At 46.3% G+C, this 121,896-nt stretch overlaps 1 protein-coding gene across 1 annotated transcript; it reads right to left on the bottom strand.

Moving 5' to 3' along the window:
• Nucleotides 1–841: 841 nt before the first annotated feature.
• On the bottom strand, nt 842–96,292 carry DTNBP1 (dystrobrevin binding protein 1). The gene is made up of 10 exons (XM_066579387.1): nt 96,154–96,292; nt 90,445–90,498; nt 89,102–89,152; nt 84,489–84,549; nt 79,839–79,971; nt 72,227–72,359; nt 58,062–58,084; nt 7,128–7,283; nt 5,999–6,142; nt 842–2,342 (listed from the first exon to the last, which is right to left on the bottom strand). Exons 1-10 carry the CDS (start codon nt 96,207–96,209, stop codon nt 2,089–2,091), a joined length of 1,065 nt encoding a protein of 354 aa, XP_066435484.1. The 5' UTR covers nt 96,210–96,292; the 3' UTR covers nt 842–2,088.
• Nucleotides 96,293–121,896: the final 25,604 nt, after the last annotated feature.

Genomic DNA, 121,896 nt, shown 5'->3' with positions numbered 1-121,896 from the left:
TCTGTCTCTACATTGTCTTCTTGTGGTCACGCCAGTACGAACGTGCACACAGGTTCCATAGAATTGTCCTCAAAGAAAATAAGAGACCCGGGCAAATAGAGTTTGGAAATAAGATCGCAATCTCAGTGTAGTAGGATTGATAAAAACAGAAAGAAAGTTTACAAAAAGCGAAAAAAAGCTGAACGTTACTATGACCTGGCCAGCAGCGGTATTTAGGTAGTTGGAACAGAAATGCTATCTTTTCTCCTTAGGGAGAGCACCTAGATGGTGAGTGAGGAGACTCAAATGGCCATGCATGATCCTCTGGGTAATATGCAAATAAGGGAGATGGAATAAAACCTCTACAGTGCCACCTAGGCAGCATTCCTTCAAGCCAAAGTCAGACTTTGGTAGTTGGTACAAGTATATCCCTTCATGGTATTCCCTAATGAAAGATGCCAAATTCTAAGGGGAACTGCCCCCGATCTTGGCACTACCTCAGTGGGTAAGAGGGCTCTTTGTCAATGAGGATCTTTGGTGCGCAAATACACAGAAAAGTAGTAAAGCATGCTGGGTTTTTTCTTGGCACAACCAAAATGCGCACACAAAACACCGAAATGTGTGTGAAGAGGCCCTAAACCACCGTAAATAGGGGACTAACAGGTAGCATAACGTTAGAGAAGTGTGTGCAGCCGTGCCAAATTTATCCTCCAGCATGACCCGCTGTGCAAAACTGGGGCATTTGAGATGGTCTAGTCTAAGTTTGCACTGTATTAGTAATGTCCCAATGTGTAGGAATCATACTACTACTATTTGTGTATCAGACTTGAGGTACAACCGTAGAGAAACACTTCACACAGGATTCATTGTATGAAATTCTTTAATTGTAGGCAGGTACACAATAGTTGGCACAGGAGAATCAAAGAATACTGTGTGGAGGAGGTTATTTTCAGGCTTATTTGTGACGTATTACACCTGCGTTCTCTCTAGGCCGTGTTCACACGGGGAGGATTTGCTGCGCAGACTCTCCGCATAGAAAATCTGCAGCATTTACGGTAGCATCAAAGTGGAGGACATTTTCAAACTCGTCAATTGTAGCAGATTTGTGTTGCAGAGTCCACCTCTTCAAATGAGGGGGGGAAATGGACACCAAATTCTAAAGCGGATTTCGCGCCATGGTTTTGCTGCGGACGTTCCGCAGCAAATCTGCCCCGTATGAACACACCATAAAATTCACCTCCTGAGGCGAGTTGATCACTGCTTCAGATTACTTCATATATATTGGGCAGAGAAAATTCGGCTGGGTTCACACTAGTGTTTTCTATGTGGCACATTCTAAGAGTCACCGTTAAAAAAATTTAAAAAATAAAAAAAAATACCCGAAAACTAAAAAACATTGAAACAATGCATTTTGGCATCTGTTGCTGCCTCTGAAATTAATGAGATCCATCAATTAACCCTTTGACTGCCCCTAAAACCATGCATCAACTAATGCGCCGTAAATGGTGCACAAACGCATATAGCGGTCCATGGACTGCCATGCTTGTAGGTCACTCCTGAATCTATGACAAAACCCCTCCATGTGCCGCCGGTGTCACAATACAGAGATGCAGTAGAGCTCATAGAAGTCTATGGTCATTGTATATTGATATCCATGTGCAAGAAGAATACCGGTGAACCCAAACTTCCTTTTCTCCAACGCTTGACCATAGATTATATGAATGACGTTTATCGTTTTGCCGCTCGTATACCTTGAATTCCCAGAGAATACTTGGATTATATCATGGAAAGTGCTTGGCCTAGCCATACATCTAAATAAAAGCATCAATATTCCAGTGGTTGTTCATGCAGGACTTCAGTCCAAACTGCCGAGAAACACGGTACTTAAAAAACTAAGCACACAAGTAAAAGTGTAACTGCACAGTGTATCCACCCTCCTCTACTCTACTCTACAGTCTCCGTAAAACACTATTCCCATACCAATTTGTTCGCGAATGACTCCAATTCACCATATTTGTGTAGATCTGAAGGGTACTGCATGTGGAGGTGTTTGGCTCGTAAAGTTGGATTAGTACAAGATGGCTAACACTGCAGAAACTGGCACGAGGCTCACACGTTGTGGGAATCGCTTTCATCACTCGCATCACAACCGGCTTTTGCAACATGGCTGACACCAGGTACAGAGTCCACATGAACATCCTCATCATCTGATTGGATAATGGGTGACTCCCCGCCATCTTCACTGTTGTCGTGGCTGGCGGAATCGGTGCACGTGGAGGACAAGGAAGAAAGTTTATGTCTGAGTTCCGCTTGGCTGGGAACCTGAAGAGTTATCTCATTTCGACAAGTCTCAAAGTCGGATCCTTTAGCATTCAAGAGGAGAGAAAACACAAAGAGAAACAGTAATGAGGTACAAGATCGGTATTCATGACAGTAAGAGCACTTATACAGGCAGTGCAGGAAAGTTATTAAAAGTCAACCGGAGAAGTGGAGCGCATAGCTGTACTAGATGGAATTTGTGTATTATATGCTTAATACCCTATTAATTAGTAGACTGCCATCTATCGGTAGATTTTGGTGTTCGGTTGGATCCTTGCTGGCTACAAAATTCGAGGTTTGCTTTAGTATGCGTGTCCCCAGCCCTTCTAGTGGAAGGCTCATTGGTGAATCATACTGGGGTTTGAGAGTTTTGACCAACACTAACAATTGATGAGGCTGGCAAACAGCTAAAGTAGACGATCAAGATGGTCCCGCATGAAGAAGAGATTGTCTGTGGGGCAAGTGGTATTAGTAACTAACTGTGACTGCCATCACTGTGATGGGGGCACTGGACATTGATAAAAGAGGCATCTAAAACAACCAAAGCAACATCATTTTCAAGATGCCAAGTACACCAGTCAACCAACCACCTACCTCCTCACCCCCTGGTAGATCTCCAAACTCAGACTCCACAAAGAATAAACCACGTAGTTTATATGTCTATGCTGCTAAACAGTCAGCATGGCTGAAACTGAGTACTTTGGGCTTTATTTTTTTTCTTCTTTAAATGGCTACAAATGTTTGGCTCCATAAAAATAAAATAAAGTAAATCTGGTTTCAGGACAAAATTCTATTCTGGAACTGAAGGCGTTATGGGTAGATTACCTGCCATCCACATGATTTGTAGGTTCTGGTGCGGGTTCATGGCCATCTAAGATGACCATTGCAATTTTCTACCTAATGCACAATGCGCACTGCTCTCTGACTGGCCGGTGTCGATCACATGAGCAGCACTAGCCAGTCAGAGATCAGGATAGTGCATTAGTAGTCTAACATTAGCAAAGTAGGTAGTCTGAAGATTGAGTTGGCCATCTTGAAAAGCCAAAAATAGTACACCAAACCAGCCGATGGGACAGATGGCAGCTAAAAAGTGCGGGTAATATACCACACATCCCATCAGGTTCAAGGGCAGAAGTTTGTCTTGAAATTTTCAGCTTGAAGCCATAAATAAGACAATACTAAACCTACATAAAAATCAAACCACCACCTTCAATAATCCAAACAACCAACCTAAAAGAAGGAACACACGGCCATCCGAATTAGAGACAATATAGAAATCAAATTTTATTACTTTTTCTTTCCATTGACAATACACTAAAGTCTGCTTGGCCCCGTCTATCATGGTCATCTTCACATAAGGTTAGCCAGAATCATTGCAAGAATATCCAAAACATCTAACTGCAGTCTTCAATGAGGCTTCAAGGTCCATGGGGCTGTTTAGAGATTCTTCCTACAATTGTGGTAAAACTCCAGCTTTATTAAATGGTCATTCAAAGTTCTACTTCCATTCAAAACAATCAAAACAAAAGGAAACATTGAGGCAGAGTCCATCCTGCCGGAGACCCGTACCTCCAACCCTTACTGGTCAGCACCGAGCAGCGATACCCGTAGTATGACTCATGCCCACCAAGGCCATTAATTAGTTGCAGCAGTCACATGCTAGTATGGGAACATCTTCAGCGACAGCTTTTAAATATAGACTGGCGGGGGACCGAAAAAGTGAGGTTTTAATTTTAAGGAATTTGCTACTTTCCCCCCCAAAAAAAGTTGGATAACTCCTTAAAATTATATAAAAGAACAGTAAAAAAAAAAAAAAGCAGGTGCCACAAGCAGTAGTGGAGCTGTTATTCACTTATAATGGCAGCGTTTTGGGCAATAAAGAGTTTTCCAAATATATTCCCATTTTTTAAATACAGGGTGGTCCAATAGGTATGGAGACATCTGAATAAATGAAGGACGTTGGTTGGGAGTGCCATCCTACGTGTGGCACATTGCTAATGCGAAAGGGGCAAAACTGAAGAGCTGTATCCATTTTGGGAGCCACCAATTGGAACCAAGTCGATATTTTCAAATGGGAAGGGGTGCATGCGACATCTGTATCTGATCGAGAACTGAGGAATCCAAATCTGTGCTTAAATGTTATGCATCTGTCTTCCTACAAAGGATTTTATAAAATGTTTTTTGTTAAAAGACACAGACATGGCTACAAGATTAACACAAGAGGAGCGGACAGGGATTATGCTGCTCTCCAGGGAGCAGTGCCCGAGTCATTGCAGTGGATTTCAATGGTCGGCACCCTAACAGACCACCCACATGCCATGGCACAGTTCGCCAATTGCCTGCCACGTTTTACCAAACAAGTTCTGTATTAAACCTGCCAAGTGGACGCAACAAAAAACTGCCACAGATGAAGCAACAATGGCCGTCCTGGCCGATCCAGATCACCACGTTGAATTTGCAGAATGGGTTTAACTGCTATTTCAATGGGAACCACATATCAGTCAGAAGGTGATCAAACAAAACCTTCGCTACAAGTCCGACACAAACCTGCATTGGACAGATCCCTCCAAGAGGTTTGTGCACAGAAAGCCGTGCTGTGGTGCAGTGTGAGGGGTACGAAGATAGTGGGCGCATTCTTCATCTACTCCAACCTTACTGTTACCAAGTATCTGCAATTAGTACATGATGAGCTGTTCCCATCACAGTGCTGTGAAGATACCACATTCCTAGTGTTCTACCAGCAGGATGGTGCACCCCCACATTATGGACGTGAGGTCTGAGTTTTTGGATCTGTAGTTTCCAGGGAAGTGGATTGGGTGTTATGGCCCGATGGAGTGGCGCTTCGATGGATCTCCCCCCCCCCCCCCCCTTGCATTTCGACCTGTGGGGTGATGTCAAGTCTAGGATTTACACAGTGACAATCCAGAGTGTGCCGCACATGCTACAGTGGATCCTGGATGTCTGTGCAAGCATTTCTGCTGAGATATGCCTCTGGTGAGTAAGAGAAGAGCATAGCCTTAACAATTCAAAACAATGGGAAGCACATTAAGCATATCCTGTAGTGAAGAGTCGTATTCCATGTCATGGAAAAATGGATAACTTTGCCTAAATGTCGTGCACCTGTATTTCTGCCACAGATTTGGATTCCTTGTCAAATTCTCTATCAGATACATATGTCTCATTTGAAAATATTAACTTCGTTCCAAGGTGTCAGTTTTCAAAATGGCTGCCATGTTGGACATTACACCTCTTAGATTTGCCCCCTTCCCCTTAGCAACATGCCACACACAGGATGACGTTCCCAACCACCATTTTCCATTTATTCAGGTGTCTCCATACCTTCGGACCACCCTGGAGAGAACAGACATTTATGTGCGACTGAAGTCTTATCTATGGAGAAACCTTAATTTAAAACAGTGTTGCAAGGAAGGCAGACCAACTATCCTTCAAGACAGGCATCAGCCGAAGAGTCTATCAGCAGTTTATGGCAATAAGCTTGCATTTTCAGATATTCTGAGCTTGTACATGTATGGAGAGGTTGGCCCAATTCTCATACCGCAAGCACACAGTCAGTTTAAGAGTTAATATTCTGCATTAAACAAGCATTCGGTATACTCAGAAGACACCATCAGTAACATCACAATGAAATGCACTATATCTTTAACCTCAGCATCGTAGAGAATATGAAGGATGCCAGTACCTATCATGGCGGACAGCATGCTGTTGTCCTCTCCTCCCGAATTTAAGAAGACGTCTAGAGCTTCCTGATCAGTCATGTCCATCAGGTCCATTTGCTCCAACATGTCCACATTGACCTCCATGGAAGACATACTTCCTATTGGTTCTATAATAGAACAATAAGGTTATACTGAATGGATAGACTTCGAAAACAATAAGGGGTGTCTTATATTGTGGTCTTCTAAATAGGTGGTGGTTCTTCATCCAAGATTCTTGTATCATTTTAGGGCACACTGAAATTTTTTTTTACACTTTTTAAAAGACTTCAAATACATCTTGTTCTGCTGGATTACCTCATGAATAAAAAGACAATATCCTACTATAAAAAGTGCATGATGTGTGAATTAAACCCTTAGATCGAGTAGAACTAAAATGCAGATTCTGGAACAAGCGGGTTTAATAAGAGGACAATGAAGTTAAAAACCTTCTGTGTTTCTGCCACAGCTTACAGGGCACTAAAATAATAAGTATTAGTAATCACCTTACCACCCCCCTATCCTCGTGTCAATGCTTCCCAGGTCCCCACTGGTCTCTGTTGTGATGTATTGACACCACTGAAGACATCGCTGTGGCCAATGATTGGCCGCAGCAGCCATATGTCGTGTCATTGCTGAAGCTGGAAGGACAGACACTATGGGGTCCCAGAAGTGTCGGCACAGGGGTAGTGGGAATTGGCATGGTGAGCAATAGCTGGATAATGCCTTCTGCAAGTTCTATACATCATGGCAGGAAGGTGGTCAAGGCGAGCTGCCATAATAGTATGTTGTAATGATGCTCGCACCACCACTTACGGGTGCTGGCTATATATTATAGTTGTCAGCCCGATCTAATGGCAGAGATCAAAGAGAACTCTGAGCTCAGCCATCTAACCCCTTAGATGCCACAGTCAACACTGACCATGGCATCTAATTGGTTTTACAGCAAGACAGGTCTTTCTATACCTCCTTACAACAAAGCTAGATTTAAAGAAACCATTCTAGGGCATATACCCTTCAATAGAAAACTGTATGTTTGTTATGGCTGCTAACTGATCCGAAACAAACCAAAATCATCAAGAAATAAAAATACACCAAAGTATGCTGACAACTTACCTCGCCTCTCTGCTATCTGTAGATAACCAGTAGACAAGTACTGCTCCATGTCCTGCTGGAAAGCCTCTTCAAAGAACTTTTGTCGCTCCTTTAACTTCATCTGCTGGGCATACTCCATGTCCAAAACCTTCTGAGTGTGTTCGGAATCCAGATCAGCTATATGGAGAAAACAACCCATATGAATCTCCATGCCCGCGTATAACCTGGGATTTTTACTGCATAGCATAAAGGTGTCATTGTGATCAATGGAGCAGATTAGGCTGCCCCCATATCCGTATTAGTGGATTCTACATCTAGCCTGCACACAAGTACTTAAGGTTGTTCGTTACATAAATCAACATTGTAGAACCCAAAAGGTAAATTGTTCTCTGCTTTATACAATTCCTACTTGTTAGCAGGGTCCCTTAAGCAGATCACAAAGCATCCCCAGCCGGGCTCCGTGCGTTCTCCCATAGACTTGTATAGGACAGAGCGCACACACGAGATTCTGAAGTCTATGCGCAGCACGTAAATCTGCTTCTTTTCAGAGGGGGACACCGCTGGATCGCAGGAGCGGGCGAGTATAAATACCTCACTCTGCTCTGTCACATCTGGGGTCTCCACCCGATTTTTTTTCTTCCCCGGGTTACGTATTCAGAAATGACGGACAGCCAGCATGATGGATACATTGTAAAACCATAGTGAATGAAAAAGATAAGTGATATCTGTCTGTAAGTCATATACTGATATGAACTCATTACTAGCATTGCATTTACTGCGAGCTGTAAAATGACAACAACTACAGTCCTAATAACCTGCTCAAGGACCGATCGCCTCAAAAAAGAAAAAAAACAAAAAAAAACGGACGCATCCAATTTTTTCCCATACACACTTGAAAAAAAGTGTCATTTCTACGGACTGTCCAGAAATGTTAGGGGGTGTGACCAGGGTTGTCAAACATCCAAACAGCAGGATAACTTGGTACGTCAGGTGTCTGGCAGGTTCTCTTTCAGCAAATGTACTTCCTGTAACTGATTAATACATAAATGTGCACTAGTAGGAACGTCTCCGTGTAATGTGCTGACAGAACTAAAACAGATGAAATCAACTTTTCCTTTATTGCCTATTAGTAGAGGTTTGCAGTTCATACCAGAATACAATACCTACTTACAGAAATGCCTGACAAGAAGTTACATTTGGATTATTCATGTGTAATTTGTGACATTTGTGTAATCTCTTCTACACAAGAAAAAGAAAAAAAAAAGTAGTGTAGACGCGTGACCTCACTCCATCCATATGGGGATACTCAGGACACATTATAATTATATATATTATATGCACTCATACATACAAGGGCTGATTGAAAAGTAACAAGCCTGCCTGTATTTGTCTCCAGGCGGTAGATCCAGCCACAGCACTCTGACCACAGCACTCTGACCACAGCACTCTGACCACAGCACTCTGACCACAGCACTCTGACCACAGCACTCTGACCACAGCACTCTGACCACAGCAGGCATATAGGCATTACTCTAGAAGTACAGCAGAGGATTAAATTTTGTGCTACAACAAACTTAAAGGGGTTGTCCCGCGAAAGCAAGTGGGGTTATATACTTCTGTATGGCCATATTAATGCACTTTGTAATATACATCGTGCATTAAATATGAGCCATACAGAAGTTATTCACTTACCTGTTCCGTTGCTAGCGTCCCCGTCTCCATGGTGCCGTCTAATTTCAGCGTCTAATCGCCCGATTAGACGCGCTTGCGCAGTCCGGTCTTCTCCCTGGTGAATGGGGCCGCTCGTGCTGGAGAGCTGCTCCTCGTAGCTCCGCCCCATCACGTGTGCCGATTCCAGCCAATCAGGAGGCTGGAATCGGCAATGGAACGCACAGAGCCCACGGTGCACCATGGGAGAAGACCTGCGGTCCACCGTGGGTGAAGATCCCGGCGGCCATCTTCGCAAGGTAAGTAAGAAGTCACCGGAGCGCGGGGATTCGGGTAAGTACTATGCAGTTTTTTTTTTTAAACCCCTGCATCGGGTTTGTCTCGCGCCGAACGGGGGGGCTATTGAAAAAAAAAAAACCCGTTTCGGCGCGGGACAACCCCTTTAAGCTTGGCAAGAGCAGTAATGAAACTCGAAATGTTAACACAAAATGTAACTCTGCACCTCTGCTGTGCTGAAGGGTCCGGCTGTCCGCCGCAGGTACAGAATGGGCGATGCATGATACCTGCTGAATCCATCACTTGGAGACAAATACAGGCAGGCTCCTTACTTTACCCCCTTACAATTCGCTTATGTATGTGTACAGAATGTTACCTATTTTTTAAGCTAAAGATCTGTACTGCATAGTAGCTGAAATAATCACTTGTGTGCAGCGACTAGCCCCCCCCCCCCCCCCCCCCCAAACTCCGGTCCAAGTAAATAATTCAAGGCCCGCAGTATACCCAAAGTGCAACAATAAACTGCAATTCCTGTGATAAGTTAGGAGCGCGGTGGAGTTTTTGTAATATAAATCTAATAAAATAGAAGGTTATTTATGCTGCCGCATTGTAGAAGCTCTTAGGAAAAAACGGAACAAGAACTGCAAGATTTTGGTCGCCTTAGAGCAAAATAAAAAGAATCAAAAGGCTGTATGCCTCCGAAAGGAGAGCAATAAAAACTACTGCTTGCCTCGCAAAAGTCAAGGCCTTTACAAGTCCATCAATGGCAAAACAAAAAAAAGTTATGGGTGTCAGAATGGTAAAATGTAAAAATGATTAAAGTGTCATACCATCGCACCGACCTGCAGAATGTTACTGCAGTTATCACTGCACAGTGAGCACAGGACAAACGAACCACCAAAAACATGGCGGAACTGGGTTTCTTTCCATTTCACCCCACTTTTTCAGTACATTAAAGGCAACCATTAAATAATACAATTTGTCCCTCATATGGTTCGGTCAACTGAAAAATATAAAAAGTTTGGGCTCTCAAGGGGTTAATTCACCAATTTAATATTTCATTAGTCAGTCAACTATTTAAACAACTTGTGCTAATTTGATTGACAGTGCGATAACTAGCAAAAGTGCAATTTACCGTACTCCATTTACCTAAAATTATGTTTTTGCACTGAAAAATTACTCTTAATGCTTGGCACTAGGCATCGCCCGCTCTCCTAACTTGCTGTCCACTACCTGTTGTCAAGTGTCACTAAAGAAGGGAGAATTGTCAGAATAAGTAGTAGAGGAGAGGAGCAGTCATAATGCTAAATGACATTTATAGAGAACATAGGGGAGGGCGGAAGAGGAGGAGGAGAGGACAGACTCACAAAAGACACTATCCAGTTAATAGCAAATGACTGTTCACTGTGTTTTAGCTACCGAAATTACATCTCCACTGCTCACAACTGCTGTAGTATCCTCCATGATAGTAATTGTATGTGTGTGTTATAGGCACTTAGAGATCACAATCTGCAGTTATCTGCATAGACACTAGAACACAGCAGCCAGTCTCATCCCACCAGTCCTGAGAGAAGTGAGAATCAGATGTACACCCTGCAGAGGGGGAAAAAACAGGATATAAGTCAAAATGGCCAGAACTGCTGCTCATCTGCAAAGTTGGGTATACTTTAAGCCTTTCATTTCCAAGCTTTTTAGCTTGACTCACTGCAATTTCCAATAAGTGTTTTATTTACAGTTTTAAAGGGTTTTTTTCAGGGAAATACCATTGATGACCTGTCCTCAGGATGGGTCATCAACAGTTGATGGGCTGGAGTCTGCATGCAGAAAAATAGAATAGAATACATTGACACGAGTGCAAAAAAACCCAAAACAAACACATTGTTCCACGAGCCACTACACTCATTCGCGCGCAAATATGCATGCACTCGTGTGACGCCGGCCTGAGTGTTCTCTTTTCATTACCAGGGTCCTGTGACAAATCTAAGCTGCCCATTTCCTTTCCGTGTAGCCCAGGGATGTGCAGTTGACTGTTAAACTAGAAATGGAGAGTATCAAAATAAAGCGGTGCGTTCATGGCAATAGTGAGGGAGGAGGAAGGGAAAGGGAACGAGGAGGAAGGGAAAGGGAACGAGGAGGAAGGGAAAGGGAACGAGGAGAAAGGGAAAGGGAACGAGGAGAAAGGGAAAGGGAACGAGGAGGAAGGGAAAGGGAACGAGGAGGAAGGGAAAGGGAACGAGGAGGAAGGGAAAGGGAACGAGGAGAAAGGGAAAGGGAACGAGGAGGAAGGGAAAGGGAACGAGGAGGAAGGGAAAGGGAACGAGGAGGAAGGGAAAGGGAACGAGGAGGAAGGGAAAGGGAACGAGGAGGAAGGGAAAGGGAACGAGGAGGAAGGGAAAGGGAACGAGGAGGAAGGGAAAGGGAACGAGGAGGAAGGGAAAGGGAACGAGGAGGAAGGGAAAGGGAACGAGGAGGAAGGGAAAGGGAACGAGGAGGAAGGGAAAGGGAACGAGGAGGAAGGGAAAGGGAACGAGGAGGAAGGGAAAGGGAACGAGGAGGAAGGGAAAGGGAACGAGGAGGAAGGGAAAGGGAACGAGGAGGAAGGGAAAGGGAACGAGGAGGAAGGGAAAGGGAACGAGGAGGAAGGGAAAGGGAACGAGGAGGAAGGGAAAGGGAACGAGGAGGAAGGGAAAGGGAACGAGGAGGAAGGGAAAGGGAACGAGGAGGAAGGGAAAGGGAACGAGGAGGAAGGGAAAGGGAACGAGGAGGAAGGGAAAGGGAACGAGGAGGAAGGGAAAGGGAACGAGGAGGAAGGGAAAGGGAACGAGGAGGAAGGGAAAGGGAACGAGGAGGAAGGGAAAGGGAACGAGGAGGAAGGGAAAGGGAACGAGGAGGAAGGGAAAGGGAACGAGGAGGAAGGGAAAGGGAACGAGGAGGAAGGGAAAGGGAACGAGGAGGAAGGGAAAGGGAACGAGGAGGAAGGGAAAGGGAACGAGGAGGAAGGGAAAGGGAACGAGGAGGAAGGGAAAGGGAACGAGGAGGAAGGGAAAGGGAACGAGGAGGAAGGGAAAGGGAACGAGGAGGAAGGGAAAGGGAACGAGGAGGAAGGGAAAGGGAACGAGGAGGAAGGGAAAGGGAACGAGGAGGAAGGGAAAGGGAACGAGGAGGAAGGGAAAGGGAACGAGGAGGAAGGGAAAGGGAACGAGGAGGAAGGGAAAGGGAACGAGGAGGAAGGGAAAGGGAACGAGGAGGAAGGGAAAGGGAACGAGGAGGAAGGGAAAGGGAACGAGGAGGAAGGGAAAGGGAACGAGGAGGAAGGGAAAGGGAACGAGGAGGAAGGGAAAGGGAACGAGGAGGAAGGGAAAGGGAACGAGGAGGAAGGGAAAGGGAACGAGGAGGAAGGGAAAGGGAACGAGGAGGAAGGGAAAGGGAACGAGGAGGAAGGGAAAGGGAACGAGGAGGAAGGGAAAGGGAACGAGGAGGAAGGGAAAGGGAACGAGGAGGAAGGGAAAGGGAACGAGGAGGAAGGGAAAGGGAACGAGGAGGAAGGGAAAGGGAACGAGGAGGAAGGGAAAGGGAACGAGGAGGAAGGGAAAGAGAACGAGGAGGAAGGGAAAGAGAACGAGGAGGAAGGGAAAGAGAACGAGGAGGAAGGGAAAGAGAACGAGGAGGAAGGGAAAGAGAACGAGGAGGAAGGGAAAGAGAACGAGGAGGAAGGGAAAGAGAACGAGGAAGAAGGGAAAGAGAACGAGGAGGAAGGGAAAGAGAACGAGGAGGAAGGGAAAGAGAACGAGGAGGAAGGGAAAGAGAACGAGGAGGAAGGGAAAGAGAAGGAAGAAGCCGCAGACCCCGGCACCTAGAAATTAATAATCCAAGTGTAAAGATAGTGTTATATTAGTAAATCATAAGCAATATTGTGGTGTAGACCCGGTTGGGAGATGGAGATTAACCCCCGATGAGACCCTTTTTTTCATATTTTTATTTTAGAAAGTAGTTTTCATTTTTTGTTGCAGCAGGCATTTTGTAGAAGAAAATGTGCAGACGTAGTTTATCATTTCCGAACCAACTTCTCAGCAGCTAATAGTAATCCTTCACTTTGAGCTTCGATGAAACGGACCATCTGTCTTTTTTGCCGTGTTCAGTCATAACAAAGAGCAACAGCAAACATAGCAGTTGTCATTTCTTGAAAAAAAAAAAAAAAAAAAACACAGTGCCATAACAAAATAGAAAAGAAAAATCTCTGAAAAAAAAAAATAGGGTTTTTGGGGTGAGGTGTTGTCCGGTATTATGATCCTATTTGTATGGAATAAGCAGGCTATTTCTAAAGAGCCTATTCACATTCCACACAGTATTTGGGCAGTGAGCCTTTTGTGTATTCCACGGACAGCGCATGGACTCATAATGGACTATGAGGTCACTGATATGCCTAATCTCTTACATGGACGGGTGATCCATGTGGGAAGGTGAAAAGAAAAAGGACCAAGAAGTTGTTGGAATCGGATTAAAGACTGTGTGTGAATGTAATGATGTAGTATGTAAGGGATTACAATAGGAGCAAAAGGAGAATGTTTATTGGGGAAAACTGTACAATTCAAAAAGGAGGCTCTAGTACCCGGTTGGGACGCCTCTAGCGTGGATTCATGATGAGATACGGTCAGCCATGGAGGCATACAGGGTCCGTGTGTTATTCTGCGGCACATTTGCCCACAAATGTTATAACTGGACCTCTAGATCCTGGACACTCATAGGTAGCTAAAGCTGGTGTCCTCGCTGGTACCATAAAGTATCAAGAAAGTGGAGCAACCTGGCCGAGGCATTCCTGTGACACGCTTGCTGTATGTTGGCAAGCATTATCCTGATGAGAGGCAACATGTGGCTACAGGATTTCCGGCATGTCATTGAGCTGTTCCTGTATCTCAATTACTACAAAGGGTGACCGACTGTCATATGATGATTCCCAAGTCATTACACCAACAGTTGGGGCACTGCGCCTCTACAAAACCAAAAGTAGGCTTGAGGCGCTCACCACAAGGCCTTCATGCTCAAACACGACCACCGTAGGCTCCCAAACAGAACCTGGAAGCGGCGCTAAAGACGACAGTTCCAGTCCATAGCAGTCAAGGTTTCTCATTCAAGACACCACTGTAAATGATGGCGACTGTGTTGGGGTGTAATGGCAGCCATAACACTAAATTTCCTTCTGCCAAGTGCCTGGAAATAGTCTGAACAGAGACGGGGTTCTGGACTGAAGCTGACTTCTGTGTCTAGATGGTGGACCACAAAACTGTTGGGTCTGATCACACTTGTCAGTGAATCAAAACGATCCCCTCTACTGGGGGCTGTCTGCTGTGTGTCCTTACATAACCACTGTTCCCAACACCTCCTAACAACTTGGTCAGAACGGCCGACGGGCAATTCATCATAATGACCATCCTGCTTCTCTCATTCCCACGATGTGCCCCTCTGAACGCCTGATAACTGGGAAAAACGTCTTGAGTGCTTCATAGTGGCGTCTCGTTGTCAACAATCTCTCAACAACAGATACACTACACAATAGTAGTCCGAGAGCCTTTTTATAGGGCAATGGGGAAGCAGACCGCGAGTTTAATCAGTCCATAACCCTAATCATTTATGTATCTGCCTGACAACTGCGTGCCGAATTTTTCAGCAATCCAACATTTCTATCCGGGTACATTGTGTTTGTCAAGAAGTGTATAATATCTAAGGGTTTATGGTTGACCTCTATCAAAAATATAGCTATATTAAAGGGGTTGTCCCGCGGCAGCAAGTGGAGGTATACACTTCTGTATGGCCATATTAATGCACTTTGTAATATACATCGTGCATTAAATATGAGCCATACAGAAGTTATACACTTACCCCTCCGATGCTGGCGTCCCCGTCTCCATGGCGCCGACTAAAGCTGCCTTCTCCTTCCATTAGACGCGCTTGCGCTGTCCGGTCTTCTGCTCTGTTGAATGACCGGCGTGCTCGCGCAGGAGAGCTGGTCTGCGCATGCGCAGAAGACATGTGCGGCGCGAGCACGCCGGAGCGGCCCCATTCAACAGAGCAGAAGACCGGACAGCGCAAGCGCGTCTAATGGAAGGAGAAGGCAGCTTTAGTCGGCGCCATGGAGACGGGGACGCCAGCACCGGAGGAGGTAAGTGTATAATTTCTGTATGGCTCATATTTAATGCACGATGTATATTACAAAGTGCATTAATATGGCCATACAGAAGTGCTTAACCCCACTTGCTGCCGCGGGACAACCCCTTTAACCCTTTGCAATCCAATTTTGGATTCAGGGTTTCCTAGGGGGCTTTCTCTTTCAGCCATTATACAGTGGCACCATCTGCTGGCTAGAGCGAGCACTGCGGTATGGGACATGCTAGAGAGGCCCCCGACAATAGAGCAGCCAGTAATATACAGTAAGAATACCCTGACGGACGTCTTCCGACATCGGAGCTGTACAGCCTTCAATCAAAATGTCTTTAGACGTCAAACAGATTGGAAAGGGTTAATACTTTTGTTTGCTCTTTTAGATTTCTTACAAAAGCATTTAGACCGATTTGAAAATGGTTGCAAGTTTTTTATTACTTAAACTAAAGAGAATGAAGTTAAAATTATTGCCAACATGTGAACTATACACGCTAAGCACACGCAAGCATGAAAAGTCCTCACGTGCTTCACTAGGCTATCTAGTGGTATTTTGCAAGCTGGTAGTATTAATAGGCTGTCTGAATGGTCTGCCAGGTCAAGGTTCATCTGTATCTCCTCCTATCTAAGCATGGTGAGCTCTGACCTTGCCCTGTGCGGCGCCAACGGAGACTTAGGACTTGTTGAGAAAATGATAGAAATTTTCATACTGGATATGAAGCCCTGTCAAAGAAATTCCAAAACTCGTGTCAACAGGGAGAAGGAATTAGCTCACAGGCCAACCCGAAGACATTATTACATGATGTATAAATAGAGCTACATGTTGCTTTCTCCAAGATCTGATTAAAGTGCTGAAAAAAACCTTCAGAAAATTGGTGGATGTGCTGTAATGACTATTTGCAGTGTCTGCCTTCAATTAAGGCTGACCTTGCTTTTCCTTGTTGCATGTGACGTAATGCAACAACATTCAGCAGAGATACTAATTTAAAGCGGCACTAACTTTTCAGGCAAGGTTTACTCAGCTATTAGCTTGTGTTAGTCTCATCATTTCTGTGATATACTTGCATTAGAAATGTTGTTGCTTTACAATTGTAAAATCACGTTTAAAGTAGCTGCCACTGGGGGGTTTCCTTCCAGCTTCTCGGAAATCCACTGCCTGTTGTTCAGTACAAAGCTTCTGTAGTAATAGGCCATAGGGATGTTTACTTAGCAAGGAATAGGAGGAAGCAATTATCTGCACTGGTGCACTCAGAGGCTACCGCTAATAGATCTGCAGACATTATGATAACCATCTCCATAATGTCTGCCTCTCCTGGGATGTGCGCCTGTACACACACACACACACACACACACACACACACACCATTTGACCAGAATACCCGAATCGTCCTGGGAGCACAGAAGGCGGACATTCAGATACTGCCCCTTTTCTGATGGTCCACCAGACTGTGCAATGCAACACTGAAAATCAACACAAGGAAGTGCAGGACAGTGAACTACTGTCATAATGCTAGGGTTGCTACAAGCCCCCTGCATGAAATTGCAGACAGCAGGGCAACAGAACAATGAAGAATCCACATGAAACAGGGTGCAAACAGCAGTAAATGTTTGGTTAAGGAAATCCTGGTATATAGATTAGAAAACTTGTTAAAAACTCAGGTGTACTTTAACAAAAAATACATGTGAAAAAAAAAAAAATAGTATTCAAAACCTGCAATCTTTCTGCACCAATCAGTCTAGAATAGATTATTAATATCAATCTAATTAGCCATTCACATATGTCTTACCAATTTTGCATCTGCTCCCATTGTAAAGCTTAAAAGAACAGAAAATTCATGGCAAACCAGAAAAATCTAGACACATTTAGAGGTTTAGCTAACGGATATGTAGCAACATAATGAGGGAAAATGGGACATTGTTTTAGTGAAGGCAGAACACATGCTGCTTATATTAGGCACCACCGGGAAAGTCAGCACAAATCAAGAGAGATAAGCTAAGCAGGAATGACAGAGGAAGATGCAGAATGACTCTTCTGTGAGATGGAGAAAAAAATAATTAGTCCTCAAGTATCTAAGCTTCCCTCTAAAATTTAAGCGGCCATTAAACATTAAGTGCCGTTATAGAATCATCCCATTATAGTTCTAGAGATTTACATCTATTCATGTAAATATCGGTATGTGCAATAAATTAAAAGGTGGAATTCTGAATATTGCAGTATTATTAGGAGATGTTAGATACTTCTTGTGCAGTACGCTCTAAATTGCTATACAGAGAGTGAAATCCTGGTCCTTGAACCCTGCAATACACTAATCTAGGATAAGGCAAGGGTCAGTTTCCCAGGAAGCCAATTAATTATATTACTGCGCCTGTAATAACAGCTGAATTATAGCTCTGAGCAGATCCTACACATCAAAGGGATATTTATGGCTGAACCTCAATGGGAAAAGAACGGTTTTGAAACCATGATCTAATCTAATGGTTTCTTTCAGCTGCCCCCCCCCCCCCCCCCATCAATTTTAGAGGCAGATACACAATAGCAGTCAGACTGATCTTCACTTAGTCTTACATGATAACTTCATAGACCTACTTCGTAATGCCCCATGTACACAGGACGACCATCGGCTTAAAAAATCTGCACAAGAGTGTGACGTCACCGCTAGTGGTTAGCGCTAATGCAGAGTTTAGACAGGCAGATTACCGCTGGCTTCTCGGTCAGCACTTCACATTCTATGTGAAACACTGAGCTTGGAACATTTAGACACAGCAAGAGGAGAATCAGACTCAGAGTTAGAAGGCACTTCTAGGGTCATCGGATCCAACCCCGTGCTCAGTGCAGGATTCACTAAATCATCCCAGACAGATGTCTGTCCAGCCTTTGTTTGAACACTTCCATTGAAGGAGAACTCACCACCTCCAGTGGTAACCTGTTCCACTCATTGATCACCCTGTCAGAAAGTTTTTCCTAATATCTAATTTGTGTCTCCTCCCTTTCAGTTTCATCCCATTGCTTCTAGTCTTTCCTTGTACAGATGAGAATAGGGCTGATCCCTCTGCAGTGACAGCCCTTCAGATATTTGTAGACCGCTATTAAGTCTCCTCTCAGCCTGCTATTTTGCAAGCTAAACATTCCCAGATCCTTTAACCGTTCTTCATAAGACATGGTTTGCATTCTGGTAACTCCTCTCTCCAAAGAGCCCTGTGTGGCGCAGAGTGTTAAGGCAGCAGAATGCAGTCCTAAGCTCCCAATCTCTGCATGGTTCAGGTAGCCGGCTTAAGGTTGCCATTGTCTTCCATCCTTCCGAGGTCAGTAAAATGAGTACCCAGCTTGCTGGGGAATAAAGATGACTGGGGAAGGTTGTAGCAAAACAGTCTGCCTAGGAGTCGGTCACAATTCTGTGCTTGCACCAGGGGACTTTACCTTTTTACCTAACTTCTCTTCAGTTTGTGTCTTTCTTAAATTGGGGTGCCCAGAACTGGACACAGTATTCCAGATGAGGTCTTCATTAGGGATGAGCGAGTATACTCGCTAAGGCACTACTCGCTCGAGTAATGTGCCTTAGCCGAGTATCTCCCCGCTCATCCCGAAAGATTCGGGGGCTGGCGCGGGGAGGAACGGAGGGGAGATCTCTCTCCCCCTCTCTCCCCTGCTCCCCGCCGCAACTCACCTGTCAGCTGCGGCGGCCCCCAAATCTTTAGGGACGAGCAGGGAGATACTCGGCTAAGGCACATTACTCGAGCGAGTAGTGCCTTAGCGAGTATACTCGCTCATCCCTAGTCTTCATACATCCCAGAATTGGGCTTGCCTTTTTTTTGCTATTGCATCACACTATTGACTCATGTTCAGTTTGTGCTCTATTAGTATACCCAAGTCTTTTTCATATGCGCTTAGCTCAATTCCTCCCATTCTGTATGTGCATTTTTCATTCCACTTGCCCAGATGTAGGACCTTGCATTTCTTCTTTTTAATTATCATTCTGGGAGTGAACTAGCGATGATTTTTATGTTGGTTGAAAGAGCGACAAACAAAAAGTAAAACTAATCGTGCACAACGGCTTTGCAATTACATGTAACGATTATCGGTCATTTTCGTTGGTTTGAATGACTTATGTGTGATGATCGATCCCGTGTATATGGCCTCTAAGTCTGAAGTACTTGTTATTATTTCCCTCTCTCAAAGTGTACAGTATTCTTGACCACATATTCAATCTTTGCTTACAGGCTAGTAATCAGAGGCAGAGCAAACAGTCAGTCAGGCATTGAAACATCTCTTCACTATAAAGGGATGAAAAACAGAGCTTGTCAAGGACAACCTCTCCGATCCTCCCAAGGCTTCAATTAACTACCTAACCACTGAGTAAAGTCATTCCAGCCCAAGCGCAGGTTTGCTTCTCTGCTACACATGAAATTGCTACAAGAGAATTAAATGACATAACTGATCTACGCCTCCCACGGATATTACCGCGGAGGGTTTCCAATGTATTACGTGTATTGTTTGACCACGCAAAAAGACATTCCTATGGATTTTAGCACAACAGCCTGACCAAGTGAATAAACCACTTAAAGCAGCTGTAGAGGGTCAGTCAAGACTTGGTATTAGGCCGGCATCACACGGAATGAAGAATGGCTTTTTTATGTGGGCATCGGCGTCTTTTACTGTACTTTTTCATGCGGCCCAAAAATTTGCACTGAAGAAATGGCTAATTAGTCTCATCGAGCGCCAGATATGTTTCATGCATCTCCTAGTGTATTTTTTGCGCATCTGAGTATCCCCATTGACTTCAATGGGGACTTTTGGTGTTCAAATGCAGAGTATGCCATCTCTTTTTTGCGCAACAAAAAAATACGTGCATGTGAACACATTGAAGGAATTTGCACACGTAAATATGCCCGTGTGACGCCGGCCTATGCATCGGCACAACCCATATTCAGAGTTTATACCATCAAGCACTACATTTTCTATGACCGATTCTACTGCAAGTTGTATAAAGAGCGCTGGAGCCCGGCCACCTCCGCTTCTGGTAATTTGCCCCTGGTGCATACATTTTTCTAAGTTTATGCCTATGAAAGTTCTTATTGCTTGGCAAGTAAAAAAAAAAAGGTATTATTGGCTCATGGGCTGGTGTGTCTTGTACAGTCAGCAAGGTTTTGTCCATACTTTATATACCCTTTGCCCACAGGGGTGATCACTGCGGTTTGTACATCCAAGTGATGAGATTATATGAACTGCTGCACATCTGTTCGCCTGCACAATTCTACTCCATTGCACCTAGCCTAGGCAACGCTCTGTGAGCTAACTGCATCAGCGGCACAGACCTCATTGAAGGTTTGCTACAATGTATTTAGTCCAAGCTATTTGGCTCAGGGAGTATTGTGTACATCCAGCTGCCTACCGTATAGCTGATTTCTGCAGCTACCCTTCACAGCTTAAAGGAGATGTCTCGAGGAAGCAGTTAATTTTTTTTTTTGCCCAGTCCCCCCCATTAAACACACATTACTAAGCCCCCCTGTAAATGACATTTCTAGCTGGTTCGTACTTACCGTTCCAGCGTTTCAGCAAGTTATAAAAGTTTCCTCAAGATGGCCGCCGGCTCTTTCCCCGTCGCTCGCTGCAGCCCGACGTGCGCGCTCCCGAGACGCCGCCAGCTGTGTCTCCATGGCAACCGGACGCATCGCAGCCGCCGACCAGACGCCCCGCAGCCGCCGACCAGACAGCAGGTAACCGGCGCTAGCCCCCGGCTCCCCAGCGCTAGTTCCCCCGGCGCAGCGACAGCCCCCCCGGCCTAGCGACAGCCCCCCCCATCGCAGCGACAGCCCCCCCGGCCTAGCGCTAGCTCCCCCGGCCTAGCGACAGCCCCCCCGGCCTAGCGACAGCCCCCCCCATCGCAGCGACAGCCCCCCCGGCCTAGCGCTAGCTCCCCCGGCCTAGCGACAGCCCCCCCGGCCTAGCGACAGCCCCCCCGGCCTAGCGACAGCCCCCCCGGCCTAGCGACAGCCCCCCCCATCGCAGCGACAGCCCCCCCCATCGCAGCGACAGCCCCCCCGGCCTAGCGCTAGCTCCCCCGGCCTAGCGCTAGCTCCCCCGGCCTAGCGACAGCCCCCCCGGCCTAGCGACAGCCCCCCCCATCGCAGCGACAGCCCCCCCGGCCTAGCGCTAGCTCCCCCATCGCAGCGACAGCCCCCCCGGCCTAGCGCTAGCTCCCCCGGCGCAGCGGCAGCCCCCCCGGCCTAGCGACAGCCCCCCCGGCGCAGCGGCAGCCCCCCCCGGCGCAGCCCGGCGCAGCGGCAGCCCCCCCCGACCCATCACTTACCTGGGAGGCTTCTCGGGGCGGCTGGGCTGGTCTTCTCCGCTGGGCAGCTCCAGTTTCTGCACCTTCCTCTAACAGAGGATGGTGCAGAATGGCCGCTTCAGCGCGCTCCCGAGCAGTGACAGCTCGTCTGCGCATGCGCAGAAGAGCTGTAGCGGGGAGCACACTGAAGCGGCTCGTGCTGAATGGAGAAGACCGGACTGCGCAAGCGCGTCTAAAAAAGCAAGCTGCCAGCGAATTTAGACGGAACCATGGAGACGAGGACGCTAGCAACGGAGCAGGTAAGTGGAATAACTTCTGTATGGCTCATATTTAATGCACAATGTACATTACAAAGTGCATTAATATGGCCATACGGAAGTGTATACCCCCACTTGGTTTCGCGAGACCACCCCTTTAAGGCCTCATGCCCACGGCCGGGTCGGATTCCAACTGTGAGATTCTTGTAGCGGGATGCGACCTGGGCCCCTGCAGTGACCTCTCACTTACCCGTCCGGCATCTACTCCCTCTGCACTGCAATGTGCCGCCTGGCACATAGAGCAGATGATTTGATGACAGGTGAGTATATATTTTTTACAACACCTAGGGATGATTTTCAGAGAAGGGCTTATATTTAAAGCCCTTCCCCGAAAATCACTGCAGGGGTTGTCGGCAGACCATTGCTTATAACAGGGCTACTGGCAGCAGCCGCGTCCCCATTGAAAGCAATGGGAAAGTCTCGTGATCCTCTGCCACAGCTGTGGCAGGGGATTCTGTACTTCCCGCGGGGAGTCCCCTTAGCCCACCCATACTTGAGTTTTCCCAGTTTTTAGTTCTTAGGTGCCTCGGCTTATATTTGGGTCTGCTTATACTCGAGTATATACTGTAACTAAAAATGGAGTGAAAATGCTTTTGCCTTCCAAAAAAAACGGGAATTTTTCTTACCGATAATTCCCTTTCTTGAAGGCATCATGACAGCATACATCTGGAGGTTGCTCACCTGCTGACCTGATGGGGCAGGAAAAGGCAGAGCATAAAAGAAACCTCCCCTCCACCAAACACCAGTGCGTTCCAAATAACCACAGTGACAGAATACTTAACCAGAAGGTGTGTTTTTATTGACATCACACACCTCAGACAAAGAAACATAAGCATACACATTACCTTATGTGTTAGACAAAACAAGGGTAACCATGTCGGTAGGGGGGGAAAAAGCCCGTATGCTGTCATGATGCCTTCAAGAAAGGGAATTATCGGTAAGAAAAATTTCCGTTTTCCCTTTGACATCATGACAGCATACATCTGGAGGAATACCAAATAACTGGCATGGGCTTTTTTAGGGAGGGTTTACCGCTTGGAGCACCTTCCTACCGAAGGTTGCGTCCTGACTACATTTAAAGTCCAGCCTGTAGTGTTTAATAAAAGTATGGCCAGAAGTCCACGTGGCTGCGTTACAAATCTGCTCGATTGACGCGTGCGCTCTTTCTGCCCAAAAAGATGCCACCGCTCTCGTCGAGTGGGCCTTCAATCCATGTGGAGGAGGGATGCCCTTGGCCTTGTAAGCCTCCTGGACAGCTCTCCTGAGCCACCGGGCGATCGCATCTTTAGAAGCGGCTCTTCCTTTGGCCTGCCCCTGAAATTGAACGAAAAGTTTATCAGTCTTTCTGAAACTTTCCGTTGCCTCAAGGTACGCTAGTACAGCTCTTTTGACATCTAGATTATGGAGCTTCTGCTCCTTTTCGTTTTTGAAATCTTGGCAGAAGGCTGGAATGACTATTGGCTGGCCTCTGTGGAAATCTGACAAGACTTTAGGCTGAAAGGACGGGTCTAAAGAAAATACAATTTTGTCTGGGTGAATAGTCATATATGGGGCCCTTCGTGAGAGGGCCTGGATTTCACCCACACGTCTAGCCGACGTGACTGCCACAAGGAGGGCTACCTTATACGTCAGCAAGGCGATGGATAGATCTCTAATAGGTTCAAATGGGGGATCGCAGAAGGCCTGAAGGACTATGGTCAGATCCCAGGGGGGTGCCGTAAGCCTTGTGAATGGATGCAATCTACTTGCCCCTCTAAGAAATCTCCTAATCCACCTGTGCTCCGCAAACGCGAGATCAAAGAATGCCCCCAAAGCCGCAACTTGGACTTTGAGGGTATTCGGACTCAACCCTTTATCCAGGCCCGCCTGGAGAAAATCTAGGATTTTACGGATGTCTGGCTGATCTAACTGCTGGATGTCCTGGCCCATCCACTCTGAGAATTTTTTCGAGACTTTGGAATAGATCTTTTTTGTCGAGGGTTTAAGGCTCTCGCTAATAGTGGAAATTACGTTAGGAGAAAGACCCTTCCCCAAGAATTTTACCCGTTCAAGATCCAGGCCGTAAGCCTGAACTTGTGAACCTCCGGGTAAAGAAGAGGGCCCTGCAGCAATAGGTCCGGTCTTGGTGGAAGGTGGAAAGGCTCTCCTACTGACAGAGATCTCAGGAGGGGAAACCAAGGTCTTTTGGGCCAATAAGGTGCTACCAGAATTACTGACAGGCTTGACCGCAGTAATTTCCTTAGTAGGAGCGGAATTAATGGTAAAGGGGGAAAAGCGTACGCCAAGTCCCAAACCCAGGGGTGAGAGAGAGCGTCCGTGCCCAAGGCCTGTTTCTCCGCGCCTCGGGAAAAGAAAAGCCGGCACTTGGTATTTGCGTTTGACGCAAATAGGTCTATTTCTGGTACCCCCCATTTCGTCACAAGCAGGCTGAACACCTCGGGATGGAGTTCCCACTCTTCTGGGTCCACTTTCTTCCTGCTTAGAAAGTCCGCGGCTGAATTCTCGGCTCCTTTTATGTGAAAGGCGGACAGTGACTTGGTTGTGAGTTCCGCCCACTGAAGGATCCTTCCCGCCAACTGCTGCAGTAGAGGATTCCTGGTGGTACCCTGGTGGCGAATGAGTGACACTGTCGTCATATTATCTGAAAAGATCCTCACATGCTTCATCCCTAAGAGCGATTGCAGGCTACGTAGGGATTTCCACACCGCATTAAGTTCTCTAAAATTAGACGAACCAGATCTCTCATGAGCGTCCCAAGTACCCTGAATATGACCGCCTTCAAAGTGGGCCCCCCACCCTTTGGCGCTGGCATCTGTTGTGATTATTATTGCAGGGTCCAAGTTCCATTCAGATGCCCGTGACAGGTTGTCCGATGACAACCACCAGCGGAGTGAAGATCTGGCTTTAGCAGAAATAGAGATTGTCTGGTCGAGTGAGGACTGTAACTTGTCCCAATTCTGAAGGATTAGTGACTGGAGACCGCGACTATGGAACTGGGCCTAGAGAACCACACCAATACACGAAGTCATTAGCCCCAGGATCCGCATTGCATCTCTTACTGTTACTCTAGTTTTTTTATAGAGAGTGGAACATTCCTCTAAAATAAGCTGTTTTCTTAGAGGAGGAAGGGACGAATTTTGGAGACTGGAATCCAGAATGACTCCCAGGAATTTTTTCCTGGTTTCTGGTTCCATGTTGGATTTTAGATCATTAATAATCCAACCCAGGTCCTTAAACAGTTGAAGCGTGGAACCCAAGTGTGACCTCAGAATAGTCGGGGAATCTGCCACCAACAGGAAATCGTCCAAGTAGGGGACGATAATAATCCCACGATTGCGCAAAAAGGCAACCATTTCTATCACCACCTTGGAAAAAATCCACGGAGCAGACGAAATTCCAAATGGGAGGCAAATAAACTGAAAGTGACAGATTTCCCCTTCCATTCTCAACGCAAACCTCAGGAACTTTTGCGAGTTGGCGTAAATAGGGATGTGAAAGTAAGCATCCTTTAGGTCAATTGTAGCCATTACATTATCCCTGGCAATTAGGGGAGTTGCAGTTCTGATAGTCTCCATTTTAAATTTTCTATACTCAATGAATTTATTCAGTTCTTTGAGGTTAATTATTGTGCGGTGGGAGCCATCTGGTTTGGGAACCAGAAAAAGGGGGGAATAAAATCCCTTCCCCTGTTCCTTCTTGGGGACGGGGATAACCGCGCCAAGATCCAGCAGGTTCTGTACACCTCTCAACAGAGCCTGCTCTAGGGCTGGAGACTGGATTGAGGTTACAATAAATCTGTCAGGGGGGCGAGATTCTAGTTCGATCTTGTACCCCTCCGCCACCAGGTGTAGCACCCACTCGTTAGTCGTTATGTTACGCCAACTAGTGGCAAAACGAGCCAGTCTACCGCCCACCGGGCACGAAGATGCTGGCTGAGGGACAACAATAAGAGTCTTACCCCTTCCACCCTTCGGATAAGACCATCTTCCGGTCTTCCCTTTCCCAGCGTATGTAGACGAGGGACGTGGAGTGAAGGGTCTCTTGGGCGGTCTGATGGCTGGCAGTCCCTGGTTCTTGTCAGCTGCTTTTTCCAGCAGGCGATCCAGGTCCGGTCCAAAAATGCGTGCGCCCCGAAAGGGTAGGGTACACAGCTTGTTTTTGGATGTTAAGTCCCCCGACCACTCCTTTACCCAGACTGCCCTTCTGGCGGTGTTGGATAGGGCTACCATGCGAGCTCCGAAGCGGACCGTTTCCATAGAGGCATCCGCCAGAAACCCCGTTGCCATCTGTAGCAGAGGGATGCCGCTCGCAAACTCTTCCCTGGAGGCTTTTTGGTCAATTAGGGACGCGAGCTGATACAGCCAGACCGCCATGGAGCGAGCCACAGAAGTGGCCGCGATATTGGATTTTATAATAAGGCTGGACGTGGACCAGGCCTTACGCATGGTTATGTCCACTTTATTGTCCAAGGAGTCCTTTAAGTGGGACGCATCTTCAAATGGTAATCCAGACTTCCTGGACACCATAGCGATAGCCGCATCTACTTTCGGCATTTCGTCCAGAAACGCCACCTCGTCTCCAGCAAATAAAAGGCGCTCCTTGAACTCCCTAGGGATTAGCGGAGCCTGATCCACACAATCCCACTCGTTCAGGATTAGTTGTTTGAGTGTGGCATTTACAGGAAATGAAGATTTCCGTTGTGGAAGCAATCCCGCAAACATATCGTCTTGCGCTGTGCGGGGTTGCTGCACATCTTCTTCCACCTGCATGGTTCTACGTACAGCTTTTAAAAGTTGATCCATGTCAGCGGTGGAAAAAAGGTACTTTTTCTCCTCCTGCAACACTTCCCCAAGATTATCAAGCTCCAAATCTTCCGCCATGTCAGAGTCAGACTCTGACACAGCCGGAGCAGACCTTCGTGTAACCCGAGGGCCCAGGTTGGAGGTCCGAGAGGGAGGACTGAACTTCTTCCCGGACGACCGACCGAATTTCGGACATAAGGGAAGATTTTTCCTCCTGCAGAACTTTTGCAGAACAAACGGCACATAATGTTTTGGTGTAGGAGTCGTCGAGTTTGGCCAAGCACACTGGACACTTTTTACTCCTCCTCCTAGCCTCCCTAGGTTTTTGAGTATCCCTGTCCTGAAATGACAAGGGAGAACTCTGTTAGTCAGGAAGTGTATGTAGTGCAGGTGTCTGTAGGTTGGCCCACTGGACCACTTACAGTTTGGAGATTCTCTGGGTCCTCTCTGGCCGACATCCTGCGCTTGTGGGATCAACTCCTGTACTTAGGATCGATTCCCGGCGTGAAGAAACACCAGCCGTTTTCCCTGGTGCAGAGGAGCTTTAAAAATTGAATCCACGCTAGGCCACGCCCCCTTGCGGAGCATCTGACGTCACTGCGTCACTCCCGGAGCTCCGCTGAGGCCACGCCCCCTTGAGGAATGCTGCTGCTCAGCCCTGGACCCAGAGATGGCGGCCGCCGCCTAAATGACGTCCGCAGTGGTACCGGAAAGCCCGTACTTGGACCCAGGCCCACGCAGTCCCCGGTTAGCTCCCAGATGAGGTACTTCCCACTGGGGCAACCGGGGCTGCCAGGAGAGATGCCGCCGCTCACCGGTAAGCCCTGGAACCTCCGGCATGGGACAGCATCGCTGGAGCTCTGCCGCTGCTGTCCTGGAGGGACAGGAAAAGCACTGGTGTCTGGTGGAGGGGAGGTTTCTTTTATGCTCTGCCTTTTCCTGTCCCATCAGGTCAGCAGGTGAGCAACCTCCAGATGTATGCTGTCATGATGTTGAAGGGAAACTACAATTAAGAAGTGATGAAAAAAAACCTTATGTACCTCGATATGGTACTGAAACGAAACTACAGCTCTTCATGCAAAAAAAAAAACAAAAAACACACCCTCACATTGCTTAGTCCATGGAAATAAAAAATACAGGGTTGCAATTACATGGGTACCACGTATTAGTAGTGTGGCATGTTAATAACCTTTTTTTGGGGGGGGGGGTGCAATACAAAGAGGATGGCACGACATGTGCTGGTCTTTTTACACCAACAACTTATCTGTAGCTACATTTTCGGAAGTCAACTTTTTTTTTCAGCCAATTAGAGAAGAACAAGGCTTGGCAGACAATCTGGCTGCCATACAGTAACATCCATCAGGCCCACTAAGGAGGGCATTAATTAGCGATACGGCGGACAGATATCAGTCAGGTCTACGGATGAATAGCAGTTGATTCATAAACTATACCACCCAATTAGATCACTAGACTAGCTGATGTGTAAAAAACAATCCATATCGAAATCTTACGGATTGTGAACGAGCAGCGAGTGCAGAATCAGATCTGGCAGTTTCAGAAAACGTAACAAGTTCTTTGTAAACCATCATTTCCTCGTTTGCTCACTTTCTAACACACAGGCTGCAGTTACACTGTCAGACCTCATCTCCGTCCAAACTGGAAATAGATTGTAAATAGGCAACTGCCTAATGGATTTCTAACCGTGTCCTGGATTTCCTCCAGAAGTCCTGGGGGGACTTTGGCCATCGTAGCACAAAGGACCCATTCACTATAATTGCAGCCAGGCCACAGTTAATTCACAGTCTGCACAGAGACATCCCCGAGTGACACCCAGAGCAGTAAAGCCAAGCCCTAGTTACAATATATGCAGAGAAACATTCTCCAGCTACTGTGCTAAGAACCATGCATAAAACATTAGTGATATGGATATGTAAGATGGATGAAAATGGTGCAATCGATGGCCGACGCGTCATTCATTGGTGATACAATTCAGGTTCTCGGTTATTAAGAACTGCCTAACTAGACAAAAATAAATCCTTGTACATTGAAAACTTCTGACACTTCCTAATACGCTTTCTGGCTCCTTCGGCATTTGCTAAATCCTCTCTTCTTGCAGTCAGAAACGTTACTATTTACATTATTGGTTGGATACCTGTATAGACCCAATTCTCAGCCACGGCTACATAAGGCTACATTTACACGACAGGTATTCTTGCATTCGTTTTGTGCGTTGCTGGGGATAAAAATCACTGCAGGTCCTATTTTTGCACAAGCCTCACACAAGAGTAAATGGTAATGTGTGGTGTCTGTGGAGAGTCATCAAAAGGGATAGGTTGCCAAAATTGAGCGACTGGTGTCCGCTGATCAGGATCTCAGCTGACTGGGCACCCATTGTCAGCTCCGGGGTCAAAGTGGAAGTAGTGTCTCCAATCCGTGTAGTGGCTGGCGCTTGTAACTGCAGGCACAGCTGTCTTTCACATTAACGAGACCCCAGTATGCAATTTTAAGCACCGGCCACTATGCAGGGGTTTGAGCATCCGTTTTTGCTCTGGCCCCTGAATAGTGCAGCACTGATAGCAGGCACCCAATCAGCTGGGGGCCCGAGCAGAGAACCCCCAACTGATCATCTCTTCTTGACTTATCTTGATAAGTCATCGATATCATTTGTATGGAAAACCCCTTTACATGCAAAAAAATATGGCAGCCATCTCCCAGAAAATCTAGATGAGACAAGAACATGAAGGACTTAGAGATAGCCTACTGCTACTATATACAAGCTCGAAGCTGTACAGAGCTGCAACGTGGTGACCTGGGCCTTGTGGGATGAGCGCAAGTCTCCGATTCAGATGCCTCCAATTTAAAAAAAACTTGCATGCGCCATTGGACACTGCGCTACTGAGATTTCCTCCAGTTGAAGCACTACTTGCAGGGAAGAACAACAAAGTAAAAGGGCGCCTATGGAAGTTTTGAGACAGAACAATTATATAGTTGCAAGGGGGGTAGGGGGAAAAACCGGATGACAAACTAATCGTTCGCTTTCGGCTTGTCGTTGATTTTAAGTAGACACAACGACCATCGTTGCCTCGTTCGGTCATTCTCATCACTTATACAGCCAATGTGAAGCACTGAATGATTCTCGCCTGAATGAGCCAACGATGTATCTGCCTGAGCGAACTCTTACATCAGTCGCTCAAACGATAAATCGGCTCATCTGACAGGCCCGTACAGAGCACCATATGGCAGCACGAGAGCCCTGCTGTATGTAGCAGAGTGGACTGTGCGCTTCACACACTTCTAATAAAAGGCCATCTAAATTCCTGTCCAAACACTTGGGTTAAAAAAAAAAAAAAATGCACAACACAACATTTGGTCTAAAACCAGTGCATGAGACATGCGGTTTAATAGATAGCAAACAGAGAAAATGAAAAAAACCACCGTGCCCAGCAAAATGCCCGCTCATGCTGAGATGGTAAAGGCAGCCGCTGTATTTGACATTTAGAGGGTTTTGTTTAACAGTGAATGAGCGACTATGAAAACATCTCCGCATCTCTCCATGCATGACTGCCTTCTGCATTAGATGGAGAGGAGCGATCTGTAAGCAGCATTACATGACTTTACTGTAAGCTACAGAGACGAGAATACAAACAGCCGGCAATGTTATAACGGAGAATCACAAGTGCAACAGACTGAGAAGTATCGGATGCGACTGAAGTGCCGACTGCTCACCTACAGCGCAGTCAGACTCCACATGTGCTAGCAGAGTCCGGCTGGCTGCAAGGATATGTATGCAGCACATGTACAAGGCCACAGGTGCCCAACCTCACAGACCAACTAACTGTGCCCCTCACACACAGCATGCAAAAAACACGGCATGCACTATCTTACCGCGTATCACTAACTTTTCAAACAGCCTGTGGTTATGAGACAACCAATAGGATATTAGCAAACGTGTAAATCACTTTCTTAACCTAAAATGATGTGTTGATGCTGAAAGATCAAAATTTGAAAAATTAAAGGTAAAGCGCTGGTGACTGGGGGGGGGGGGGGGGGGTCTTCCCTTTTAATATGCTTAAGTAATGTTATCTCTGTTACTGGAGACAGCCCAATGGCAGAATTGGAAGTAAGGGGGGGGGGGGGGGATGAGTTATCTTGGTCAGTAAAGCAGAGGGGAGAGGTAGGAAGCTCAGAGACTCAAACAGATGTGCTGTTGGAGCTAATGGTGGGTGAATTGCTGCTATTTATTCACATTTCCACTGCTCAGTATTGCAGTACGTGATGATATGTGTGCAACAGACAGAGCAAACTATGCCGTTTCCTGTGCACAGTGTTTAGAACACAGGGCAGCAGCAAGGCTCTTCCTACCAGTTCTTAGAGAACTGAGAATCAGATATACACCTGGCAGAAGGAAGGGGGGGGGGGGGGGACTGACAATAAATGCAGGATACAAGTCATATAATGGCCAGAAAACGAGTTAGATGTCCTTTAAAGTCTATAAGTAATAGGATATAACGTCTACATGCAGGGTTGCCCTTTTGTTTTTACATTTTTGGGGGACAATATAACCAATTTCGTTTCTTAATTAAAAGAGGACGACGGCGTGGCTTTAAACGCATTTATCAGCCATTTATCTGATGAACGTGAACCCAATCTTTCTGGAAGGAAATCCATCCCTGTGTAAAATCAGACACTACTTTGGGGCAACGTGCTTACAGGCAAGGGAGAAATTCTGTCATTGTTACAATAAGTCGAACCGGATACAATTTGCCAAAAAGGCCCATTACCTCATAAAAGCATCTCAAGGAATTAAACAAGGCATTTCTTCTTATAAACAAGTGCATGAAAACTAAGATGCACAAGTTACTTTAAGACTGTTATGTAGCTCTTTAACGATCTAAGTCCTATTACAAAATTCCTTAAAAAACCCCAAACACATTGTGCCCCTTTAGGGTCTCCTAGGTTTAGTTTTTTTCCAACAGACTCTTTTCCTCCCTTATTTCAGCCTCTAATGTTTTCTTCTCATCTGTTTTACACGTGAGACTTAAATTTAATTAAATCCAGTTTAGAAGCTAATGGAGGCCCGAAGTCTACCTTAGGATACCTCTAGGGCTACAAAGTATATTAAGTCTACGTCTAGCACTCGCCTCGGGTTTTCCATTTAGCTGCAAATTCTATTTCATTGCTGACCACAAGCAGCACCTGCATCCTTGGAGGCGAAACGATATTTGAACATTTCCCCACAAGCAGTTGAAACCTTTCCAAATTCTTGGCATCCATTATCAGACTTCCTACAACAAGACTGTCCTCTAACAAAACTTGGGAGAATCTGTTTGCACAAACAGTTGCATATAAAATATACACAAACAAGTAGCGCAGAATAGAACAGCATGCTTATAGAGACCCCCACCAATCTCTAATACACATTTCCCCCTCTTGTCACTGTGGGCTTACTGCACCCACCTACAGTGATGTCAGATTTAGTGGAGTAGCGGTCGCACATGTGCGGCGCGGCTCCATTTCATTGGAGCCAACGGAAATTGTTTCAGTACAAGCGCTCGGATAGCTCCAACAGTCCCACTGTATATGAATGGGGAAGCATCACTGCATGTGCAATTGGTACTCCATTCCATTTTCTCCTCACTATGGAGGTGCACTGAGCCCGCAATAAGGAGGAGAGGGGGACATGGGACCCTCATTTTAAGGATCGGTGTGGGTCCCGGCTTATGGAAAAGTGAAAAGTCTATTGTGCTACAACTACTTTAAAATGGCATCTGTCCGGCCCCTTCTTGCATGTGGACTGACAGCTCTCTCATTATACACAAAAGGGGAAGAAAAAAAAAACCCGCTGTCAATCTATAAACCGCAGGCAGGGAGGAAACGGCGCAGCCCGCTTCTGTGAGTCAGATTTCTCTTCCAGCGTCAAACGTCAAAGTGGGTTTACTTTTAACCCTTTCCAATCCAATTTGTATTCTGGTTTTCCTAGGGGGCTTACTCTTTCTGCTGTTATACAACAGCGCTACATGCTGGCTAAAACCAGTACTGCATGAGGTGACACGTTGGATAGGCTCTGACAGCAGAGAGGCTGGCAATATACAGTAAGAGAACCCTGACGGACGTCTTTCAACATCGGAGCTGTACAGCCTTAAATCATAATGTCTTCAGACGTCAGACTGTGGATTGGAAAGGGTTAAGTGCCGCAGCATTTCAGAATAAAAACGTACATGTGTGGATTAGGCATCCCCGTTCGGGGTACATGCTGCCCCTGTGGTTCAGGCAGCAGGAGTCTGGTGACCATCACGGTAAATAAAAATCACAATATATGCAATAAAGCACAATCTTCCAAAATGCTTACTTCAGATCTGTGAACTGTGCCTTGCTTACAGACACTGCAAAATGATGATTCCAAGCATGAAAGCAGATGCTTCCTTATCTTTTCCCCCAGATGGGATATCTTTTGTGAATTTCTTAAGACTCAATTTAGCTACTTATTTTCCATACTAAGTAATAGAAATCATATTTTGCCTTTGCTGAGTACAAGAGAACATGAGCGTGTTAAAATAAAGCCTCTCAAATATGTAACGTCTAGATAGTTTACTAGTAACAGGAAGACAAAATAGGGCTGTTAAGGAGGTTCTCGGGCGAAACTGGAAAACTGAAGCAGGTTCTATTCTCAGGTGCGAAAATAGGACTGTCAATGTGCGGTGTCAGGCACAACACACCGATGGGGGGGTCCGTGTGCGATGAGAGTGCCATCCGCAAATCTTAGGTGCAGCTTATCGGCCGTGTAAATACGGCTAAATACTAGAGATGAGCGAGCATACTCGCTAAGGCTAACTACTCGAGCGAGTAGTGCCTTAGTCGAGTATCTGCTCGCTTGTCTCTAAAGATTCGGCTGCCGGCGGGGGAGAGTGGGGAGGAACGGAGGGGAGATCCCTCTCCCCCCCCCCCCCCACCCCGCTCACCGCCGCAACACACCTGTCACCCGTGCCGGCAGGCGAATCTTTAGAGACGAGCGGGCAGATACTTGACTAAGGCACTACTGGCTCATCTCTACTAAATACACAAAGAGTATGAGGGCTAGCTCACACAAGTGTACTTTGGTGCCTAATAGGCAGTACTAAAAGCTCATTGATTTACATTGGCCCATTCACACCTGTGTTTTACGCTCATGAAAGAACGCAGAATGTCTTATCTTGATGCGTAATACGCCCATCATGGGCTATGGGTGCTTAAATTACACATTAAATATACAGGTTACATGAGTATTTGCTGCGTACTGCGTAATACACAACCATACGCCCGTGTGAGCCCTGAGCGAGGACCATGCACACAACGGCTTACAGTCTACAACGGAAGGACACACAAGGCTACTATGAAATATTGGTTCTACTGAAGAGGTAGGTTTTCCGGTTCTTTTGAAGCTGTCCACGATTTTAGAGAGGCTGATGATTTGGGGTAACCAGTTAGAGTATAGTTGGCGTATGAGAGAAGTCTTGGAGTGGATTGTGTGAGAGGCAGACCAGAGGAGCACAGAGGGAGAGGTCTTGCAAGGACCAAAGATGACATTTGGGGAGCTATTGTGATATTAGTCTACAGATGTGGACAACCGTTGATATTTCTAACTTGATTCTTTGGACAATGATGGGAGACACAGCAGAGTTGAGGATGGATTGGAGAGGAACAAGAGTGTTGGATGGGAGGCCAAAGAGAAGGACGTTGCAGCAGTCTGGACTGGGAGAGGAGGGCATGCTATAGCGTTTGAATTGAATTAAGGTTGAGGAAAGATCAATCCAAAGAAAGTTTATGAGTTGGAGGCGGCTAGGCTTTCTATGTGTGGTTTGAAAGATAGGGTGACATCAAATGTTGCAAAGACAGCAGACTTGTAGAACTGGGAATGTACAGATGCAAGGATTGCTATTGAGAAGTCTGGTGGGGGTGTTCAACGAGATGGGGGAAAGAGGATTAATGCAGTTCTTTCCATATTGAATTTTAGTTTTGTGAGCTAAACTCATAGTAACATAGTATGTTAGGCTGAAATAAGACAATGTCCATCCAGTTCAGCCTGTTTCTACCCCCCTTGTTGATCCAAAGGCAGGCAAAAAAAACCAAAAAAAAACAACTTCCAGTTAGGCAGAAGCAAATTTACCCCTTATTTGGGGAGGGGGGTCCTTCCAGACTCCATAATGACAGTCAGAATAATCCCTGGATCGACATTTGAAAAGCTCCTAGTGGACTCTAAGACCGGCAGTCGGAAGATACCCCAATCAGCAACCCTTCTTGTTATTTATTGTCTATATCCTGTAGTGCCATAGCGCTCTAAAAAGTTGTCTAGTCCCCTGTTAAACTCCTCTATGGATTTTGCCATCACAGTGTCCTCTAGCAGCGAGTTCCACAGTCTCAATGCTCTTACAGTTAAGAATCCCCTTCTGCATTAGTGATAAAGACCTTCTTTGCTCTTAACGTAGCGGATGCCCTCGTTACCATCGCAGTCCTGGGTATAAACCAATCATGGGAGAGATCCTTGTATTGTCCCCGAAAGTATTTATACATAGTTATTTGGTCGTCCCTCAACCGTCTTTTCTAGGGTGAATAATCCCAATTTTGATAGCCTTCCTGGGTATTATAATCCTCCCAGTTTATTATTTTAGTTGCCCATCTTTGAACCCCGTCAAGCACTGCAGTGTCTTTCCTGAGCACCGGTGGCCAGAACGGTACACAGTATTCCAAAGTCAGAAGTGGATCCAGCAGGAATAAAGCACTTTCTATAAACACGTCATCTGTTCTGCATCCACCTCTAACTTAAGCTTGAGAAAAACTGCATGAAAAAGTCACGAAAACCGTGTATGCAACCACCACAGACTAATCTGGAAGACCAAAGGCCAATATGATGTAAAGGCCAAAACAGACAGAATACTGCAGAGTTGTTTTACTCGTTGCTTCTATAGGTTGCCTTGTTACCTGGACACAGAATGTAGAAGACTAAAAACATATATTCTTCGCACAATAACCATAACGACCATCAGTTTTGTTAATTAACCGATCAAACTTTAAAATGTAGCATAAACTACTCGTCTATGGAAACCACTGAGCGCTACTTGCTTGACTTTGGCATGAAGATACTCTCCGGCTTCAGATCGCTGCAATTCCAATCCGTTCTGCGAGGCCAATGTTATTTTAGAATACATTTATATGAAAACAATGAGCATCTCTCTTCCAGAAACGTTATGAAACCATAAATCCCATGGAGGAATTCAAACATGTGCAACGAGGAATCTTGTTCTCGGACTTAAAATATCTGGTCTAGGAGCCAAAATAACGCGCAATCAAAACCTTCATTCTTGCTAAGCAAACAATGTAATCACGTAAATTAATAAAATCTTTCAGTTTTCATAACTTCCTGCCTGGGATAATGCTGCTGAATCACTCTGTTGGGGACGGAGATTCTTCAGTGCCCTGTACAGTATACATAAGCAATAGATGTAACTGCCCCATACCCCAGAAAGCTGCGAGACGTACCTCCTGAAGACCTTCCCCTCAGGTGGGCCATGTTATATCAGTTTTGACCAGCTCAGATTTACTTGGCTTTATGTATTCTTAAGTTAGTCAATTTTGAGTCATCGTAATATGTGATATTAGATGAACTGTACCACACAAGCTCTTCATGGGAGGGATCAGAAACTCTTTTCAAAGTTACTGTTGACGATTTGAGGCTACTATCACAATCATTGAGATCACAGCTCATCTTCCTGACTACATACTTATGGTCTGTAGTTTATTTAACCCCTTAGGGACCAGGCTGTTTTGTACCTTAAGGACCAGACACTTTTTAGGGATTTTACCCATGTGGCGGATTTACTGCTCTATTTTTTTTTTCCTTTAGCTACCAAAAAGTTTTTTTTTCCGTGACATATAGGACTATTTTTTTATGTCTTTTTCACTGACTTTTCCCGTTTTTTAGTTTTATTGGGGGTAAAAAGCTAAAAAAAAAAAAATCGTTTTTTTAACATTTATAATTTTTTTAAATTATTTTTATGTTTACACTAAAATAAAGTATGGGAACGGGTTCCTCTATTTGTTTCGGACGTTTTGATAGATAATATGTATGGTTTTGGTTTACAGGGCGCATACAGCGACGTTTTTTGTTGGCGCCTGCTTTGTGTTATTCTCTTTCTTTTGTATGTATTGTTGTTTTAGTCTGCTGTTTTGTTTTACTTATCTATGTAATTGTGTTTTTTACTATCTATGTCCCCCATGACGTCACATAAGACCTCTGGGGGACATTCACTTTCCCCCCCCCCCCCTTTATTTGACACTTTCCCACTGTAGCTGGGGCGTCCATAGGAGCCCTAGTTACAGGGGAAAGCAACCCCTGTGGTGACATTAGTCACTTGCAGAGCTGCCAGGGTCTAGTCTGACCCTCCAGCTTTGCAGTAGCAGGGAATCCTGGGAGGTCACATGACCCCCCGAGGCTCCCGTAGTGAAAGTACATGTTACTTTCACTTTCGCCATACAGGGGTTAAAAACCCCTCCTGCCTTCTGCTCCGGGTTATCAGCTGTCACTAACAGCTGATAACCGTTCCTGCTCTGACTGATTGCAGAGGCAGGAGACTTAGAGCACCGCCGTAATTTTACTATCAGCGGTGCTCTAAGCCCAGGACCAGCCGCCGTAAATTTACGGTGGCTGGTTCTAAACGGGTTAAGTGAATACAGATGGCAATGGCAGTGTCCTCCCTGCAGACAGAGATTGCACAGTCTATAGTTGGTCATGTGATGTTGTGCATCATGGCAGTGCCCGCATAGCTTAGAGAAAGTGAGCAGGGAGAAATCTCTGCATCATTATGGTGCATGCTAAGCATCAGATATGAGCTTGCACTGCATGGAAATGACTGCAATATACAGTGAAAACCTCCTGAGTGTGACAGGCCATCACGATGAGAGGGGCAGGGATGGACAAATGCATTTTTGCTGGAGTGGCCCTTTAAAGTACATTCCCCTTGAGCAGACTGGGAGCCTTCACTGCTTACCCACATATCTTCATAAGTGAACTACTTGTTTAGGGCATGTCATTGGCGCTGCGGTTTAATCATGCACAGCACTATAATGGTTTGCACAATTCTCAGGTAGTCTGCTTCACTTCTACATCATTTTCTACCCAGAAGTGGTGCAGTTTGTAGTCCTCTAGATTCCTCATGGAATTTCAAGGGAATATAAAAGAGTAGCATAGAGAGACTATAAAGCTATTCTCACAAGGGTTGGTAATGCTGCGGAAAACTCACAGAATTTACAGTACAAGCATTGTGAAATAGTCACAAATCCTAGTCACATGCTGTCAAAAAAAAAAAGAAATCTCCACCAGCGGTGCCAACGTGTGGCTGGAGCTGTGCCGCTGACTCCCCTACGGCTGCTCAGGTCTTTCATGGTAGCTGCCACGGTTCTGTAAGGAACCCAATATGATGGGGTTGCTGTGCTTGATGTGTCATTAATACTTTGCAGAACTGCAAGGCATGTCCCTGCACTGTATAACCACATACACTTGTGCCATGTAGTATGGCACCGCCGCAGTGACGCAAGCTGTCTATCTCCGTTTTTATGTACCAAGCTCGAGTTGTTAGGAAGTGTATCTCTAGGAACCAGATTCTCTTACAGGGAATCTGTCACCTACTTGTAGCCCTATAATCTAAGCCTATGGACTGAAAATAGATAACCCGCTGAGTCCGGGCGATGTAAGCGTTACTTACCTCCCCCATTGTTACCCTGGTGCAAGCGCTGAAAGCTATTGATCAATACATTCAGAAACTCATAAGTAGTCCTCCCATTCTAATATTACAATGGGAGGACTACTTGGCAGCGCCAGTCAATGCATCGAGCAGCAGCTTTCAGCATCAACACCAAGGGAGGCAAGTATGACACTTACATTCCCTGGACTCAACATAGTTGACGTTCTCCACCTTTGCATGACCTTGCGATGAGGGAAACCCTTGGCCATTGCAAACGAGTATCCGATAAGCTATCTGGGAATTTACATGTGCCGGCCTGTCCCTATTATCCTGGGTAGCCCTGTTACACCAGGTAAGTCACCTCCATTTTTTGGGTTCCTTATTTTATCCATGTTCACACCTCTGGAGCACTGCCCCTCATTTTAATTGTTCAGACCGGGAGAGTGACGGGGAAGCAAATATTAACACATCCCCCGACCCAGCTGGTCACTTATTTTCAGCCTGTAAGCTTAGCTTATAGGGCTAAAGGTAGGTGAACGAGTCTCTTTAAGCAACTGCTGCTTGACTTATAGCCATAAATGACTCTGCATAAACATGGCGCAAACCTCGCTCATATCTGAAATTTCGGAAAATCAGCTTCACAACAATAATGCCCCTTTAAGGGCTGCCCTTGCCAGTGCTGAGAGAACCACTGAATACTCCCGGGCAGCAGAGGGGGGTGATGGAGCAGACCCAACAGCTTCACCATGGGCCGTGGACTGAATTCAAAGAGTGGCCCATTAGCCCAGAATCTTAAACAGTTTGACATTTTTGAGGGGCTTTCCAATTTTAATGTGAATGAGAGGATTAAAGGATTTTTACGCCTTTCACCATGTGGTATAACCATTTTGCCAACTTCATTCTATGGGTTATTATAATACCAGATTTATAAAAGTTTTATTTTTTAGTACTTTCGTATTATTTTTTTAAATCTAAAAATGACTGTCTGCCACCACATTCCAAAATCAGAGCATTTCTATATAATTTCTACTAACAGCTCTTTAGGGGCTTGTACTTTTTATTGCCACCATTTTGAAGTTATACAAGACTTTTTGATTACTTTTTAATTCCAGTTTTGGTGAAGAGAGATGAACAAAGCAGTTAATTTTTTTCAATTTTCTTTTTTTCCCTATGGAATTTACAGTGCTGTTTAAATTGGATATTTTCTAGTATGGGTTGTTACAGATAGGGCAATATCAATTATGTGAGGTTTTCTTGGTTCTTTTTAATTATTTTTCAAGCAGTAAGCAGAAAAAAAAAAGCTTCTGTAAAACATTTAGCTGCTGTGGTCATCAATGACAGCAGCATACGTTTGGTTAAATAGTATACATCTTCTCACTGTAGAGGGGAGTGCAAAGACGACCCTCGCAACCCGCATATATGAGGGAGTCCAAGAACAAATATGCTCTCTGATTGATAAGGGTAGGAGGAGGATAACATGTTACCCCGGGCAGGCATCACCCACAGACCCTTTACTGTCGAATCATCTCCCCAGCCCCACTTCAAACGGCAGCAGCTCCACTTCTCTTGGTGCTACAAACTAATTTCAAATCCAAGGATCTCTTTTAAGAAAAAAAAAAAAAATCACACCAAAAACATGTTGGTAGGTATAACAGAACTGAGGCTACAGCCGTTTGAAATAGAATGAGCTCTGTTCATCTAAAACTATAATGTCCTTCTGCAGAATGAGCGGAGCTCACTCGATTCAGTAACCGGGTTAAGGTCAAAGTTAAAGAGGTTGTCTCGCGGCAGCAAGTGGGGGTATACACTTCTGTATGGCCATATTAATGCACTTTGTAATATACATCGTGCATTAAATATGAACCATACAGAAGTTATTCACTTACCTGCTCCGTTGCTAGCGTCCCCGTCGCCATGGATCCGTCTAATTCTGATGTCTTCTTGCTTTTTTAGACGCGCTTGCGCTGTGCGGTCTTCTCCCTGGTGAATGGGGCCGCTCATGCCGGAGAGCTGGTCATCGTAGCTCCGCCCCGTCACGTGTGCCGATTCCAGCCAATCAGGAGGCTGGAATCGGCAATGGACCGCACAGAGCCCACGGTGCACCATGGGAAAGGACCCGCGGTGCATCGTGGGTGAAGATCCCGGCGGCCATCTTGGTGAAGGAAGAAGAAGGAAGACGTCGCAGAGCGGGGATTCGGGTAAGTAATATGTTTTTTTGTTTTTTTTAAACACATCCCTTGGGGTTGTCCTGTGCCGAACGTTGGGCCTATGGAAAAAAAAAACCAAAACGTTTCGGCGCGAGACAACTCCTTTAACTAAGTGTAAGCAGCACAAAATGGGAAATACAAAGGAGAGAGATGTGGGACACGGTACACAAGTTTATTATAAAGTTACGACTAAGTTTTATTTGGCTCCTTAAATTTTTTAGTTTGAGCCAGGTATTTTTTCCCTTTAGTCTGGAGCACTAATCCTTATTCTGCAGGTCAGTTCGAGTAGGATTTAACGCCCACGCGCTTTATAAAGTTTGGTATATATTTTACACAAGGCATTTTTAATATTAAAACAAAATAAAAGGTTTTTTCTGCATATTTAAAAAGCCATTTATTCTTTACTTTCCATCTACGGAGCTGTGTGAGAGCTTGTCTTTTGCAGAATGAGTTGACATTTTCTTTACTACCATTCTTCGGTGGATGCAACTTTTTGATCCTTTTTTTTTATTCTGTTTTTTTTTGTGAGACAGGATACTCAAAAAAAATCTGCAGTTCTGACAGGCACTCAATCTAAAGGCTATATTACTTGATAGAACGGGTTGATATGAAAAACAACTCCAATCTGTACTGTCTTTTTAGTTCACAACTTTACCAATAAAACAATTAGAGGAAAATTGCAGTTATTTTTATTTTTTTTGTTTTTTAATTCACTGCGGCTACATTTGTTACCAGAAAAGGGGTCATTTCATCACATAAATAACATTGTACTACTTATGTAGTGCAGGGTATCATCTCCAACTGTCATTTCTCTCAATGACGCTTTGTTTATTAGACCCTACCTTTGGCAAGGCTTAATAGGCTACCATACATGACAGACTAGGCATCTAATATCTATCTGGTCTGCAGCTGCTGAGGCAACCATCAGCACCTTGCAATCACATTGCGGGAAGCATTAGCTTTTTCCACCAGACTTCTGCCCTATTCAGCAATTCCAGCAACCTGATTGGTTGTTTGGGTTGGCTGATTCACCGCCCCCTTTTGAGATGTGCACAAGGATAGATGTATTGCATAAACATGAACACGCACTAGCACACAAAATACACGCAACTACATGTACCATATGTACTGCATAACAATGACCACGCACTAGCACACCACATACACACAATCAAAAGGGGGCAGTGAAGGAGCAGTAAATCAGCCAACCCAAATAACCAATCAGGTTGCTGGAATTGCTGAACAGGGCAAAAATCTGGTGGAAAAGGTTAATATGCTTGGGGGAAGGTGCAATGGCATGAAAGAGGAGCATCCAAATGGCTTAGATGTCATGGACAGCATGGTTCACTCCAATCCTATTAGAACTCCCACTGCAGCAGCTATCCTTTACAGCAGTAATACCGAGGATCCGCACAGCCACTAAGTCCTCACCAAACAAGCGCTGTACTAGTACAGCGGTTTTTGGGAACTGCCTGCTGCGGCGTACAGTACATGTGTGGTACACGTCCAAAAGGAGTTCAAACAGGCAATGCACTTTCAACAAACTTTGCATAAATCAACGGCACAGACAATTAGAGGAAACTTTGCAATTTATCTAGTCAAAGAAAAATACTTCTTCCAGGCCCTTTTACACAGCAGTTATCATTCAAGAATGTTCCTTTGCTCCATCACACACACACACACACACACACACACACACACACACACACACACACACACACACACTAAATAGACCTTTATCAGGCTCCTTTCCTTTTCCCCTTGCTCTAAGTAGCTTCTAGGTGCAGCAGTATGTCTATCTGTCTCACAGTTACTGAAATCACATCTACACTGCTCAGTACGTCTCTATAATGCGCTCCATGCTGCTGCTTGTCTGTAAATGAGCGAGATAGGGAAGCAGGATCCCCTCTACTTTGTGTGCTGGGTATGGAAAACAACACAGCAGCTAGTCTCCACCCACCAGTTTAGAGAAAACAGAAAGAGATAAAGCCTGCAGAGCCAAAAAACATGCAGGATCGAAATCATAAATCACGTTACTCCTCATATACACACACAAAAGCGCGATTTAAAGTGCTTGTATACTCCAAGCATGAGTATACTTCAAATGTAGAACGAGTCCAATAAAAAAAAAAAAAGGAAATTTTAAAAAAATTACATATTTCGCAGAAACAACTATATATTTTCAATAACCGGAGTACTCTATTGTATATACACTAGATGATATTAAATCTGGTCCTTGACCACTAGCAGGCACAGGTTGCAAAGGGTCAATGAATGATGAAGAATTAAAGAGAATTAAGAGGCGCCACGAATCCCATACTGATTCATACACTAACCAAATTTATTTAAAAATCGCACATCCAAGCAACAGTCAGAATTCATTGCTAGCCACTACCACATTCCAGTACTTGCACATTCGTTTTACACTGTGGATCAATCAACTGAATGTACAAAGGGAATGAAAAAGCGTCCGGTGAAAAGAAATCACTATAATCCAATCACTGGCATTTTTAAAATACTTTTACGATTCCCGGGGGGTGGGGGGGGGGGGGGGGGGGATAAAATATAGCCTTCTATTACTTACCTTACAAGCCCTCCTGCATACCCCTGTACTACATACGAAGCTTATGATCCAATCTGGGTTAGATCTAGGAGGCAAGCATGCAAATTGTGGAAGGGGGAAAAGAATAATGCAAGAACACAGTATCAGGATTTCGATGCACAACCTCCAGCTTAGTAAAAAATGTGACAAAGAGGAACAATCCGTGATTATGCTTCTTTGTAGAAAAAAGGCATTAAGGCATTCTGCAAGTGGGCAATAAGAAAGCAAGTCGGACACCACGAAACACATGCTTCCTAAACTAGACTCTGCCAGCACTGCAGTGCAGCGCCCCTGTTCTAGACAACTTTAAGTCTGCACCTATAGCCAAATACCCCGTTGGCCCAAGAGCCCGTTGGCGAGTGGCTGTACCTACAGGAATTCCTCTGGCTGCTCCCGGTAGATCCTGGAGATGACATTGCTGGGAGGCTTCGGAAGATGGAGCTGTCCAAGCCTTCAGTTAGCAGGCACCGTAGTGCATCCTCCAGACCGTAGAACAAAGACTAGAGAAGAAGGAGATTCAGGCTGCCGGCTTTATAAATGAGCAGAGCTCCGGCGGTTGTCCAATTGGTTGCTGGTGCGCATAGACTCACATGGACATGGCTGGCTCTGAACTGTCAGACTCGCTGCTTGCACACAGATTCATGAATCTATTAGGAGAACGTACCACATGCTGCTATAAAGAAAGGGGTGGCACAAAAGGAGCATTCTTTCTTAGCTGTATCACCCACTGCAAGCACCGAACAATATAAAGGCCTAAATTACTGACGAAAACCCAACGGAGATACAAGGTAGATAAAATGGTAAGATTGGAGGAAAAGACATTTTATTTAAAAAAATTAATTAAAAAATCCCACCCAAATTATGGATGCATAGTGTAAATATCCTGAAGACCCTCTTAGGGGTCCTTGACATTCTTGTCACTGCCTGTCCCTATTCTGCATCAGGTTTTTACTCCATTTCACCCATATGAGAAAACGGCAAAAACAGACGGTGAGATGCCGAAGTGCTTACCAGCCATAGAAAGCTCTTCATTAAAGCGACACAAAGAGTTTATATAGATTCAATACTCTTTAATCATGAAATTCGCATCCAGATGCTTATTAAGAGGGGAGGAAATAAATGAATGTGAGAACATGCATCCACATGCACATGCCACATGACCATGTCCGCCATGTTGCATTGACACGCTTCTCTGCTACATCTGTATATATGTGAGGGCGTGTATTACAGCATGTAGACATCTCACCCGTCGGTTCCATGAGCAGATGACGGCAGCGGTGCAGAAAATTAGTAACTTAATGTGGAACATGGTTATTCTTCAACCAAACTGACATAAACCAGCGGCCACAGAGTAATTACCACGCAGGGTCAACTGAACGGAGGCGTGAATTTTAAGGCCTCCTTCACACGGGCGACAGCAGTATTGTTGCTATGTACATGCAATTTTGTAGCGTCAGTGATGTATTTCTTGGGGAAAAGGTAGCATTGAGTTAATAGGAGTTAAAAAAAATCAAAAATAAAATAAAAAAAAAAAAATCGCATTGCATCGCAAGTTCGTGCGATGAACAAAGAGGCGCCATAGAGAAACATGGTCTACAAAACATAGCAAATTGCAGCTGTATGGAGCATGCCGCGATTTTGTATTCTCGCAATGTAGCAGCCTACAAAACATCGCTAATGTGAAGGAGCACATTGGAAACCATGAGCTTCACATACAAGCGTTTGGTAGTCATGTCGCATCACTACAGAATCGTGTGATTTTGTAGCCCATGTGAAACCAGCCGAAGGTCCCCTGCACACGGGCGAAAAATCCGCGGCGAGATTTACCGCAGAATTTCCGCCCGTGGAAGCGGCCTTTGAACACAAGTGCGCTGGGATCACAGATCTTGTATGGTAAATGACGTTAATGCTTTTCAATAGGCAATACACACCAAAATTGGAAAATACAGCGATCTATTCAGACATCACTTTTTTTTCCCTTTCTTATACGGAGCACAAATTAGGAACAAAATCTGATGGCACAAAAAGACCACACAATCCATTTAGGGTTAATGCCCACGGCTGGATTACCGTCGCGTTCTACGCGGCGTAAATTTGCGGTGTTCCCCCGCAGCTATTAGGTTCTGTTGAACCTAATAGCTCAGTGTTCATGCTGCGGAATTCCACAGCGTGAGATAAACTGCGGCATGTTCTAAATGCTGCGGGAATACACGCGGCCGACTTCCATTGTAGGCAATGGAACCTGGCCGTCACGCTATACTCCCGTTGTAGCACAGCGCAAGTATAGCGTGAATACGCGGCCCCGTCATCTGACACTGCTGGTGCATCACGCGCTGTACTGCGAATGCGCACCGGCCTGCCATGTGGGACACGTACGAAGGATCTGGAGTGGTAAGTTTGGGGTTTAGAGGGGAATAAGGAGGGGGGATTGGGGGTGGGAAGGGGGGAGGGAGGAGGAGAGCGCCGTGGCTTTATTAGCTTCCTAATAAAACACTGAACTACAGTTTCTATTGTTTTGACCTTTTATCCAGTAAGGCTATATAGTTTTCCATGCTGTAGATGTTACCTCAAGTGACGGCTTGGGAACGCTCACTCCTGTATAAGTTGTGGGGTGTTATCTTGTGAGCGAGGTTGACCACTGGCTAGTAAGTCACTGGCAGAAATCACACTCACACTCAATGCAGAAGCCCTAAACACATATCCAACAGGTCAGTTCAATGTTTTTTAGCTTCCACGAGATACGAGAGCCAAAGACCTCATGAGCCCAGGTGTGAGGTGCTAACTGAACCCTAGAGGACTGGCACCACTTGTTTTGGACTGATGGTAGGTTTTGTGGGTGGCACAGACCCAGAGAAGCCATGGATCCCAGTCATCAATAATGCCCTGTGCAGGTGGTGGTTCCATACTGGTGTGGGGGTCTGTTACCACAAGATTGTTTGAGTCCACTGGTTCACCTAAGCATATTGACTGATGCCCATTACGCTTTACTGCTTGGGGACCATTTACAGCCCTTTCCTAGACTCCGGCTCCTGCTCTCTGGCGCTGTCGCACCTCCAGTGATGGCCGGCCCCGGCCCAAATACATTATTAGGTATTAATAGCTACAGTACACAGCAAATGCCCAAGTAACATGATAAATACTGCATATTTTAAGGTCCCATATCCTATAATGTGCATAATATGACATATTGACTTTTCACGGACGCAAGAAAAACGTAGGTGCGAGTGGCCCAATGTAATTCAATGGACTTTCAGGACTGGTATTACATGTATACAAAATACGTGTGTGATACGCAGCCCACATACGCCCGTGTGAGTGAGCTATCACAACTAACATTACAATTCATTGGAACAGTAAATGTCCCATAATCTAGAAGACAGCAAAGTGCCGAATTATTGGATTTTTCATACATAGGCAAATGTGGATCTGCCTTACCACACACCAGTTTGACAGGGTTCTCTGAGGAGGCAGAACTTGGAGAAACCTGGTTTTCACCCTCGACTCCTCCAAATGGGATTCAGTCTTCGCTGCGGGTCCCCAAGCCATTAATCACAGAGATAGTCCTGGTAGTATGGCTGCTGATGCTGTACAGGGCTGAGGCGCAGTACCCAATTATGTGAGCAGATGCGTATACAGAGGAATGGCTATGGACAGTGCTGCCAGCACAAGTGCAATAATGAAGTCCAGGTATAAGGTGGTCAGGGCCGGCAGCCATAGCAAAGTCAAATATATAGAACAGAGGTCAGAGAGCACAGAAATCAGAATAGTCAGGAACACAGGCAAAAGATCAGAACCTGAATACACAAACTGGGGCTCTATCACAATGACTATAAGGGACCGATTGATCAGGCATTCTCCATGACGGGAGGATGTCTAATATAGCTGGGGATTGCTGAAAATTGTAGGGGGTAGAGAATAGTGGAGCGCGCTGGCCCTTTAAGAAAGGGGTTGGGGGTGAATGTGAGTCCTACGGGCAGACAACGAGGAAGCAGAAGCGTGCAGCGCATGGACTGTAGTAGACATTTGATTACTTCTACAATATACTGAAATACTTCAGTATTGCAGTATATTGTATTTTTTAGGCATTCTATCAAGCCATGACACAGGCAAATCTTAATAGGCAGAAATACAAGGTAGTGCTGAGAGCTTTAGCAAGGCCCCAGGCCGAGATGACACACAAGACACCCTGTGATCTCACTGCACAGGGCATTTATGAGGCAGAAGCAGCACCGTTTTGCAGTAAGGATATTTAAATGCCGTTGTTAGAACAGATACCAGTATCTAAGAGGTTAATGGCTGCAATTTGTGTTCGCTCCAACTGACATCCAGCCACAATAGCTACGAAGACAATCTACACGTGCCATGCATGGAGCAGGCTTAGATCCTGGGCCCACTCAATTCAAACTCCGTACACATGTCACCAAGGGGTTAATACATTTAACACCTTTAAGACTAAAAAGGACCTTTTAAACGCAACGATTATGGCCCACAACTTGTTCAAAACTGCCGAAAATGATCAATAATCGTTACGTGTAAACTCGGGCAGTCGTGCTCTATTTGTCAATCATTTAGCGTGGGTTTTAAGCCCACATAAAAAAAAACCATAATTTGACCACTCAAAAGACGTTCCATTTGAAATTAATTCGTTTAGTCTTTTAAACTGCTTGCTGACTTGAATGTACTCATTGTGTTTGCCTTACATATATAATGAGTACATTGTTTACTCTGCTGGGAGAAGACAATGGAATCCTGCTGGCCAGATAATTCCTCGCATAAACACACGCCCACCTGAGAAAACAACTCATACTAAATTCACTTTAGCTAATGAGGAAATGGAGATGATTAAACGCCATTATCTGTACATGTAATTTTATGCAAAAATGTCAGTTCGTTCAGTCGTACAACTGCTTCAGCAATAATCGTTGCATGGAAAAGGGCCTTAAGTGCACTCAAAGACAGCACATTGACATACACTGGCATGTCCTACTTCTCGTCCATGAAGGACAATCAGTTGTGTAAAAAAAGTACATATGCATATACTCACAGGCCTATAATGGGGTCGGGTGCTGTGGATTAACCTGACAGCACATGGCCCCAAATATGGTAGTGTGCAAAAGGCATTACTTAAACATACTTTTGACTAAAGCCCCATTTACACGAAATGAAAGTCGGGCAATCGATGCCCGACACTCTTCCCCGCATGTACTCGCTCCCGTGCTGTTGCACAGGAGCGAGTATTGTTGCCTCGCAGTGGGCCAGCTGCAGGAAATTTCTCTCCTCTTTCTCCCCTAGCTCTCTCCATTCACTTAATAGTAGCCGTTCAGTACTAAACGGCTGCTGTTTACACTAAAAGATCGTTTATGCAGCAGCCGTTCAGTACTAAACGGCTGCTGTTTACACTAAAAGATCGTTTATGCAGCCTAAACAATGACAGATGAGCTGAACGATGATCATACAGTGTAAGCAGCAGCCGTTCAGTAGTGAACGGCCACTGTGTTAAGTGAATGGAGAAAGGCGGGGGAGAGTGAGGAGAGAAATCTCCTGCAGCCTTCCCTCCCCCCTGCTGGTCGCTCTGTCAGAGAGCCAGCGATACTCGCTCCTGTGTGACAGCACGGGAGCGAGTATGTGCGGGGACGAGTGTCAGGCATCGGTTGCCCAACATTCTCCCCGTGTAAATGGGGCTTAAGACTCGTTTAATAGTCATCCTCAGAGATTCTTATTTAGGTTTTAGTGTCCCGGTGACTGCAGTACGGCGGACAACTCTAAAACGCCTCCAAAGATGAAATGTCATTTTAATTAAAAAAGGATTTATAAGCCCAGGAGAAAGGGAAGGCTTGGGGATGGGGGAATGGGGGGTTGGGACAGTTTAGGTTTATTTAAAAAAAACACACAAAAAAAAGAATAAACCCCTACACATTCTATATATCATGAGACACCATCACTGAATTTTGCAGATTTTATTGCACACAAGAACAAATTATTACCGAATGGCATGTTCCAAAGCTAATAACTCCTCACAATCTGTGTCCTTCACATCCTCAAAGAGAAAATGAAATGGTCTGAGGCTATAAAACACAAAGACCTTGATTGTCTTCACCTGTGCTGGGCTCCTCAATCCTGGCGGCTACTGTAATCGTGTTCACAAATATTTTACATTTGCAACATTAACCAGCAGATTATATTTTATGAGCAGGAAATGTAACCTTTTCTGTACAAAGTCTGTACTTCCATTGGTGAAATTGGTTGGATCTGATTACGGTTTTTTTCTAATCCCTTTAGGCTAAAAAACACATTTAGTTTTTGATGCTGTTTGACGTGCAGTTTGAACAGGTGGGTTCACACGGGTTTTTATGGCTTATCAAAGCAAGAAATCCTTCCTTTAGGTGTTCCTTTTTTTTGTTTTTGTTTTTTAATCCACTTATAGCTTTAACTCCAAAATTTGCATGCAAAATCTGTGTGCGAAACATCCTTAACACCACTTGTTGGGAGTCAAAGCCAGAATTTGATCTAGCAGGAAGGAGAAATTAGTCCTTTTATACTTCCTATTTAAGACCCACTATGGACTTTGGCACAAAAACTGTATCAAAGCAGCTGTTGAGTAATGGGTGCCCTGGTCCACAATTGGAGGTTTTGTGCAATTGCATAGTCTCACTGGAAGAGAGTAGAGAAATTCATTGATTCCAGGATCTAATATCCAATTAACGCCTTGTTTGACTTAAAGTGACCTTCTGGTTTCAGGAAAAAACTTCTGTCCTGGGAGTGGAAGGGGTATATTGCCTCCAGTTGACTTTCTGTTGCCCCTCTGATCCATCAGTTCCATGTCCCTTTTTCGGCCATCCAAGATGGTCCACGCAATCTTCAGACTACCAACTTCCTACAGTGCATTGGTTATGTTAGACTACCAATGAACTATACGTGCTCCATCATTGGCTAGAGCTGCTCAGATGATCAGCATTGGCCAATTAGAAGGCTATGCTCAGTGTTCATTAGGAGTTCGAAAACTTCTGTGGTCATCTTTGATGGCTGAAAATGAAGCTCAGAGCTGGTGGGTTGGAGGGACAGCAGATAAGAACAACTGCAGGTAATATACCCCCTCCATCTCCTGTCACAGGACAGAACTTTATCCTGAAATTGGAGTGTCATTTTCATGCCGGTATTGATGGCCTTCCATCAATAAGTCAGAAAATTGCCCCCATACTCTCTGCTAAATGACAATAGCCATTATCTGGAAATCCCCAAATATACAATTCCAGTGAACCCTAGCTGAAATCCAGGAGATCCAAAAAGTTGACAGAACTGGCAGTAGTATTGAAGATAAACTAGTTAAATTACTATGGTCAACTTGCTTCCCCGACCTCAATACCTAGATACTCTGCAACCAACACGACTAATCTCATTTTCTTTAAAGCAACCTTCTAGACGTGGGCAAACAAAGATGCCCAAACAATTTCTTTACTTGATGCATACTGTGCATTAGTGTAACATCTTACCGACGCTGAAGGGAGCCTGCAGGAGTAGTAGCCGCGCAGGGCACTAGAGAGTAGTCAGATGGAAGCCAGGAGTCTGTAATGGGGAGTCTGGGTTGCAGTACAATGGATGAGGCGGGTAATGTAGTCAGGATGAAAAGCCAGGAGTCGATATTGAGAAGTCTTGTAGCAATAGCAGGCAAGTAGAAGCTGGATCCAACACTCTGGAGCAGAACAATCTCACGCTTAGGCTTTATTCCCACGAGCGCATATATGCTACCCATGTGAAGCATTGGTTTCCAATGCAGCCGTTCACAAGGGCGAATATACGGCACGTATATACGCTGAGCCAAAACACAGTTCTGGAACTATGTTTTGGCTAATATACGCCGGCGGATCCTATAGACTCCTATGGGAGCAGGGAAAGAGAATGGAGCGGCAGGATTTTTGCAGCGTCAAATGCTGCGAAAAGCTTACAGGTGCCTTTATATAGGCACTGTAAGGCATCCCAAGGATTTTGACAGAGCGAGGGTTTTCTGGGGTGTAACATTTTCGCTAAAAACAACGCTCGCTAAAAAGTCATGCGCTTATACGGAGTAGGCGTGAAAACATAAAACCGCCCTTGCCATATATGCGCTTGTGGGAAAGAGCCCTTAGGAAATGGTAGGGCCAGGCTTACATAGGAAGAGTTGTACAACTGGGATCAGCGAACAAGGCTAAGGTATGCAGGAGAACTTGTTCGGCAAGCTGGATAGCTCACTGGGAAGAGCTACTGACTGCAGTACAGGAGGGCATGGGTTTGAGCCCTGAGAATTAGTATGCATTGGTAGTCTATTCATTGCTCACATGTAGTATCAAAGTAGGTGTAGTATCTTACAATAATGATGTCTATCAATGCACAGTATGCATGAGGTAGTCAGAGAAGCCAGCACAGCCATCATTTTTTGTCCAGGCCTGGAGTGTCACTTTAACTTTTCGTTACAGAGATAGTATATTATGTTATACCACCTTTTTAATGTTAAATTCTACCCTTTTTATTGGTTCATTCAATTGCTAGTTATTTTACAGTGTTATGGTACGCTTTTTTTTATGCATTTTCTGGTCAATGCAAATTTGAATATTCTGAATTTAGCCATTTACTAAGGCTTTTTATGTTGGTCATAGGATATAATTAGAGATGAGCGAGTATACTCGCTAAAGGCAATTGCTCCAGCGAGCATTGCCCTTAGCGAGTATCTCCCGGCTCGAGACGGAAGGTTCGGGTGCCGGCGCGGGGGAGCGGTGAGTAGCGGCTGTCAGCAGGAGGGAGCGGGGAGGGGGGGCGAGGGAGAGAGAGATCTCCCCTCTGTTTCTCCCCGCTCTCCCCCGCAGCTCTCTGCCCGCTGCCGGCACCCGAACCTTCCGTCTCGAGCGGGGAGATACTCGCTAAAGGCAATGCTCGCTCAAGCAATTGCCTTTAGCGAGTATACTCGCTCATCTCTAGATATAATCTTTCCTAGATTGTTGGTTTTAACAAAACTTGAATGTTTCTTTTTTTTTTTCAACCCCTCCAACCCTTTTCCTGTTTTTTGTCTTCTCTGTTCAACCTCCATTTATTTTAATTCATCGGTTCTATGTGGATAAAGTGTCAGATCCAAGTAGAAAAAAAACTTCACGTGAACCTGACAGTCTAATAAGCTGTGTGCACATGGCCTTATAGGAAGAGAGGACATTCATGATAAGAGTACAGAGATGCTTCAGCTGGTGCTCCAATTGGTCAATATGACTACATAGCATTTTTCATGCAGTTTCTAAACACATAATGACAAGTTTCTTGATAAGAGCCCATCATCACAATCCACTGCTGTGCTCTTTATGTCAGTGACAATTACAGTACAATCTCCAGAATCATTACCGCATGAATCAGACGACATGTTACTTCACTCCAACCATTTCATTAGGTTCAATTCCTCTGTGCTAACTGTAATTAGAGCTTACAGTCATATCCCAACCTCTCTTCTATTTAGGGAAAATTCTGCTAAGCCTAGAGCTGCAAACATAAATCATTTCAATACTGAAGGACCCAACTTCCAAGGCAAATGTATGCAGTATATACATGGGGTGAGCAAAAATATGGAAACACTGTACAAAATGCATGCCTTTAAAAAAAAAATAAAATAAATAAAAAAAAAAAAGGTCTTCACATGTCTTATGACTTCTTATAATCCCATGTAACTTATTTCAATAAGTCGAGGTAATATTACACAGATGCTGCTGGGCAGAAGTGAATATCTGCCTGGGCAACAAGGTTCCATTGGTCAGGGGTTTGAGCCACTCAGCAGCCATTACCAGCTGGCTCCCAAAACCCACCAGAGCAGGGCAAGAAGTGAAGTAAACACAAATTTGCTGAAAAAGCTCTCAGAAAAGCAGAGATCAAAAGGGCAGCTCAGTGCTAATGATTAAAATCCTATGCATTTCGTATGGCGTTTCCATATTTTTGTCCACCCCCTGTATATACAAATGCACTCTTTAGCTTCATTAACCCTTTTCAATATAGTATCGGGGACCCAGTCTGGCATTGAGATTTTCCTACATAGCTCTGATGTTAGGCAAAGTCTGACACATTTCTTACGCCATGCAGGACAGAGCTCCGTTGTTGTAGGCTGTTTTGCAAAGGGCAATATAGATATGTTACACGCATTGTATGCAGTTATTGGCTGCCTCTGTATGGCACTATATTACAGAGATGGATTGTCTATTATAATAGAAATGGAGTCCTATTATATAAATGCATGCACTATCAATATATACATAAAATTACAGGATTACTATAAATGATCTTCCTGATGTGCAACACTGATAACTCACATTGACTTTTTTAAAAGTTGCTAATAAAATCATCAGGACTGATCATTTTTATGCGTTTCTGTTGAGTAAGGCTGCCTGCACACAAGCGGGAATTCTGTGGCGGGATTTCCCGTGGAATTTCAGCCGCTGGAAGCCTGCATAGGATTGCGTTTACAAGCGCAATCCTATGCAGACGGCCGCGATTTGGCCGCGCGAAATCTTGCGCGGCAAACAAGTCGCGGCATGCTCTATTTCTGTGCGGGGCTCGCAGAGCCCCACACAGAAATGTCACTCACCCGCCGCCGGCTCTGGTCTGCGCATGCACATCAAACAGCCGGAGCAGCGGGCGAGTACGCGCTGGTCCCTGCAGGCGCTTGGGTCGGGTCCCGCGGCGAGAATCCTCGACGCCGGATCCGACCCCCCGTCTGCAGGCGGCCTAACTAAGGAATCCACAACGCGCTTTCCCACCCGAAATAAAGAGTTGGGGAGTGTACGGGTGGCAGAGACATTGGATTGGAAAGAGTTAATGCTATCCTAATCGAGACTTCCACTACTTAAGAGCATGCAATCCTTCTCCTCAAAAATTGCTCTTCGTAAATCAGTTACCATTCCTACAGTGCAGATTTCAGTCTAGTAGATCTGCACCAAAAAGCATGCCCCCCCCCCCCAACATGTACATACAAAACCTCGAAAATCATTAAGCAAAAAGGAGGATTCTATTGAGAATGGGCTTCAAATTATACACAGCCGCTGCTAAGACCTTGATGCCTGGGCACGAGAATTTAACCGACACGCCATGCTGACCCAACTCCATTCTTCAAGGATGAACAGACTGGATTGACTTAGAGCACTGGAAAGGAAAGGTCCGCTTCCCATGACTGCTCAGATTTTGGACTTGCCTGCAAAATGCGATACGTTAACCGGCTTGTGTTGAATTTTTTCAAGTGTTCAAAAATGTAAACTCATGGGTAGATGATAGCCTGGGAGCTGCGGCATCTGGGAATTATCACACATATCTATTTATGGCATGTATACTCGAGACTTCTGCCATTCAAGGCACTATTCTAAAACCCCCAGCATAGACGAGACTGCTCGAAGCGGCCAACAAATGGGCTTTTAATGGGCCAGTAAAACCAGCAGGAAAAATAAAAAAGGCACACGGGGCTTCCAAGTGACAACAAGCCAACCTGAACAATCCAAGGTAGACCGCTATTACTCATAATTAAGCTCTAATTACCTTCAGCTCTAATGTACTATAAGCAATTAAAGGAGATAGCAGCCGAAAAGGGTTTTTAGAGAGGCACGGTTCTGCTAATGATCTATCATGGAGGCTTTGCGTCTAAACATTCAGACAAAAAGTAGGCTAAAAGCATCATCAATTAGACACACAATAGGGAAAGAACTGCAGGTAAGATCTGGCTTGCATTCTAGAATTCTTAAGATGTTTGACAAAGACATCTGCTTGGAACGATGCTCAAACAAGTCATGGGAAAGAACTAGTAGTCTAGAGACCCAGAAAATGTGATCGGTGGATTTGATTTACAGGCAAAAATCCTATTACATTTAGATCACTGGTACTAAAAAGAGAGGGTCCCATTAGGCTAGTTTACCATCTAATCCATAGCAACAAGGCAAAAATTCTTCAACTCATTCATAAATAGCAACCAGTACCTCTGTATAGCTTAGCTTGCAGGGCGTCTTGAGTATCATGGCAGCCTGGGGCCTTGTGAAAGTTCTTAGGACTGCCTTGTATTGCTGCTTATTAAGCTGTGCCTGTGTTGTGGCTTGATAGAATGCCTACAAAAACATAGTACACTGCAATACTAAAGTATTGCTGTATATCATATAAGCAATCAAATGATTGCAAGTTCAAGGCCACTACTGTCCATGTGCTGCATGCCTTGCTATGGCCTCTGTCTGTAGGACTTACATTCACTTCTAACTGCTTTCTTAAAGGGCCAGTGCATGCTCCGCTCTTCTCTTCCCCTGCAATCGCCAGCCAACTCCAGCTATATTTCCAGGAATTAATACTTCTTGCTCATCCTTAGGATATCCAGCATTAGTGTATTATCAGTGGAGGTCTCCTCCCGGGCCCATACTACTTGCTGGAGTGTCACAGCCTATAGTTGCATCGCAGAACTCACATTTGTAATAACTTTACCCCTATAACTATGTTTTAACTAGCAAACTGTACTGAGGTGGTAATTGCCCAGCAAAAAAAGAACACATCTGGAACTCATTAAGACTAATCCGCCATTGCGAGTGCAAAAAGTACAGTAAAATACGCTGGTGCACACGCAATAAAAGCTGTTCATTCTGCAAATTGCTACGCTCATACGTGCGCAAATACGCATCCACTGAGGTTGTAGTTTAGAGGCACCATCCGTATGCATCTTTACGGGGTTAGAGAAAAGGATTCATTGTGCAGTGAAGCCCTCTCTAGGAGACCACCTTTATCCAGGCCAGTTGTCCTGCGTCAGATTCAGTGCCACCATATGTTATACTGTACATACTACGCCTCCCCACAATATCACTTTTCGGTGGTCCTCTCAAGAGAGCTTTGATAGTAGCTCAAACAAACATTAAAATATATAACATCGCATAGAAGCTGGAAATGGTACCATATTGCTAATCATCAGTAAATCTAAATCACAGAATGACTCTTTGTGCATCTCACCACATGGAAGCACGGGACACGCAACTAGGAATCCCATGTGAGTGGGCTGTTTGACCGTCTTCTATATAGATTTGTATGGGGCCTTTATTAGTATGAAGCACTTTCTTATCTATCTGTTATGATTTATTGCAGCTCCATGATGAACCAGGGTTTTGGAGGGCAACCCAGGGAAACGCGTTGGAGAGATTATATAGTCTTTACAATGTACATATGACTGATATATGCAGACCCTTTGGGGGACTTTGAGATGCCATCTAGCCATTTATATGCCTATGGCTGCCTGCACACGAGCGGAAATTCCGCGGCGGGATTACCCGTGGAATTTCCGCTGCTGGAAGCCTGCATAGGATTGCGTTAACAAATGCAATCCAGAAATGTCACTCATCCGCCGCCGGCTCCGGTCTGCGCATGCACCGGCTGCCCGGCAAGCCGGCACATCAAACAGCCGGAGCCGGTGGGCGCGGGTGAGTACGTGCTGGTCCCTGCAGGCGCTCGGGTCGGGTCCCATGACGAGAATTCTCGCACCATTTCAATGGGACCTTGCACCCCATCTACGATGTCCTGTACGCACCCCGGACACTGAGGTGAGAGGTCAGTGGTCACAGGCTCAGCAGCCACTGCCTGTAGGAACGCTGCCCAGCCCAAGGCCAATAGGGGTGGGGGGGTTGCTATTACTATTTGGACTAACATGGGGGAAACTGTTGCCACTGGGGCCACTATGGGGATGACTATTAGGGCTCGTTCACACAGGCATAATAGCATTTTAGTCGTGCAAATATACAAATACAATGCGTATTTGGCAACGCAAAAAACCCAAAGTAGTTTGGTTTTTTTGCGCTGCCAAATACGCATTAGATTTGTATATTTGCACGACTAAAATGCTATTATGCCTGTGTGAACGAGCCCTAATAGTCATCCCCATAGTGGCCCCAGTGGCAACAGTTTCCCCCATGTTAGTCCAAATAGTAATAACAACCCCCCCACCCCCACCCCCCACCCCTATTGGCCTTGGGCTGGGCAGCGTTCCTACAGGCAGTGGCTGCTGAGTCTGTGATCACTGACCTCTCACCTCAGTGTCCAGGGTGCGTACAGGACATCGTAGCCGGGGCAGATGGGGTGCAAGGTCAGCGGTCACAAACTGCACTGATGCCATCGGGGCAAGTAGAATGCCTGTGAGGTTTGCTGCACGGCCAGAGGGCCACATAAAACAAGATGGCGAGATGGATTCGGCCCGCAGGCCTTGTGTTTGACATGTGTGATTAAGCTGAATACTCAATAGAATATATCAAGAGAAGAGCAGATATAGCAGCGCCAAACCGGAAGTTTAGCATGCCGCTTTTATGGTTCTGTTGTGCGGCTACACAATTTATTTAGCATGACTGCCGCCATTCACTTTGGATGGCAGTGTAGGTTACGCAAATAGCATAGCCGCACCTCCCTTGATTTTGTAGGGTGCCAACATGCATTGCATTAGCACTTCGAGAAGCCGACGTATGCTCACTGACCTGTTTTTCTGGCAGGACTGACATCAAGATTTCATATACACATTTGTACTTTAAGAAAACCTGTTGTGATCACCATAATTTGAAGAACGTCTGAAAATGACTACGTAATGGGAAAATACATGAAGATTGCAAAAAGTATGGCATTTCCACAAACGGCAGAATCCGTCAGAAGGGAGTTCACAAGTATCAGGCCAACCGGCCCGCAGCAAATAAGCAGTCATTTATCTTATTGAAATGAAGAAAAAAAAATTGTTCCGCACTTGCAACTTTTGGAAACTTTTGCCAAAAATTGAAAGGACTAAAAACGGAGACATTTTGTATGTGTATTACCAAAATGCCTTTTCTTGCTGCAGTGAAACGATCATCAACGAGCAGAAGGATTTAATCACATAATGATGACTGCATTTATAAACAGATTGCAGAAAGAAAAGTTAGGAAAATATGAAGTAACTTACCTTTTACATTTTCAAGCTCTTTCCTATAAGAAAACACAAGAGCAAGTTACAATCAAAGACCAGGCTTTTTGTAATTTATTGTAAATGCTTAGAATTAGAGATATTTATAAAGAAAAGTCCTGTCCTGTACATTCAACCGTGAAAACCTCTGTGTGGAGATACTTAGGGCTCCGGTCCACGGCCGGGATTTCGCCGGCGAATCACGTTGTTGGAAGCTTTCCATAGCAACGGCCCGTGACCATGAGCAGAGAATCATTGCGATTCTCCGCTTGTGGCCGGCAATTTGCAGCATGCAGCGAATTGCCGCGATTCTCCGCAGTCAGCCTGTCAGATAGGCTGACAGCGAGGACCCATCTGTTGGCTCCTGTTCCCGAGCGGCGGCGACCCGCTGCGGGATACCACAACGCCCGTGGACATGGGGCCTTAATCAGGTGTATTGCTGTCAAATAGACCTTGTTTGGTTTTAAATATCCACACACACACATTAATAGATAGATAGATAGATAGATATATATATCTATCTATCTATCACACACACACACTTAGAGAGGAGTAGATGTATAATAGGATGCCACCTAAATACATAGACAGAATTTTTCTTTTACTAGTCCCGCCACCTAAATTTGTGCATTTTATGCAAACGTGATTATGCCAAAGTTTCCTTGTTCAGTCTCAAAATTTACTGGTGCCTAAAAGGCCCTTGCATTTTTGGATTTGTTCAAATATTGTTAAAAAGGGGTATTCCCATCTCAGGAATCCCATTCTGAGGTGTTCCAAATTTCCAAATAAAGCCCTCGCCCATTAGATGCTCCGTTCTCCTGATGTTCTTTATTGCCTTTTCAAGTTGTTTTCTGTTTGTTGCCAGGGAAACCAGATATTGCTGCTACGGAGCAGAGGTGGCCGGAACTTGTAACTCCGACTGTAATCACCTGGGTGGCTGCACTCTCAGGGGCAAACTAGCCCCTCAGCTCCCCGCCGCCACTGGCGCTGCACACCAAGCTCCTCAGCTCCCCGCCGACACTGGCGCTGCACACTAGCTCCTCAGCTCCCCGCCGCCACTAGCTCCTCAGCTCCCCGCCGCTACTGGCGCTGCACACTAGCTCCTCAGCTCCCCGCCGCTACTGGCGCTGCACACTAGCTCCTCAGCTCGCCGCCGCCACTGGCGCTGCACACTAGCTCCTCAGCTCGCCGCCGCCACTGGCGCTGCACACTAGCTCCTCAGCTCGCCGCCGCCACTGGCGCTGCACACTAGCTCCTCAGCTCGCCGCCGCCACTAGCGCTGCACACTAGCTCCTCAGCTCGCCGCCGCCACTAGCGCTGCACACTAGCTCCTCAGCTCGCCGCCGCCACTAGCGCTGCACACTAGCTCCTCAGCTCGCCGCCGCCACTAGCGCTGCACACTAGCTCCTCAGCTCGCCGCCGCCACTAGCGCTGCACACTAGCTCCTCAGCTCGCCGCCGCCACTAGCGCTGCACACTAGCTCCTCAGCTCGCCGCCGCCACTAGCGCTGCACACTAGCTCCTCAGCTCGCCGCCGCCACTAGCGCTGCACACTAGCTCCTCAGCTCGCCGCCGCCACTAGCACTGCACACTAGCTCCTCAGCTCGCCGCCGCCACTAGCGCTGCACACTAGCTCCTCAGCTCGCCGCCGCCACTAGCGCTGCACACTAGCTCCTCAGCTCGCCGCCGCCACTAGCGCTGCACACTAGCTCCTCAGCTCGCCGCCGCCACTAGCGCTGCACACTAGCTCCTCAGCTCGCCGCCGCCACTAGCGCTGCACACTAGCTCCTCAGCTCGCCGCCGCCACTAGCGCTGCACACTAGCTCCTCAGCTCGCCGCCGCCACTAGCGCTGCACACTAGCTCCTCAGCTCGCCGCCGCCACTAGCGCTGCACACTAGCTCCTCAGCTCGCCGCCGCCACTAGCGCTGCACACTAGCTCCTCAGCTCGCCGCCGCCACTAGCGCTGCACACTAGCTCCTCAGCTCGCCGCCGCCACTAGCGCTGCACACTAGCTCCTCAGCTCGCCGCCGCCACTAGCGCTGCACACTAGCTCCTCAGCTCGCCGCCGCCACTAGCGCTGCACACTAGCTCCTCAGCTCGCCACCGCCACTAGCGCTGCACACTAGCTCCTCAGCTCGCCACCGCCACTAGCGCTGCACACTAGCTCCTCAGCTCGCCGCCGCCACTAGCGCTGCACACTAAGCTCCTCAGCTGCCCACCGCCACTAGCGCTGCACACTAAGCTCCTTAGCTGCCCGCCGCCAGCGCTGCACACTAAGCTCCTCAGCTGCCCGTCACCTCTAGCGCTGCACACTAGCTCCTCAGCTCCCCGCCGCCACTAGCGCTGCACACCAGCTCCTCAGCTGTCCGCCACCACTAGCGCTGCGCACCAAGCTCCTCAGCTCCCCGCCACCACTAGCACTGCACACTAAGCTGCTCAGCTCCCCGCCGCCACTAGCGCTGCACACTAAGCTCCTCAGCTGCCTGCCGCCACTAGCGCTGCACACTAGCTCCTCAGCTGCCCGCCGCCACTAGCGCTGCACACTAAGCTCCTCAGCTGCCCGCCGCCACTAGCGCTGCACACCAAGCTCCTCAGCTGCCCGCCGCCACTAGCGCTGCACACTAAGCTCCACAGCTGCCCGCCGCCACTAGCGCTGCACACTAGCTCCTCAGCTCGCCGCCGCCACTAGCGCTGCACACTAGCTCCTCAGCTCGCCGCCGCCACTAGCGCTGCACACTAGCTCCTCAGCTCGCCACCGCCACTAGCGCTGCACACTAGCTCCTCAGCTCGCCGCCGCCACTAGCGCTGCACACTAAGCTCCTCAGCTGCCCACCGCCACTAGCGCTGCACACTAAGCTCCTTAGCTGCCCGCCGCCAGCGCTGCACACTAAGCTCCTCAGCTGCCCGTCACCTCTAGCGCTGCACACTAGCTCCTCAGCTCCCCGCCGCCACTAGCGCTGCACACCAGCTCCTCAGCTGTCCGCCACCACTAGCGCTGCGCACCAAGCTCCTCAGCTCCCCACCACTAGCACTGCACACTAAGCTGCTCAGCTCCCCGCCGCCACTAGCGCTGCACACTAAGCTCCTCAGCTGCCTGCCGCCACTAGCGCTGCACACTAGCTCCTCAGCTGCCCGCCGCCACTAGCGCTGCACACTAAGCTCCTCAGCTGCCCGCCGCCACTAGCGCTGCACACCAAGCTCCTCAGCTGCCCGCCGCCACTAGCGCTGCACACTAAGCTCCACAGCTGCCCGCCGCCACTAGCGCTGCACACTAAGCTCCACAGCTGCCCGCCGCCACTAGCGCTGCACACTAAGCTCCACAGCTGCCCGCCGCCACTAGCGCTGCACACTAAGCTCCACAGCTGCCCGCCGCCACTAGCGCTGCACACTAAGCTCCTCAGCTGCCCGCCGCCAGCGCTGCACACTAAGCTCCTCAGCTGCCCGCCGCCACTAGCGCTGCACACTAGCTCCTCAGCTGCCCGCCGCCACTAGCGCTGCACACTAAGCTCCTCAGCTGCCCGCCGCCACTAGCGCTGCACACCAAGCTCCTCAGCTGCCCGCCGCCACTAGCGCTGCACACCAATCTCCTCAGCTGCCCGCCGCCACTAGCGCTGCACACTAAGCTCCACAGCTGCCCGCCGCCACTAGCGCTGCACACTAAGCTCCACAGCTGCCCGCCGCCACTAGCGCTGCACACTAAGCTCCACAGCTGCCCGCCGCCACTAGCGCTGCACACTAAGCTCCACAGCTGCCCGCCGCCACTAGCGCTGCACACTAAGCTCCACAGCTGCCCGCCGCCACTAGCGCTGCACACTAAGCTCCACAGCTGCCCGCCGCCACTAGCGCTGCACACTAAGCTCCTTAGCTGCCCGCCGCCAGCGCTGCACACTAAGCTCCTCAGCTGCCCGTCACCTCTAGCGCTGCACACTAGCTCCTCAGCTCCCCGCCGCCACTAGCGCTGCACACCAGCTCCTCAGCTGTCCGCCACCACTAGCACTGCACACTAAGCTGCTCAGCTGCCCGCCGCCACTAGCGCTGCACACGAATTAAAAAAAAAAAAAAAAAAAAAAAAAAAGGAACTGAAAACCTGAGAGAAAAATCGCAGCATGTCCTATTCCAGTGCGGATTCTGCGCAGACAGCTTCCAATAAAAGTCAGTGGAAGCCGTCCGATCCGCGGCACTTCCGCAATGACATTGCGCATTGTCACGGATTCTGCGTCATTGCCTAGCAACGACTGCGGACAGGTATGCAGGGGTCACTGGTCGGGTACAGGGTCGGATTCCGCTGAGGGATCCTGCATGCGGAATCCGACCTGGCAGTGTGTATTCGGCCTAAGGGCCCTTCTACACGGGATGATAGTCGGGCAGTCATCCAGTGATGATCGCTCTTCTGCTTCTCACACAGCAGTGAGCACTGCTCAGTGAATGAAGGCAGGGAGAAGCGGGGATCGCGACAACTACCTGCCTCCATTAACAATAAAAATAAATAAAAAGGCAGTCAGATGAATTGCCTGTTTACATAGGCCGATCGCCATTTGAAACTGAATGACGAATGAATTCTAGTTCATCGTTAATTATTCGGTGTAAATACTATTCAGATTCATAAAATCCAGTAAGAATATGAGTGTAAAAGGGCCCTCAGCCAGCAGCTCCTAGATGTAATGCTGCCCCCTCAGGCCAGAGGCTCCACCTGCCACATGGTAGATACTTCCTTAAGAATAATTAAAGCGTCACAATTTTTCTTAATCATTATGTAGCTATCCTCCTACTATAAATAAGTCGGGTTACTCTGGTTAGTCATTTCTTTGTCTGAATCTCCCAGTCTAACTTTTCCTCAGATGGTCATGTGATCTCAATTCTGACTAGCTCATATTTACTTGGCGTTATGCATTCATTTTCTAGTCAGATGCTTAGTTTGTGTGAAGCTGTTACATGGATCTACTACTGACACTGCCTGCAGGGGAATACAACAGACCTGTCTCAGTTACTGACGATCACAGATCTACTGTCACACAGCTATAATAGAGGACATTACAGCTCATCCTTTTGGCTGTAAACTTGTGGTCTGTAGATTTGGGTGAATATGGAAGATAACGATAATTAAAAACTGTCCCCCCCCCCCCCCACTCAGCAGGCAGAATGGTATAACCTTAGCGAATACCGTGCTAACGCCTCATGGAATATATGTGGCACAAAGTAAAAGATCTCAGCTTTAAGACGGTGCCTGATGAGCATCAAACAGGGGGCTGCACTTCATGGAAGTGACAGGAATACACAGAGTAGACCTCTATGGTGTGACAGACAATCAGGAGAGGGGGCAGGCATGGAAAAAAAATAAATCAGTTTTTGCTGGAGTGGCCCTTTAAAGTAAAGCAACTATCAAGCTGTTCTAAACAGTTCCAAGAAGCTGTTTACGGCTTTGAACATTGCTGATGAATTTCCTGAAGAATTTCCTGAATTTCCTAGCAACAGGGAGAAAAAGGAGGACCTCAATCTAGCCAGAGGTTCAGCAATCTCCAAGCAGTTGATGATGCAGTAAAACGTGGCTTTTGTTGATTGTCTTCAACCTTTGCATTTTATTATTCCAGTATTCGAGGGATTTACCAAGATTTACTTTTATCACCCATCTACAGGAAAAGTGACAGAAGTCTGCTAGGTAGTGGTCTCACCGGTGATCCTGAGAATGGTGGTCCTGTGTCCATCACTATAGGCTCAGTGCACCAACCTCCACTAAAGCAAAGTTGGAATGGAGTTGGAATGGAGCCTCTGTTGCACGTCTGCCATGCAATAGAGGGCTGATGGGAAATCGCCAAGTACAAGTGCTCGGCTATCCCTGATAGTCCTATTGAAGATGAATTGAGGGGCACCGCGCATGCGGGACTGCTGCTGCTCTACTCAATCTTCTCCTCAGTGTGAGAAGGGGTGGGGGGGGGGGGGGGGGGGGGGATACATGGGACCACCATTCTTGGCATTAGAGGTGAGACCACCACTGATCAGACTTTTATCACCTATCCTATGAGTAGGTGATGAGATAAAGCTTGGTAAACCCGTTTAAAATAAAAATAATGGAGTATAGGACATTAGTATGCCAATGAAATTTTGAGTCAAGTAAAAAGGTAAAGTTCCCCGAGTCATGACTGACTCCTCGGCATTTCCTTGGTAGATTGTTTTTGCGGCTGCCTTCCCCACTCATCTTTTAGCCTTTATAAGGTTAGAACCTCAACAGCATCCTCTGCTTCCCCTATAGTTAATCCTGGTTCAGACACAACTATCATCGCTCAAAAAATCTTTTGAGCGATAATCGTTGTGCGCTTTTTACAGCGCAAGGTGATCGCTCAAACATTGAGCGATCACCTTGCGCTCTGAGTAGGGGATGCAGAAGACAAGCGGGGCCACTTGTCTTCTGCATCTCGCTGTTCTCTGCTCCCAGCTGTTATACAGCCAAGCACTCCGAGCGGGGGAGAAGAACACAGCTGGACAGCTGTGTTCTTCATACCCCACCTGTCTTCAGGGAGCGAGATACAGGTGAAACAATAGTATCAGCTGTATCCCGCTGTGAATTCCTGAAAGATCAGCAACTGCTTAATGAAAACTGCACTATGTCAGTGCAGTTAGACACAACGACTATCGCTCAAAAGATGGCTTTTGAGCAATTTTTGAGCGGAAATAGTTGCGTCTAAAAGTGCCTTCACGCTCCTGGTGGGAAGAGAATCAGCCCACTCTCTTCATAAGTCTACTCAAGTAAACACTACAAGGCTTCTTTGGTAATAAGCGGATCACACAGTATCCCATTGCTGCGACCCCAAGGGAACAATTATAATCTGTATCTGGCTCATTGTTGGTCCAGAGGAAGGCAAAAAAAAACAAAGGGAAGAGGGTTTAAACAGGCTGAACTAGATGGACCTTGTCCTCCTACAGCCCAACATACTATGTTACTATGTATCTGAGGGCCAAATCAGACAACTAATGTAGCTGCATTTTAGCATCTGTATTAGGCCACAATTTCCAGCTTTACTGTAGGTCTCATTACATCAAAAGGCACACAACGCGCCGTAGATTCAGGTCACGAAACTCACAGCTGAGCCGCCGTAACACGGACACAGTATAATCCAATGCAGATTTTTCTGGGCGGATTCCACGGCTAAAAACCCCATCCGAGCCAAGACCTCGCGCTGTGTATACACACACACACGAATCTATCCCCGTCAATGGGAAAAGTCCTCATGTGGGATTATCTGGTGCTATTCCGTTTGGATCTGCATTAAGTGACGCGTCCATACGTAAATCAGTAGTAAAAAAAAAAAAAAAAAAAAAAAAACACGGCAGAAATGTGTCTTAACTGCAGATTTCTGCCATAGTTTTTAGACATAGAAAAAAAATAAAAGTCAACAGATTCTGCTATGTGAACATGCCCTAAGGCCTCATGTCCACGGGGAAAATCGGGCCCGCTACGGATTCTACATGTAGAATCTGCAGCGGGTCCCTCCTGCCCCGCGAACATGAGCGCTGAAAATACAAATAAATGAGAAAAAACTTACCTCCGATCCGCTCCGTTTCTTCTCTTCGCGGCGGCGTCATCTTCTCTCGTCGCGGCCGGATCTTCATTCTTCGGCTCGGCGGATGTGCACGATGACGTCGGTGACGTGCCCCGCGCATGCGCCGGGCCGAAGCAAAATGATCTGGCCGCGGCTGAGAGAGGATGGCGCGGCGCCGAAGAGAAGAACCGGAGCGGGTAAGTAAAATGTGATTTTTGTGTCCCGCGGATCCGGACGGCTTCCATAGGCTTCAATAGAAGCCCGCGGGAGCCGTCCCCGCGGGAGACCCGCATGAAAATGGAGCATGGTCCGGATTTTTTCATGCTCCATTTTTTTTAAAATCACTTTTATTGACGATCCGCGGGTATTTATCTACCCGCGGGTGGTCAATGCATCCCTATGGGGTGCGGATCCGCGCGCGGGAGAAGAGTTAAAATCCGCTGCGGATTTTAATTCTTCTTTTCCCCGTGGACATGAGCCCTTAATGCGGGAAAACTGAGCCGTCTGAATTAACCCTTAGGTGTTCAATCACCCTGCAGCACCACGGACATTGAAAATACTCGTGTGTCCATGCAATGCCTCGCCAGGTCCTCCATAGCAATCTTTGAATTCCCTCTCCCCGGTCTGCATGAATGAAGGTACCCCCCCCCCCCCCCCCCACGACTCAGAATAGATCTTTGCATTTATTATCAGTGTTGGAATTGAAATATAATAGTCTATTCTAATGAAAGAAACTTTTTTTTTTATACTCCACTGCAATGAGAAGAAAAAAAAAAATAGCACATGCTTCAGGGATTATCCGGCATACAGCAATTCACTTGTGGAACAAAGAAATGACAAAGGGCACCAGAAAGTAGAATTCTCTCACTTCCTGCCTCCTAATCCTGAGCACAAAGCACAAGTGTTACAGACAAAAGGAGGCTAATTTTATCACGAATTAAAGGGTAGCTCAGCCTCGTCCCCAATACGTCAGGATACAATTAGGAGGTAAGAGCCGGTTCAGGGAGGTTCCCACATTAGAGACCCTTTCTGTACTTGTGTTTTATTGCATAGGAAGCATCCATCAACCTAGAAACACCCCCCCCTCCCCCCCCCTCCACAAGTTACTAGTCTCCAAATACTTTGAATATATTTAATTCTCCTCCATTATAAAGGCCACTTGCAAATTTATTCAAATGCAAGAAAAGTTTGCACATTACCAAATGAGGAGGTTTGGATGTCTAAGAAAGGCAGGTTAGGGTGCTCTAAATATAATTTGGTCCTTGCAGATTACTTAATATATCTAAGTCATTTGCAAAAACTTCTTTAGATGAAAACTACTACTGCCTGTGGGGGAGGCAGGACACTTACACTGTTATTAGTGGGTTCAAAGTAGAAATACCATGCACTAGTTTCCCAAACTCTCCTAACCCTTTCCAATCCACTGTCTGACGTCTGAAGACATTCTGATTCAAGGCTGTACAGCTCCGATGTCAGAAGACATCCAGCAGGGTATTCTTACTGTATAATTCTGGCTGCTCTGTTGTCGGGGGGCCTCTCCAGCATAACACATACTGCAGTACTGGCTCTAGCCAGCAGATGGTGCCATTGTAAAATAGCAGAAAGAGAAAGCCCCCTAGGAAACCCTGAATCCAAAATTGGATTGCAAAGGGTTAATGGTGGCGGAAGACTATGCACAGAATGATGGAACTTAAAGGACATATGGGGGGGGGGTATTTATTAAGGCCTTTTTACACTGAATAATAATTGTTCCAACAAGCGAAAATAAACGACAGTCGTTCAGTGTAAACGCAGCCAAAAAGCGATAAATCGTTCGCTTTTCGTTCATTGTATGCAGGTATAAAAAGCATCGTCGGCTCGTTCACTCATCGTTAGGATTAAGCAGCGCTCGTTCAGTCCTTCTCTGTCACTTATACAGCCAATGAACGACTATTTGAACGAGCCAACGATGTATCTGACGTATAAACAGGCGACATCGTTCCCCGTACAAATGACAAATCTGCTCGTCTAAACGGACTTGTTACTGTTTGTACGCCAGTTTTATGACATACAAAAGTGACAGTTGCTACCTTTTGCGGGTTTAAGCTCTTCAAAACTGAGCAGGGCCTAGCGTTAAGAGACACGGCTGCACATGTCCCATCACATTTACTATAATGTAAGCCAGAGGGCTTATTCAGACGACCGTATATCGGCTGGGTATTCACACCGGCGGATATACGGCATCCCTCTCTGCAGAGGGAGGAGGCTGGAAGAGCTGGGATCAGTGCACTGAGCTCCCGCCCCCTCTCCATCCCTCGGCACTACTTGCAATGAGAGGAGGCGGGGCAGAGCCAAGTTCCAGGACTTAGCTCCGCCCCAGTTCCGCCCCTCCCATTGCAAACAGTGCCGAGGGGCAGAGAGGAGGTGGGGACGGGGCGGGAGCTCAGAGCACTGCTCCAGGCTCTTCCAGCCTCCTCCCCTTACAGAGAGGGACGACGTATATTGGCCGGCGTGAATACCCGGCCGATATACGGTCGTCTGAATAAGCCCATAAACTGGCACATATAGAAGGAACAAACACTGCCTAGAACTGGCATAGGTTTCCATCTGGAGCCGGGAGGCTCCACCAGATGCGACTAATGTATTAAGAGGCACAAGCTTATTACATTTGTCACAGATACTCCATATGTAGGAACACCAGTTCAAGCAAATCTGCCCCATGCGGACATTCACTTTAAGCTGTGTATACACAGTGTTAATTTAATCCAGCTTTCTATTCCTTATTTCCCCTAATGGTGGCTATCTACATAAAGGCCCATTTACACGCAAAGATAATCTTTCAAACTATTGAAAGATTGAAAGTTTAAGCGATTTTGCATAAAGTACTAATGGGCACTAATGCCCATTAGTACTTTATCAGCTTCATTTGCATGCAAATGAGCCTCCAGGAGCTGCTTGCAGAACTCAACAGGTGGACTGAGCTCTGCAATTAGCTCCAATGTTCTGGCATGGGCTGTCAAGAGAATAGAATGTAATCTCTAGCTCCCGTGCAGATAACCGCCTGCAGTCTGTTTTCTCGTTGGGGCTGCAGAGAGAATACAATGTTATCTCCAGCTTGCAGTCTGAAAGATGGATTTTAAGCTCATCTAAAAAAAAAAAAATCATCGTTCAGATAAAAAGTGCACGATGGTAGCATTTACAGGCAACAATTATTGCTCATATGCCATCATTTTAACGAATTTTGAGCGATAACCGTTGTGTTAAGGCCCATTTACACGCATGTAGTGACTGGCAGATATCCATCAGGGGTATATGAGGATCAAAAACTTTGATAATATTGACGCCATGGAATACCATGGCAATTGCTTCTATGGTTAGTGCTTATCTGGGCTCCACTTCACGGATCAAAACAGTCTTGCCCATTCTGTAAATGTAAAGTAGACAATACAAAAGACTGTTCGATCCCCATGTCAGTTTATTTTACCTGGTTCAGAGGGGGTTAAGTCATCACTGTTTTTGAGTGAAGAAAAAAAAAGAATGGGTATGGTCCGATTTCTACTGCTACAGGGGTGGTCTCTCATTTTAGAGGAAGTTTACATTTCAAAAATAGATTGAGAGAGACGAGCCAGAAAAATGAGCCTAAAATAAAATGTTTATCACATAGCAGAAAAAGGATGCAAAAATACCCCATCAAAAATAGCAGCCACGGGACAGGAGTGTCATGAAAAGTTGGCACACTGGTCGGCCGAAGACTTTTTATGTTACACCACTTCATCAGGAAATTTTCTTAAAGAGGATTTCCACTTGAAACATTAGAGGGCCGTATACACCGATGTGTCAAACGTCAAGGGACAGCAATCCATAAACGGATTATGAAGCGGCGTTGTCAGCTTGGGAACCTCTTGTAAGTGAGGGAGAACACTGGCCAGTATGCTCATGGCAAGGTGATGTGACATGATTCTGGGTGCCAGACGGATGGGGCATTCCATTTCTGCAGTGCAGTGGCCGTCCACAGGTGCTTAATGATGGCAACCACTGATGTCGGACTAAAACTGTCCATGCAAACAGACAAGTGACTCCAGCACAAATCACATCCACTCAACGCAGGAGACCCCACATGTATATACCGCAGGTCAGCGCAGCGTTCTTTAACTCCCATGGGATATGAGGGCAGAAGACACACCGGAGTGCAAATAGGTTACTACCACAACACCGGTGCTCCAGCTGGCCACGTGAGGTTTCCAACTGGACCCTAGAGAACTGGCAATATATTGCATGGCCTGATAAGAAACAGTACCAATTGTTTGGGGCTGATAGAGTTGGTGTGTGGTGCAGACCCCAGTTGTCAACTAGGCACTGTACAAGCTGGTGGTGGTAACTGGTGTGGAGTGTGTTATGATGTTGATTAGGCAAACTAGAGGACCCAACGCAATCGTTGTCTGGTTCCCGCTTTATTTAAAGGGGTTGTCCCGCGGCAGCAAGTGGGTCTATACACTTCTGTATGGCCATATTAATGCACTTTGTAATGTACATTGTGCATTAATTATGAGCCATACAGAAGTTATAAGAAGTTTTTCACTTACCTCCTCCGTTGCTAGCGTCCTCGTTTCCATGGAGCTAATTTTCGGCATCTAATGGCCAAATTAGCCGCGCTTGCGCAGTCCGGGTCTTCTTCTTTTCTCAATGGGGCCGCTCGTGCAGGATGCCGGCTCCGTGTAGCTCCGCCCCGTCACGTGCCGATTCCAGCCAATCAGGAGGCTGGAATCGGCAATGGACCGCACAGAAGCCCTGCGGTCCACCGAGGGAGAAGAATCCGGCGGCCATCTTCAACCGGTAAGTAAGAAGTCACCGGAGCGCGGGGATTCAGGTAAGTGCTGTGCGGTTTTTTTTTTAAGTCCCTGCATAGGGGTTGTCTCGCGCCGAAGGGGGGGGGGGGGGGGGGGACGGGGACACAACCCCTTTAACTACTTTGGGACCATTTGCAGCCCTTCATTGACTTCGTATACCTTCACAATGAGGAGATATCTCAGTAGGATAATGCACAGTGCTATTGGGCTCAAGCTGTCTAAAACTGGTTAGACTATTGTGGAGTTTTCTCAACTTGAGCTGAAACGAGAGTTTATGGGATGCAGTGGAGAGGTCCATTAGCACCCGAGATCCTGGCATCTATAAATCCCATGGAGCTATGGGTGCTAACTAGACGGCACAGCTTAGCATCTCTCAAGACATCAGCTGTCCACCGTAGCCATGGCAAGTTGTTGCACTTCGCCAGGCTAGAAGGGGTACTCCACTATATTAGTTCCGGTCTCATGACTTTTGACACCTCAGTGTATTAGTAATGAATACGATGCCCTAGTGTAATTGCCAATCTTTGATAATTACCGCATTTTCAAATCAGGAAAAGCAAATATAAGGCCGGTTTTACATCTGCGCCAGAACCCCCCGCGGAGGTTCCGTCGCAGATCCGGCTGAAAGTACCAGAAGACAAAGCTCTGCATGCAACACTTTCTTTCACCCAAAAGCTGCACATCTGGGTGGAAATCAGACAGACTCCATTGTAGTCAATGGGGTCCATCCAGCGCTGTTCAGTTTCGTCCAGAGCCACATTCGATCGGCGGCAGGGATCCCCTTTTCCTGCTCCCTGAACGGAGTGACACCACCCGAATTTCCATTTGGGCTAAGCTACTGGAAGTATTATTATTTGATTCCCTGAGGTCTAGGATAATACGTGGTGGCCTGGTGATTTAGTATCTAAGGCTGCCGTGATATCTTACAGGGTCCTGAACATGTGTGCATCACATTTAGCTTCCCTACCTGCTTTACACAGATGATATAGACTGGCATCGGCCGGGTCAAACAGCTCTATGATTGGGAGAGTACTTAACGAGCATTTAGCCCCATCATAAAGGCAAGGGTCATGCGGATCTGCCGCTGGGCCCTCTGCATCTGGGCTATAAGACACAGACTTTGACCAACATGCTGAAGTATGTGTCACATAGATGTAGTAATCTAATATCTTTCCTTAAGGCCGGCTTCACATGGGCACAAGCGCATTTTCACATGCATTCGTGTGTAGGTAGTTTACTGTATTTTTGCGTGCATGTTCTGCATATTTGCATGCGCAAAAAAAACAAAACATACAAGCATGCTTCCACTGATTTCAATGGACAATTATGTTAAGTTTAATATGTGCCATTTTTGTGCAAAAATTGCACCATGTGACTGGACCCATTTAATCAATGGGATCTATTGATTGCATCCTGCGAGTGCAAACTTTGCATCCGCAATTCGCAGCGCAAAGGTGTTCGCGTAAATAAGCCCCAAGGGTGACTGTAAAATAGTCCTTGTATGGCTTATCAATGTAACAGCATTTATTCAGTAAGAGCTGTCCGCATGTGCAAAGACTTGAAGACTACTGTATATAGTGACAAATCGTAACCACCACTCCTGAGCAACGCTAGAAGGCTATTGTAAGATTAAACAAGGTAGTTCGTAAGATGCAATAGCTCAGTAATGTTCTGGCAATGAAAAACATGTAGTCAACCCTTAAAGTGATCAGAAGCCAATGCCAAACTATAGAAAGGGGCCAGGCTTGTGCGGGTCATGGCGATGTCACTAGACGATGACTACAGGTATAATATGGAGGCCAACCTTTTGTTTTTCTTGTAGTTCTCCAGCTGTCTGTACTGCATGTGCTGAAATCGCTGAAATTCACATTGTTCGCACAGTTCTTCCAAGTCTGCTAATCGCTTCTCGACATCTTCAAAGTTTCCTTCCAGCATAACTGATCAAAGAACAAAAACACAGCAAAGCTAAGAACTCTTTGTAAATCTGCAAAATCCTTAAAAAAGGTAAAATTAGGCTGTTGCAACTAAATGTCGCCTCTCCCCCCTCAATGCTGAAATATATGCCCAAACTGGGCACCACAGTCCCTTGCGCTGTGCGCCAAGTAGTCCCATTTTGAACGGAGAACGGGAGGACTACTTACCACGCTGCTCAATGCATTCAGCAGCGGCTGATTTGAATGCCAACACCAGGGGAGAACGGCAAGAAGGTAAGTGTAGAACTGACATCGCGGAGTAAGTGGGTCAGATACTTGTAGCCCATTAGTTTAGCTTATCGGGCTCAAGGTAAAAGTCTCCTTAAAAAAGTCAACAGTAATCTATATTTATGGGGTTAGAAGTAGAACAGTGCGCAGCACAGGGGCTGGTACGACTGGTACATACAGCGACCCGTTCCTTCAGCTATGTAGAAAGAGCCAAAGAGTACAAATGGCTCTGTGTTTTCTCGAGCACGAGGGGCTGGAGAAATGACGGAAGATCTTCAACTGTTTCACTCAACAGAAAACAGAAGTGTGCAATGCTAACCACAGCCCCTCGCAGATTCTAAAGTCCCAGTTAGGGTGGTTTCACACAGGGTTTTTTTTTTCCCTAGGAAATTGATGGGGTCTTTACACAAGCTAGAGAAACTTTAAAACAAAACAAAAATAGAAAAACTAAAAAAAAAAAAAAAAAAGGGGTGAAAGAAGCTAACAGTCGTTGTACAGTTACCTGGGACCCGCACCAAATCAGCTGCGGTCTCGTACATTGAATCAATTTCCGCAGGCAGCTCCATTCTTGCGGCAGTGGTCAGGCTAGGTATTACAGGCGAAGTTCTCATTCTTAACAATGGGAGCTTAGCCTGTAATACCAAGCCTGATCACTGCAGTAAGAATGGAGCTTTCTGCTTCCTGCAGAAATCAGCTCAGTGAACAAGTGCCCGCCAATCGGCTGTTCATCAGGCTGGTGGAGGTCCTAGCTGATGGATCCCTGCCAATCTACTATTAATGACCTATCCTGGAGATAGGCCATAAATAGTTTACAACTGGAAGGCCCTTTTAAGTGGAAAATATCCTTAGGAAAAACAGCTTTTCAATATTAAAAGGCCTCTCCAGTGAAAACACAATTTAAGATCCCTGCACCCCTCACCTGATTACCCGCCACAGTCTGGACATAATTTACATTGCAGTCACTTCCATGCAGTGCAGCCTGTTTAACATTGCGGATGGGCTGCGGTTACCTGCGTCATGGCTAAGTAACGGCGTGGGAAATACAAAAAAAAATAAAAACCTGTACTGCGCATGACCGCCTGTGAGCCTAGGCAGCCTCAGGGGCCGGGCTCACAGCCGAAAACTGATGCAGGCCTCCCGCATGCAGAATCCAATCCGGTCATGAGAGCCCGGCCTTGATCCGGTTGAGTGAGTTTTCTATGGATCAGTTTCAGTGTGAAGTCATTAGAATGGGATCGAAAAATGGAGCGATCTGAGCGACTTCAATAAGAGGCACAGTCATCGGTGCTAGGCTAGCCAAGGCCGGGATTTCAAAATTAGCGCTCGTGCAGAGCGTTTGGACAGGCAGACTTCACCGCTGGGTCGCCGACTTCTCTTTGTGGGGAAGCGTTTACACACAGCGACAATCCTGTGATCCAGCGATGATTTTTATGCTGGATGAAAGTCTGCGAAAATGAGAAGTGAACGAATAATACACTCTTTGCATTTACACGGGACCATTATTGCTCAATTTAGTTCATCGCGTGTAAATGGGCCTTGACAGGCGGTGTACAAACAAGCAAGCTGCGGCCAAATACATTGCTGACCGCCTCAACTAAAGTGTATGAATGCAGAAGTCACTGTTCCTTAGCATGATGGGCTCTAACAGCAGGCGAACACGGCTAGTGCCGTCCAAAAGCAGCAGAAAGACAAGACTACTGGGCAAAAGGCACAAAAACAGGATCACCGAGCAGGTGGAAACCATCACCCGGTCGGATGGATCCAGATTCCTATTGTACCGTGGGGGTCAGAAAATGGCATAAGCAGGAGGAATCCAACTCTTCCTATCCAGAGCATGTCAGCACCTCCAGCTAATCAGCAGCAAATACAAGAAGCCATCCTGTCCACGTGGGCCAATACTCCTTAACCCCTTAAGAACCAGGCTGTTTTGTACCTTTAGGACCAGACACTTTTTAGGGATTTTACCTATATGGCGGTTTTACGGCCCTATTTTGTTTCGTTTAGCTACCAAATTTATTTTTACTGCATTTTTTTCCGTGACATATAGGGCAATTTTTTAAATATCCTTTTCACTGACTTTTTTTCCGGTTTTTGTTTTATTGGGGGTAAAATGCTAAAAAAAAAAAAAAAAAAAAGTTTTTAACATTTTTTTTAAAATTTAGTATATTTATGCTAAAATAAAGTACGGGAACGGGTTCCTCTATTTGTATATGATATGTATGTTTGGTTTACAGGGCGCATACGGCGACGGTTTCGGTTGGCTTTGTGTTATTTTCTTTCTTATGTATATATTGTTTTATTCTGTAATTTCTATTTACTGATGTATGTAATCATTTTTTTACTATGACCCCCAATGACGTCATATAAGACCTCTGGGGGGACAGTCATTTTTTATTTATTTCATAGAATCATAGAATGGTAGAGTTGGAAGGGACCTCCAGGGTAATCGGGTCCAATCCCCTGCTGAGTGCAGTATCACTAAATCATCCCAGACAGATGTCTGTCCAGCCTTTGTTTGAACACTTCCATTGAAGGAGAACTCACCACCTCCCGTGGTAACCTGTTCCACTCATTGATCCCCCTCACTGTCAGAAAGTTCTTTCTAATATCTAATCTGTGTCTCCTTCCTTTCAGTTTCATCCCATTGCTTCTAGTCTTTCCTTGTGCAAATGAGAATAGGGCTGATCCCTCTGCGCTGTGACAGCCCTTCATATATTTGTAGACAGCTATTAAGTCTCCTCTCAGCCTTCTTTTTTGCAAGCTAAACATTCCCAGATCCCTTAACCGTTCCTCATGGGACATGATTTGCAGACTGCTCACCATCTTGGTAACTTCTCTGAACTTGCTCCAGTTTTTCTATATCTTTTTTTAAAGTGGGGTGCCCAGAACTCGACACAGTGTTCCAGATGAGGTCTGACTAAGGAACAGTAGAGGGGGATAATTGCCTCACGTGATCTAGGACTCTATGCTTCTCTTAATACATCCCAGAATTGTGTTTGCATTTTTGGCTGCTGCATCACATTGTTGACTCATGTTCCGTCTATGATCTATTAGTATACCCAAGTCTTTTTCACATGTGCTGCAGCTTAGCTCAATTCCTCCCATTCTGTATGTGCTTTCTTAATTTTTCTTGCCCAGATGTAGGACTTTGCATTTCTCCTTGTTAAAGGGGTTGTCTCGCGGCAGCAAGTGGGGTTATACACTTCTGTATGGCCATATTAATGCACTTTGTAATGTACATCGTGCATTAAATATGAGCCATACAGAAGTTATTCACTTACCTGCTCCGTTGCTGGCGTCCCCGTCTCCATGGCTCCGGCTAATTCCGATGTCTTCTGGCGTTTTTAGACGCGCTTGCGCAGTCGGTGCTTCTGCCTGGTGAATGGGGCCGCTCGTGCCGGAGAGCTGGTCACCGCGTCATCGTAGCTCCGCCCCGTCACATGTGCCGATTCCAGCTAATCAGGAGGCTGGAATCGGCAATGGACCGCACAGAGCCCATGGTGCACCATGGGAGAAGACCCGCGGTGCACCATGGGAAAGGACCGGCGGCCATCTTGGGAGAAGAATTTTATAAGTTCATATTTCATCACATCCGTGAGTAGCAAGCAGTTTAAAAACCGCTTTAAATTGCTATTTTATGCCAGGGGGGTGACAGGGGGAATGGGCTAATGTAAAATGTTGATGTTTGCCTCAGGACAACCCCTTTAAATACCATTCTGTTATTCACCGCCCACTGTGCAAGCTTTTCTAGGTCTTTTTGAATACTCTATCTCTCTTCCCTAGTGTTAGCTATCCCTCCTAGCTTTGTGTCATCAGCAAATTTGACCAGTTCCCCATCAATTCCCTTCTTCAGATCATTTATAAAAATGTTGAACATTGGGCCTAGGACAGAGCCTTGTGGTCCCACTTGGATGTACAGCCATTTATGTCCACTCTTTGAGTACGATCACTCAGCCAGTTGTGAAATCCACCCAACAGTTGCCTTGTCAATCCCATATTTGGTCATTTTTTCAAAGAGTATGGTAAGAGATACTTTGTCAAACGCTTTACTAAGGTAAAAAAAAAATATATATATCCACCACATTTCCCTGATCAACCCAGTCAGTGATACTATCATATAAGGAAATTAGATTCATCTGGCATGACTTGTTTGTTACAAACCCATGCTGGCTCTGGTTAATTCCTCCATTTTCATCCAAGTACTTACATACATGCTGTTTAATAATTTGTTCCAAGATCTTTTCCGGTATAGAAGAAGTCAGGCTCACAGGCCTGTAGTTTTCTTCTTCCCTTTTTTGAAGATAGGAACAACATTTTCCCTTTTCCAATCTTCTGGGACTTCTCCTGTGCTCCAGGAGTTTTCAAAGATTATTTGACACTTTCCCACTGTAGCTGAGGCATCCATAGGAGCCCCAGTTACAGGGAAAAACAACCCCTGTAGTGACATTAGTCACTGGCAGAGATGGCCAGGGTCTAGTACAACCCTCTAGCTCTGCTGTAGCAGGGAGTCCTGGCGGTCACATGACCCCCCCCCAACCCCCCGACTCCTGTAGGCATATATTGTATTTCAGCTGCACTTCAGTAGCGGTGAGCGATTCCAGCGACCTCATTGGTTGTTGGGTACGCACCCCCCTTTGGAGATGTGCACGAGTGCTACTTCACGAGACCCGCGGGGGGTTAGGGTTTAGGGTTGGGGTTACTTGCTGACCCTCCTACGGCCGTGCTGCTGCTTATTTAACGGGCCGGCCACTCGTGCACATCTCCAAAGGAAGGGGTGTGTGCCCAACAACCAATCAGGTCACTGGAATCGCTCACCGCTACTGAAGTGCGGCTGAAATACCAAATATGCCTCCTGTAGTGAAGGCTACACATCTGCTTTCACTTTCTAGTACACAGTGCTCCTTGAGTGCTGTGTACTTGGGGAAGAAAAAGGCAGGAAGGGTTAAATACCCTCCTGTCTTCTCCTCCGGGTTATCAGCTGTCACTAACAGCTGATAACCCATCCTGCCTCTAATTAATTGCAGAGCCAGGAGGCTTAAAAGCGCTGCCGTAATTTTACTATCTGCGGGGTTTAAGCCCAGGACCAGACACCGTATATTTACTGTGCCTGGTCCTTAATGGGTTAAGAATGACATCGACACCAAGTGCAATCTACAAGGAACGGCGCTTCTGAAAGCGGATTCAACATGCTACTAGATGGAGGTCTCTAATAAAGTGGCCAAAATGCAAGCCAAAAGTGTAACAGATCATATGCAGCACATGTCACCACAGGATTACAGAAGTGTGAACAACACGATCAAGCCTAACGAAATAAAATAAAATATTCGGCTTGTTCTGCAACATTTAATGCTGCCTCCTCACATTGACAACAGCTCGCCTAGCACACAGTCTCGTAACCGATATGTCAGAACACATTTAATTTTCAAGTGGATGTCAGAAGAAATAAAGTATGCTATTAAAAAATATATGTAGGGCAATCTTATGTGGTAGTTAATTGGGATTACTCAACATGATAAAGGCTTTCATTTGATCTTCTGCAACACAGAATAGGATCTTCTGACCAGGCTGTGACAGACAAATATTGTATTTAAATGGCTGCGGATCCCCCCCCCCCCCCCAGGGCCCAGCCCCCTGTGGATCGCATATATCTATATTACTCCCCAAATGCACACCATTCACAACCTGGTTAGTTCTTTGGATTTACTCATTCCTGGTGATTGGTTATTTGGGTTGCCTGATTCACGGTGATTGGTTATTTGGTTTGGCTGGTTCACGGTGATTGGTTGTTTAGGTTGGCTCGTGTAGAAGTGGTGAATAAGAGGCCAATATGCCTGCGGATGCCCCCGGGGCATGACAAAATCTACAGCGAATCAGTAATGTGTGAACGCACCTTTATGTGTCTTTCTACACGTGAGACTGAAAGCATTGTCCTGCTGCCAGACCTCAACAACTTAACTCCATTGAGGCGCAGCAGTAGAATCATTTTCGTCCTTCACATACGAGAGCCAGACAGCGCGGCTCTATACAGATATATATTTTAAAGAACATATTAAGAATGGAGTTGTAGGGGGACACCAGACCAAGATTCTAGTCCAGTAAAATTAGGGCACAAGTCCCCCAACACAAACATTGGACTCCAATCAAGAGAAAAGGAGAAAAGTGATAGCAGTTAGCAGAACCTGGTCCAAGTTTCACAGAAAATCCCTTAGGGCAGAGCCCGTATTCACTGGGTTAAGCAGCTGTCCTCTCTGATCTGTGCAGCAGGCTCACAGGATATAGATAGGCAGGCTGGAACAGACTGTCCTCTGCAGGATGGTAGCAACGACCAGTTGGGATGGACAAGCCATCTTGGGGTCAGAGCCCCAGCAAGCACTTCTGTACTGCAGGATAGGCAGGCAGGGGAGTGCACACTGTTGGCTGCAAAAACAGCCACAGCACTCATTCCGAATGCACGCACCAAGAGGGCCACTGTGATCCTGGTACCCAGTGGCAGGCCGCAAACTGGACCATGGTGCGCCAGAGGTTCTTCCTGGCACAGTTCAGGATCCTCAGATCCAGCACCCGGATGAACGCTGCAGCCTCTTCACTGCTCATACTGCATGCTGTACAATTAGTAGTAACGGTGCTGGGCATTGCTACTGAATGAGACAATGTTACAAAACCAATGCCAGCTGCTACTAGATGTAAGTAGTAATGTAAACAATGAAGCAGCAGCAATCTTTCCCTGAGTGCCACGGTCCCTTCATACAGTTGATCCAATGGGCACTAGTAGTCTAAACCCCCCCCTAATAAGATACGGATGGCCCAAGTACAATTATGAAGAGTTCATTTTAGAATGACTAGTACATATTCCCAGGCACAGCAGTGCAGACCTGCAGTAAGCAAGTAGTGCAAAAAGTCCTCATTAGGATGTAAAGAAAAGCAGGAGGATTAGTTCCACCGAAGGGTTTGCCCGCCCTGCTGAGGAGGTCTACCCTTTGCTTAGGATGATGCATTCAGATCTTACACCACTTGTACGGCGTCTGATCCCTGGAATGGATCAGCTTTGAAGTGAGGCATTCCCAATTAGTCACAGAATCCCTGCTCCCAGCAGAAACATTTAGCTCAAATAGATCATAAAGCTGATCAAAAACGCAATGCATCCAAGTCATCCGATTTGGGCTACAAAACGTAAACCTAAAAAACCCATGAAATGTATTGATAAAGATTACCTACCAAGTTTTGCTGTCACAGCCTGAAGATCCGCGAGGAAGGCTGGTATGTTCTGCAGCTGCTCCTGTAGTTCCAGTAAGCCACTTCTCCTCTTCTCCCAGTGAGCGGACAGCATCACCACCTCGCTGTCAACGAGCTGCAGCAACCGGGGAAGACACAAGTGTTAGAAACAAATGAAAATGGGATTTGCCGCATGTCACGTCAGGCCTAATGATGCCTCAAAATACACCTAACCGTACACCAGGGCATAAGAAGTAATGGTCATGCAGATGCTGACATCTAGTGGCCAAAATAATGCATTGAAACTCCTGCCCACCTGGGATCTAACTAAACGCAAGTGGTCTAAAACACAGCAGATATCACACAGCGGTTGGGCATCTCCGCACCAGGCATCTGTGTCTCCTGCAAGCACTCACGTTAGATAATTGTGGGGCTGAACTTACAGGTAGAGGTGCAGCCCGGAAATTAGCGCCAAGTTATGTGCACTAGCGGTGGCCGCTGGCAATCATGTAATAGCACCCATATACTTCAGCAATGATCTCCAAAGCCCCACCTGAGCCAACTGGGAACAATCCTGTACTGGATTGGGAGATTGTACGATTAGTCCGTCTAATAACCTATCCATCACTACAGACCACAAGATACACCAAAGCTCAGCAAACTAGGTCAGCTGAGCAAAACTCAACTTTCCCAGATTTTTCATCTCACCCATCTTAAAGCGACCCTCCGGTCCTGGAGAAGCAAAGATGGTCAGACCTCTTCTCGGACTACCCGCTGTCTAAGACATGACATGCTGCTCTGACAGGCCAGTGCTGCTTATGTGTTTGTGTGAAATATACACCGAGTCCATGTTTCCTCCTGATGGCTTGCATTTTATATCAATATGGCCGCCTGCAGACGAGCGGGTCGGATCCGGCAGCGAGAATTCTCGCCGCGGGACCCGACCCGAGAGTCTGCAGGGACGAGCGCGTACTCACCCGCGCCTGGCGGCCCCAGCTCTTTCATGTGCCGGCTGCAGCGCAGCTGGCGCATGCGCAGACCGGAGCCGGCGGCCGGGTGAGTGCGAGCCCCGCACAAAAACAGGACATGTCGCAGTTTGTTTGCCGCGCGAGATTTCGCGCAGCCAAACCGCGTCCGTCTGCATAAGAGTGCGTATTGTAATGCACTCCTATGCAAACTTTCAGTGGCGGAAATCCCGCGGTGGGATTTCCGCCCGTGTGCAGGCGGCCTATATGTACAACAGTGTCAAAAACAAAAATAATTCATCCCACCCCTAATAGTTGTAGTTTTGCTACAAAACTCATCCTGCAGTTCCATCTGATACAAATGATTAGAGCTGTGGTGCGATTAGATGAACGGTCTTGTCACCCGAGGCCCTAAGGCCACACACAGGAATTAGTAAAAACGCTGTGTTTTTTAATGCAGAATTTTTGTGAGAATTTGCCAGCTTTTTTTAGTGTAACGATGCAGGTAAAGCAAGCTGATCACCTCAGCATCCCCCCTCTCCCGGTGACATAGTAGGCAGCGTTAAAAAACGTAGTGTACAGCGTTTTAAAGGCACCCGATTCATTTAAAAAATAGCACAGAGTTCGTTTTAGCGTGCGTTATAAACACTGCACTAAACCGCTCGTCTGATAATTGAAATGAGTGCTCAGTACAGCATTTTTAGCGTCATTAAAAACGCCCGCTAAATGCGGTTTAAAAAAAAAAACAAAAAAACGAACGATGACAGTGGCCTGCTACGGGGAGGAACCAGGTTGTCTTCAGTGACAAATCCAGATTTAGTTTGGGCACTGATGACGGCCATGTTCGTGTCTGTAGACCTCGGGGTGAGCGCCTCCATCCTGCCTTTGCTGTGGAGCAGCACACTGCCCCCTGCTGGTGTGATGGTCTGGGGGGCCATTGCATACAGTCGGTCACCCCTAGTAGTGGTATGAGGGACAATGACAGCTCAGCGATATGTTCAGGACATCCTGCAGCCACATGTGTTCCTCTCATTGCGGCTTCCAGCGGGATAATGATCGGCCATACACACAAGGGGGGCACAGGAGCCCCCACAACATTGTCACAGTTCCGTGGCTGCCCGGTCACCAGATGTATCGCCAATAGACCATCTCGGACGCTAACTTCTACAGCCTACCAGTTTACATGCTCTAGAGGCTCAGTATCAGCAAATGTGCAGAGATATGCCGCAGGACACCATATGGAACCTGTATGCCTCCATGCCGGCCCATATCACATCTTGTATCCAAGCTAGAGGTGGCACAACAGGGTACTAGAGCCTCCATGCCCGCCTGTATCACATCTTGTATCCAAGCTAGAGGTGGCACAACAGAGTACTAGAGCCTCCATGCCTGTCCGTATCACATCTTGTATCCAAGCTAGAGGCGGTACAACAGGGTACTATAGCCTACATGTCGGCCCGTATCACATTTTGTATCCAAACTAGAGGTGGTACAACAGGGTACTAGAGCCTCCATGTCCCCTGTATCACATCTTGTATCCAAGCTAGAGGCGGTACAACAGGGTACTAGAGCCTCCATGTCCACCTGTATCACATCTTGTATCCAAGCTAGGGGTGGCACAACAGGGTACTAGAGCCTCCATACCCACCTGTATCACATCTTGTATCCAAGCTAGGGGTGGCACAACAGGGTACTAGAGCCTCCATGTCTGCCTGTATCACATCTTGTATCCAAGCTAGGGGTGGCAAAACAGGGTACTAGAGCCTCCATGCCCACCCGTATCACATCTTGTATCCAAGCTAGAGGTGGTACAACAGGGTACTATAGCCTCCATGCCCCGAATCACATCTTGTATCCAAGCTAGAGGCGGTACTACAGGGTACTAGAGCCTTCATGTCCTCCTGTATCACATCTTGTATCTAAGCTAGAGGTGGTACAACAGGGTACTAGAGCCTCCATGCCCACCCATATCACATCTTGTATCCAAGCTAGAGGCGGTACAACAGGGTACAAGAGCCTCCATGCCCACCCATATCGCATCTTGTATCCAAGCTAGAGGAGGTACAACAGGGTACTAGAGCCTCCATGCCGGCCCATATCACATCTTGTATCCAAGCTACAGGCGGTACAACAGGGTACTAGAACCTCCATGCCCGCCTGTATCACATCTTGTATCCAATCTAGAGGCAGTACAACAGGGTACTAGAACCTCCATGTCCCCTGTATCATGTCTTGTATCCAAGCTAGAGGCAGTGGCTATCACTGCATAACTAGGAAACAGGAGTTGTTCATGATAAAGCTAGTGGCCATCCCCTGTGTGGGCTGCAGTAAAGGCTAGACGGACTACCTTTCCAAAAACAAGTACAACTAAGGCCACTCTCACATGCGATTGTAAAAAGGCTCCGCTTAACGAAGTGTTTACTGCGGCTTTGATTACATTTTCAGTTGCATTTTCACCACAGTTATAGACGCAGCCAAGCAAGCAGATGTCAGAACTGAAAAAGCGCAGTCAAAAATGCGGTAGCCACATTCTACCACAGTGTTTTCCGCAGCGTTGGACCCGCACCCCATTCATTTTAATGAGCGAAGCATCTCGTTTTAAAATGCAGAAACTCATGAAAATAACACAGCAGAGCGTTAAAAAAAGCTGTGTTTCAGCCCATGTCTGGGAAGCCCCACTGAAATCAATGGTAGCGTTTGACAGCGTTTAGCGCTGGAAAAAACGCCTGTGTGAGAGCGGCCCAAGACATTTCTTCTAGCACGTCATCAGGAGGGAACAGTCCCACATTCGGACATAACCAAGTGCATCTAGGGTCATCACCAGCCACTCTCTCATGCCACCACCCTGAAGAAACCTGTTTACCCCCTTATGGGGTTGTCTATAAGGGGGTAAACATGTTTCTCTTTTGCCCCACGGGAAGCATCTCCTGTGAATCTCCTATTTTCAGCGCTCGCTTGACTACCAGCCAGCGCTAACAGGAGATTCAATGGAGCCGCTGCCTCTCATGGGCAGAAGAGAGGCAAGAATCTATTGGCATTTTTGAAATATATGGCACCCCCAGAGGATATCCGTAGATCCTACAGACTCTCTGTCACCTCTCCAGTTGAGCAAGGTAAAAAAAAAAAAAATGCGCACACACAAAACTTCACTGGATGTATCAAAGTTTGCTTGCCAAGCAAAAAGTAAAGAAAAAGTAAGTGGAGTCAGTCTGCAGGCAGATTCAAATTTCAAGCATCTGCCAAACATTGTGTATCATTTGCAATAAAAAGATTTTGGAGCCATCATGGGCTGCAAGCAAGTGGATTCCTAAGGCTGGCTGTCCACGGGCGAGATGTCATAGCGAGATCCGCGGCAATAAATCGCCCACAGAGCTTGCATGACCCGCTTTCTATAGGATAACTATGGAAAGCGCAGCCCGACGTCCATGAGAGGCGAATCATGGCGATTCTCCGCTCGTGTGATTAAAATCACGGCATGCTGCGATTCTCCATGGTGAGCCCATCTATTAGACAGGCTCATCACAGAGAACGGTCAATGCCCCCCCTCCCCACGGTGGAGTATCACTAGCGATATTCCGTTGCGGCCATGGACTGGCGGCCTATAATATAAATATTTACAAAACCCAATAAGCTGCTGCTTTAGGTACTGACAGCCATTACATATGACCTGTGATACGGTTATAGTTACCTCTCCAGCTTTGGCGCATTCTTTCGCACCTTTATGTAGGGCAGCCCAGGAGTCTTCATACCTAGAAAAGGAGATAGGAGCTATAATACATGGGAAAGTTCTCTGGTCTAGACTACAAACTACTAGAGGCAGCAGCAGGACCACCGCACCCTAGAGCTTCCTGCCATGATCAGTGACCCCATGACCAAACACAATGGGGCAGATTTACTAGTCAAACACCTTTCTGGGGCAAATTGTGGGTTTTAGATACTTTCAAGCACTTTTTTGGCTATGTCCAACAAAGGGGTATAACTTTGTAGAAAGGGGGCGTGGCCTAAAAGACAGCCAAAAATTGCACTAAGAACTAGCACAATTTGTCGCCAACTAAAAGGATGGTATAAAGTTAGACTAGACGGTCTTATAATGTGACAGATTGGTCCTTCAGCAGTCACTGACTATTAGATATTAGTAAATAAGCCCCCATGTACTAATTGTCGCCAGAAGACCGTAGGCTTCATTCATCACTTCTGTTTCATTTCTCCACAGAAAGCGCACTTTAGCCCTCATATATTAACCCCTTAAGTGAATGGCTTTTTTCCTCTTTCAATTTTTGGTTTCTCTTCCCAATCCTCCAAAAACAAATTATCTATCAACGTAGCTGTCTGAGGGCTTGTATTCTGCGGTAAAAGTTGTATTCTTCAGAAGGCGCTATTCAATGTACTGAGAAACTTAAAAACACATTTCTATGAGAACACAACAAAAACGCAGTTTTGGCCTCTTTTGGGGGGAGGGGGGTTGTTTTTGACTGAAGAAGTCAAATCGCAAGCAGCAAAATGTATGAATTTTGATGCATGTTTTTTCTGCTACGCACCTTAACCCTTTCCAATCCATTTATTTTTTCTCACCCATTCTCCCCAGCTCCAAATAAATTGGAGCTGGGGAGAATGGGTGAGAAAAAATACATTTTCCCTGCACCCTCCTGAACTGACAGAGTTCAGGAGGGTGCAGGGAGGGACCTGCTTACCTATCCGGCGTCTTCCGCATTCTCTTTCTGCCTCCAGGCTCGGCGATCATGTGACCGCTGGGGTCAGGTGGCACCTGGCGGTCACATGATCGCCGGGCCGGGAGACAGAAGGAGAATGCGCAAGACGCCGGTCAGGTAAGCAGGTCCTCCCGCAGTGCAGGCTCCCGGCTCGGCGTTCATGTGACCGCCGGGGGTCAGGTAACACCGGCGGTCACATGATCGCCGGCCGGAATCTATGCATTGCATAGCGCTAATTGAGCGCTATGTAATGTGTAAAGGAGAAGGCAGTAAGGGTTAAAAACCCTTTCTGCCTTCTCCTCGGGGGTCCTCAATGAGGACCAGTGCAGGAGTGTATCTGCACCCGATGTGTCTGATGATCGGGTGCAGATCCACTCCTGCACTGCAGTGTCAGACCTGCCCCGACATCGGAGCTGTGGAGGAAAATGATGATGTCGGGGCAGGCCCGACATTGGATTGGAAAGGGTTAAGGTTGGCTTCACACTGACATATTTGTGCACGCAATACGCAGGGAATAGAACCCATTGACTGCAATGGGTTCGCTCACATGCGTGTATCTTGCGTGCGTTTTCGCCCGCGCCAAAAAAAAAAAAAAGAAAAAAGAAAGAATATGCTCTCTGCGTATTTGCGCACCAAAAGGTCCCCACATTTGTCAATGGCGGGTGTGCAAAAGCAATGTACAAGGAGATGTGTGAAATGCTGCGCAATTCTGATGGAAAAATAACACATCTAGATATTTCAAATCTGTGCGTTTGTTGTGCGCAGATGAACACGCCCTGAGGGCGCATGAAGTGGAATTACACCCATACACTTACAAAAAAAGGCCTCATTCATATCGCAGAAACATTGTGCTGAGGTGTGCGCAATTGTGCTTCTATTCGTCTGAAGCCAGCCTTAAGCTTGTGATCGATTCCATTCAACCCAGACCAGAACCAACCTCAAATTCAATATTCCCCCTGAGGCACCATAACTCGGACCGCACATCACACCCCTTTAATTACCCTTCTTGTTCCCAAGCCCTCAGTGGGAGGACATGCTGTACGTCCGTTGGGCTAACTGTGGGAGAAGTACTTGCCTTTAAGGCTCACTCACACGGTTGTATTCCTAAAGGGCTGCGTGAATTACGCAGTATTTTACCGCTGTGTGAGTCGGCCATCTCTGCGTAGGGAGGCGACTGCGCACAGTGCATAAAACCGTATCTCATCCACGCCGTAATGCGCAGTGAGACTAGTTTTTGCTCTTTTTTTAAATTTAAATTCCCGCTCTTAGCACCACACGTCCGCAATGTACTGCGCATGTGCGCCATAGCGTCATGTGGGACTTCGCGCAGCGGATCCGGAGGAGAGTATGGGATCTTTGGGGGGGCGCTATGATGGGCTCCACTACGGTATTCCGCTTGCGGAGCCCGTCACAGCCGTGTGCTTAAGGCCTTAATGCGGAAAGTGGGGAGAGGAGAATTTATGGGAAAGAAAAAAATAAATAAAACACCACTCATATATAGGATTTAGAGATGAGCGAGCATCAAAATGCTCAGGTCCTCGTTACTGGAGCCGAGTTTTTTGTAATGCTTGAGAGCTCGTTTCGAGTAACGAACCCCATTGAAGTTAATGGGAGACTCGAGCATTTTTTAATGGAGCCGTGGCTGCTGCAAGGTGACAGATGCAGCAGAGGAATTCTTCAATTCCTTACCGCAGCTGTCACGTATGACAGCTGCGGTAGAGGATTCTCCTGCTGGCACCCCATCAATTGATTTCAGGGAAGGGCTTTAAATACAAGACCTTCCCTGAAAAAACAGTAAAAGTAGTGTATGCCGAATGAATGACAGGCGAGAGCTGCCTGTGATTGGCTGAGCGCCCCAGCCAATCACAATCAGCTCTTTCAGCAGGCAGGAATTTTAAATCCTTGCCTGTTGATAAATCAGGACTACAGAGCCGGGGACAGAGCAGAGAAAACGCGGCTGATCCCCGGCAGCTGAAGGGAGGCGAGTATGTATTTTTTGTTTTTTTACACCACTTTTACTGGTTTTTCAGGGAAGGGCTTATATTTAAAGCCCTTCCCTGAAATCCAATGACAGGGAGCAGGATCCTCTACCGCAGCTGTCATGTGTAACAGCTGCGGTAGGGAATTGAAGAATTCCTCTGTCACAGATGTGGCAGGTGCAGCAGCAGGGAATTCTTTTTACTAGCGAGGATGAAGGAAACTTCTGCTGCATGCAGCAGATGTGTTCTTCATCCCCACGGGGGACACTGCAGTGGAGGCGAGGTGAGTTTTTTATACTAAAATTATTGTTTTTCAGGGAAGGACTTATATGTAAAGCCCTTCCATGAAAAATAATTCAGGGGTGCCGGCAAAGTATTGTTTTCAATTGAGCCGCCAGCAGCAGCCGCAGCTCCATTGAACACAATTTAGTGTGTGTCCTGTCCATCCGCACTATATAACAAGACTGTACTCATTTTACACTGTCTACTTTTTACTAAAGTGTATGAAGCTAAATGAGAGTTTGACACTACAGGTTTTTTACTCTATTGTATTGTATCTTTGTAGCCACATTAACCCCTTAAAGTCTGGGCCCTTTTGCCCCACCATCCCCTGCAATTTTGTGTTTTTCTCCCCACTTTCAAATATCATAACTCATTTATCCCTTGCTATAGCTGTCTAAGAGCTTGTTTTTTGCAGGATGAGCTGTATTTTTCCATGGTACTATGTAATGTACTGAAAAACTCTTAAAGAGTGGAATGGGAAGAAAACACAATTCTGCCATCTTGGAGGGGTGTGCCTTGTTTATATGGCATACACACAGCAGCAGAAGTGACACGATAATCATACCAACGTGTAGAAATTTTTTTTTTTTATCATTGGTCTACTTGTGTGGGATTCGTTTTTGCGGGAAGCCCTGTAGTTCCTATTGGTACCATTTTTGATTTTTTATGACTTTTTGAACACTTTTCATTGCATTCTTTCATGCAGACGGTATGACCCTAAAGAGTGCAAATCTGGTGTTATGTTTTTGTTTTTTTTTCCTTACAATGTTCACCATGCGGGGTAAATAATGTGTTACTTGGATAGATTAGACTTTTCAGACACATCAATACCAAATATGTTTTTGTTTTGATTTTTTTAATTATAATTATGGAAGAAAGTGTTTGTTTTTTTTTAAAACAAGAAAACAGAAAAACAAAAAAAACTTTAGTCTCCATAGAGACTTGAACATAATCGTTTGATCGCTCATACAGTATACGATAGTATTACATTATGCCATGTTTTAACAGACAGTCTAGGAAGCATGCCACAGGCATATCTTAATAGGCAATCAGTCATGGCAGCCCTGGGAGACTTCAGATGGCCATAGGCTGTCATGGCAAACCTAAAGGCACCTTGGGATCTCATCGTGTGGGGGCCGTTTGTGACCCCCGAACACTGATCGGGGCGTTTTAAAGGGTTACCATCTGCAATCAGAGTTGCAAGCAGTTGTCTCCTGCCGTGTATGGAGCGGGATCAGTTCCCAATCCAGGTTCATACAAACCCTGCGTACCCAGGATGCAACATGTGGTGTGAAGGGGTTAAAGGGATTAGAGACTAGTGAAGCAATTACCTGCTAAGAAGTTCCACGCCTGCTGGAAACTTGACAGTCTGTTCCGCTGGCCTATAAAGTTACAATGAAAACATTAATACAATTGTTACTTTGTACATGATGTACACACAGATACATTCTGAGAACTGCGCAGTCATTCCAGGACAGGCTGCTTCACCGAAGGCGGTGGCATCCTACTGGGATCGACGGGGATCTGACCTCCTGAACTACCACCAACCACTGAAATGAAGGGATGGTCCCATTTCCCTGCATAGTGGCGTTCCTGTTACTGTGTTGGAAACTACAGAACTTCACCCCCCCAACACTCATGTTATGGTGCATCTTAGCCGTCTACCGGAATATGAACCCCTTAAAAAAGGAGGAGTTTTGACATTACAGCGTTTAACAAAAAAAAAAGAAAAAAAAACACAGCATTTGTGGCAGTTTCTTGTAAAAATGTATATTTATTTCTATTACCCATATCTTGTAGAAAACGCAAACTTCACCACAATCTGGGTATGGCACTTTTTCATAGGCATCTCCTTGGATGGAGAATTGCCACGGAGAGAGCAAAAAAAAAAAAACCACAAAAAAAAAAACAAAAAAAAAAAAAACACATGATTTTTAGGACTTTTCACCCAAAAATCAAAAAGGGAGCATTATTCACTTGTGGGGTGAAGCACAAAGGGAACATTACTGTGGGGCAAAAATGAGATATTTTGTCATGGGAATTATCACTTAATGGGGCACTAGGACAGGCCATAGTTTGCAACCCATTAAAGGGGTATTCCAGTCGATGGCCTATCCTCTGGCTAGGTCATAAGTGGTAATCCATGATCTGATCATCTGGCCCACTGTCAATACAGCGGGGCTGGACATTGTCATCAGTAGACAGGGAAGGAAGTGAAAGCACTGGCTTCACGCCCAATGAAATCAATGAGTGCCACACTTCTACACCATCTCCTCCTCATTATGGTCAGGACCAGATGTCCTGTAGGGACAGTCACCAATTTTCAGAGGAAGCAGGGGCAGCACCAGCTCTACTCCCAGTGAAATCAATGGGAGACAGCTCCACCCCGATACGTCCTACTCAGAACGGGACGTTCTGACAATGGACAGAAGCAGCCCCGGCTTCCCCTGACCATTGATGACGACATGCAGCCCACTGCATAGTGCAGCGGGCCAGACAATCAGCTGGACGGGGGTCCAACAGCTACTTCAAAAAGTTAAACTAGACCAGAATACCCCTTTAAACCTCCACTTCTTATGGTATTACGAGTCCAGTGGGTGGTTCTACTCCATGATCACCATCAATCTCTGCATGCACGCTCACACAAAGGCTATGCGGAGAGAAGTACTTATACCGATTCTGTTTTTTGATCTTCACATCTCTTGATTTGTCCCCCAGACTTTTGAATCTGTAATTGAAACAAATAAATAAGTATCAAACCCTCTGAAAACAATGGAAGACACGGAAAACACATACAGAATCATTTCCGCAGTTCTTACAGTTCTTATCAAGTAGGACTAGATACTACATACGTCCTACACCTGGTGGTTTTGTTAATTGTTGTAGTAGTGAACCTATTTTCCAGCGCACCACATGAAGACGGAAGATTTGTAGACTTAAAAGTTTAGAATGCATTGGAAGATATGAACATGGATCATGATTAACCCCTTTCAATCCAGTGTTGGACCTTGTCCGACATTGAGATTTCCCTGCCTAGCTCCCATGTTGCGCGAGGTCCAACACGCGTTTCTAACACTGTGCAGAAGAGCTCAGACGTCAGACCTCTCTTCTACATATGTATAATACACATGCATATTATACATGTGTAATATAACGTGTTTCCTGACGGAGCATCTCTTGATGGTAACAGGGTTTGAAGACCCCACCTCCAGCAAGAGATTGCTCTAATTGGTTCATCGAGCGCTGGCTCAGCCAATCAGAGCCAGCGCTTGATGAACCAATCACAGCCATTCAATGAGCCTGCAGCTCCGCCAATCAGAGCAATCTCTTGCTGGAGAAGAGGTCTTCAGAAGCCTGCATGGACGCCAGAGAACAGCGGGAGGGACCCGGGTGGCGCCTGCTAGACGAGTACTCGTATAAGGCCTCTCACACAGTTCTGGCATTCAGCTGTGCTGAAAACACAGCCAAAAAAGCAGACAAAACCCATGCATGCGCTGCTGAAACCGCAGTAAACGAGGCTTTAAGTTGAAGGGTTATCTGCAACTTGAAATATGCCATGGTGCTTCACTTGAATAGGACAAAGCTGTAGTACACTGCAATACCAGACACAGACAATAATAAAAAAAAAGTAGAGTTATGTCTGATAAACAAGGGAATGTGGCACTAGCCAAAGCTTCTCCAAACAGCTAATTAGTGGGGTGTCGAGAGTCAGCCTCCCACCGATCTAATATTGATGGCTTATCCTAAGGATGGGCCATTAAATTTTGCCCAACCAAATCTCTTTAGGATCAGCCCATGACTACCAATTTCTTTTCTAGTAATATGTTTGCATTCAGTATTGATGTAACTTAACATTCTGGCTGCCGGCAGCCACCCCTAGAGGGAGCTAACTGCATCCTGTATTATTACTGACTTCAATGCATGCAGTAACCTCCCTGTAGGGGTGGCAGCAGGTAGCCGGATCATTAGGTTTTAAATGGGGTTGTGTCAGGAATAAATGTTACCCCTATCCACAGGATAGGAGATAACTTTTAGATCTGACCCCTGGGACCACCACTGATACCGAGAACAGGGGTCCCAAAGGGCCACACATGAATGGATCAGCTGTGCACCACCACTCCATTCATTACAATGGGACTCAGAGACAGCCAACGTATTTCAATAGGACTGCTGGAAACAGCCAAGTGTATAAGCTTTATTAGAAAGGCGTTGCAATACCTGGGAATAGACACAAGGGCGTTTGTTACCGTGACACGTTATTAGAGCAAGTGTTTGGCAAAGAGTAAATGAGATTCATGATGAATAGTGGTCTTTGTAAAGTGCATTATTTCCATAAAATGAGCCACACAGCAAGTCTTGTGCCTGAACACAAGTCATATGATGGGAAGGGGGCAGAAGAGATGGAACCAGCAACAGATCTGGTACTTGTATCTAGTCAATACGCCACTAGATGTCGGGATGCAGAATTTAGTATCCATGAAGTATAGGCCAAATTCAGACCTGCAGCTGTGTCATTGAGTTTGTTTAAAAGGAACCCCAGGAATAAAAGTTCCAAGTAGAAGACTACAAAGAAGCATTGTGCTTCCTCTGGAGGGAACAACTGCTGTACCTCTAGTGCCACATAGATCAGTAACTGGGAAAGGCCATTAGAGTATAAATGATGGCGAGGACAAGACTATACACTTATATCCAATGTCGGGTGTATGGGGCCAGGGAGGTCAGTCGTACAGCACCCCCTCAGGCCAGGCAGTAGGCACAGTGAATTAGGTCTTCAGAATGGAGAAGTCCTTCCTGAAATCCACTGAGTCTGTGTAGTAATATGCAGCCACAATCCAGTTGCAACATACGGGACCGAAGGTAATGCTGTTATCAGCCATTCAACTCATTAGATGCCACAGTCAATTGCAACCACAGCATCTAAATGGTTGGAGAGAGGGAAGGGGGTACCCTCTGTAACTGCACTGCCACCCTACAAGGAGAGAAACTAATGAGTCTCTTAAAAGAGTACCTATCACCAAGAATAAAACATTGTTTAATTGAGCATTAAAGGGAACCCATCACGTCCAACAGTACTATAAACTGGGCAAAGGTGGTGGTAGGGGAGGTGACAGGGAGCCGGGTGATGCATTTTTTTTATACTCTTCCATGACCCAGCGCTGTCACACTGTGATGTCCCCTCGGTGCAAGGAAATTTGACTCTTCAGAGTCCCTCGTACACGTTCTTCTATACAAGTCTATGGCAGAGTACACGCACGACTCTTTAAAAAATTAAAAAAGTCAGATTTTAGAGCTAGAGGGAATACGGCCTGCAAGACTTTTTGGTTAGATACTGTATTTAATTGGAGTCCAAAATGCCTTAAAAATCTACGCTGAGACCTCCACGTTGCAGCCCTGTGCCAAAGAGACCTTTCCTCTTTCTACCTATGAAGCAGAGTCTGCTCCGATGGGGGGGGGGGGGGGGGGGGGTGAGCTGAGAAAACAGGAAGGACCCTTGGACACAAGCTAAGGAGACAGCTTGCCCAATCCATCTGCTAATGGTGGACCGTCTAGCTGCAGACACTTTAATCCTTCCCCTACTAAAAGGTAGACTCTCATAGAATCACCAACCCTTGGTAACATCAAGGTAAACCGAAAGGTACCTGCTAACAAGGCCGTGGTAAGATTCTTCTACCTTTGGAAGGTAAGGTTCCCATAATCACTCCAAAAATGGTGGTATATGGAGGAAAAGCTGAGGGCACAAAGTTCCCAAACTCCTCTAACCGTAATAATGGCCAACAGAAAAGCCAATTTGCTTGCAAGTAATTTAAGGGAAATGTTCTCCAGTGGTTCAAAAGGAGAAGCAGACAAGGCTGATAAATCTAAGGCCGGACCCCTGGCCTCTCCCCAGGTCTGAGCCCATCAGCCGCTATTGCAAGCCTTTTAACCCAGGCATGGAAAGCCAACGCGTAATCAAGAAAAGCGCTAAGAACAGATATTTGAACTCAAGAGTCCTGGTTTTGTGGCTGGTTCCCCAAAACCGCTGGAACCAGCAGATGGCAGACCAAAACTGCAGCACGGACCCCACTGAATATAATGAGGTCATCCAGCTTCCTCCATGAAGTCTCGCTGATCTGCACTGGAAGCTCCTACAACTGCAGATGTGAATGAAGCCTCATCTTCTCCCATATGCATATATAACAATGTGCTGTATAATCAGTTGCTCCCTGTTTGGGGGACACATTCAACGGGTTCCCTTTAGTTCTTTAATTTCACTGTGCTCTTCAGAACAACCAACACTACTGCCAATGTTTGACTGTGGCGTTCACATGGCCATGGGGTGTTTGCAATGCGTTGGGCTGAGACGCCCAAACCCAATAGCTAGGAGGGGTGCCTCCATACCCTTGGCCATATACTCTATATCACACGGGTTAGTGGCTGTACTGTATGCTTCTTAGCAAAATTTTTACTAGCCTTGCAGGACCTGCCGCTCCACAGCCTGTCCAGCCAATCAGGTAGAGAGGGAGTCACCCCCGTGTCAATCTTGGCTCCACCAGAAATACCTGGTGGCGTCAAGATACACTAATACCGCCCCCACAACACTGTCACACTTTTGCGGCTGCCCGGTAACCAACAGAACATGTTTGGGACCATCTGGGATGCCAACTTCACCAGCCTACCAGTAGAGGCTCTAGAGGCTCAGTAACAGCAAATGTGGACCGATATGCTGCAGGATACCATACAGAACCTGTGTGCCTCCATGCCGGCCCGTATCACATCTTGTATCCAAGCTAGAGACAATACAACAGGGTACTAGAGCCTCCATGCCCACCCGTATCACATCTTGTATCCAAACTAGAGGCAGAACAACAAGGTACCAGAGCCTCCATGCCCGCCCGTATCACATCTTGTATCCAAGCTAGAGGCGGTACAAAAGGGTACTAGAGCCTCCATGCCCCCCGTATCACATCTTGTATCCAAGCTAGAGGCGGTACAACAGGGTACTAGAACCTCCATGCCCGCTCGTATCACATCTTGTATCTAAGCTAGAGGCGGTACAACAGGGTACTAGAGCCTCCATGCCTGTCTGTATCACATCTTGTATCCAAGCTAGAGGTGGTACAACAGAGTACTAGAGCCTCCATGCCCGCCCGTATCACATCTTGTATCCAAGCTAGAGGCGGTACAACAGGGTACTAGAACCTCCATGCCCGCTCGTATCACATCTTGTATCTAAGCTAGAGGCGGTACAACAGGGTACTAGAGCCTCCATGCCCGCTCGTATCACATCTTGTATCTAAGCTAGAAGCGGTACAACAGGGTACTCGAGCCTCCCTACAAGGGGTCAGCCCTCCACAATAAATTCTCCTTTTGCTCTGCTATGTAACCACTAATATCAATGTTACAATCACAGAGTTCCATTCTATTCTGACACCTCCTAGGGGCGGGGCCATCACTGGCTGTGAGTGTGTGAACTGCAGGTGGTTCGCAGACTTCCTGGTTCAGGTGGTGTTCGGAGTTATCAGACAATCAGTGCTGTACACAAGTCCAGCGGACGGACTGCTGCAGAACACGGTGCGACTACTCAGGGCCACACCGGACCCTTCCCATCTCCCGCTCAGTGCAGTCAGTAATAGCGGAGGAGTTGGAGGGGCTCTGCACCCAGCTGTTCTGTTTTCTGCAGTTTGCGCCCCACAAGCTGGAGATTCAGGGACTGCAGGGGGCGCCATTTGCGTGGATGTCAGGGTGGTTTCACATCTGTGCCAGGGAGCCGGAATGGGGAGTCCACTCAGCCGACAGACTCCATCGCAGGACCGAACAGCCAGTGGGACCCCATACACTATATCGCGATCCGCCTGCTTCCCATCCGTGTTTAACCGGAAGAGCGGGCGCCACATGCAGCACAGTTTCTTCCAAAATTTTCACCTGGATCTGCGACAAAAGATTCACCTGTGTTTCCAGCAAGTATGCGACCGTGTCCCTACTGCGTGCCGCTGATCGCCATACACTAACTGGGCGTGTGAACGCACGTAATACGCGCCGCGGTAGAGCACGCCACGATTTTTATTTTTGCACAGCTCGCGTCAGCAGCACGATGAAAGTCTATGAGAGATTGTACGCCACGCGAAACCTGTGCTGGTAGTATGCGACCAGCGGCCTCCGGTACTCGGACTCCACAGTCCTGCCAGGACCCCCGCCGGTCAGCTGATTACTAGCGCTGTGCTCACTATGGGAGCTGCACCTACAGTCCCAACCCGGCCAGCACTATATGAAGAAAAATCTAAAAAGTCCCAAACAATCCCTTTAAGAATAAACTTCAGACCCCTCATCAGTGATTACATGTAACTACAACATGTGGTGTAGAGCCGGCGCAACTATCAGCCGCACAACGTGCTGCCCGCATTACCCGCTGCTCAGGTCCTGCTGCACGGTCAGCAGACGCTCCCTCAAGGTCTCGAACATCCTGCTGGTCAGTGGACGCCGTCCCGTCCGCAGCAGCCGACCCTCCGACTGCGCCGGTCCTAGCGTCACAGTCACAAGGAGGGGGGCGGAGCCGGAAAAGCAGCCCAACACGCCCACTCAGGCGCTCACGCTGTTGGGTCGCGCTGGTAGTGGCGCGCTTCTGACGCTAGAGGGCAGCAGAGTCCGCGGGAGGGTTTACCGCACGGAATCTTCTGTTTACTGACATGAAGTCACGTGGGGTCGGCGCTGTAATGGCTGGGAGGGAGTTATGGGGAGTCTGGATGCTACCAGCAAGCTGCACACCACTTTTTAGGGCCCATTCACATGGGTGCTGGCCCTATGCTTTCACTGGCTGGATACAAACAACATGCAGACCCATTCATGGAAATTGCTGTGTGCAGACTGCGCTCTTTTTAACTGCGGACCACTATTGCGTGTAAATAAATGACAGCGCGTCGTAATTTGGTCCATATTTATAATTGCCCATGGAAGTCTATGGCAGCGTAAAAAAAAAAAGGAAGCACGCAACAAAACCGCATCCAACACCGACGTGCGCACTCAGGGAACTCGCTCCGTTTTTCATAGACTAAGGGCTTATTCACACTGCCGAGATTCTCACATACGTTTCATGTGATGTGCGCAAAACACGCAAATATGAGAGCCATGTTCCGTCTTTGGGCGTTCCCGCGGGACTGTAAAAGCCGTCATATGCCGTGCGATGTGCATACGAGTGCGATGCGACGCTTCCCATTGAAGTCAATGGTAAACACTTGTGATCCCTTCATGAAACACGTTCAGAGGATCGCACTCGCATAGCAGGGATCTAAGGCCTTTTTGTTAATAAAAAACGCCTGGCATCGCTGTGAAAAATCGCATGTTTTTTCTGTCCACAATATTCCAGCTGCCCGGCAATGGTTGTACCAGTTAAAGGGAACCTGTCACGCCCCCCCCATACTATAAACTAAGTTATGGCGCTGTTAGCGGCCGGGGCCTGGTGAGGTGTTTTTTATATCCACTCACTCCTACGATCCAGCGGTGTCGGCGCACGGCACGAAAATGTGACTCTTTTCAAAGTCCTGTGCGCATGCCATCATATGCAGGTCTATGGCAGAGCGCGCCCGGCACCCTCTTACGCCCCCATAACAGCACCGTAACTAAACCACTGGATTCATGCGGGCTGAAACTCAGCGATAAACGACAAATGAAGCAATAGTGCGCGACGGCTTCACATTTACACGCAATGATTATCACGCAAATGTGTTCGTTTGAACAAATTTTAAGCGCAGCCTATCAATTGCGGTTGGGCTGCGGGTCGGGCGGCTTCCATTGACTTCAATATAAGTCGTCCGTACGGATTCCGCTCAAAAGTAGAATATGCTGCGAATTTAAATCTGCTTGCAGAAATCGCAATTACCATCCGCTCGTCTGCGCTGATATGCAAAAGCTTTAGGTTTTCAATTGGCATGGAATACGGCGTATTGTCTGCACGGGTGACAATCGCGGATTCCGCAATTTAAATCCAGTCGTGTGAAGCCCTAGTGTGTAAGAGTGGCGGCATATGGATATAAGTGCATATATACGCTCGCTATCGTGACACATATGCACTATAAAGGGGGCACGATTGCGGGCTATTGCCCCCGTATCTGTGCTTTGTACTGTACTTTGTTGCGCCGCAGGAAAAGCTGGCCCTGGCAACGCCATGTTAGAGTAGGCGGGACAGCCTAGTTAGTAAGCGGGTGAGCTAACTTGGGAGGCCCATGTGTTTTCATTTAAGAGGAGGTTCCTTCAGTGCGCACCAAAATGGAGCATTGATTTGCAGGAATGCTGCCTTCCAATTAGAGGCGCTGTAGAGGTATTGTTCCATCTTCCTTATTTGCATATTTCCCAGAGGAGCTTGCATTGCCTTATAAGTCTCCTTTTCCATCTCCTAGGTGTCTCCTCAAGGAGAAACAATACCCTCCTTGTCAGTCCTGGTACCAGGACTCAACGATCTGCCATTGGCCTGTACATCTTGATTGCTCCTTCACACGAGCGTATGAGTTTTTACAATCATTCATGTGCAACATTAATTCTCATGAATGGATGATTTTCTGCAATCATGAGCTTAATTAGCGTTTTCTCATCCGTTCACATGGCTGGGCGCGAGGTTTCAGCGAAAAAATACGTCGCAGCCCAGGAATCCCTCGCTCGGCATAAATCCTTGGAATGACTTCCAATGCCTAAATAGAGGCACCTGTAAGCTTTTCCTTGAGTTAAACGCCGCTAAACTCCCTCCCCGTCCCTTTATTCCAGCTCCCATAGGACTCTATGGGAGCTGCCAGCGTATATCGGTCGAAAGATCGATCCAGACCTATCTTTTCCAGCTGTACCTAGAAGCACCTGCCGATTTCGGACGTGCTTGTTGGATTTTTTATGGTGCTACATTTTTACGCACCGCAAATTCGCCCATGTGAATAAATGCATTGAAATCCAACGCCACAGATACCATTCGTCTACCCTCAGCGCAGATGTCAGCTGTCATAGACTCTGCACTTCGCTGCCAGGCAGTGCTCGCCGGGATACATCGGGGTCACGTGACAGTGTAGACACGCTGTATGAGGTTCCTATGCGTGGTACGTCGTGACATCATGAAGTTCTATCACATGACTTTCTCCATGACGACGCGTGATGCCGGAAGTGCCCACAAGTATCCATGCATTCTAAATAGAGATGAGCGAGCACCAAAATGCTCGGGTGCTCGTTACTCGGGACGAAATTATCGCGATGCTCGAGGGTTCGTTTCGAGTAACGAACCCCATTGAAGTCAATGGGCGACCTGAGCATTTTTGTATTTCGCCGATGCTCGCTAAGGTTTTCATGTGTGAAAATCTGGGCAATTCAAGAAAGTGATGGGAACGACACAGCAACGGATAGGGCAGGCGAGGGGCTACATGTTGGGCTGCATCTCAAGTTCACAGGTCCCACTATTAAGCCACAATAGCAGCAAGAGTGCCCCCCCCCTCCCAACAACTTTTACTTCTGAGAAGCCCTCATTAGCAATGCATACCTTAGCTAAGCACCACACTACCTCCAACAAAGCACGATCACTGCCTGCATGACACTCCGCTGCCACTTCTCCTGGGTTACATGCTGCCCAACCCCCCCGCACGACCCTGCGTCCACAGCGCACACCAAACTGTCCCTGCGCAGCCTTCAGCTGCCCTCATGCCACACCACCCTCATGTCTATTTATAAGTGTGTCTGCCATGAGGAGGAACCGCAGGCACACACTGCAGAGGGTTGGCACGGCTAGGCAGCGACCCTCTTTAAAAGGGGCGGGGCGATAGCCCACAATGCTGTACAGAAGCAATGAGAAATATAATCCTGTGCCACCGCCATCAGGAGCTGCACACGTGGGCATAGCAATGGGGAACCTATGTGCCACACACTATTCATTCTGTCAAGGTGTCTGCATGCCCCAGTCAGACCGGGCTTTTTAATTCATAGACACAGGCAGGTACAACTCCCTATTGTGAAGTCCCTGTGGACCGACAGCATGGGTGGCTCCCTGGAACCCACCGGCGGTACATAAAAATATCCCATTGCAGTGCCCATCACAGCTGAGGTAGTAATGTCATGTTTAATGCAGGTGGGCTTCGGCCCACACTGCATGCCCCAGTCAGACTGGGCTTCTTTACAAGTGGACAGATGTAGTAACAACTCGCTGTGGACCCACAGCATGGGTGGGTGCCAGGAAGCCACCGGCGGTACATAAATATATCCCATTGCATTGCTCAACACAGCTGAGGTAGTAATGTCGTGCTTAACACAGGTGGGCTTCGGCCCACACTGCATGTCCCAGTCAGACTGGGGTTCTTTACAAGTGGACAGATGTAGGTTAAACTCCGTGTGCACCTACAGCATGGGTGGCTCCCTGGAACCCACCGGCAGTACATAAAAATATCCCATTGCATTGCCCAACACAGCTGAGGTAGTAATGTCGTGCTTAATGCAGGTGGGCTTCGGCCCACACTGCATGCCCCAGTCAGACTGGGGTTCTTTAGAAGTGGAAACAGATGCATTTATAATTCCCTGTGGACCCACAGCATGGGTGGGTGCCAGGAAGCCACCGGCGGTACATAGAAATATCCCATTGCATTGCCCAACACAGCTGAGGTAGTAATGTCGTGCTTAATGCAGGTGGGCTTCGGCCCACACTGCATGCCCCAGTCAGACTGGGGTTCTTTACAAGTGGACACATGTAGGTTAAACTCCGTGTGCACCTACAGCATGGGTGGCTCCCTGGAACCCACCGGCGATACACAAAAATATCCCATTGCATTGCCCAACACAGCGGATGTAACGTCAGCTGTAATGCAGGTGGGCTAAAAATTAATTTGATTACACTGTAGGCGAGGGCCCACAAAAATTGCTGTATCAACAGTACTAATGTACATCCAAAAAATTGGCCATGGCCAACCAAGAGGGCAGGTGAAACCCATTAATCGCTTTGGTTAATGTGGCTTAAGTGGTAACTAGGCCTGGAGGCAGCCCAGTTTAACGAAAAATTGGTTCAAGTTAAAGTTTCAACGCTTTTAAGAGCATTGAAACATCTAAAAATTGTTTTGTGGCCCTAAGAAAAATTGCCCGTTCAGCGTGATTACGTGAGGTTTCAGGAGGAGGAGCAGGAGGAGGAGGAGGAATATTAGACACAGATTGATGAAGCAGAAATGTCCCCGTTTTGGATGGTGAGAGAGAACGTAGCTTCCATCCGCGGGTGCAGCCTACGTATTGCTTACGTATCGCTGCTGTCCGCTGGTGGAGAACAGAAGTCTGGGGAAATCCAGCCTTTGTTCATCTTGATGAGTGTTAGCCTGTCGGCACTGTCGGTTGACAAGCGGCTACGCTTATCTGTGATGATTCCCCCAGCCGCACTAAACACACTCTCTGACAAGACGCTAGCCGCAGGACAAGCAAGCACCTCCAGGGCATACAGCGCGAGTTCAGGCCACGTGTCCAGCTTCGACACCCAGTAGTTGTAGGGGGCAGAGGCGTCACGGAGGACGGTCGTGCAATCGGCTACGTATTCCCTCACCATCCTTTTACAGTGCTCCCACCGACTCAGCCTTGACTGGGGAGCGGTGACACAGTCTTGCTGGGGAGCCATAAAGCTGGCAAAGGCCTTGGAGAATGTTCCCCTGCCTGCGCTGTACATGCTGCCTGATCTCTGCACCTCCCCTGCTACCTGGCCCTCGGAACTGCGCCTTCTGCCACTAGCGCTGTCGGATGGGAAGTTTACCATCAGTTTGTCCACCAGCGCCCTGTGGTATAGCATCATTCTCGAACCCCTTTCCTCTTCGGGAATGAGAGTGCAAAGGCTCTTCTTATACCGTGGATCGAGCAGTGTGTACACCCAGTAATCCGTAGTGGCCAGAATGCGTGTAACGCGGGGGTCACGAGAAAGGCATCCTAACATGAAGTCAGCCATGTGTGCCAGGGTACCTGTACGCAACACATGGCTGTCTTCACTAGGAAGATCACTTTCAGGATCCTCCTCCTCCTCCTCTTCCTCCTCCTCAGGCCATACACGCTGAAAGGATGACAGGCAAGCAGCATGGGTACCGTCAGCAGTGGGCCAAGCTGTCTCTTCCCCCTCCTCCTCATCCTCCTCATGCTCCTCCTCCTCCTCCTCCTGAACGCGCTGACATATAGACAGGAGGGTGCTCTGACTATCCAGCGACATACTGTCTTCCCCCGGCTCTGTTTCCGAGCGCAAAGCGTCTGCCTTTATGCTTTGCAGGGAACTTCTCAAGATGCATAGCAGAGGAATGGTGACGCTAATGATTGCAGCATCGCCGCTCACCACCTGGGTAGACTCCTCAAATTTTCCAAGGACCTGGCAGATGGCTGCCAACCAGGGCCACTCTTCTGTAAATAATTGAGGAGGCTGACTCCCACTGCGCCGCGCAAGTTGGAGTTGGTATTCCACTATAGCTCTACGCTGCTCATAGAGTCTGGCCAACATGTGGAGCGTAGAGTTCCACTGTGTGGGCACGTCGCACAGCAGTCGGTGCACTGGCAGATTAAACCTATGTTGCAGTGTCCGCAGGGTGGCAGCGTGCGTGTGGGATTTGCGGAAATGTGCGCAGAGCTGGCGCACCTTTCCGAGCAGGTATGACAAGTGGGGGTAGCTTTTCAGAAAGCGCTGAACCACCAAATTAAAGACATGGGCCAGGCATTGCACGTGCGTGAGGCTGCCGAGCTGCAGAGCCGCCACCAGCTTACGGCCGTTGTCACACACGACCATGCCCGGTTGGAGGCTCAGCGGCGCAAGCCAGCGGTCGGTCTGCTCTGTCAGACCCTGCAGCAGTTCGTGGGCCGTGCGCCTCTTCTCTCCTAAGCTAAGTAGTTTCAGCACGGCCTGCTGACGCTTGCCCACCGCTGTGCTGCCACGCCGCGTGACACCGACTGCTGGCGACGTGCTGCTGACACATCTTGATTGCGAGACAGAGGTTGCGTTGGAGGAGGAGGAGGAAGGTGCTTTAGTGGAGGAAGCATACACCGCCGCAGATACCACCACCGAGCTGTGGCCCGCAATTCTGGGGGTGGGTAGGACGTGAGCGGTCCCAGGCTCTGACTCTGTCCCAGCCTCCACTAAATTCACCCAATGTGTCGTCAGGGAGATATAGTGGCCCTGCCCGCCTGTGCTTGTCCACGTGTCCGTTGTTAAGTGGACCTTGGCAGTAACCGCGTTGGTGAGGGCGCGTACAATGTTGCGGGAGACGTGGTCGTGCAGGGCTGGGACGGCACATCGGGAAAAGTAGTGGCGACTGGGAACCGAGTAGCGCGGGGCAGCCGCCGCCATCATGCTTTTGAAAGCCTCCGTTTCCACAAGCCTATACGGCAGCATCTCTAGGCTGATCAATTTTGCAATGTGCACGTTTAACGCTTGAGCGTGCGGGTGCGTGGCGTCGTACTTGCGCTTGCGCTCAAACTGTGGCACTAGCGACGTCTGGACGCTGCGCTGAGAGACATTGCTGGATGGGGCCGAGGACAGCGGAGGTGAGGGTGTGGGTGCAGGCCAGGAGACGGTAGTGCCTGTGTCCTCAGAGGGGGGTTGGATCTCAGTGGCAGGTTGGGGCACAGGGGGAGAGGCAGTGGTGCAAACCGGAGGCGGTGAACGGGCATCGTCCCACCTTGTGGGGTTCTTGGCCATCATATGCCTGCGCATGCTGTTGGTGGTGCCTCCCCAGCTGATCTTGGCGCGACAAAGGTTGCACACCACTGTTCGTCGGTCGTCAGGCGTCTCTGTGAAAAACTGCCACACCGTAGAGCACCTTGACCTGTGCAGGGTGGCATGGCGCGAGGGGGCGCTTTGGGAAACAGTTGGTGGATTATTCGGTCTGGCCCTGCCTCTACCCCTGGCCACCGCACTGGCTCGGCCTGTGCCCACACCCTCACTTGGCCCTCCGCGTCCTCGGCCGCGTCCACATCCTCTAGGCCTACCCCTACCCCTCAGCATGCTGTATTACCAGTGATTTGATTTCCCAGGCAGGAAAGAAATTGGCGCAAGGCTACACTCAACCGTAGCTGGTTGCGTCTGATTTTTTTACGTTCTCCACGCAGCACACACATACCCAGAGCCCTTAGGACTGACAGAGGCAGGGCAAATATACTTTTTTCCCTTTTGTTAAAAAAGAAAAGGCCCACTGCGTCTATTCAATGACTAATATAACTGTGTTGCGGCCCTGCAAAAGTGTCACAGAACTTTACTGTTGCAGAGTTATTAACTGTGGCACAGCAGGTATTTCCCAGGCAGGAAAGAAATTGGCGCAAGGCTGCACTCAACCGTAGCTGGTTGCGTCTGATTTTTTTACGTTCTCCACGCAGCACACACGTACCCAGAGCCCTTAGGACTGACAGAGGCAGGGCAAATATACTTTCTTCCCTTTTGTTTAAAAGGATAGGCCCACTGCGTCTATTCAATGACTAATAACTGTGTTGTGGCCCTGCCTACACAATTCTGTGCCTGTAGTATCAATGGAGGGTGCAATGCTCTGCACCGCCGATTTTGAGAAAAAAAAAAAGCAACACAGCTAACAGCAGCCAGCACAGTACTCCATACAGTTAAATGTGGCCCTAGAAAGGACCGTTGAGGATCTTGAAGGCTACACTCACTCCTAACACTCTCCCTGCCTAAGCACCACTTCTGTCCCTAATGCCGGGTGCAACGCTCTGCAGAGGCGATTTTGAGAAAAAAAATAATTGCCACTGCTAACAGCAGCCAACACACAGCTATCAGTGGCCCTAATAAGGACCTTTGGGGGGTCTTGAAGCCTACACTAACTACCAATTCTTTCCCTACAGCAGCTCCGGTACAAACAGCACTGTCCCTCATCTAACTCACAAGACATCTGAGGCGAGCCGCGGGAGGGGCCGACTTTTATATTCGGCGGACACCTGATCTTCCCAGCCACTCACAGCAGGGGGGTGGTATAGGGCTTGAACGTCACAGGGGGAAGTTGTAATGCCTTCCCTGTCTTTCAATTGGCCAGAAAAGCGCGCTAACGTCTCAGAGAGGAAACTGAAAGTAACCGGAACACCGCGTGGTGCTCGTTATGAGTAACGAGCATCCCGAACACCCTAATATTCGCACGAATATCAAGCTCGGACGAGTACGTTCGCTCATCTCTAATTCTAAACCCTCCACATGAGGTACTAATTTGCAATTAACAACTGATTGGCTGTTTGACTGCATATATACCCTGTTGTACCGTTGCTTTCATTGCATTTGAAAAAGACCCTGTGTTGAAACGTTATGTATCTGTGACTTGAGGAGGAATAAAGCTCTGCATCATTTATCTGCACCTGGTTTGCTGCCATACTTTTCTCTACATAGGAGGAGGGTGTCAGACGGTATCTTTCAAAATAACGTGGAACATATAAGAGTGGTCACCAGGGAGACGCCATGATCCTGAGCACAGTATACCGTGCTATGTAATGTCTGACTGTCTGTATGTGTATCTACCTACCTTCAAGGTGCTGCGGAATATACCTAGACAACACAAAGGTCAAAGACTTTATATAACAGGATGTTACAGAGGTCATCCAGTATTCTTTGTCACAGCTCTCTGGTATGACACAATATTACAAGAGGGAACCTTTATGTAATATGCAGTACACATAGTGCCAGGAATATAAGTTAACTCTTTCCAATCCACTGTCTGACATCTCTCTACATTCTGATTGAAGCTTGTGCAGCTCCAATTTTAGAAGACGTCCGACAGCCACTCTGCTGTCAGAGCCTCTCTGGCGCACACACACTGGCCTTAGCCAGCAGATGGCACTGTTGTATAACAGCAAAAAGAGAAAGCCTTTTAGGAACCCCTTAATCCAAAATTGGATTGGAGAGGGTTTAGTCCAAGCTCACAGAAGCGTATGATTACCGCGTACTACGCGTATGCTGTACGTGCGTGTGATACGCGGTAATGTGCAGGCAATCAAATGCATTGCCAAAATGCAGTTCTGCTTACATTTGCGTGTAAGAATTGCGTAATATGCGAGTGCTAAAAAGCAAGTTCTATTTTGCGGCATATTACGCATGAGAGAGCCCATTGTTTTCTATACGTGCGTATAAGTGTGTATATGCGCAGTTGCAAAGCAACAATGTGGGAAATATAAACAAACAAACAAAGCAGGTGCACTGCGCATGACAGCGTGCGTGAGATACGCTGTCATGTGCAATACAATATCGCTGAGATATGCAGCAATAGGCTGGGACACCGTCAGCTGCACAGCAGTAAAAAGCTGCGTGACTCAAAGGTGGGCTGAGCAGGTAGGAAACAACCTGCCAGGATGAGAACAAAATATGTGAAAGACTTCTTACAGGCCAACAATAAATTATGCTAATTTCCTGATTGATCATTCTAAGTGGGCAGTCCTCGGCCAAAGTCTAGGGAACAAAATACCCCCCTTCTGTGCTGCCTGAGGACAAAGAGGGAAATGGAAATACAATAAGTTCAAAAATTGTGTGTCAACAGAGAAAAGAATGCAGAACAGAAGACAAAAATACCAAAAAGAAGATAAAGACGATTTCAAGAAACAGGAGTACAACAGCCCTTCGTTGAGTAATTATCTGGTTGCTTGGAAACGATGAACAGTCTACATGATGAAATTACCAACTATGTTGAAATATGAAAGTCTATAGAAGACATAAGTATAAAGAAGTGGTCAGATGCCATCAGGAGGTATGAAGTAACTTCTCACCGTTGCACTATACATAGATATCAGTTACCTTGTACAAAGGGGACAAATGTTTTTGAAAAAGATACGGATGACTATCGAAGCTTCTAGCAGACAGAGCGCTCAACTACCTAGGTGTAACAACTGACCTAAGGTGAAAGGTACAGATGCAATTAATACATGTAATTACCAAACACAATATCCCTCTACTCACGATCGGCCTATGGCTTGACTAGAATAAGACAATTAAAGAAATACAGAATCCTTATGGTAAAATAAGGCATCTTCTGGTGAAAATCTTATGATTTGTGTAACTTCTCAATCAGAAAGTAACCATTTTTTCCTGTCTAGGGAAAGGCGGCATGAAATGTAGCGGGTACGTAATAGTGCCTTCTATCAGCCTGGCACACAGCCTGGCTCATATAGAAGTCACAGGCTCTACAGTCATCAATCTGAACTTTTCATCTAAGAGAAGAGAACTCATAATTCACATTCACTTGGGTATTCATTTCTATCTGCACAAGGAAGTTTTATACAAATAAGTTCCAGGACTAATGTCACCTTGTCATTTTCACAGCCTGCATTTTCTTTCATCTAGTTTAAGTATGTAAATTTCATACACTGCTCATTAACATTGTAAAACTATCACAAAGAAATTAAAAAATGTGATTTTTGGTTACTTAGAGGACACATCTCACAAACAAAAAATAGTTTTACAATACAAACAGTACCCTCTACGAGGCTTGTTAAAAATGTCTAACCTCGACTTGGAGGAATGCTACCTTCCAATAGGTGGTGCTGTAGAGGCATTGTTCCATCTTCCCATTTGCAAACATTTCTCAGAGGAGCATAAGTTTCCTCACTAAGTTCTCTCGCCTTCTCTCATTGCAAATAGTGCCAAGGGGCGGAGAGGAGGCGGAGAGAGGGCAGGAGCTCATTGCACTGCTCCCAGATCTTCCAGCCTCCTCCCCCTGCAGAGAGAGACGCCGTATATCGGCCAGGCATGAATACCCAATATACGGTCATATGAATAAGCCCTAAGGCTGGATTCACACGGACGTATATCGGCCAGGTTTTTTTAACGCCCGGACGATATACGGTGCCCCCCTGATGCATTGATTTAAAATGCATCAGTGCACATGGGCATATTTCTGTAGTGTAGAAGAGCCCAGCGAGCCATGATAGTGCATTTCGGCCCAGGGGCTTTTACGCCACCACTGGCTGCATAGACTCCTATGGAAACCTATGACAGCTGCCGGAGAAGGGAGGTGGGAGGGAGTTTAGCAGCGTGACTGCTAAATTCTCACCCCTTCCCTGCTCCTCTGCATCCTTTGCCAGCTGTTTGCAATGAGAGGGGGCGGGATGGGGGTAGAGCTAAGCTCCACCCCTCCCATTGCTGGCTGCGACAAGGGCTGGAGAGGGGGCGGGAGCTTTGCACACTAGCTCTCACCCCATCCTGCCTGCTCCCCTTGCTGAGAGACGGCGAGGGAGAGGGAAGGGGGAGACAGTTTAGCAGAGCTAAACTGTCACCTTCCACTTAATGTCATTGTGGGCTCGAAGTATATGCATCAGGCAAGCGCTATCTAAACGGGCGCACAAACATTAGATTTGTGCGACCGTTCACGCGTTTTTACGTCGCCGGCAGGTGAACATAAAACCGCTGATGCCCATGAGAATCCAGCATAAGGAGAAACCATACCCTTTCCAATCCTCTACGAGCTGGAACACTCTCTGTGAATTGGAACAGAGAGCTCAAGCCCTGTTCTGGCAGAAAGTTGTTCATCTGTATAGCCTTCCATCATGTAATAATACATTTCACTGCAACTGTTAGCCAGGTGTGCCAGGAGCGGACCCGAGTCGATCATCTGATCACTCCAGGGATTATATCCTGAAAAAGGTGTCTCTAAAGAGATAATTATTTTCATTTAACTCAAGTGCCAGGGTGTTTTGGTCCTAAAGGATTATATACTTTTTAGGGATTTTACCCATGTGGTAATTATACTGCACTATTTATTTTTCTTCAGCTGCCAAAATTATTTTTGCTGCATTTTTCTTTCCGTAACATAAAGGTCTATTTTTTTACATCTTCTTTAACTGATTTTTTTAAAAGTTTTATTAGGAGTACAAAAATCAACAAAAAAAACTGATTTTTTTAAATTTACAGTTTATTTTTTTAATTATAAAGTACAGGAATGGGTTCCTCATTTTGTTTCGAACATTTTGATATATTATTTTTTATAGTCTTTGATTACAAGGTGCGTATGGCAACGGTTTTTGGTTGGCGTTGGGTTGTTTTCTTTCTTATACATATTTTTATTTTATTTTGTAATCTTTTTTTGCTTATTTTTGTAACTACTTTTTTAACATCTATGTTTCCCATGACATTATGTAAGACTTCTGGAGGTCATTCACTTGTCTTTTTTTTTTCATACTTTTTCACTGTAGCTGGGGCATCCATAGGAGCAGTATCCATAGGAGCCCCAATTACAGGTGAAAACATCCCCCAGTAGTGACAGTAGTCACTAAGAGCTGATCTGGGTTTGCTAGGACCCTGCAGCTCTGCTGTGGCAGGGGGCACCCGGTGGTCACTTGATTTCCAGATCAAACAGCGAACGTAACACTTCTGCTTTCTCCCTTCACTACATAGTGCTCATAGAGAAGGCAGAAGTGGATAAAAACGTTTCTGCCTTCTACTTAGGGTCCTCAGCTGTGATTAGCAGCAGAGGACGGACCTGCAGGAGCTTTAATCCCATGCTGTATTTTTGCTATTGACCTGGATAAAAGCCTAGGACTAAGGACCAAATTTACTGCACTTGGTCCTTTAAGGGTTAAAACGCTGAATTGGCAGTCAAATAGTATTGTGGAAACAGGCTGACAATGATATGGTTAACATTCCTTTTTATTTCATGTTTTATAGCTCAGTTGAATGTGGTTTGTATGATGACGTTCTCCACTGATACAATGTAATACATGTTATGAATATGGAGATAACAGCATTGAAAGCTGCAGCTAGACTAGAAACGGAATATTTATCATGTTGACGATTGTGAATGTTTATTAACATTATAACACAAAATATTATTGGATCTGACAAAGAACAAAACTGTCTCAAGCAAAATGAAGGAGACAATCCATTAATTATTCCCTGCTGGCTATATCCGGCTCTTCTAGTCACAGTTAATAAACACAAGAAGAATATGTGTCAGAGTGAATAGGAGGGGAAAGCCGTCAAAGCTTTGTTTACTGTGGCAGAACTCAGCTGTTCTTCAGACGTGTTGTTTGGAGAAATAAAGAATACGTTCCTTAATAAAACAGTAATTTTATGTACAATTCATAATAAAACATTGTATGTGTATTGTACATTCATGTAATAATGCTGCAGCTGGGGGAAATGATCCTGGACCGTTAATGCTTACCAAAGATTTGTTAACATAATACCGACACTAGGCCAAGTATATTCCATCTACTTTACATATGACGAGTTAAAGCAAATCCCCACTTTTGGTCAATTGTTGCCAATGTCAGTTTGGGACTCCTTGGGCCCCCGGAGGAAATGATTGTAAGGAGTCAGGACTCAATAAAGTATCTTTTTCTCTGTAGAGTGGATAAGGTGACTTGGGCAGTAATGTTCCTATTAGAACTTATGTATGATATTTCCTGTGTGTGCAATGGTAAAAATGTCTAGAATAGAATCAGAACTCAATATGTCCATGTTCTGTATTAGAGATGAGCGAGCATACTCGCTAAGGACAATTACTCGATCGAGTATTGTCCTTAGCGAGTACCTCCCCACTCGGCAGAGAAGGTTCGGCTGCCGGCGCGGGTGAGAGGTGAGTTGCGGCAGTGAACAGGGGGAAGCGGCGGGGGAGAGGGAGAGAGAGAGATCTCCCCTCCGTTCCTCCCCGCTCTCCCCCGTCGCTCCCCGCCCGCCGCCGGCAGCCGAACCTTTTCTTCTTGCACACAATTATTAAATAACAAGAATATACAAATATCAACACTCCTCATGGACTACAGTGCCACAGATACCAACTTGGACAAATGGCCTGTAGCTAACACATTTAGTCATAGGAAAATGCAAAGGACAATGCTTTTCTATTTAGCTAAAAAGATTGAAGGGGATGAAAGCCTTATGAAAAAGAGATCGAACAGAGACCTAAAAAGCTTGGAATATTAAACAGTATGCTTCCATCTTGGTTCTGTCTAGGTCTCTGTCCCCATGCAGTTTTATGCGTAGAAGAAGGAAATCTGAGGCAGAAAGCGGCACTGGATGTAAACACTCCATTTGAGAAGAGCATGACATATATGCAAGCATATCATATTTTTATTATTTTGAACTGCATTGCTACTGTATTTACTATACTTAAGTTTTGAGGTTATTAGTACACATTTTGAACAAATTATGCTTGCTACGAAAGGGTAAACCTATACAGATGGATCCTTACTAGAGATGAGCGAGCATACTCGTTAAGGCAAAATACTCGAGCGAGTATTGCCATTTTCGAGTACATGCCCGCTCATGAGAAAAGATCCGGGGGCCGGTGGGGGTGAGTGATGAGTTGCGGGAGTGAGCATGGGGGAGCGGGGGAGAGAGATCTCCCCGCTCTCCCCCACGGCCCCCCCCCGCTGGCCCCCCATCTTTTGGCACGAGCAGGCATGTACTCAAAAATGGCAATAAGCGCTTGAGTATTTTGCCTTAATCTCTAGTAAGGATCCATCTGTATAAGTTTACATTCAGGTCTGCTTATAGCAATAATGCCTGTCGGGGCCCTCTTTTAGTAATAATAACATTTATTGCTACCTTCTAGTACTAATGCCCATCCTGGCCACCATTTAATAATAATGCTCCCCATAGTCCTCGTTTACTAATAATGTCCATCCTGGCCTCTTTTTAGTAATATTGCCCTTCCTGGCCAACTTTCAGTAATAATAAGGCCTTGTTTGTTCACCATTCCTTAATAATAATACCCCTCTTGCCCCTTTACGTAATGCTGCCCGTTATATGCAAGATTAAAATTTTTAAAAAACATACCTGTGTCCATCATACGGTGCTCAGTCTCTGTAGTTCACGCTAAATCAGTCCCCCACTGATCAGTCCCCCACTGATCAATCCCCCGCTGATTTCCACATTGCATGATCACTGCGCTCAATTCTTGGTCTCAATGTTAGTGAGAACAGGGATTAGACATGGCGGTCATGTGCTTGCACAGCGCAGAAGTCAGCGGGGGGCCGATACCGCTTGAACTACAGAGGTCAACCATCTGCCCCAGCAGCGGCCCCAGGACCCGACCGGCCCACTGGGATTTTTCCTGGTGAGTTCAATGACCAATCCACCCAAAGGGGGAAATACGACCACCACCATAGTGTCTATTGATGCTTTGCTCACGTTGTGCCTCTATGTGTACTTATAATTTATGCTCTATTGTTTTAATTAACTTCATCTCGCTCTCCGAACTGTAAACCCTGTAAGTTCTATAATATTAGATGCTAAGGGGATAATTCATAGTTGACTGAGGGTTTTCTTTAACTGGCCTTTTTTATTGGATTACTTATTATACTAATAATAAACTTGGTGTAGAGAGAAACAGTTTAACATATGTTAATGATCAACAGCTAGGCTTGTATTGGGTTATGAATATATACAATGCTGGTCAGGTTAAAGGGAACCTGTCACCGGCTATGAGTACCATAGAGCTCAATGGGAGCGCATGCACACAGCTTTCAGGCCCATGACACTGTCTGAATGCTGAAAGCATGGTCCGCTCGCAGACCTTTGGGACTGACAGGGTGGGTACCAGGAGGTGGGTAAGTATAAAAAAAATACCTGCCCTATGTGCACCGCAGCTTCGTTTATGGTGCTCCTAGACGGTGACAGGTTCCCTTTAAGTCACAGCTACAATCAGCTTTTTGCATCTTTGACTTTCAAAACCGTTATTTTATGCATTCTATGCACTTCTGTATGTACGCTCACAATGTGACCCCATGTCTTCTTAATTATGAGGTTAGATTGGAGATGACTGCTATTTCTGACCTAATGCACATTGAATATTGTGTAGACCCAGGTTTTTATCTTAAGATGTCAAGTATGAAATGTAAACTAGGCAAGCTCTATTGAAGAACAGCTTTTTATTGAAAAGCAGAACATGTCACATGGGAAATGTCCGGTGGCAAAAATCAATTCTTTCCTAGTCATTTAACAGCTGTATAAACAAAATCAGACAAGGGGGTTATAGAAAATCTCTTTCCATGTATGTATATATATATATATATATATATATATATTTTTTTTTTTTTTTTAATAGGTTTTGGCTGGCCAACAGTGGAATAGGTGAATCACCCAGGGCACTCTGACCTATAGGTGGGCCATTAGCACCCACCATCCCCTGACAGAGTGGTGCATTAACACTCAGGCCACTATCCTCTGAAAGGGCGCCCTTCACCAATCATCTTGCAGATTCTTGCTGCTGTCTGAGCTGCTGCTTGGCTCACAGAGCTCAGAGAGTGAATAGTCCAAGGCAAGAGCCAGGCAAGAGGGTTGCTAGTGAAAAAAGGATGTGTGTCTCCTCTCCTACTAGGTAATCAAAATTAATTCATTTTCATCCCTTTCCCCTCCATAGTGAACTATAACTCTCAGCGTGACATAACGGCTGCAGCTTTTCAAGGAGTAGCAGTTTTCCCCAGAGATCACATTTCACAAGGAACCTTCTTAACAACTGCCCATAAGTCTTTTGACGGTGGCCATAAAGGGCTTTATTCTGCAGCTCCGTTTTTTGAGGCAGCAGCCTCAGAAGCCTGTAGTACATCTCCCTTGCCAAGTAGAGCGGGTGCTTGGCTGTCAGATGAACTGAAATTTTTTACTCCCTCTAAGACTCCATTCACACGAGGCAGTTCGGTTTCAATAGAAAGCAAGAGTTTAAAAAGAAAAATCTGTACTGCGCATGTCCGATGGCGAGCCGTGCAGACCAGGTACGCGCGGATGCTGCTGTTAAGACCGGATTCCGCATTCACATGTGACCTTCGTAATTATACCAACCCACAATTAAAAGTTTTATAATACACTATATGTACCTAAAAATTGTACCAATAGAAAACCGCAGTTCACAGCGCAAAAAACAAGGCCTCAAATGGCCATATCGACAGAAAAGTTAAAAAAAAAGGTGTTGCTTTTGAAAAAAGGAGATAAAAATACTCCCCAAAAAAATCATTGCGTCCTTTGGGCCAAAATAGGCCATGTCCTTAAGGGGTTAATAAACAATGTTATATTCTGGGTGGAAATCCTCTTTAGTAGCATCTAGAGAATAGCATAGAACCTCTGAATTTCAACTGAACGTACATAACAACTATGTATAAATACATGAGGGGACAATACAAGGATCTCTCCCAGGATCTGTTTATACCCAGGACTGCGACGGTAACAAGAGGGCATCCGCTACGTCTAGAGGAAAGCAGGTTTCATCACCAACACAGATAAGGGTTCTTTACTGTAAGAGCAGTGAGACTGTGGAACTCTCTGCCTGAGGATGTAGTGATGGCAAAATCCATAGAGGAGTTTAAAAGGGGACTTGATGTCTTTCTGGAGAGGAAGGATATTACAGGATATAAAACTTAGGTTAATTGTTAATCCGGCTATACAAGCAGATAGGAACTATTAGGGGTTGATCCAGGGATTAGTCTGGTTGCCATTAGGGAGTCGGGAAGGAATTTTTCCCCCAAAAGGGCTATTTGGCTCCTGCCTCTTGGTTTTTTTTTGCCTTCCTCTGGATCAACAACACAGGAGGATAGACAGGCTGGACTAGATGGACATTGTCTTCATTCGGCCTTACAAACTATGTTACTATGACAAGGTAAACCTTATATATGAAGAATATCCTGCAGCTTGCAATGACTTTATCAGGCAAACAATAACTTGTAAACCAGGTTGTCTTATTCAATTTACAATACTTCTCCGGCTCCTCGGCCTAAATTCAATCTCTCCCAGTAACTAATGCTGTCAGCATACGCTCCTAACATATTTGACGTGATGATAAAATGTCACCAGGAAAGTGGGACGATTTACATTTCCGCTCATAAAATCTGTCTGCAAGGTATGAAGAGAACATTATTTATTCATTAGGGCTTCATTTGCATAATACAAATACAATAATATATATACATATCAAGGGACTTATAAAAAACGGCATGTCCATGTTTATACAAGACAATTCTCTGCAGATTTCTAAAGTCTACAGATAGTTCCGGGATAGAATTTACAGCTCTGCAGCTTTGTAACAACCCATTAAGGACCAAAAGAATACGATCTTCCATTCTGTAGGCTTGTCAGACTTGTAAAGTATCCCTAAAATGAAGGTCTAGCTTGGAGCAACAGTCAAGGGGTGACTTGTGTTGATCTTAAGGCCTCTTTCACTCGGGGGACAGCGATGTCGCTGTTAGAAAATCCCAGTGATATCGCAGCTGTGTTCTGTACGATTTTTCTGGCGGCGATATTGCAATTTTGTGTTGCTACAAAGTCGCGACTTTGTAGCACTCAGAATTTTTTTTTTTGGGGTGGGGCTTGAAATATAAGCCCTACCTTGAAAATAAGCTCTGTCTGCATTAAAAAAAAACATTACCTAACCGGCACTGCTGCACTTCTCGTCTGCAGCGCCTGTTAAGTGATGTTTTTTTTTTATGCAGCTAGGGGTTATTTTAGGGCTCAAACAGTAGGACTTCCTACTGTAAAAGTTGCATCGCATGCATGAAAAACGTGATTTCCTGTGATACGATGCAACAGAAAGTAAGGCTCCATAGGAAAACATGAGCTACAAAACATTGCAAATCGCTAACAAAATACATGATGCTACAGCAAGCTTTCCAACCAACGCAGGGTTCTGCTTCAGGCTTAAATGAAATAGATTCGAAGAGGCATGCATATTTATGTACACATACTTATGACAAGGCACAGACATGGATGTAAATAATTTGCACTTCAAAGAATACTACCACAGAAATACAAACATCTTTAAATAGTCACTGATAAGGGAGTGAAGGTTTTATGGTCCCTGAATTAGTTTTAGGTGGTCACCAGGCCAGCAGTGTTATCTGTGCTATAGATTTTTCATACTTCCTAGTCACGCATGAATTATTGTGAAGAATTTAGGACTCTGTTGAAAGTGTCAAAAAGTTGTTATAAATGTATATTCTCAAATTCTTCTGTGGCTTTGTGACTTGAAATTGCCTTTCAGTATCATAACTTTCATATCTTCTATGTCGCACCTGGCAGGCGGTCAGTCCATCTTCATGTGGGATGTTGGAATTCCACATCCATGGTGGCCAGAATGGCGCCATCAGAGTGGGGATCTATGGTTGATAGTTTGTTCAGTAGGTCCATGGTGTCCTGCAAGTAGCTGTTTGTATTCCTCACCAGTGGTTTTAGGACACCTTCTACCCATCCTGAGATTCCTCCAGGAATGGTGACATGATGGGAGTTATATGTTGTACACAAGATATAAGATGTTTGTTGATGTAATGTGCTGGGTTAATCGTGATGCGACAGAGGACAGAGCACTTCAGGGATGGCAGCGCTACACGCTTATACGAGATTTATATGAGACTTGAGATAATGTTCGCACCCTAGGCGTTTGTAAATCTGCAGTAACACGGAGCTCCTGAAATGTAGTGATGTACTCTAGCACCTATGGTGCATCGGGCCGTGATGTCGCCATGCTGCAGACCTTTGGTAATATGGAGTACAGAGTTGGTTATGGAGCAATACAAGTATGGTGGAGGGTAATTATGGGGTCAAAGTGCCTCGTTGCCCTCAAGGAAAGTGATAGAGATGCACCATGCAGCAACGATGGACTGGATCTGCATGCTGGAGAGTTCAGAGAAAGTCATGTAGAGATGCATGTTATAAGTGTGAAGTTACGTTTTAAGAAAAGTAATGTTTAAAGTACCAGTGCTCTCCTATATAGAGTAAGCAAAAATTAACCAGTTTGTTAAGTAAAGTATCACTGAGGCAAATAAGTTCCCGTAGTGATAAAGTTTGTTAAGTAAAATATATTTTTATAAAAAAAAAATATATATATATATATAGCCTCTGTTTGTCATCCCGCCACACCATATTACCACCATCTCCCTGCTTTACAGTGGTTTAGCGTTGGGCCAAATCCAGAGGTGACACCTGAGGAGTCCTGGTCTTCAGGGCAGCTGTATGTGAATAGAGGCATAGTAATAAAAATCTGAGAACATGGCAGGCAGGATAAGCTTCAACACAGGAAACCATCCAGAGATCAGGGCACACAGAGAAAGTTCAGCATGGTACAAACATGCCAGGAGTTGGGACAGATAGCAGACAGGAAAATGGTTACTACAAGAAGCCAAGGTCAGGAGTAGAGAATGCAGAGAAGTCAGCAAAATGCCAGAATCAGTAACTAGGAGACCAGAATAAATTTCTTTCTGTCAAATTCTTTATGAATCCATCAGGACAAAATCAGTGCCATGATTCAATGGACGACGTATTAAGGATGTACTACATATTGGCCTAGTAGAGATATTCAGGGACTACATGCGCCTTTGTACCACCACTGAGGCCTTACATACACTCTTCGACAAAAAAAAAAAATTGAGCACCAAGAAAGAGTTTTCATTTTGCTGTAAACCTCAGCATGCAGTTACATCCCACACACATACACAAATGATTAGAGTTGTGGTGATTAGATGAGTGGTCTTGTCACCTGAGGCCCTAAAAGTGGTTCCACCCTTGGCCCACAAAAGGCTCTCGGAGGCTCCTTGTGTGTAGTGACCTCTTCTTCCGCTTGTATGGAGCTTGTTGATCACTAGACGCTTCTATGATGCAGAGAAGAGATTTCACCCCGTTACCAGAGTCTGAAAGGGGCGCATTATTGGGATGTGAGAAGCTGGATGGTCGTATCGACAAATTGCCACCACCTGGGCTGTTCTAACCAGACTGTTAGGAGGTGTTGGGACCAGTGAATGCGTGAGGGCACACAAGGTGACCGGGCTCAGGACGCCCTTGAGAGACCACTAGTAGAGATAAGCATGAGCAGCTTCAACTGTTTTGTTGTCTGCGATCCAAAGACAAGTAGCACGATCGTTACAGGTCTCTGTGTCCATTGGAACCATTTTGAGGCACTTTGCTGAAAGATATTTGGTCTCACGGCGCCCATTACGTGTACTGCCTTTGACACCCACCCACCGTCATCTCTGTTTGCAGTGGTATCATGAATTATGAAACTGGACTGCTACAATATGGAATTGGATTGTCTTCAGCAATCAATCCAGGTTTAGTTTGGGCACTGATGACGGCCATTCTCGTGTCTGTAGACCTTGGGGTGAGCGCCTCCATCCTGCCTTTGCTGTGGAGCGGCACACTTCCCCCTGGTGGTGTGATGGTCTGGGGGGCCATCGAATATGACAGTCAGTCACCCCTAGTAGTGCTACAAGGGACAATGACAGCTCAGCGATGTGTTTAAGAAATCCTGCAGCCACATGTGTTCCTCTCATGGTGGCTTCCACAAGGCATTTTCCAGCAGGATAATGCTCAATCGCACACAAGGGGGTCACAGGAATGTCTCCACAACATTGTCACACTTCCGTGGCTGCCCAGTTGCCAGATTTATAATCAATAGAACATGTATGGGATCATCTGGGATGCCAACTCCTCCGGCCTATGAGTTTGCACAACCTATAGACTCAGTTACAGCAAATGTGGACTGATACCATATGAAACCTGTATGCCTCCATGCTCGCCCATATCACATCTTGTATCCAAGCTAGAGGTGGTACAACAGGGCACTAGAGCCTCCATTCCTGCACATATCACATCTTGTATCCAAGCTAGAGGTGGTACAACAGGGAACTAGAGCCTCCATGCCCGCCCGCATCACATCTTGTATCCAAGCTAGAGGTGGTACAACACGGCACTAGAGCCTCCATGCCCGCCCCTATCACATCTTGTATCCAAGCTAGAGGTGGTACAACAGGGCACTAGAGCCTCCATTCCTGCACGTATCACATCTTGTATCCAAGCTAGAGGTGGTACAACAGGGCACTAGAGCCTCCATTCCTGCACGTATCACATCTTGTATCCAAGCTAGAGGTGGTACAACACGGCACTAGAGCCTCCATGCCCGCCCGTATCACATCTTGCATCCGAGCTAGAGACAGCCCAACAGGGTACTAGAGCCTCCAAGCCTGCAGATTTTGGTGCGGAATTTACTGTGGCTTGCGGTGTTTTTCATATATTTAGGGCTTAAACACATGACCGTGATTTTATCACATTTTGGAGTCTTGCCCTATCTTTTTGCTAACAACAGCGCAAAATTTAAACAGTAAAAAAATCATAGTTTTGACGTGTTCATATGCAAATACTCTCCTCGGTGGCAATCATATTTGCGCAAGTCACCTGTTACTCTATTCCATTTGCCTGCATTGCAGCAGGTATAATTTAGACACAGATTTGTATAAACTCCTTGACAATACCGATATCATATTACAAGCTGTAGACATTCTAATTATTCTGTTGAATGGTTGTGTTGCTAGCCAATTACTCAGATTACACCTTCTGATTCTTTAAATAGACTTTGCAAAGAGGTTTAACTATTCGTTCCCAACAAGTGATCAACAGAACATTCCATGAGTGATTCATGAAAGAAAAGTGTCGTTTAAAGCCGATCAGGCTTCTGATGCAAACATGACAGCAAGATGATAGTGGGGACTGGGATACAAAGCAGCTGTTTCCTCAATTCCAAGCAAGAACGGCTTTATTATAGCAATTACAAAACTACACTTACTTCTCCCAGGCTGGAAGCCTTTTCACATGAACTTCCCTATCATATCTGGAGTCAGTGCTTGCACTGCCAAATGAAATGATTCATTTTTCGCTCTGAGTGACTTTTCTAAAGAGCAGAGTTTATAAGCCTTGATGGAGCTGACACTGAAAAGAGCAGTTTACAAAAGAGCTGAGAATTAATCAATGACATTTCCCATGATGTTACAGGAGCTTATTCTTCACTATTGATTTCCTTAGATTGCACTAAACTGTAATGGAATTGCCCTTAGAAAACTGTGCAAAGTTATACAGTTTTGTGCACATTTCCGCTATACAAAATGTGCCGTCATGAGGAAAGCTGTGAAGGTCTAATATGAAAATGATGAATGGAATGTAAAAAATGATAAACTCCGTATGTAATTATGGTAGTTACAGTGATATATAACATAATACTGTATTTCAAATCACTGGACATAATGCGAACACTGCAGGTCATATTTAAATACCAAAAAGCAGCTAATATTATGTGGGAAGGGATACATGACCATTAGAGATGAGCGAGCATACTCGCTAAGGACAATTACTCGAGCGAGCATTGTCCTTAGCGAGTACCTGCCCGCTCGGAAGAAAAGATTTGGGTGCTGGCGGGGGGCAGGGAGCAGCGGGGGAGAGCAGGGGGGAATGGAGGGGAGATCTCTGTCTCCCTCTCCCCCCCTGCTCTCCCCCGCCGCCCCCCGCCGGCACCCGAATCTTTTCTTCCGAACGGGCAGGTACTCGCTAAGGACAATACTCGCTCAACTAATTGTCCTTAGCGAGTATGCTCGCTCATCTCTAATGACCATTAAAAGCAATGGATCACATGGTAATGAATGATTAAATAAAATCATGCCATAAAATGAGTTAAAACCTGTAAGATCCTAATAAAAAAAATTAATTATAGAAGCTCTCACCAATCAGTCATTAGAGAATAATTTCTTCCCCAAACTGATAGGCAGTTTTAGATGAGATACTGCTAAATGTATGTCTTGCCTCAATATAAGCCAAAGGCCATCTCCAGAAGGCTACTTGCACACGAATTATATTTATGTCCAATTTTTATACCGAAAGGTCAGTGCAAAAATTGGACGGAAATAACATCTAACCATTTTTGTTTTAATAGTTGCAATTTTTTTGCACGTGTACATTAGCTGTGCTAACACGCTTGTGTGAATGACCCCTAAAAAAATAGCAGCATGTGCTATTCTTGTCCAATTTTCGGATGAGAATAGCACATGTCATTGTGTGGTCTCCAGCACACCGGACAGCCCGTCTGTGTGCTGACGGATGCAAGTTGCGCCCTTATGGAATGCTTATGTGGCCTCCAATACGTGGGGAGGACCAGAATGATTTTAAAAAGGACTTGTCCTGGGATAAAGTTAGTGCAGCTGGCTTCATAGCTCTGCATCCGCAGGCCCACGGATGCACACCAAAATCTGCCACCGATTTTCCAGTACAGAAAATTTGTTACATGTGAACGAAGCCTGAAGGTTCCTTGTAACATGAGTATTAGACAATAATAGGAAACAAATCCTTTTTATAGGACTGTTCATATATTTAGCCAATAAGGGGCAGACATAAAGCCTGTGCAGCTGGTTTGACTTCACAAGGCCTCGGGGCACAAGGTGGCCCTGCTTAATGGTATACCACAGCAATTCCCCTTGAGTTAATTTTTTAACTAGGGCATTGAAAGAGATAAAAATACCCTATACTCACCTTTTTACCACCCACCAGTGGGGTGCAGATTGCAGCAGCTAGAAAGTGACAGAGGTGCATAAACATGCATATAAAGGGGCATTATTACCAAATGGGAGCATAGTGGGTATCATGACTGAATAGAGGCATAAATGGGGGGATTATCACTGAATGAGAGCATAAGGGGACATTTTCACTGAGTAAGGACATCAGGAAGGCATTATTACTGAGTGGAGACACTTTTACTCTCTGGAGGACATTAGCACTTCCCATGTGGTGCCCACATGGGGAACAAAAAAAACGATGCCATTACTGTGTGAGGCACCATGAGTGGTATTATTACTATTTGGGGCACTATAGATCGGACAATTTTGTAGACATGTGGAAAGCAAAGGCAGGTTGTTGGAAAATGGAGGAGCCAAATCTGTCTGTCTATCAAATTCTGAAGAGACAAATGTGACCATGAGAAGTCATCATGGTAGTCTGGGCCGGATGGAGAAGAAAATGCAAAGTGATCAGTTCTCCAGTCAGACAGGATGTTACCTGTGATCATTGGAGGTAACTGTGCTGCAATCCCTTATATGGTCTGCAAAGTGCCTTTGTAGTTCTGGTATCTAACGCTATATGGTTACTATATAGTGGTAATATTGTTTTTTGTATAGTGTTTTTTTTCAGTAACAGTATGGTGGTATGATGTGGTCATGGTCTGGAAGTATTATTTGGCCCTCATATAGTGTTGTTATTGGTAATACTGATCTTTGTAGTGATCGTTATTCAGTAACAGTATGGTGGTATTATTCAATCACTACGTAGTGGTAATATGTGATCGTGTTGTAGCAGTATTATTTGGGCCTTACATAGTGTTATTATTGGTAATGTATTGATGCTGCAGATTTTGTTCGCCGACAGTATGAATTTAATATGAATGCTAATAATTAGAGATGAGCGAATATACTCGTTTCGAGTAAT

The sequence above is a fragment of the Eleutherodactylus coqui genome, chromosome 9 (assembly GCF_035609145.1).
Source record: "Eleutherodactylus coqui strain aEleCoq1 chromosome 9, aEleCoq1.hap1, whole genome shotgun sequence".
NCBI classification, from domain to species: Eukaryota; Metazoa; Chordata; class Amphibia; order Anura; family Eleutherodactylidae; genus Eleutherodactylus; species Eleutherodactylus coqui.
The sequence above is the reverse complement of the archived record's forward strand: the minus strand, read 5'-3'. Positions and strand labels throughout refer to the sequence as shown.

Excerpts from the sequence above, each read along its gene's own strand:
- DTNBP1 (XM_066579387.1), bottom strand. The coding sequence starts at position 96,209 with ATGTTCGAGACCTTGAGGGAGCGTCTGCTGACCGTGCAGCAGGACCTG. Across the intron at positions 79,972-84,488 it reads AATGCGCCAAAGCTGGAGAG|CTCGTTGACAGCGAGGTGGT; the intron begins GTAACTATAACC and ends CGGTTGCTGCAG. Across the intron at positions 2,343-5,998 it reads CATGCTGTCCGCCATGATAG|GATCCGACTTTGAGACTTGT; the intron begins GTACTGGCATCC and ends TGAATGCTAAAG.